Source organism: Chanos chanos, chromosome 5, assembly GCF_902362185.1.
Source record: "Chanos chanos chromosome 5, fChaCha1.1, whole genome shotgun sequence".
NCBI classification, from domain to species: domain Eukaryota; kingdom Metazoa; phylum Chordata; class Actinopteri; order Gonorynchiformes; family Chanidae; genus Chanos; species Chanos chanos.
The window spans coordinates 19,765,160-19,895,311 of record NC_044499.1 but is presented as its reverse complement, the minus strand read 5'-3'; the positions used below and the strand labels follow the sequence as shown (position 1 = coordinate 19,895,311).

The following is a 130,152-nucleotide window of genomic DNA, read 5'->3' as shown; positions in this document are numbered from 1 at the left end:
CCATTTGAGAGAGACATCACACACACACACACACACACACACACACACTCATATCTATATCTGAAGGTATATAAGGAAGAAAAGAACCTTCTCGATCTACAACATGTGAAAGATAGCTGACTATACATATACATTTATGTGCACCAACTCATTTAAATCGGGGTGTGACCTGATATTTAATGGGTCACCTCAGCGTAACTTCAGTGGCAGAGTGGAAAGACACCATGAGGTGAAGACGACAACTGCAACCGATATGACATTTAGACATATACCTTATGATGACTGGAGCAGTCTGATAACTGTCACAGGCAAAATATTTACTCCACCAAGCGACCTACATAACAATAGTTTCACATAGTTTACTTAGAAGACTGTAAATGCCGTTCATCTTATTTGTCATTTCAAATTATATTTCAAAAAATAATTCTGAAAAAGCAAAAAAGCAACATTGGTTTGTCAGATTAGTACATTTCACTTCCATGAAACGGGACAGAAAAACAAAAGCTTTGTCCTGATTTCTCTGCTCCATGTCAGTGCGGAGCAAATGATTTAAAGCCGTAGCGTGGCTGATGCACTGCTCCAAATTCTGTTTCATGCCTGTTATTGTCCACACCGTTTCATGTCTGCTATTATCCACATAGCTCTTAAGATCGTGCTGGTTCGGTGCCCATTATGAATGAGTTTCTAGTGTTTCGTGACTGAAAGCAAGAAACGGCAAAGAGAATTTAGCTTGAATGATGTATGAAGCATTGCTTACAGTCCTTTCACCATTCTGACCTGCTCAGTTTTATAGGCAAGATAGCAAGAGCATAACGGATAGGAGGGATTTTCCCCCGTCTCTTACACTGGCTTTTGAAAGACACAGTGAAAGAGAAAGAATGCATGTCCAAATATAAACATTTGATAAACCCGGTGTGTTAGAACAGTATGTCTTAAGGACATATAATGGTACGCAGTTTGGTCATGTTCTAAAATAACCTAACTGTCTAATTGCCTAGGAGTAATTAAAATGCTTTGATCTATGATATCAAATGCTGTACACAAACAGATTCTGTCACCTTACCACTGAAATTTAAATTGAGATCATTAACTGTGAACTGTTTACAGAAGTGTTGGTTTTTTTTTTAGAATTCAGTTTGGAAAGGGTAGATTTAAATTGTTTTAACATTTCAAGTTATTATGAGCCACGTTGAGTTGAAATGGTTTTGCCACAGTATTACAAATAATTCCTGACTGTATGGAACTGGAAACAAATGTAGCGTATATAAGCGTATATACCAAATTTAAGCGTATATACCACATGAAAAGAAAACATCAAAGACTATTAAAAAATATGAACTTTTTTAAAAAAATAATTCAACCTCTAACAGCTCTTATCACAAGACTCAAGCTCTGCTAATCAATCAATTCATTCTGCTCGCCCTCGTGACAAGTCTCTGATGTTTTGGCTATATGTGAGGTCCCCGTTATAAAGCCACTGATCACAACAGCTTGCTCTCAAATCATCACTAGGAGATTCTAACATCACCTAAAGCCTTGACAAAGACCTTTTGCTACCATGCAAAGGAACACTGTGCTGCTAGTATCAGCTCTGATACTGGGGATGTGTATTGTAGCAACTGCAGACCCGTTCCATGCCCAGTGCAAAGTGATATGGTAAGGAAAACGCTTTATGAAAACACTACATGTCAAATATTCTTGAGGGCTGAGAAGGAGAGAGAAAAAATGTGAAAAATCATATTGTGAGACCATTGCCAGACTGCTGCTTGGTTTTACGGGAAACATTGCTTATCACAGCTTGGTGTTGCAATCTAGGTCTGATGTATTGAATGGAATGATCCTATCATTCTGGAATAACCTCATTCCTTCTAGATTTATCTCTGTGACCGCAAATTCTATAGATGATTTTGATTCTGTATGAATGGTTTACTTTAATAGTGTATTTTCACTTACCCTTTCTGAAATGGAAATAAGAAAAAGGAACTGCTGTGTTATACAGGGAAATAGGAAGCACCTCAAAAATTTGAAATGAGTCATTAAGTATGACTTACACTGATGTATTTCTTGTTTTACAGTTTATTAAGAAAGAAAGTGTTGCATAGAATATGGTTTGAATGGAGACAATGAGTTTACAATGATTTGAGTAATGTATGACTCATTTCTTCTTTTCCAGGTGTGTTTGATATTGTATTTTTATAGTTGATATTACACTTTTTATAGCGTACAGTCTCAGAGAATATGAACATAAGTCATGTGATTCAAATATCAGTACTCCACAACTTCAAGGTCTAGGACCAAAACACTTCTCTTGTCTTTTTCTTCCAACTGGTCATATTTGACGTGTTAATGTGTGACACGCCAACGAACTGCACAAGACATTACTGGAGCACTAGAATAATGGACAGCCTTTTATAAAATATTAACATTCACATGTAACAATTTTTGATTCATAGTGTCTAGATTTAAGCTGTGTGCAAGAACAGAACCTAGAATTTCTGCTGTGAGTTTTTTAAAACCAATAAATCGGTTTTAATCATTTTTTGTTTGTGTTTTTTCCCAAGAACTAGAAGAGTGATTAGGTTAGGTTTAGAAATTTATTAAAGAATGTATTGTGTAAAATGGAGTGGAAACCATTTCACGATCCACACCTCTGTTACGCTTGAGACAAAGAGGAATGCAGACACACCATGTAAAATGGAGCATTAAACTACTCAATGAAAACCTAACAAGCCCCTATAGTCCTTCACTCTGATACTGGAGCTGAACCTCAAAGATATTAGTGGACTGTTCAGCAGGGTTTTTTATGATTTATATTTTTTAATTGTAATTATTTATTTTTGATTATTTACCTCATCTAAAAATACAAAAACAGTGTTTTAGTAGTGGTTTATTGTTTTCCAATAAATTTGTTTATTTCCCCTGTTGCTTGCAGGCTGTTTGGAATCCCGTGCCGTGATGTTTTCATAGCTATAGTGAATCAGATCAAAGCCTGGACAACCTTAACTGGCTGTCTCACAGGTGGTGAAAAATGCTTATATGAGGTAGGTGCTGTTTTCTTCATTTTCCAACTCATCAACAGGATTCACAGAACCAGGTCATATGCATCTCGCACTGATAGAAACGGTCATGTTTATCTGTGGCATCTTTTATAGCTGCAGTCTGTCACCCCGTACCTCATTGTAGCTAAACACACATCACGACGCTGGAGGAGCGTACAGGACCTCAGCTATGAACTGGTGCCCTCTGAGACAGCTGCAGTGTGTCGAGTGATTGTGAGACATCTAAATCTCTTTGCTTTTTTGAAAAACAAACCCTGTTCAAGACGTTATTTATTGAACTCTCAATATTGAGAGTTGTAATTCTCATTCTTTTGTATTAGGGGCAATCCAGTCGCTATTTGCTTCTGGTCTCTGGCATCAAACAGAAAGCATTGTGTCTTTTTTTTTTTTTTTTTTTTGGCTACAGCGTGAACTCAGAGTATTCCAAAACATTTTAAAACAATTATTAAAATCTCCGATTGAAATATACACTGTCCAAGTTATTTATTTCAGTCCAAAATACTGGAATAGTTCATTAATTTTGTGTCTGTACAGGCTCAGGGTATTTTGGGAGCTTTGTAATGTGTTTTATCTTTGTTTACATATTTCTTATCAGAATTATTTTGTTTTTAAAGGGCATGTCTGTTTCAGAGACATGGAACACACTTATTGATAACGGCACAAACTACTGTACTCTCTATAACCTGATAGAAGGTAAGAATTGTGTATTCACTGCTTTATAAAAAAAAACTCATTACTGTAGCTGTATTTACATGACATATGATAACATCTCAAAATCTAATACAGTAGTTTTCTATTCTACCTTTAGCTGATAACTATAAAGATCACACAGTGTAATTTTCTGGAGTGTCATCCCTAAATCCCTTCTCTTGATGCTGTTTTTTTATTTTCTTTGGCAGGAAGTGGACTCGTTAATGCTGAAGGCTACAAGGAGTACACTAATGAGTGGATCTGTCTGGAGCACTCCACTGCCAACTGTACAGAGTATTGAAGGTCCTCAGAGAAATCATTAAGCTTTGATGAACCTGTCAAATTATTCTGGTCTCTCAGCTTCATTAGGAACGCTGCATCAGTCTCTCATTTCAAGAGGAGTAATCACATATTAATGTTAATAAAAGGGATTTGAATTTCAAATATAGGAAAAAGGTCCCACAGAGAAACATGCATTATACCTCCTGCTATGTGTTCCCAAGACTGTTCCCTGAAAGCATTATACACCAACGTTACCTGAAAAGTATTGTCATCCATGTATCTACATCATTTTAATGACAACATTGTAACCACACATGTAAGTTGACAACAATTATGAAATCTAAGGAAATATGAACTCTTTTATTCATAGACATTTAAAATTCACATGTCAAGAAAATATTGATACATATCCACTTTCATTCATTTATTCATTCATTCATTTTGTAAGCTGCTTATCCTAATTGGGGTCATAGGGTACATATCCACTTACTACTGCTAAAATGTACAATGATATAAAATTCATACAGCACAGTGACAAAGCCAAAACGTCTCCATTTCTTATGGCAAGATGGATAAAGCTGACCTCAGGAAATACGTGTTATTGATGAAGATTATGTTTAGGCTGCTAAAATTCCCATGATCACACTCTTAAGGTACTTGTCTGCCCAGACAGTTGTCAATGAAAGTGACACAAGGTCATTGTGGGAATTTTTATCAGTCAGAAATAGCTTTTGTTGAAGGAATAAAAAAAAAAAAACATGAGCAATTTCCTGGGAACCTAATGTAACTGCAAGTCGCCCTTTATGAACATCTGAACGTATATAATAGAACACTTGTTTCAACTGCTGGTGACTAAATGAGGGTGTTTACTATTTTTGTCACAGGAGGAGTCAAGTAGAAGAAAGAGACAAAAGAAAGAAAGAAGTTGCTTCTCCAGGAAGTACTACAATGATATAAACTAAGCCGCCCTAAAAAAGTAAAGGGAAGTAAAGAGTCCATAAATTGTGGGTTGGAAGCTGTATGAAAACAAAAAAATTGTCATGCATAAAATTACAGTGTATGTGTTACATATCTTAGAGACTGCAGATTGCAATAAAAGCTGTCATGGCTGGGTATGTTTGTCATTATTTCTGATCTAGACAGAGTCACGTCATCATGCAGTAATGTAAATATGCGTACATTAGTCCTGCACAGTTAACGGAGGACTGAGTATATGTTCCTATGGTTTAGAAGTTTCATACAGTTGATACAAATATATCATTAAAGATAAGAATTATATGAAGAGTAGTAATGCTGTGTAAATATCATTACTAAATCATAGTGTATCATCTGTAATTGTGACGGATGTTTGATCTTTTACAGTCACACTTTCTGTACGCGTCTCACTGTGATCTGAATTCTGGATCCCAATGGAATGAATGTAAAGGCCTGGAGAAGGGCAGAAAATATCAATGTCAGATTCAATTCATGGTTCAGATATAAGGACTATTGTATTTTTTCAATTTAAAAAGCCTGAACTGTAATGCAAAAGCATCTATGACATTTAACAATTCACATTTACAACATTTAACTCTGCTTTAACAAACAGATCCATAAACAGCCGAATGCCATTACCTTTTCTATGAGTTGCAGAGCATTTGTTTCATTAAGCGCCACCTGAGACTTTACTGCGAACCGCATTGCCGCAACTATCGGGAGTCCTGAAAGAAAAAGCCAAGAGCATCAGTATGTTTAAAGTTTTATCTTGTGTGGTTTTAAAAGCTTAGAGCCATAATATCTGGAGGGCTAGGTACCTAAAAATGGTGTTTTAAAGTAAATGCATGTAAATGTCTACCAGGCTGTGGTGTTGAAGAGGGCATAGTAGAAGTTGAAGTTGTTGTTTGGGGTGTTGTTGTTGTGGTTGGAGTTGGAGGTGTTGTTGTTGTCATTGTTGTTGTTGTAGTCAGGGGTGTTGTAGTTGTTGTTGTTGTCGGACGTGTTGTTGTTGTAGTAAGGGGTGTTGTAGTTGATGTTGTTGTAGTCGGGGGTGTTGTCGTTGTTGCCATTGTAGTCGAGGGTGTTGTTGTTGTTGTAGTCAGGAGTGTCGTTGTTGCTACTGCTGTTGTCGTAGTTGGGGGTGTTGTTGCCATTGTGATCAGGGGTGTTGTTGCTGTTGTTGTAGTCAGGGGTGTTGTTGTAGTCAGGGGTGTTGTAGTTGGTGATGTTGTAGTTGGCATTGTAGTCGGGGGTGGTGTTGTTGTAGATAGGGGGGCTGTTGTTGATGTTGCTGCTGTTGTTGTAGTCAGGGGTATTGTTGTTACTGCTGCTGTTGTTGTAGTCAGGGGTGTTGTTGTTGTTGTTGTAGTCAGGGGTGTCGTAGTTGGTGTTGTCGTAGTTGGCATTGTAGTTGGGGGTGTTGTTGTGGTCAGGAGTGCTGTTGTTGATGTTGTTGTTGTAGTAGTAGTCAGGGGTATTGTTGTTGTTGCTGCTGCTGTTGTCGTTGTTGGGGGTATTGTTGCCATTGTGGTCAGGGGTGCTGCTGTTGTTGTTGTTGTTGTTGTTGTTGTCAGGGTTATTGTTGTTGCTACTGCTGTTGTCGTAGTTGGGGGTGTTGTTGCAGTCAGGGGTGTTGTAGTTGGTGATGTTGTAGTTGGCATTGTAGTCGGGGGTGGTGTTGTTGTAGATAGGGGGGCTGTTGTTGATGTTGCTGCTGTTGTTGTAGTCAGGGGTATTGTTGTTACTGCTGCTGTTGTTGTAGTTGGGGGTGTTGTTGCCATTGCGGTCAGAGGTGTTGTTGCTGTTGTTGTAGTAAGGGGTGTTGTTGTAGTCAGGGGTGTCGTAGTTGGTGTTGTTGTAGTTGGCGGTGGTGTTGTTGTAGTCAGGGGTATTGTTGTTGCTGCTGCTGTTGTCATAGTTGGGGTTATTGTTGTTGCTGCTGCTGTTGTCATAGTTGGGGTTGTTGTTGCCATTGTGGTCAGGGGTGTTGTTGTGGTTGCTGTAGTCAGGGGTGTTGTTGTAGTCAGGGGTGTTGTAGTTGGCATTGTAGTTGGCATTGTAGTCGGGGGTGGTGTGGTTGTAGTCAGGGGTGCTGCTGTTGTTGTTGTTGTTGTTGTAGTAGTAGTCAGAGGTATTGTTGTTGTTGCTGTTGCTGTTGTCGTAGTTGGGGGTGTTGCTGCCATTGTGGGTGGGGGTAGCGTTGTTGTTGTAGTCAGGGGTATTGTTGTTGCTGCTGCTGTTGTCGTAGTCGGGGGTGTTGCTGCCATTGTAGTCAGGGGTGTTGTTGTTGTCGTTGTAGTCAGGGGTGTCGTAGTTGGTGTTGTCGTAGTTGGCATTGTAGTTGGGGGTGTTGTTGTGGTCAGGAGTGCTGTTGTTGATGTTGTTGTTGTAGTAGTAGTCAGGGGTATTGTTGTTGTTGCTGCTGCTGTTGTCGTTGTTGGGGGTATTGTTGCCATTGTGGTAAGGGGTGCTGCTGTTGTTGTTGTTGTTGTTGTTGTTGTCAGGGGTATTGTTGTTGCTGCTGTTGTCGTAGTTGGGGGTATTGTTGCCGTTGTAGTCAGGGATGTAGAAGTTGTTGTTGCTGCTGCTGTTGTAGTCAGGGGTGTTGTTGTTGTAGTAGTTGTAGTCAGGGGTATTGCTGTTGTTGCTGCTGCTGTCGTAGTTGGGGGTGTTGTTGTGAAGTTGTGAAGTTGTGAAGTTGTAGATTCAACTGTAGTAGTTGTGGTTGCTGCCGTTGTAGTTGCTGTTTGCAGTGTTGATAATATTGGAGTTAAAATAGCAGGAAAGATTTCAACATTGTATTTTATTCTTAACTGCAAAAACTGAATACCTCTCTAAGCTCTTTGCTCTTTTTAATTTATAACCTTGATAGCACATATATTTGTGTCAGAATATTACAAACAGTGAGCTATATTCTACTCTCAAAAATCAAAATGGAAACAAAATGGAAAAAAAACATCCAACGAAAACATGGGGTGAACCGCAAAATCAAATCAACCATTCTTCCTTGAGATCCTCAAGCAGAATCACATAGCCCTACTGTTATTCTATCACACGTTTCGAGGTTTTTTCACAGTTGAGTGTCAAATTAGTATCAGGTATTAGTTTTCAGCAGTGTTAAACAAGAATCACTCACCAGAATTGGTCTGCCCATCAACGAAAGACAACAATCCGACAAGTATGATTAAATGGTGCATTTTGTACATTTGACGGTAACGTACTGAAGAGGAAACGACTGTGTGGAGTACACCTTAATCTCTCACATTTCTTCTGAATAGGTGCGAATAGTTACGTGTCCTCAGCAAGACTGCTCCTCCTTTCTAGGACAAGTTTTTCAGGACTCTAGTTTAGATAATAAAGATTTCACAAACAGCGATACTCGCGACCTTTTCGGATCTTCATATTGGCCGGTTTCTAGTGTTTAATCGGTGAACAGATTACCGCAAAAAGACCAGCCGTGAAGAGCCGATAAAAGTTATTTTACCTCATGCACAAACCTAATTTCTTCGGCTAACGTAATGCATTTTTAAAATGTTAAGAAGTCATTGTAAGAGATGCTTTTAAGAAAAGGAAGAGACGCTGACGTTTTCGCTCATGTAGACTGCTATTATATACCCCCCCCCCCCCCCCCCCCAAAAAAGAGCCTGAAGTCAATGAATCCATCGGTTTATTTTATTTTGGCTTTATTTCAATTTACTTTCAAGATTTACTTCTCACTATATTGTAAGGTTCAAATTAATGTTTTGCATTAGGCTGTAATTTCGACATAGTTATTTCTTTCATCAGAGCTATAGGGCCAGCTTTACCCATTTCTAAAAAGTCTAAACAGTCCTGCCAACTATCAGTGCAACTTCATTGAAAGATCAGTGAAGTATGACAAGATAATAAAGAGTGGAACCAGCCAATTCTGTGGTGGCTCTAAGGACTTTTCCACTGGCTGCTCTTTATGCTGCTCCTGCTACTGCTGCTGCTCCTGCTGCTGGGTGGCCCAGAGCCTCTTGGGGAGGTGTCAGAGAGTGGAGGAGATGTTACAGAGAGACCTAAGCCCAACTCAACCATCTTAACCGAGGGAAACCTCACCGACGGGGGTTTGGGCCTGCTGCCGTCTGAGGAACCTGATGACCTACATTGCAAAACGACCATGCAGGAATGTAAGAGGAAATATAAGAGGAGAATGTCAAAGTAAAAAAAAGGACTTTTTTCACAGTGTTTATACCCTCCAAAGCCTCCATTTAAACCCTCTACACAAAATAAGTTCACTGTATGTAAACCCAAAGATGAAGTTTCTGGTTCAGAGGCGAACAGAAGAAAGCATAGGTATACACCTCTGTACGCGCAGGCGTTGGTTTCAACTGTGAACCACTAAGGCCGATGTAGTTGTTGACACTCTGAGCCCAGGAGGGAAACTAAACAGTTCAATTTGTTTGTTAATGTTGCTGGTATTTACTGTGTGAAGAAACATTGGTCTTATACCTGAGGGAGCCAGAACTGCGAGCAGAGCTGATTTTAGAGCTTTGCCTGCTGTCAGGGGTCGATGCAGGAGAAGGCAGTGGCAGATTGGCCTTGGATATAGAAAAACATATATAATAACATATATAATTATAACAATATTTCTCAGAAACAATGTCAAGTTTTTTTTCATACCATTGGTTATTTTGCCTCTAATAAAGAAAAAAAGAACCCTTAGCTGCAGCCTAAATACCATCAAATGTTATTTATACATAAACTCTATTAATGAAGTTGTGTGTACATGTTTATCACACTGTGAAAAGTAACGGGCACATCACAAGGTTTCTGGGATTGTCAGAAATCCCTTGGCATTACCTCTGTAAAGTACATCTCCAGTAAAGACTTCAGGTCAGGATGCTCCTCCATGATCTCCACCAGCATCTTGTTGACAGACTTGCTTAAATCCCTCAGTTCCCGTAACTCAATGTCTCTCTCCTCAAAGGTCTCACTTTTGGTTTTCTTGGCAGAGCGAATTTCCCTGGTGAGTTTGGAGCACTAAACATGAAGCAGCAACATAGTCTGTTCTCAGTACTTTGCTACGGGTAGAAAATGTCTGTTTCAAGTTAGACATTTGTGCTCAAAGTTAAGGGGGGCAGAAAGGCTGCTAAAGGAGTGTCATAACCAACCCGTCATTTTATTAGCACATTTATTAAAGTGAATTTGTTGTGTAAATCTTTATTACACTTCAAATGCAGGTTCACTCCCAAGCTCTGCATTAGCAATGGTAGATGTTTGGTCACTGGATTGAATATATAACAAAACAAAACAAAACAAAACCAAAAAAATCCTTGTTTGCACCTAAACTTGTCATATCTGTTTTTAATATGTTGATATTAGAATAACAGGAAAATACCGAGATCTATGCTTTTGGCAGCAGCTGTATTCATGCTCTACTATGTGCAGATTTGGTTGATCAGAGTCGTGATTAAGTGTCTAATGAAAAGGAGCTGAACGATAGCGTTGTCGGTGACATTGTCAAACCTGCTTGGTGGCCCTTTCAAGTTTTTCCTTCTGGGAAGAGAGTTCTTTGTTCAGAGAGAGAATGTGAGACTGGCTTTCGTCCATTTTATCTCTCTGCATGGCCTCATCCTGCAGTAGGCGGTCCAACATATTTTTCATACCCTGAGTTCAAAAGAGAAAGTGTACATTCAGTTTTATCACATAACTCATTGTCTTGTCAAAAGACTTGTTATGTGGGCTGTCATTGTTTCCCAGTCTCTCAGCTAAAAGGAAATCTAATCTGACATGAAGGTTAACAAATTGAAAGTATATCAGTTTGTAGAAACTACTCTTGCATTGACTGACTCTCATACACTGTAAAGTCAAACAGCCACAGGCAGCGTGTGACACCCTTCAGCATGGAAGTAACACACACTGATGTGTGATGCACGTCAACAAGCATTAGTGAGCACTTTCACTTCACTCATCATATATTTGAACATTTTTAACTATTTCATACAATTTCATAAGGACTGGATTAGCTTTTAATAGCCTTTGTTGCTTCAGAAATATTACTACTAATAAACAGTGTCACTCACCATTACCTTACTGATGAGGTGACATCATGTTACGAAGTGTCCTGTTTTGCTGCCATTATAATGACGTGTTAACAGTGTTGTGTTAATTCAGTCGTTTAATTTTGGGCAACATGCACGAGAGGTTTGAAACACAAGCACAAGGCCACGATTCATTATCTTAAAACTTTCACGGTGGATGAGTCGTGGCTGACCATCCAAGAATGAGTAATACAAAGAAATATATGATCACGAGTCAAAATCTTATATAGAGAACGGGAAGGAAGAGATTGTGTAGCTTGTAAAACTGGTTCCACAAGTGAGGAGGAATGGCACAGGGTTACGCTTCCATTCAGGCTAGTAACACTATTTTGTTGGGTCATGCTGACACTATAAATCTATGGTACTATAGATAAAGTTACAATATCAGGTTAAAAGATATAAGTCAAATGACTTTCAGTGTGTGACGCTCCTCATGGGACTCTCCACTCTCCTTTGCTTTTGTGCCTGTGGGTGTTGGGTTTAAATTGGCCTCAGTGGGACTTGAGCTGTCACAGACTGTACCTGGATGTCCTCCTGCAGCTCTCTGATCTGCTGTCTTCTGCACCTGTACTTCTCATCAGCAGCTCTCTTCTGGGCCTCCAGTTTCATTTTCTCTTGATACTCCTCACCTACAAGACAGAGGTCTCCTTCAGACGAATGACACGTCTCCTCCACGCATACTGATTTAGCTCTACATGTTTCATATAGACTAAAATAGAGATTAGTTTGAAGAAATGTTAGCTACTTAAAATATATGTATGTATTTTTCTGTTGAGATGCATAACACAAGTCTCTCTCTTTTCCACTCTTCATTTGAGGTATCTTTTTTATTGTACACAGTTCAGTTTTTTGAGTGTCAGTTGTGTAAGAGTGGCTATGAAACATACTTTTCATTCACACTTCAAGAACATTTAATTAGCTAGATGAGCCAACATGGTTTTATTTATTTAACTGCATGTGTCAAAAGCTATTTCAAGATCAAGATATGACTGGGTGACAGGTAAAAGGACACTTTTAAGATCCAGTATACTTCCTCATCCCCGACATACTGGATTCTTGGACTTTCTTCAAGGATTTGCGATAGGTCGTATTACAGCTGTTGAGAACGTGCAGAGTGTTCTCTAAGGCCTGTATCTCTTTCTCTGCTTTTTGTATCTTGGCATCCAATTGGTCACCCTTCTGCTTAAGCTCTTCCTTCTCTAGGGCAACCTTTGAACACATGATGGAAGAAAGAGCATAAAATACCAGCTTGTGAGCATGTTTTGTGGAGGCTGTGGGAAAGATTTAAATGCAAGAAAGAGCCAATAAGTGGTGACAATGTGAAGCGTGCTCCATTTTTGGACATTTTTCATGCACAGCCCTGTATCAGCATTTAGTGCCACTAATGAATATTCACTGAATACTGACAGGAGGTTTACATGACCCATCCCTAAAATGGCTTCCAAACGTTTAGTATAATAGTGACCTAAGTGTTTGACTGGTTGTCAGGCAGTTCCTAATGCAGTTTTATACAGAACACCCCACATGTTCCTTCAGCAGTGTTCACTTCTGTACGCTTTAAAGCCCTATGTAAAAATGTCCTATAAGCTTCAAGTGACCTTCTGTTTTATACGTCTACTAGGTTTCTCTGTGTTAACTTCCTCTGTGTTCCTCTTCCCAAAACAGCACATCTAAAGATATAATTTCGCAACATGTTCCCACTCTCAAACAGCGAAGTGTCATTACAGATCTCAGATCAGAAGTAAGATCATGACATGTCTACTACTTAACTTATCAAATGGAGGAGTTTTTTTTTGTTTACCTTTGCAATGTAATAACACTCAGATTTGTCCTCTTCACCCTCTGGTCTTGTCATGGAGGCAGTCAGGATCTCATACCTATTCCTCAGCTTGTCAGTTCTGGACAGTCTCTCATGTAAATCAGCACTGCCAGAAGATTACAACAGACATCAGGTCACTGGTCCCTATATTAGCTGACAGAACTACTTTTAAGTGTATAAAATGTCTAATGCTAAGGAGTTATTGATAAGGACTGTACACAGCAAATTTACCAGTAAACTCTGTTAAGTAAACTCTGAGAGTGTAGACAGGAAAATTCCATGACAGCATTTTAGATCACTGCACTCCAAAAAGGCAAAAAAAGCAGTTTCTAATGATGGTCTGAAATGTCTAAATTCATTGGCAATGCTTTTAAATCACAAAATATTAGTTCTATAAATTTGAAACTGCACATGCAAATTGTTCTCTGTCTTTGGGATCCCATATAACAATCATGCTACGTTTGGCACAGATCTGACACAGTGTCCATTTGCTTTCTGACACCGATGATCTTCAGTGGAACAGATATAGAAAACGCACATGTGTAGGAATACCAAAGGTCTACATCTAGATGTGGGACCTCAGGAGGAATAGAATACTTCATGATCCTAAATCTGTTAATCTTCTTTGCCTATTTTTCCCTTTCTTCACCTGAGTCTTTGGCGCTCCTCTTCAGAGTATCTGATCTGTTTGCAGAGCATGGTTCTGTGCTCCTTGATCTCCTCCTCTCTGTCCTTCATGGCGTTCTGCAGCTGCATGCGTCGCCTCTCCAGAGACAGAACCCCGTCTGTCCTATCATCCAACAGGCCCCTCAGACGCTTCAGCTCCAAATTCAGGATGTTTTTCTTCACCATAGTGTCCTGTAGAAGGACAGAGGCCATGTGGACATAAGGAAAGATGTGTAAATGGAGAGAAACAGTGATACTGCAAATAGAAAAGCTATGTCCATTGGTTCATGCTTTACAGTACATTACAATATATCATTTAGTAGGCAGCGTTATGAGTCTTCTCGTGTGTTTAGTTGGAAGTATTACCATTCAAAGGGCAGAATTTATACTAAGTGAGCTCACGTGAGGGAAACAATTCATGTAGAGTGCCTTCTTACGCCTTATCTAATGTGAAAGCATGCCTTCTTATGCCCCATCTATCATGAATACAAAAAGCGAAGACCTGTTTGATGACTCTGAGCTTCTTTAACTCTTTGTCTGAAAGGTCGTTGAACAACTGTAGCTCCTCAATTTTGGTGGTTAAATCATTCTTGTCTGCTGCTGCTTTCTCAGTCTCCTTTCTTACACAGCGGATGTCATCCTGTATACACAAACACACACACGCAAACACAAACACACAGAAACACACACACACATGCACACGCACACACACACGCACATACACAGTGGCCCATTGCTTTAAATATAGCTGCAGATGGAAAGTATTTTATTTACAAAATACTTTTATTTTATTTATGCTCCAGAACAGGTTATGACATATATAGATATCCAAAGCAGCCTCTCTGATTCATCTTAAAGAACAAACGCAATGCTGTGAGGAGCTGAGTGAAAGAGAAGTAATGGGTGATGTGACAGAAAACCCCTACCTGGAGCTTCTTCAGCTGTGTGTTAAGCATACTGGCATCCCTCTTTTTCTCCTCCAGGGCTTGGCTCAACTCAGACACTCTTTTCTCCAGCGCTTGTTTCTCCTCTGTGTTCTCCTCACCTTGCAGATGTGACATCTTCTTCTCTAGCCGCTGGATCTGAAAGTCCTGCATCACAGCACAAAAGGAAAAGATATGGAATGCACCACAAATAAACTGAGACCACCAGCAATGGCAGGGCATGTGCTAAAAAGCATGGGAGCTTAGCACTGTTTTGTTTTCGCTTTCGTTTTTTTTTTTTTTTTTTTAAGAACGACTTAATATAAAAAACAATCCATCAGAGTCCAGCCACCCCCAGATCGATGAGATGTCAGTGAGTGAAGTGTTTGTTCTCTTGCCTGACTGTAAATGAACTGTTGTTGCTTGAGGACGTTCTTGTTCAGTTTGCTCAGCTGACTGTCCAGGTTCGAGAGCGCGGCCCTGCTGCCCAAAACATCGGCCTCCGCGCCCTTCTCCCTCGCCCTTAGCACCTGCAGCTCCTGGCTTTTCTTAAACAGCGCCTCACGCTGACGAAGGAGCTGAGTTTCAATCTCCTACACGGAAACAGAACACAGAATCCATACTCGTCAGAGAAGAACACAACAACGCCGTTAAGAATGGAACAGCCTATGCGATGATACAAGGTACTTTACGAAGGTCTGAGGAAGTTATTTCAATCAACAGAAGCTTCATCAATAAATATTTCAGCATATGTTCATGTGAGCTTTGCGTACTACATTTCAAAGGAGGCTTTGCGCTTTATTATTCTCAATCTATTGTAATAAGAAAAGACAACCAGCTAGTCTACATACTGCCATATATAAGTTTGTGTTGCCCATGTCTGTTAATATGATCAAAGTCGGAGAACTGTAGTGTAATCTTCTCCTTCAGTGTGTGATGAAAGATGCCAGGTGGAGGCCCAGGAACAGAGAGAGGTGGAGTGGAGGCTTACTTTGATGTTCTGCTCGTACTCTTTCACCACCTGCTCCATCTGCACCGCCCTCTCCTCCCCTCCCAGCGCTGCCTCCGTCACCGTCTCCAGCTTCTCTCGCAGCGCTGCATTGTGATGCCTGGCTTCATCCAATCTACAGAACGGGAACAAACGTAGAACTCATACCTATTTAATATCATGAAGTGATGTTTTATGATTGTAATACGCTCCGTATAATCTCTGTTCAATGAAATGCTGTAGAACTTCATTATAAAGTCTTACTGTGTCACAGAATCGGATGAGGATGTATTGTTGGCCAGTTTTAATACAGCTTGTCCAATGACTAACATACGAGTGTGTTCTGAAAAGTAGGAAGATGTCATTTTACTTTGCAGTTTTATCCTTGGTGTCCTTTTTCATGTTGGTCAGCTGAGATCTCAGGGCTTCTACGTCTGTTGCTGCTCGATCAACAGTGCCCTTCAGGCTCTCCAGCTGCACAGAGTCACATAATAACATGTCAGGAGAAACACCTGCCAGTTTGAACTCAGCAGTGTACAGCAGTGGAAAAACATTGTTCCCAATGTTTTGGTGACAAGCTACTCTCTATTCTGTCTGTAATCAAGGACTCTAGGAATCAAGTTTTTTTAGTAGTTTTAATTGATAATTTCCTAGTTCACTGAAGTGAGGTAGTGCTGAAATTGAAGTATTATGTGGAAATTCTGATGGCTGGTGAGGACAAAGCTAAGGCTGACCAGGCCTTGGTCCCAAAGCTCACCTCGTTCTGCAGTCGAAAACGGTTCCTCTCCTGTTCCTGGGCCTGCTGTCTGAGTTTGGCCGTCTGTCGCTCAGCAACGGCAATCTTCCTCTCATACTCTTTGTTGTTCTCAACCTCGTTCTCCAGGAAGCTCTTCTTCTCTTTTATCAAGCTGTTCCTCTCCCTGATCGACTGTTTGACTTCAGCCAGCCGCTGTATGGGTCCCCAGAAAACAAAGCTCATTACAAGCTGTCTTATCTTTGTAGAAATAGCTGATTTTCTTAGCGCTTAGTCCTCACCTTTTTCCTTCTCAATGTTCTTATTACTAAAGACATGTAAAGGAATAAATGTTATCCTGACATCTGAAACATTTCTTTTAGCTTGCAACAAAGGTTTAATGGGGTGTGATTATTGTAATAGTAGTTGATCATAGGAGTGAGATAAGAGAGACAGTAAAATCATAAAGTCTCTCACAGAAACTACACAGTCTCTTAGGTTTTGATGTCACTGCAGTAAAGTATGTGTGCTATTGAGGCATGAGCACAAACAAATACGATGTTTGATGGGTTTGCACATATTGTATCTCTGACTCAATGAAAGATCGCCATCTGCTGGTTACCAAGGCACATTGCCGCATTTCCTCATCCCTTCTTCTCATCTGTTCAATGGTGCTCTCCCACTGTCGGAGCAACTCTTTTCTCTCCACGTTAGCCTGGTGCAGTCTCTCTGCAGTCTTATCCAGACTGATCTGTTCGCAAATCACAACTCACATATCATAACCAGCAAATATAAGAATGCTAATACTTCTGTTAATTATATAAAAATGTGCTGTTTCCTAATGTTGTCTTGTTGGATTAGATTTATTATTTCACGATGGCCTTGAGCGGTTCTCCTGTCGTCTGAAATGACCATAACAGTAAAATTGCGCATGCAACTACAACTGAGCTGTCATATTTTGATAGTATGGCTATAGATCTGCAGGAAAATTGTTCTTCATTTAAGAACAGATTCAGTCGGTAATAAAAGTGAAACAAACAATTTGAATTTTTCCTATTCATTCAAATGAAAATTTGTACGCAGTGTGCAGGCATGATTTTATTCTGTAACAACACACAGAATAAAACCTGGACTGTTTTGCAATGACCTGTGCAGTAATGGTCTCAGTGAGCTCATCTTCTCTGGCTTTCCTCTTCTGGATGACCTCTAGATTCATCTTCTCTATTCTCTGTGTCAGCTCCTGAAAAGGTACAGAGACACTGTCAACAAAGCACATAACGCACCAGTGTGAGTGCCAACATAACAAAACGGGTGGCACGTTTATGGTACGCTTTCCAAGTATTCAAAGGGTGTTCCCTTGTCCTAATGTCCCAGTGAATTCCTGTTTATGATGGTGTTACAGAGACATAAGGTTGTCTTACTCGAATCCGACCCTCGTCTTGCTGTGTGTATTTTATAATGGCCATGATGTCCTCTTCTTTCTGTGCTGACTCTTCCAGCCAGGCGTCCAAAGCCTGCTGATCCCAGTTCAGCTGATTTTGCAGTTCTGTAAGCTTCTGAGAGGTTTTAAAGATGGTGTTCTGGGAGATTTCAGAGAAACAGAGCCAGATTAACAAGCATTATTGCAATATTTTGCTTGCATTTTATGGTGTTAAACATCAGTGAATGAATACCATAAACTGTAACATATTAGTAATAGGTTATCAAAAGCTAAAACAAAATGTATATACTAAAGAGGAGAGGACTTAAGTCCAAACAGCTTTCTATTCTACTTTTACTGTTGCTGAAGTTCAAGTTAAGGCCATTCAAGTTTGCAAAGTATCAGTCAATAAATTCACAATCACTGAAATCACTGATTATTATTGTCTAAGTGTGTCTCTGCATGGGGTTCACTGAAGACCTGTAAAAAGACGATCTGATTGGCCTCCTCATTCTGACATACTGATTGTTCTGAAAATGCTACTTCCATATATTAATAATATATCAAACTGTAGTCTCTGCTGTATCTGAACTGTGACGATTGCTGCAGATGAAAAACACTAAGTGTGTGTGTGAGCGTGTGTGTGAGTGTGTATGTGTGCATGATCAAGGCTTCAGTCTTTCAGGAGATAGTGCTGCAGTCAGTGCAGGTGTTTGATAAAGCAGGTGTGTGAAGGGGACATAATTTGTGCATAATGCAAATAAAATAATGGAATGTTTTCCTTGAGTTTATGATGAGGGGCAGGTGAATTATGACAGAAAGAGAATAATGATGATGATGACAAAAAGCTTTTACCTCGTGAGAGTTTTTCTTCTCTGACAGTGCTTCCAGCTCACTCTTCAGCTGTCCAATCTCTTGCCGCAGACGGCCCTCCTCTCTGTCTGCAAGAGCTCTGAAATGCAGCTCAGACTCCGTCTCTCTCTCCTTAGCAGCACATAAAGCCTGAAAGCAGTCACGCTTTTATAGACAATTGCACACAGAGCATTTGTAGGCTAAACAGACAGCTGATTTCTGATATACTGACAACTAAGAGGGTATGTCAAGTGCAGATCAGGACTCAGTTGTTCTCTCTGTCTCTCTTTCTGAACAAGACCGTAAAGACGTTACCTGAGTATGACCGAGCTCCTGGCGGACATTCTTCAAATGCTCAGTCATAGCATTTATTCTGTCTTTATGTTCAGCGCTTTTGTTCTCTATACTTGATCTCTCTTTTAGTTTTCTTTGAATCTGTGGAGTAAGAAAGGGATAATAATGTCTTTTCCCTTTTGATTACGCAAAACAACAAGAAAATTGAACATAGTCATGGGTTAAAACCTCAACGGGAACTTACCTCATCTAGCAATGCTTTATTTTCAGCATTGGCAACAGGGATAGCAAAGCGGTCATCCCAGTTCATCTCTGATAAAACTGCATTAAACATTTTTGCTGTATAAGCAAACTAGTTACCCGGTTAACTGGAGGAAAAAATACAGAAAGACCGAAAATAAAGCGCTAGATGTACAACCGAAACACTTTATTCATGACATACGGCCGCTCATCAGTCCAGGTTTGTTGTTTTTTGTTGTACTGTCCCTTAGCAACCGTGACAGCAAGCTTTCCACGCGATGTGTTTCACCACTGGCAGGCGCTACAAAGGCGATGGGTCCAACTTATGAGATTTTTACCTTCTTTGTCTATTTCTAGTCTCTCTTCACTATAGATTTCTATTAACACAATGTAGCGTGGTGACAACAGAAAATCATAACCGTTCTTTTCTCAGACCCCGGACTCAGAATGATATTTATGATGCTTTTTTCCCCTTTTTTAAAAAATCTTTTTACTGGCAAGCGGGAAATTGCTTTTCTACATGCTTTGCGTACAACATATAACAAAGTACCTATTTATCGCATCCAACATACATACTGGATGTGCACTGTTCTTAATTGCAAAGAAATTGTGACTTCTGAGGTCAGGTGATTCTCATTTTAAACCCACCTGACCAGAGTTTAGAATGTTTACTTGCACAGACAAGACTGAAACATCATGGTGCATTTCTATGAGGGAGAACACATCTAGAAAGTTTGATTAAATCAGACAATGGATACAATGCTTTGCATAGTGTCATTTTTCTATGTGTATTTGCATAAAGTGTGAATTAGTGTGAATTCTATTTTTGAAAATAACGGACAGGTGTGGAAAAACTACAAGTAGAAGTACTGTTACAAAAAAATGTACTCTAAGTAGAGCTTAACTGACAACCATTTTTGTAAATTGTAAATAAGTGACTATTTTACTCTTAAGTATTTTTCAGGGGGGATACTTTGACTCTACTTAGAGTGCTTTTTTTTTTTAGTAACAGTACTTCAACAGGCCATTATGAAAAACTAACAAGGTCTATCCAATATGAGAGGGTTACCACTGACCTTAATTACTTAACTGATGGTCTGATCAACTAAGAACTAACTTTAAGAATATAATCTTGATGTGCACACAGTAGTAATGCACAGACATTGTAAATACGCTGAAATTTATCTGATAAAGTTACCATATCATATTTCAGTGACTGTTTCTGGTTACACAATAAAAAAATATTTCTTTACGAATATAACAGGATTTCTGTAATTATAGTATAGACTAGAGAGTATCTGATGATAATTGTTGAGACTAAGATTTAGATGACAAATTACCAATTAATGACCGGTCAACATGAGATTCACAGGGATGTACAGAATATGACCAATCAAGTTTAATCAAAATCAAACAAGCGATGTGAAATCATGGCCATTTTCTAAAGAGCTACAGAATAAGTACAGTAAATCACAATCGATCTAACAAAAAAAAAAAAAAAAAAAAGAATGTGTCTTTACACCTGACGTACTCTGTCCCCCTAAAAATATTACAATCTGTACTGCTTTGTGAGTCAAAATATTTCATAAAAACTGAAGGAAAGAATGAAAAACATTCAAATCAGGAATGCACAGAGTATTAAAATTATATTTAATATTAACAAATTTGACATTCCCCAACTGAAGCCTGGGTCTGGATTAAATTGTAAAATTGTACATATATGTTGGAGTGTCAGCTGCTCCTGGCTCCAACCAGAATGATTCCACTGAGTACTGATGGGAGAGAGAGATGAGGTCCCAGATGGTAAATAAGGTCCGGCTGGCTTAAGTCAACACAGAAGTGACCCATACTGAATTTAGGATAAAAAAAAACAAAACAAAAAACCCAAACCACCGCAAGATGACTGAGGAGTAGACGTGTCTTTAAAATGTCTTTGTTGTGTACAAACGTCTCATTCCTGAGGGTTGGAAAAGGCAATGCAGATCTCAGTTCAGTCTTCTGTGCTCTGTGAGCCATTGTAGATGTGTTTGTGCGACGTGCAGACGCCTGGAGGAAATGACTGCAGATAGCCCTACACTGCTGTGCTTTTGGTTCCAATGTGTGGCCGTGCAAACTCCACAAAGTCATCAATGAGAACTGGCCAGGCTCCTGAGAACACAAACAAACCAAAAAACATCACATGGTCTTGCGCTGTTGAATGGCGCTAAAAATGAAATCATGGATTAAAACATGCCAAGAATGCAACACTTTGGACAATGTTCACAATTAAGCACTTTAAAATATGAAACCTTTTAAAAAAAATATTCAGCACAAAGCTCATGTGAACCCATCAGAATATCATCATAAACCAAGCAAGGAAACACCAGAAGACTCTTTAAAGAACATAAGAGATGGGTGTGAACATGATACAAACCTTCCTCATCATAGTTGGACATGTCATCAGTTATCATTGTGCTGAAGTCTAATAAGAGGTTCCAGGTGTCTTTGGGGATTGATCTTTTATGGTGCTCCTGCAGCAGGGGAGAGTCATATCATTCATGTAAATACTCATATCACACAAACTATTTTGATTTAAACTGCAATTTTTTTCAGTTTAGAAACACTTGAAACTATTACGTTTGGTTACTTAACAGTTACGGAGTGACTTAAAATGACATTCTATAAGTAAGCTTTAGAAAAAGACTACCATTAAATTTTTATTGAAAACTGAACAGAAATTAACTGAAATTATCAGCTAAAAACAGGAACACACTTACCACTAAAAATTTGTTCCACAGATCTAGAAATTTGAATCGTCCAGCCAGCACTAAATTCCAGTATGCAATTGCCATTTCTAAGTCTGAAAAAGACAAATCAACTTACTTACTTTTAATCCAAAAAAATCTGATTTTTGAAAACAGAAATGAAATTCTACATACCCAAGCCCTTCTGTCCAGGATTCTTTGCAAAGTTGAATGTAAACTGGTAGAAGTCTTTAAACTTCCCTTGGTCCTTTAGTTCTTGCTCCATTTTGGGTAGCTGAGCTTTTAATTTCTCTATGCTGTCACACCTACAAAGAAAAAAATAGACAATACAAGCTCAATGCTACTTGTTGAAAAACAGAATACACATGACATAAATTTCATTAACACAAAGAGAGAAAGACTTCATTACAGTCATCAAACAGTAAAAGCTTGTCTCGGAAGAAAGAAAGCTACAGTAGCAACAATGTGACAAGTATGAATCAGACCATTACAACATTGTGAAATTAAATCACATCATTTTGATTCAAAATATGTCATATTACCCTTGTTCTGCCATTCCTTCCATGAATTCTTGTTTCGTAAATTCGCACTGTGTAGCAGCACGGAACTTCCAGGCGATAAGCAGTACACTTATACTGGCAGGATCAAGTGCCAAGTCATCACAGAACTGTTGGATGCCATCAATTCCAATCTTGTTCTCATCTTGAGGGTCTGGGAGGAAATTTTTTGAAGAATCGAAAACATGTACTCTTTTCAGTTGTGTAAACCAACACAGTCACAGTTTAGACAACACATGCATGGTCCCAAAGATAAGCACTTAATTAAATTTTATTTTCAGATCTCACTCTGGCATGAGTAAATCTTTCTTACCTCTGTACCTGTTGTAGAGCTGTTCTAATTTTTTCCTGTCAAATGTCCCCTTAAGATTTTGCACATAAAGTTCAGGATTCTGGAAAAAGTTATCTGTAGCAACATCTAGTTTCCAGTCATTCTGAGACAAACAATTCAGTGCAGTTTTCTCATTGGACTGTGTGAAGATCATGAACTGGCGAACTTTATCCTTCTGTGAGGACTTCAACTTGTTCTGCGAGGAGGAAAATATAAATATGACATAAAACACAGTGGAAATTAAAGATACGCACTAATAAGAGGGGCAGCCAATGGACAGTAAAATGCAACGTTCCGAGTAACTAAAGAGTAAAAGTTAGCAGGTAGCGCGTTCCATGTCAACAGTGTCAGCAACCTCACAGGCGTCACTTGTTTCATGACTCTGACAACCAACCTAAGCCTTAGAAGGCAGGCGTATCTGTTTAAATTCTGCTTTGTTTTCCTAGGTTTATCGACTGGCAAGAGAGACAAAATAACGTTTTCTTCATACGCAAAAGGTACAAATTTGGCTAACACAACACAGCAACAGGCCCCATCAGTTAAACTGCGGTTCCGCACCTTGCCTCACGACCTCTGTGCTAGGGCAGTAGAACCTGTACATGCTAGCTCATTAAACTAATAGTCTTGTATATTCTACAATCGTGCTTTTGTAATTTTGCTTTAAAGTACTTTCTGTGTGGTTGATTCAATTATCTAGATAACTGGCTAATAGGCATAGCAGGTTAGCACTTCAGTATAATGTCTGACAATGAATTACAATCAGTCGCCCTTCTAACACTTGCCAATTTCAAAAATAATTAGTAAAGCGAGACTGCCAATAATAGTGACTGGCGATTATGTAAATGGATTAGTCTGTATGTCGTTACATTGTTACTCAAGTAAAAACAACTATTTTTTTCTCTTTACCATGTTTGTGATTTCCAGACACCCTCTTCCGCTACCCCTCTCTGTCCTATACCCTTTTCCGCTCTTGCGTAGATTGATGTTCTCTTCTTCTTCTTTGGTGAAATGGCAGTGGCGGCCCAACGCTAAAGCGTTGCAATTTTTACCGTGGGTAGGAGGTACAGTAGTACCACTGAAAGTTCCAGAACACACGAAAGTATTGTAGGTTATTTAAAAGTGCCGTTATTGCAGATTCGAGTTCTTGTATTATATGGCTCTTTTATATATTTCGTTTCATCCACCAAATTAAGCATTATATTCCTGTGACAGAGGTGACTCTTGCCTATTACTTTTACATATAAAAATTTCTGCATACTGCTCAGAGAGTTGACGATAAAGTTCTTGATATTTTAAAACAGTCAATAAAATTAATCAATCTGATGTATTCCACCGGAACTCATACTCACATCACCATCATCATGATCATTATTATTATTATTATTATTATTATTATTATTGTAGTTGTTGTTATTGTTGTTTTTATTACAGTAGTAGTAGTAGAGGGGGAGAAGGAGAGAGTAGTGTTTAGACAGGTTAGTCACTCAGTTAGTTAGTTAGTTAGTATTCCCCAATATATGCCAGCAAAAGTTTGACACTGGTACAAGAGACTCAGGATACAAGTCCTGTAGGAATACAATTTTCCTGACACCATCCACACAGACTTTCCCCCCTCTTAAAAAATATATTAAGATTCATCTGTAGGGAAAAACACCCCACAACATACCACTGTAGCTGAATTTTGCTATGGTGTTTTAAATTTCTTCCACACACGTGTTTACATTTTTAAACCAGGACGTCATTACTATGGCACTTCTTTCTCATAATACTCAATGTATGTGGTTTGCACAGTTTATTTCCTTCTTATTAGCCAAGACTGTGTTATTGTACAGATGAACCATAGGCTTAGGTCCTGAGAGCATTTGCTTTTCTATGATAGCGCCAGTGGCTATCTGAAAATACAGTGGGACTACAAGAAACGATTGACCCGCTCTGAAAATTTTGATTTTATGAGAAAATTTACCTTCTGAAAGACGTGTCTTTAATTGTCTAGTATGCTCACTATTAATACTTTGGCCTTACGTTCTGTAAAATGACTGTATAAAGGAAAATGTCCATAACTCATCATAACTCACAATATCATCTGAACTGTCACTAAATTGGTGTCATCGCGACACCAACTTAATAAAGGACACAAGGCTTATTCTCAATACTATTTTTTGTGGAGACCCCGTAGCAACCGCACCACATTCCACTCCTGCTGCAATATGCTTCCGCCACCTCGTGTAGTTTTAGGTATAGTTCTAGTAGTTCTGTTAACTGTCGTTCTAATACGCATTTAAACGCCGCTGATTTCATCATAAATAATATTTATTTACATTTAATTGAGGCAGTGTAATTATATATGGAAAGAGGCAAATTTTGTGGTTAAAACATAATTTCCCTGTATTTCTGAAAATAAGTTCCGGTGAGATAAAACTGCCTGCGTTTCACATGTTCTTCCTTTCCAAGTGAATGCCGAAGTCGTGAACGGATCATGTCTAGCGGTTCTGCTGATTACAACAGGTATATCCCATTCTGTTACCCTGTTCAGGATACGTGTATTTGCAAAATGTTGTGATATTCGTTCCCTCGGATGATAGAACATGTATTTAGTTACGGAATGTCTGTGCTCCTGTTCTTTGCGCCCGGCCGGGGCCTTGCATGGCCTAACTTCAACAGCTGGCTAGCCATCCAGCGAAGGCATTTAGCCGACTTGCAAATTAGATTAGGTTTTACTCATATTTGGACTCGTATCAGTTCAGCATTTTAATCAGGTCACTCGGTGACGTATTAGGCATTGTAGCAGGGTAGTTTCAATAATCATTACTCCGGCATTGGACGTGTTACGTTAGTTAATTTGGGACCATCACACCCACCCCTAGCTTGCCATGAAATTTAACTCGTGGCCTGCAGCTAATGTGTGCAGTAGGTTTGCTTTTCCAAACAGTACATTTTGAATAGGTTTGGTGTTCCGCGGCCTTAAATGGCAGTGGCTATCAGCAGATTTAATCGAGTGTTTTGTCGTTGTGGGGGCATGTCAAGATAGTTATAAGGCAGCGTTTATTAGGAGTGGGTACGGGTGAAAGGCCTCAAGTAGAGAATCTGTCTTTGGCACCAAGTCAAGCCACAGTTAGGGAACCTGCGACCGACCTGTGAAGTTGCCAGATTAATCGTTTGGAGTGGTTAGTCATTTGTTTCAACGAATGGACAGCGTATGAAATGATGGCATACCATCTTTCGGGACTGACTCATCCTGGAGATATTTCAGTACTGTACTGATCATACGATAGTCCAGCTTTCCACGTGGCATTTTATGAACGAATGGTTAGTTAGCCGATAGCGTTGATATATACCCAATGAAATTATTTCGTTTCTATTTAGATGTTTAAACGGTAACTGTAAATTTGGTTCTTATTTGCTTTTAACGAAGTAATGTAATTATTACCCATTCTAGCTCAAGAGATCGAGACCATGGAGGGCCAGAGGGGATGGAGCCTGACGGTGTCATCGAGGTAAGTAGAAAGTTTCTGTGGTTCTAAAAATCTACTAAATTACAAACAATATGATATCTAACGTATTTACTTCTGTCCTGCAGAGCAACTGGAATGAGATTACTGATAACTTTGATGATATGAACCTGAAGGAAACGCTCCTCAGGGGAATATACGCTTATGGCTTTGAGAAACCGTCAGCTATTCAACAAAGAGCAATTATCCCTTGCATTAAAGGTAAAACATCAAATACTCATTGCTATGGCCATACATTTTGCAATGTCTATGGGGAGGGGGGAATAAAAAACAAGTTGCTTGTTTTGACAACCCATTTGATTTTAGGTTAAGCCCAATTACCCTAGTTTGTCATTCCCTTTCCTCAGGAAATATTCTGTCTAATTTCTTTATTGCTGTTTTCTCTCCCCCACAGGATATGATGTCATTGCTCAGGCTCAGTCAGGTACTGGCAAGACAGCCACATTTGCCATTTCTATCCTGCAGCAGTTGGATATTGAGCAGAAAGAGACTCAAGCCCTGGTACTGGCTCCAACCCGAGAGCTTGCTCAGCAGGTATGCTGTACCTGAGGTCATGATGAACTTAAATGTGTTTCAGACCAAGGTGGCATATTTGCACAGTATCTCAAATTAAGGTACCAATTTACACTCCTTCCTGCTGCATCAGCTGTTACATGCAAATTGTTTGCTTAGTGTTAGTCAGCTTCTTTTGATGCAGGAAGCAGTCCTGTAGTGAGTGTCTGTGCTGCCTGCCTAGGCTACATGTTATGTATATTTTGATAAAATGTATTTAGTACCTTTAATCTATGTTTATGTAATGTGTGTCGCAAAATAATGTATCACACAAATTGGGATGATTTTAGTCAGAGTAGTTACTCCCATGTCAAGGGACCAAGCATGACATGATGGCATACCATCTTTCGGGACTGACTCACTTTGGAGACACCCTTTTTTTCTGCTGATCATGCTTGTCCTTTTTTCCCCCTTACACTCTTTCTTTTCCCATAGCATCTTCTCCTTTTATAGCTGGTGTAATATCTGAACTATTGTGGGCTCATCAGATCAGTTGTCCAAAGCTGTACCAAGAATAGTGTATTACAATCAGTATACTTCAGAAAGAACACTCAAATGTAGTGAAGATGCCTGACTTGGCAACATGTGTTATTTCACTATAGTGCATTTGTTTTCCCCAAGCAAAACTCTGAAGCAAATAAAAAAAAAAAATAGGCTTGATGTTTAAAATTTCAAAATATGCTGTTTTCAGGTTAGCGGTTCAGTGCTTTCTAATATTAAACTGTATGTAGTATGAATGATGCAGCTGGTCAATCCACTGCCTCAGCTGAGAGAGAGAAAGAGATGTTAAAGCCTCAGCAGAAGCACATGTGGGGAGCTGACTGATGCTAATGGCATTAAGAGGAGCACAGTCAGTCAGCCAGCCAAGCAGGGATCTGGATTAAAATACTGCCAGCTTTTCTTCAGCATGCTTTTATTGTTTGCTATTTATTTGGACCATTATGGGTAGAGACATGGATCTTTAGCCAACTGCTCTTAGTTTTTAAGTCCCTGTCATAATATTGAGAAGCAGGCAGATAAGTCTCTAACAGTTGTTGAATGTCAGTAACTAAAAGTCTTAATGCTGTATTTGACTTCCTCTTTTTTCCCTGTTCCCTCTGCTCATCAGATTCAGAAGGTGATATTGGCTCTGGGTGACTACATGGGTGCCTCCTGCCATGCCTGCATTGGCGGTACCAATGTTCGCAATGAAATGCAGAAACTCCAAGCTGAGGCTCCGCACATTGTTGTGGGGACACCAGGCCGTGTGTTTGACATGCTGAACAGACGGTACCTTTGTAAGTGTGTGTGTGTGTGTGTGTGTGGTAAAAACGCTACCCTGCGAGGGGCATGTTTCAAGCCACTCATATGGTTAACCTTTGAAGCTTTGTACACATGAATTCTAGTGTCCCCTTTCTGTTGGACAAAGTATGAAATGATGGTATACCATCTTTCGGGACTGACTTGTCATGGAGAGATTTCTTTTACTTTACTGATCATGCTTCTGTCCAACTTCCTGCAGCAATGTAGAAATACTTAGAAATAGCTTCTGTATGGTAACACTGTTATCTTATAAACAACTGGATCGTGCAGTTTAAACACTTTGTCCTTGTTTTTCCACCAGCACCAAAATGGATCAAGATGTTTGTCTTGGATGAAGCTGATGAGATGCTGAGTCGAGGCTTCAAGGATCAAATTTATGAAATTTTCCAGAAATTAAGCACAAACATTCAAGTGAGTTGACCTCAAGTAGTTACACAGGTTACTGATGGTCAAAGGGTAATTTATTTTATTTGATCTTCCACACAAAAGAACTGTGCTAAAATTGCAGAATCCTTTTTGGTTTCCGCAATAGTGCTAGCAGAGTAACATGTGGAAGGAGAGAAAGCACTCGCCCTGTACCGCAAATGAAATTTGGTCGGACCTCTTTCTTAATGTCCCTTGGCTTAAGTTTCAAGGTCCAGCGCAACATTCCCATGACGTTATTCCCACTAATTGAGCAAATCCATAATTGAGTATAAGAGTGAAAAAGGATAAAACACAACTATTCTTTCTTAATTTTTTTTTTTTTAGGTTGTGCTCCTCTCGGCTACCATGCCTGCGGATGTACTAGAGGTAACCACCAAGTTTATGCGGGAGCCTGTTCGGATCCTGGTAAAGAAAGAAGAGCTTACCCTTGAGGGCATAAAGCAGTTCTACATCAACGTGGAGCGTGAGGTGAGGGCCACGGTTTTTCCACACTGAAATGGCTGTTACAGCACGCAAACCCCTTCTTTCCAAAGCATCCTGCTAAAATCACGAATCCTAAGTCTTTCTGGCCTAGGGTTTGTGGTCATGCTAGCAGTGGTTCTACCAAAGAAGGAAGAGCAAAAGCACAACAGTCGGAAATGAGTCCGGGAGGGACCTCTTTCTTAATGTCCAGTGTCCTCGATCTCAAGATTTTGTGTCATATTTCTTCCTGAAACGTTTTCTGACCTCTTGCTAAATCAGTGAAAGGTCTTCCTGTCTGTGATATGTGTATGGATGAGTTGCGCTCTGACACTTGACGGTGAATGGTTTTGCAGGAGTGGAAATTGGACACGCTCTGTGACCTGTATGAGACTCTGACAATCACTCAGGCTGTCATTTTCCTCAACACTAGAAGAAAGGTGGACTGGCTGACTGAGAAAATGCACGCAAGAGACTTCACTGTTTCTGCTCTGGTAAGACCAGCTATCCCTTACTCACCTGATGGCTGAATGAATGAATAAAGTTCAGCCCTTTCTTGCTTCCACAGCTTTCTCCTGCTGTTGTAACAGTGTTAATACTCATTTGTCTTGTTTTTTGTCTGAAGCATGGAGACATGGACCAGAAGGAGAGAGACATAATTATGAGAGAGTTTAGGTCTGGATCAAGTCGTGTACTCATAACTACAGACTTATTGGTGAGTTTTGCACAGAAATCATGCATTTGTGAAGATTGCTCACGCCTCTTGGTGGTGCTTTTGAGAGACCCTTCAGTCGGGCCTGGAATGTATTTGTTTAGTTATTAACTCTTTAGAGGAGACTCCTGTCTCCTGCAATGGCTAGTTTACTGTAGAAATCTGTGTTTTTGTTTGTTTTTTTGACAACGTATTCAAAATCTGCATGGTTGAAATATCGGACTCAAAAGTCAATAATATGAAATTGTGTTTTAACGTCCAGGCCCGTGGAATTGATGTGCAACAAGTCTCCCTTGTGATCAATTATGACCTTCCCACAAATCGAGAGAATTACATCCACAGGTAAGGAAAAATAAAACTGCCGTACAACAGTCTCGGTCTCCATAAAGACCAGGAAAACGCAATAATACAGAGTCTTCGACTTTCCTTCAGGATTGGACGCGGCGGTCGTTTTGGCAGAAAAGGAGTTGCCATCAACTTCGTGACCGAGGAGGACAAAAGGATTCTACGAGACATTGAGACATTTTACAACACCACCGTTGAAGAGATGCCCATGAATGTCGCTGACCTGATTTAGGCGTCGGAGATTTTAATGCAGGAATAGCTGTCGAAATAATCACTTGCATTTGCGCTTATTTTTATTGGAGGAAAAACCTATTCTCTTCTCAATGCTGGCTGTGGATCAGACTTAAGAATTTGATAAGTGACGTGACTTCGTGCGGACAGTTGTACACTCCAACCATAAGTTTAACTTAACTGGTTGGGTATACAAGACATGGGTTCCTTAAGTGTACTCTTTATCAGGTATTTTTTCCCTAGTATGTTCGTGTTAGATGTTCTTCACCGTTTAGTAATTTACTTGTGGACTAAAAGATACAAGTGCTGCATCAAATCTGCCAATTATGTAATGCTAACATATGTGTGCAGTTTAACTTGGATCACTCCTTACCTTTTCAGTACTATAAAGGCACTTTTTGGTTTGTTTTGTGGAATGTATTAATTTAATTGTATATCCGTTTTATCAAGTCCTTTTTTTTTCTGTGAAGTCCTCTTTAAAATTGGGCCTTAACATTTCAAAGCGAAATGTTTTCTGTAGTGTTTGACCCATTTCAAAATAAAGAGGATTATGTTTACCCAGTCTGCATTTCCATCCATGAAACCTTGAAAACCAAAGGGGAAATGGCACTGAAATGGAGAAGAGTAAAACCCATTTACAGAAGAGCAGTAGAGGCTGTGACTAGTCCGTGTATGCATGAAGCTGCTAAAACCATCTGATTGGACTTTGGCTTTTTTGGTACTTAGAATTTTAATCTAAAAACTATGATGACAAAATATACCCAAAATGTACCTTTCAATGAAGAAAAATTGAGAATAGAACTGTTACTATTTGGTTGTTTATAACAACTGAATAGCAACAGACAACCCCCCCTGGGCTTAATTTACACTAATGTAAAGAACCCCTACAAAGTGAATTTACGCTAACAAAAAGAACTACAAAGTGTCAATTCTCCCACGTATAGGCAATTCTGACCACCTAACTCTTATGTTAACGCCTGGATACAAACTACAGGTGAAACAGGCAAAAACGGTCTTCGGGGAAGTCGGAGTATGGCCACAGAGTGCCATCCCCACACTCCAGGACTGTTTTGAAACCACACAGATGGACGTGTTCAAACAGGCTGCCACATACAACAACACTGACTTGAAGAGATACACAGAGTCTGTCACTGGTCATAGTAACAAGTATATTAAGGATGCGAGTACTGTGAAAACCATTAAGACACGCCAACCACAAACCCTGGCTGACTGGGAAAGTCCACTTGCTGTTAAAGACCCGAAATGTTGCTTTCAGATCCGGAGACGCTGCAGCATGCAGGATGGCCAAAAATAATTTGTCCTGGGGTATCACAGAGGGAAAGAGGAAGTATGGGCAGAATCTCAACAGTCACTTTACAGAAAATAAGGACATTTTTCTGCTTGTGGCAAGGTTTCCGGACCATAACAGACCACAAGCCCGCCCCTCAAACATGCCACAATGGCCCCTCCCTTCCAGACAGACTCAATCATTTTTACACGCCTTTTGAGTCCTCTAATAAAACCGCATCACAGAAATTGACACCTGCACCCAGCAAACAAGTATTACAACTGTCTCCAGCCAGAGTGAAGAGAGCCTTCTCTAATGTTAATCTCCGAAAGGTTGATGGGCCAGATAACATACCTGGATGCATTCTCAGGGACTGTGCAGAACAGCTGAAGGATATCTTCACAGACATCTTTAAGATCTCCCTCAGCCAAGCAGCAGTCCCCACCTACCTCGAGTGCAACTGTCATACCTGTGCCCAAGAAACCCAACGCTGTCTGCATGAACGACTCCCGTCCTGTGGCTCTCACTCCGATAGCGATGAAGTGTTTTGAGCGACTGGTCTTGCAACACATTAAGGCCTACCTCCCCACAAATCTGGACCCCTTACAGTTCCCATATAGAACCAACCAGTCAACAGACGACGCGATATCCACCACCCACCACCTCACCCTGTTCCGTCTGGAAAACTGGGATGCCTACGACAGACTCCTCTTCATCGACTTCAGCTCAGCCTTCAACGCCATCATACCACAGCAACTGGTGGAAAAGCTGAGGTCGCTGGATGTGGATACTGGCACCTGTAATTGGATCTTGGTCTGCCTGACACAAAGGCAGCAGACAGTCAGAGTTGGCAGCCACACATCACGCACCATCTCAGTGAGCACAGGCTCACCCCAGGGTTGCGTCCTGAGCCCCCTGCTGACCCATGACTGTGCTGCCAGATTCAGCAACAACCACATCAGCAAGTTCGCTGACGATACTACAGCCGTGGGTGTCATCAGCAAAGGTGATAAGCCAGCATACAGGATGGAGGTGGAGCAGCTGAAAGTGTGGTGCAACAGACACAACCTCTCCCTGAATTCCTGGGTGGAGCATTTACTGAGTGTTTGCCTTCTACCCAGGCGTCCCAGGTTCAAGCCCGCCAGGTCTAGCCTTGATCGTGCTTCACAGTGGCTGGGCTTCACAGTGGCTCAGTGGTTAGCACTGTTGCCTCACAGCAACAAAGTCCTGGGTTCAAACCCTGGCCATCTCAGGTCTGTGTGGAGTTTACATGTTCTCCTTGTGTTAGTGTGGTCTTTGTGGTGGTCCTCCCACCACAAAGACATGCATGCTAGTATTAGTACTCGTAAGACTCTTGTCAGTGGCCTTGACCAAGGCACTAGCAAAAAGATCAGAGGGCTGTACTATGAAGCGAGGTAACTGGATTATCCTATTATTATCTCATAATAGAAGAACCCTATGGCTTCATTCTCCTAGCAAAACAAAGCCAAAGGGCTCTTCTATTAGGAGGTTAACTCAAAGTAGTAAACCTCCTAATAGAAGAGCCCTTTACTACTTACTCTGAGTTAAGTTAACCAGAAGTTACCTGGATAATTTACCTCACTTCATAGTACAGCCCCCAGTTGGTCCCCGGGCGCTGGTGGCTGCCCACTGCTTCTAGTTCATAGTGTGTGTCCTCACTGGTGTTAGAATGGGTTAAATGCAGAGGCTCCATTTCACTGCTCACTGCTCAGTGTGTGTGACAAATAAAGTCAATTTGTTTGTTGACTGTTGAAAAGACCAAGGAAATGGTCATAGACTTCAGGAAGGCCCTCATAGAGCACCACCCCCTGCTGACCAGGCACAGCTGTGGAGAGGGTCCGTAGCATCACGTTCCTGGGAGTGCACCTGGTGGACAATCTGCCCTTGACCACTAACACCATGGCTATTGTCAAGAAGGCTCAACAGCAGCTCCATCCCCTCCAGAGGCTCAAGCAGGCTAGTCTACCCATTCCGCCCCTCACCACCTTCTCCAGGGGCACCACTGAAAGTGTTCTGACCTACCGTATCACTGGGAAAATCACTGGTGCCCCTCTCCCATCCCTGCCGGATAACTTCAACCAGTGCTACGCCCACAGAGCCTCCAGCATCATCATGGACCCTGACCCCCCCTCCCACAGCCTTCTTTCCCTCTTGCAATTGGGAAAGAGATACAGACGTATCTGTACCAGGACCACCAGGCTTCTAAACAGCTCCATGCCCCAGGCTGTGAGGATCATGTACACTCTTGCAACCCCCCCCCCCCCCCCCCCCCCCCCAACCGCTGACCCCTTCATAGGACCAGACAGACACTTCTCCACCAGTGCAATCCTTTTTCACACTGCACCTGGCACCTTTTGTATAGACTAAAGAGACAATTTATTGACAGGACATGCTGCTATTCCCTCCAAATATACTATAAAGACATGCTGCTATACCCCACCAAATATTTATAAAGACAATTTACAGTATATTCCTATATTGTCAGATATACTGCTAATTTTCTGCTCTTCTGGTATACCATGTGTATTGAGTTGCATCGTATATGTGTACTGTATATAGATATATGTTGTTTTAAATTCTCTTTTAATTCTCTTTTTTTTTCAGTTTATTTATTTACACCGTTGGTATAGGAGGAACGCTATTTCATTCTTGATTGTACACAGCTGCATGATAAAATGACAATAAAGGAATCTTGTAAGTAATCTTGTAGGAGAGGGTAGTCTAAGCTCAAGTGTGACCGCTCGCAATCTTGTACTGCTATATCATACCAATAGATCGTCTGATTGTTCCATGGAGACCTATGCTGCACACTGCAAACAAATCTCTTCTGCAGTTACTGGATCTGCTCAGTCTATGCTAAAAACACAATGAAGGTCTCATATTACAACTTTTGTCACTAATCAAAACCATGAGGGACGAAACTATTAACTGATTGTTGACTGTGTGTTAATATTTCAGACAGGCTGGTCATAACTCACTGCTGTGAGAGACACCTTTGCGAGCCAAATCATGCAAGCTGTCTGTGTGTGTGTGGTCGCTGCTTGGGTTTCATTTACAAATATAGACTGCCCTAGATGCAAGTGGACGTACGCTGGAAGTGCTGTCAAGCCAAGAGGGAGCAAACGGATTTTATATTTAGTGTGGCCAGTTTCTCTCCCCTCCCTGGACTCACATTCACAAAGTGTGTGCAAATGTCAGCGTAATTAGTTTGAACAGCCATGATATGGAGCAGAGGCATAGGTAACAAGCCACAAAGAGAAGAGAAATCTATTCTCAGATCTATCACTCACTTGAGTAAAGTCTTGTGGAAAGTACAGTTACGTGTCAAGGGGACTCAAAAGGACGTGGTCATGGGTTTTGATGAAGGACCTGTTTTTTTTTTTTTATATTATTATTATTATTATTATTTGAAAACCAAAATGACCCTGCTGTTAATTCATTGTAGCTCATTGCATATATTAGTTTAGTGTCACAAGTATTTATTGCTCTTATCCATGTGTACATAGGATAATTACATTTTTCAGTTGTAAGGTGATGATAAATGAGGGAGTTAAATGAGAACATACGGTCTGCCTTCCCTGGCAATCTGATCCTGATCTTCTGAGCCCTCTGATAAAAATAGAAACATCAGTTTTTTAAGGGGCGATGGTCTTCAGATGCTATATTGTGAAACTGATTAGTGGAGCACTCCATAGAATAAGAAGTTCTCCTTGGTTTAGGGTAAGGTATCAAATGTTCAAAAGATTCTTGGAGATGATTATGACATCAAACATGGTATCCTACCAGGGAAGACTTGTCAGCTCAGTAACATCAAGCAATAAGTCAAGACTGTCCAATAAGAATATTCTAGCCTTTTCTCTTATTGGACAGTTTAATCTTTTGGTTTAACGCTATCACACCAACTGAAAACAAAAACAAATCCCTGCTTCACAGCTGATCTTGTAGCAGTTGTAGTAGAGGTTACAGTAAGCTGCACTACACCCTTATTAACAATAAAACTTAGCTTAAAAATAGTATGTGTCATTTTATGTTGAGGAATGACTAAAGTTCTAGAGCAACAAAAACTTGATGTGTTACTGTTGACTAGTTTTCTGGTGTGCTGTACATTTTAATAATATGTAAACCATGCTTTATTAAGTAAAAAAAAATCACTTCTGCATTGATTTTTTTATTCACATTTAAAATTAGGAGGTAGACAGTGCCATGCAAAAGTTAATCTAGTGCCTCACTCGCACAGAAAATTCACAACCAAGAAACTGAAGGGATCAATACAATTTGGGGCGGGGTGGGGGGCTGTGAACACACAAACTTTACACAGAGAGAAAGCTGAACTACTTCCAGCAATAAGGGTGTTCAGTAATAAGGTCCCTGAGTCAGATTCAGAGGGTTTGTGTGAAATTGGCAAAGAATAAGCGACACATGGGTGGCAGTCCAGGTTAGAACAGTATTAGTTGGTTGTATTCAAGAGAATCTCAGACCTCAGGCCCGCATTCCTTAACCGTTTGTACGGATGGAATGAGAGACCTTACCTGAAAGGCATAATTGTTTTTCAAACATGAAATATGTTCCCTTATAACACAGACAGTAAAAAAAAAAAGGTGCTCAAACTGTCACCCAGTCACAACACTGATATCTGTGACTCACTGTTTACAGCAGTTTTAAAAACGTACAGTACATCTGAGTAGGCTGACATAAATATTGTGGATGATGGCTTTCAGCCAACACATACAAATGTGAAATCAATGATGTGAAACATTTTTCTCTTGAATAAGTTCTGGCATTACTATTTCAGAGTTGGTGTCAAGGTTGACGTTAACTTGCAGTTCACTTTTCTTAAAAATTTTATCCACAGTGGAGGATTCTATTTTTTGTTTAGGTCTAGTTCCAGTTGTACCTTTAAAGGCAATGGAAAGTCCAAAAAAGGTGAACAAATTCAAATCAGTCATCATATGATCTATGCACTTACACAAGGCACTGTTGTCTCATTATCTACGACTTGGTGTTCAGACCATAAAAACCAGATGCAAATGTTTAAAACAAATTCAGATCATAAAGGTAGCACAAAGAAGGGGGGAAAAACAATAGAAGAAGAAGGAAACCAGGGCAAAACAGAGACTAAAATGATGGAGCACAATATTTAAACTGATTTAATAGAATGTAATAAGAGGAAACTCTGAACCCTTTTATCATTAAAACTGCTAAGTATTTCATTACAAGTACTCCTTTTATCTCTCTCTTTCTCTCTCTCTCTCTGTAAGCATTAAATATAAATTTAAAGACAATTAAGGAGTTGCTGCATGACTTGAACGCTGAACATGAAGAAAAAGCAAACTCCACTAATATCATCTCCACTGGAACTGTCACAGGAGACTATCTACGGGACTGATTCCACCAGTAGGGGAGCTATCCAAGCTGTCAGGTTCTGTTTATTCACATACACTTGTTAACAAAAATATTCTCTATAACACTGTTGTTTCTAACCATGTCCTCTATAGAAGGTGGCTACTTTTAACTCAAATTAATACAACAACAAAAAAGAGCCTTCAAGTGAAATCATCCATGATAGCTTTAACAGATCACATCACCAAAATAAAGAATGATGACGGAAAATAGTGAAGTACAAAAGCAGGTTCTAAATTCAAATATATCAGTATGTGTATCCTCACAGAAAAGCTGCCTTGCATGGGTACGTATTAAAGAAATACGGTTTACAAAGGAGCTTCACTTTAACCAGCGTGCAATACAACATTCCCAGAAATCCAGAGGACACCTTTCTGACCTCAGGGTCCGTGGCATTCCTCCAGAGTTCATAGATGTCCTTTACATGCCCATGTGACGTCATCATCTGATTGTAGATGCAATGGTGATAGGGAGCCTTACCCTCACCTGAGAAGAAAACATGCTCTTTGGGAGAGATACCCATAGCACTGGCACAAATGCCCATAAAGACGTCATCTATGTATAATGAAGCATTCAGAGTGCGAGACGCCTGGTATACCTTTGAGGCAACATCTCTGGAGACCACATATCCAGCTCCAGGGGTATAGTCTGGATACAAGGACCAAGGGTACATCTCTTGGGAAACATAATATTTGCTGTCTTTGCGTCTAATAGGAGGGGCTCCTCGGTGCACTCGGCCAATCCAGAAGTCTTGCACTCCTTTGCGATCTGCTTTCTGCAGGTAGCGGACCAAGTTGGGCATGTGAACGAAGATGTCGTCATCGGCAGACATGAAGAACCGAGCATGGCTGCAGTAAGTGTGCGTCCAGCCAATCTGCAGGAGAAGCTTAATGGTGAGGTTGTGGAAGGTGTCAATGAAATCCTGCTGGATCAGGTCCTGGTGGCTCTGGTTCTCACGAAGCAGGTTCTGCTGAAGCTTCTTCCTTTGTTGAGGCTGAGGGTCAAGACCCAAGGCAAACAAGACTTTCACAGTCACACCCAGTGTCCTCTCAATATATGTCTCATTTCCCCATGTAGAGCGAATGGCCTGTCTCCTTTCAATGTTTTCCGGGGAGCTTTTCACAAACAACAGGAGCAGAACATCTCTGTCAGCACACTTATGCCTGTGGTTTATCAGGTACTGATGATCGCTGAATTTGCGAGCCTCTTCCCGGCTAATAGTGAAACTGTTGTTGAAGTTAACGTTGTTCAGCAGGTAACGGTAGGAGTAGGATTTCATGTGACTCACGACAGTACCATCGAGCCTTTCCCACCACAGCATGACCACTGACAACACAAGGCAAGTCGTTATCAGCTGGACAAGTTGCCATTTTCTGATAAGGCGGAAATTCACAAACATCATGGACGCCTCCCCAGACCTCCTCCTGTAGTCTGTCAGGCCCAGGGCAAGGTGTCCAACGAGCATTGACTGTGTTTATTACCCTGATACAGTGAATTCTGTTTTAGGTCCATCATGAGTTGAGACGCATGGTGGTGCTGTGGATGAGTCACATGGATTCCTGCGAGACGATCTCTGATGAGTGCATAGTCATTCAGAAACAGCTTCCTCAGACAACCAGATCCTTCTCATGCGGTTAACCACAGCTCTGAAAAAAAAAGAGTAAATTTCTTTCATTTTTACAGTTCAATAAGAAGCTTTTTTTTTATGACAAATGTACAACTCGGTGAGCAGTAAAGTGCTCAAACTGCACTCAAGCTGCTACTACACTTTAAAACAAAATAAAGAAAATTGGTAATAATGTCTGTCAAATGACCTAAAAGTAAAAAAACAGCAAAGATTAAAATTTCCTCCATTTATCAATTTCAAAATGTATTTGTAAAAAAAAAAAAAAAAAAAAAAGGACTGCAGGTTTCTAAAATACAGAACTTTGAGAATAAGTTCACTGAAGTCCTAAGACACCAGTGGCAAAATATTGAATCTTTTATAACTACAACAAGGTCCTTGTTGTTCTTTAAGTGGTGGTACGAGCCCAGTGGTGTGCCATTTGAGTAGGTATGCCTCATGCTGTTCAATTCCTCATTGTGTCTGGGTTATACTCCAGCAAGAAAGCAGGCACACCGTCATTTCCTGACAATAGTTTCCTCAGTTTTTCAGACCACGTGGAACAATCTGTGACCTCATCATTTTAGCAATAGGAAACACAGGTTGACAAATTGAATTGATAAGAAACTTGGGTGACATTAAATAGAACAAAGATTCAAATTCAGATCTGTTTCTGGGAGTTATCCTGGATGTACTTATTCAAATATTTTGAGCATCAATGCAAAAGCCAACACAGCAAACTTGCCACACGGTGCCCATAATGGAAGGGTTTAAGGCCCAGACCCAGTGAAATTGCTGAGGGTTGTGGAAAGCATTCAAACACAGTGAGGCATCAGAAGAGTGTTTCAGCACAAAGGAGCCCCCAGAACGGAACGCTTCCGACAGCCATATGCACAAAACCAACAGATCATCATGGAACAACACAAGCCAGGAGGCTCTACCATTTCACCGGCTGCTCTTCCGGATACGGTTTAAGCTTTGGCCAGGAATAATACGGATTTTCCACGCAGAATACCCAGTTACAGTGAATTTAGTCCATGGCTATGATTAATCTGAGTTCAGAAAATTGCCCAATGCTTTCTTTGCCACTGAAGAGTGGTTAAATTAACTACAAAATTTAAGCTAGACCTGTGAACATATTTATTTGGTTTGAATAAATTATAGTTTATGAGCATTTAGCCTACTCTAAACATCCCCAAGCCAAAACTCGAAATGCATTCATGATAAATCTGCCACACAAGTAAGCATAAGGAGATGGGAACAGTGAAGACAATATCTAATCTTCACTTTCATGTTCACTCACTAGCAACATGACATGATGATTGGAACGTTTCTAGTGATTGATTATTTTGCTATTTGGCTAGTACATGTGATTCAACAAATGCTTTTCTCTTCTCAACTCTGCTTACATAGGAATAGGTCACATCTTCTTTAGTATGTCTCTGACTCGCACACCATCATACATACATTCACACAGCCACTAACACACATGCATTGATTATTCTATATACATTACACATCTCACTTTCTCTGCCCCCTTATCGCTTGTCCACCATGCATTATACATCTTTGTCACGATGGGTATATGATAAATATGGGAGTCCCACATCTAAACTCTTGCCTGTGAGCAGTTCCTTTAAGAACCTTTGTTTTACATTCTGCTCTGGAGATTATGATGTGGTACCGTGGGCTTCTAACTTTGCAAACTGTATCGCATCATGTACATCTGAGTCCACTAAGAAGGAAGAAGTTTCAAACTTATGTCGTAAGAAACGCAAAGCGGTGCCTGTGATGTTGGTCACGTCACTGGTAATTTAAACACTTCATGAAAACATACAAGATATCAAACCTGTTAAGATACTGATTATACTTAAGAAAATCAAATCCAACCTGTGGTAGTGTGAAAAAGAAAACCATAAACATAAAAGGTAGAAAACAAAGAAGAATGCAAAACGACAATACTGATGAGTGACAATGTGAGAAGCGAATAAGGTTGACAAGTACATAAACTAAAAGCAAAGAAGAAGATGGAATGTAAAAAAGCAAGAAACAAACAAGATGGACCTATAAACAGGGAGGAAGAAACCCTAACTGGAAGAGATATGTAGATTTCAACTTGCCTAACACATTCCCTAGACATAGATAAAGGAATAACCTTTCAGTGAACTGTAGCTGGGTACAATGTATAAAGTAAACACAGTATAAGCTACAGAGCTATGAATCATTAGTCTTTATGGTTCCAGGTGCCTTTCAGGGGGTTAAAGTTCTCCAGTCTCACATTTTTATGTTAAGCCAAACACCCCAAGTGCTTATCAATGAGATCCCTGTTCAGTGTAAACAGTAACCTGTTACAAAAAGCAGATAATGTACAGTACAATTTTGAATGATAAACCACTGCACTCACTCGAAGAATTATTTTTGACACCTTGAACCAGTTGTACAAGGAGCATCTTTAAATGAAACTAAACTACTTTGCCGCTATGTCTTTTCTGACACGTGCAAAGCCTTTCATTTCCCATTTTAATTCACTTCCCTCAAAATCCAGCAATTGGTTCCCTGTAATTGTTCTCATTCAAATACTTTGTTTCAGAGAAGCTGCTGGCATCAAATTCTTCTGTCTTTTTTTTTGTAGAAACTGCCAGATGTAACATGTCACAGTACAAATGACAACGCCCTACTTCACTGTATTTCCTCCATAATTTGTTGCGGTGGTTATTTACTGGTTTCTAGCTCACATCAATCACAGGAGAGGACACAGGAGCCAAGTAGAGGTTGCATTTTTGGTGAAAGTATGTAGAAAATCTGTGTCACAGACCAAGACTGTGAATTCATGGTGTCTGTGTGGTAAATACTCAATATACTGTATTTTGGACGAAAAGGGGCATAAAATTAAGGTCATATAACTACTAATCTCGCAAGAATGAAATGCAAAAAAAAGGAAGTCCACATCACGGTAAAGCAGTCTTACTGGGCCAAAGGTTGGTCAATGCACTCCAAAAGGCATCTTTATGTACAACTCGTTGCATCTGGAGCATTTTAGAGGACAGTGTACTTCCTCAAAATCTAAACTAGGCTACCTGTTAATCTCACCCACAGTTGTAAAACGGGTTTTCCTCTCGGTTCTCAATCTGATAAAACAGAGGACTACTTTGGCTCGTTCCATTAACATGAAGAATATTTTAAGACTGTGGTGGAATGTTTTTTAAAAATTCATTTTAATTTTGCTGAGCTGTTGTCAAGATGCAGTGAATACTGTTGAAATAAGAAACGTGTTTAATTCTTGCTCGGCGGTGCTGTGCTTTTGCCATGGCTGTTCGCTTCGTACCAAAATAGCAAATGCGCTATTATTTGGGACTGATCGGAATCACATAACCACACTTGGAATTAACGAATTAAAATAGCAATAGATCACCAAGAACCGTTTTAAAGCAAGTGCAGTAATAAACAGCATTTGACTGAATTAATAAGCAAGAGGTTACAGCCCCCTACCTGAAAGTCATTCTACTGTTTGAGTTTTCAAGCAGTTAAGTGAGATTCATGTGACACTATAGCAACCGTCCTCGGTTATGCTTCGGGCGAGGTTCCAGGGGTCAGTTGGACGCTGAAATTTGCAGGTTGCAGATGATGGACAACGTCGAAAATTCTCCGACACTTGTTATAGTGGAAAGCGCGGCGAATACATCAAAAGATTAGGAGGTAAACACGAATTTATGGAACTAAACGTCATGAACACGGACAGCTATTCGGCTAAAACAGAAACAAATATTTGTTCCCTTATCTCGTAGCTCTAATGAAAATGCTTACTGATTGTTTCTTAAATCACACCGTGCCTTATATATTAACGCCACTGTGTACTTTGTATCTTCTAAGACCTGTCAAAAAGAAAAAATGTTTTCCTGAGTTGCTGTTAAAGAAGTTTTACCACGTTATCCTGAAAGCAATCCAGCTACGCGTAAAAGAAAATAAGATAACAAATAAGAACCTGTCAAATCTGATAATGCTGCATATGCTGGATGTAATTTGTTCATTACTACATGGGCAAGGAAGAAATAGTATCTTCTCTTACAAACCGATTGGGGTCTGTTTTTATTTTTACATACCACTGTGCATTTACAACTCACTCGTTTGTCACCCCTCACAAAAGTTGAGTAGTAGTTGAGTAAAAAAAAAATGGAAACGCTACCTCCACGGTTCACTCTATGAACACAAACTAGCGTACCGCAAGGGACAAGAACCCTGCACACCTCTTGAGATCCAATTAAACCCTGTTTACGCGCTGTTCCTTCAGAAGAAATCCTCAGAAAATATGTCAGAGTCGGTCTGCTTCAAAAGAGCAACGCGTATTTTTCAAATATAAAATACAACAACACAAGTTCATAAAACACTTACCGCTGTATGATAATACACCTCACTTTGGCCATGTGTCGGAAATTAATATCTCGGTATACAATGAGGGGAAGTTGGGGTTTTAAACTGATATTCACTTTCCAGAACAGCACACGTTTAGTGTAACCCAACTATTCCGCTCCCTGGGGTGGGGTACCTTGTTCAGAGATGTCCTAGTTCTGAGTAATGGTCGCTGGGTTGCGTATGATACAAAAATAGGGCGGAGAACAGGGGAGTGTCCGATTTATTGACAGTGACCGTTTGTGTTTCCGTAGGCTGGTTCACCTGGTTAACGGCTGGTTAGTGCGGTCGTACGACCTGTAATATTCTATTGCTCTTAATATGGCTAAAATCTGAGATTAGGAAGCGACGAAAGTCGTATTATTGAAGTGATTTGAAATTTGATTTAATCAAGTAAACGTCCCGAGTGGTTTAAAGCATTCATAAAGAAAATGTGTCCTACTGAAGCAAACGAACACCGATATATAACAACAACACTTATGGTATGTTGTGTGTCGAAACACGTGTCGTGGTCAACATGATAAGTAAATCAGACGCTGAGCTACACCTTGAGAGGACCAATTCGGATAATTAGTCAAAAACCAGAAATGGAATGAACTTCCAAAAAGCGTCATTTTGCCTTGTACAAGTTTATTTTACCATTCTTCGTATGGACAGGAGCACAACACTCTCTACTCTCAACTCACTTTTTTTTTTGCTACAGAATAATCCACTGTATCCCATGCAGTTCAGTTTGACGAGCGTCCATTCCACTGAGACCACCCTGCTCACTGTTTTGGATACCTGCAGGCAGCAAGAGCAAACTCCAAGTGGTAAGTCTTCATTTTACTGGACCTGTCTGACACTGTTAATGACCAGATCCTCATATCCACTCTCTCTGACTTTGGCATCATAAGGGTGGGACTCAGATGGTTTTAGTCCTACCTCTCAAGGAGGTCCTAGAGGGTGTTGTTGAGAGCCTTAGTATGTAAAACACATCAGGCAACAACTGGAGTGCCTCAAAGATTGGTGCTCAGTCGTCTCCTCTTCGCACTATACATCAGTCTCATTGGTCTCAGTCATCCAGGAACACAGCTTCTCCTACCACTGCTATGCCTGTGATGCCCAGCTGTACTTGTGCCTCCCTCCAGAAGAGACCTCGGCCACCACACAGATCTTTGCATACCTCACAAACATTGCAGTTTGGATGAAGGAGCACCACCTCTAGCTCAACCTGTCAAAGTCGGAAGTTCTTGTCACCCCAGCCAGTCCTTCAATTCAACATAGCATCACTGTTCAGCTCAAGTTCATCTTGATCACAAAAAAATCAAGATCTGCCAGAAACCTAAAGGTGCTTACATATGCCGGGTCACTGATTAGGACCCATGTTCCATCCTGACATCTATGGTTCATGAGGGAATGGTGTTTGATGATTCCACCATCATGCATCAGAAAGTTGCAAGCTGATCTCTTCTTGTGTGGTTCCTCGATGGTGGAATGAGTCACCCAATTCCATGCGATCCACAGACTCCCTCACAACTTTCAAAAAGTCCCTAAAGACCCCTCTTTTCTAGCAGACATCTTACCACCACAGCTGTGAACAAACCTACCTCTTACTAACTGAGAGCTCAAATGACTCATTTCCTACTGTATTGAATCGCCGTCTCTCCTCGATGTTTATTAAGTGGCACTCCCTTATAAATAATCTCTGCTGATGCTTGTGCTGACGTGTGTCCATTTACTTTAATGATTTACATTTCCGGGAACTCCATGGCAGTTATTACTCAGCACTTTGAGATACTCTATTGTGAACTGTACATTGTAGCTTCACATTATGGTGCAGCAGGCCCACTTTGTTGTTACTGCAATAATAAAGCTGTTTTCCTGATTATTGTGTATAGCATCTCAACTATTGGCTCTGCTTCATTCCCTATGTTGCATGATCTTGGGTGAGCTTCTTCTCTTGCATTTTGTAGCCCCTGTGCATTAGCATAGTTCACTCTTTTACTTCTTTCAACTATCTGGGCACTCGTATCTGGTCAATGAACTTAGCCGCAGCACTTATATCACACCCAGCTCCTTAACATGGCTGCATGTATTTTGCCTAACTTGTACATTGGTTTGAATAAAAGCATCTGCGAACTGAATAAATGCAATGTAAATGTAGTGATGCTATGCAGGGACTCTGGTGTGAGACATAGAGGTAGATGTAAATGACACATTCAGTGTGACTTGTTACTCTGAGTAAGGAGGTGTGTATGGCTGCGCTGAAAGGCATACTGTGTCAGTGAAGTATGTTCTGTGTCCCTTTGCTGTACACGTTGTCCTGTCTTTCCTTACAAGACAATAAACTGTTCTCAACAACAACAACAACAATAATAGTAGTAATAGCTTGAGGTCAAACGGTTCTGTGACCAGCCCTTTGTATGTTTCTTTTCGTCACTAAACAAAAGGTTAAAAAAATAGTATTTGACATTTGGATACGCACATAAATGACTCACCAAATGAATCACCTTTATTCGCCATGGTACAGTACATGTACTAGGAATTTTACTTGGTGTTTTCCATGCAGTTCACAAAATGCACAATAAATACAAAATACACAATAATACAATACAGTGTGCAATACAACAGTGGATACGAGCCGTCCAATATACAATACGATACACAATACAGGACCTGCAATATACAATATACAATACAATACAAAGTATGGTACAATGTACAATCTGCAATATACAATACTATACACAGTGTGACAGATAATACCAGCATACTGCATGGTGTAATTTAATAGATAATTGCTAAATGGTAGATGATTTAGAGAATTCACTGTAGGTAGGTTGTATGTGGTATGAGTGATTGATGCAGAGGCAGAGAAGGTGGTAAAGTGGTATGAGTAGTCAATACTGAAGGCACACTGGTTCCACATAAATACAAATACAACAAACAGTGCAAGAGGTTAGGAGGTGTTGAGAAGGGCTACTGCTCTGGGAGAGAAGCTGTTTTTGGTGTCAAGTAGTTTTAGTCTTGATAGACCTGTCCCACTGTGGAAGGGAGTCTTATGAACAGGCTGTGGGCTGAGTGAGAGGGATCAGCCACAATCTTCCATGCACGTTTCCCAGCTCTGGAGCTATGTAGGTCCTTGATAGAGGGCAGGCGGCAGCCGACGACCCTATGAGCCGTGCATACGACTCTTTGTAGCTTGGCCTTGGAGCGGGCAGACACAGCGTCATACCAGGCCTTGATGGATGAGGTCAGGATGCTCTCTGTTGGGGATCTAGAATCTAATAAATGTTTGGCCTTGAGGTTAAATGAAATAACTTCATTATAGACAGAATACATGACAAAAGCACACACACAGACACGCATACTCGCACACCAAGCACACACTAAGAACTCCTCGCATTTAGGAGTCTACACATAATGGCATTTCAGCATGGCATTTCACATAAGTATGGAATTATGGAGGCTTTAATGATTGAATTGTTTCTGAGAGGTATTTTGCATGGCCTGGATCTGAGTTCCAGTGTTTTTGTTTTCATCATGATGCTTAAAAACTGGTCTGGGTTACGCAGTTTCATCCCACATCTGTCACAGCAACATCAAGCATTTACACACTCTGTGCATCTAACACACTCCGTGCATCTTAATAGTCAATACAGAAGTAACTAAACCCCCGCCTAATAAAAACAGGAATTCAGTCTGAACAACTGCAATCAAAACTGCAATGCAAGAGGATTTCAGCATCTAGCAATTGAACATGGTCAGATTTGTGTCTGAAACCACTGAGTTGAAGGAGGTGTGGGAGGGCATAACCTCACGTCTGTCTCTCATTTTCTCTTTTTTCATGTGCTAAGAGCATTGAGAGGAAATAGTCATTAATGGGGAAATGCAGAGACACAGTGAATCATCTTGTTTCAGCTTACTGGCTGCTTTTCTCTTGCCATCAATGTGAATTAGCCAGAACATTATTCATGAGTCACTGAACACAAAAACAGCCAGCAGTACTGGGAATTTGGTGTGTGCACTTAGAACACAATTCTGTGTTGTACAGATGCTCTCAAAATGATGAATATATGATAGATATATTTATGTCTTGTCTCAAAATATACCTCTTCATTTAAATTAATATGATGAAAGCACTTTCACTGCAACTCACTTTCTTTTTAATTTTTCTTTCCTGTCATTTTGGTAATATTTCATGTCAGTCAGGACAGTGTGTGGTTAGTTTGCTGTCTCAGGTGAGGCAGTCCCTTTGTGGATCTGTGCTGTTTCAGGTGTTTCCTGCCATGACATAATTTGATTTTTTCAATATTGCTGAAGGAAAAAACATGTCACCTCCTTTAAAGGGGATGTCAATTGTAAGGCAGGAGTGTATTAAACACAAATTTCATTTAGTGAACGGATGTCCTCTGCTCGGTCATTTAGTCCTGTCCGGACAGGAAGATGAGACAATGCTTATTAAGGTAGAGAGTGCCCGAGGCTCCTCACAGAGAACAGAATAAAAAAAAAAAAAAAAAAAAAAATTAATAACGATACCAAAAAATAGCTGCCAACATTTTCATACCTCTGTGCATCTGCTTCATATGAGGATGGATCACATTGAAAGACAGTTTAGTGTTATAAACATCAACAGTAACAGTGTCATGGGAGAAAATCTAAGTGTGCATTTGGCTTCTGTCTTACAGTACACCAGCCATCTCATCTCCTCTGTCAAATACTATGTGACGGATATCTTGATGCTCTAGTTACTGTGTGCAGCCAGGACTGAAGCTCAGTTGGAATTATCTCTGGATGACAGTTAACTATTTTATCCAGAGCAATTTAAAACGATTACCTTCTCTCTCTCGGGGATCACGGCAATGTGGACAGTAGCAAATCTCTCTTTTTTTTTTTTCAATTTTTAAGGGGATGATGGAATCACTCACACCACGTCTTGGCAAGAAAAGACAGATTCCAGCACATTGCTATCTAATCAAAGAACAGAAAAACAGACATTCCATAAATTATTTCATGGAGAACTTTTTTTGTGATTGGTGGCACACATTGTCACAGAAAAATAGCACACAAATCGTGTGTTCGGTGTTTGACTTTTTACTGATAGCTGATCCATCACGTTCTAGTTATGGCTTCTTTCATACAGGACAAACATGCCATAACACAGTATGGCATTCTGTGGAAAAAAAAAAAATAACAGTATGGTTTGTATGCTCAGAACTGGTATGTAACTTTAACAAAGAAGAGCATTGTGAAAATATTCCGTTAGACGTGATTCTTCTATACAAGTGACAAAGTATCGCCTGCTCTGGTATGAATAACCTCTGGACAACTCCAGTATTTCAAGTAAGGGTGTGCTACCTGGGCTCAGTGTAGTTAATTTGTTAGTCTCGTCACAGGCCAACTTTTTTGGCCAAGCCTGTGTTCCCTCCTGTTCTTTAGTTGTTATGCAACATTAGACTTCAACACTCTGAATGACGGAAACTTTCTTTAAAAAATGGAACTCTTGCAGAGAAGAGCACGCCTCCTCCCAAGTCATTTTTAACCACTTTCTAATGTCCTCTAGAGGGCAGTGTAATCGTCAGACAGTAACACGCATTTGCGTGGCAATCAGTAGATGAAGTAAATGAAGAATGTCCCTCACATGCAGTAAGCAAAATAAAGAACCAACCAACACTATTATCAAAATATATTTATTTTGGATTTTTCATCTGATCTGACTCAAATGACAATAGTCATATCAACATTGCAGAGTGGACTTCTGCAACAAAATGTGAGCAAGAGAAAAAAAAAAAAAAGAAACTGGGTGGGTTAGAACAAAGATGACACAAAGTGAGACAAATATTAAACAAATATTTACATGGTTCAGGATGTTAAGATACGCCCATGTTCGTATGTTCCTCGCTGCGCGGATAGCTACAAATAAAGCAGAATTATAAAAGATCCCAAAGAGTACAAATCCTTCAGGAGCCAAAGACATAGTTAAAGAGAAAACTAGGCATTTGGGTAGGACCAAACGAAGCCAACATTTGAACGCACTGTAAAAAGCACATCTCATTAAAATCAAAACATTATAAAATACCATTCCACTGTCATAGACAATATAATAAATAGTGTCTTTATGGTACAATCTACTTATTACTGATTATATTAAAGCAAGCTTCAAAATACTCTCATCTCTTTACAAAAATTTGTTAAGTAAATTGTGACATTCTGAACAAAACATTTTTTTTGCAAGATTATGCATTTCTGTGACAAAAGTATGGCATGTGATGCAACATGTTAGATTTTTAAAAAAATGATAATAAAGTTATTGGAATGCCACCGAACAAGCTCCACCTAACCACAGTGCTCTGATCAGCACTGATTATAAGAACAATTAGTTCTTCCATAGTTCAACACGCTTCTGAATCAAGATGTCACGTCTGCCCACATAAGAGAAATCATTTTGTATCTACAAAACAAAGGAAAAAAAATTAAGTGCTAGACAGAACCGTCTGTACTGCGTCCAGGTAAAGTAATCCTCACCTAGTCTGTTCTGTTCAGGATATGAACTTTATGTTTGCTAACTATGACTGTCTAATGGTATTTTATAAAGAACTGTGACAGCTTGCAGTGAAAGCTCGATTCCAAATGAATGTGCTATGCACTTGAGTGATAGACTAAAAAAACAACAACAACCCTTTCATAGCAGTAGCAGGTAAAAGAAGGAAAGAAGAAACCAAGAACTGTGAATAACATTTAGGTTGTCATTCCATGGAAGTAGTTCAAAGTCAATTTCCTTGTCTCTGCACAACACCGACTCAGACATCTTTGTTTTTCTTTCGTTTTTTTAAGCGCCAACATTCTTCACACAGCCTGACTTTGGACTTCTATCTTCCATTCAACTACCCTGGCTGATTGGGGGAGAAAAAAGCTTTGTACAAGGAGAGGATTAGTCCATTTCACCCACCTTAACACTGCATGACAGTGGTAATAATAATAATAATAATTTCAACATTCCTGTCATCACCTCTGATGGAAAACATGTTTTTAGTCTGAAAATAAACGTCTCTGCAGTTGTGAAATGGTTCAACAAGAGCTATAAAGTCCACATGCCAATACACACTTGCACACACATAACGCTCCTCGGGTACAGCCCACCACAGAAAAATGACCACGTTTTCATTGCAGCAGGGACACAGGAGAGAGGAACAGTATCCAGTCAGTTTTTTTTATGGGAACTTCTTAGCACTCACAGAATGTCAAGGAAAAGCTGTTTAAAAGCTGTTTGAGATTGAGCGTTCAGAGAAAAGTGCAGACACACCTGAACTGTACGAGAACTACAATTACCACACTACAGAAACTTGAAGCCAGTCTCCAGTGATGCTGCACCTCAGTGTAAAGTGACCGCGGCAAAGAATGACTTTACACCAACCGCAGGGAGGTCTTTGCAAAGACTCTTGGTCATTTATATTTTGTTTTTGTTTGTTTTTTTATTGTAACAGCTATAGTACTGAGCAACAGTTAAGTGAACAAAAAAGAAAAAACCTTTTAGGCATTGTGTCATGTGTAATCTGTATAAATCCTGTCATTTTCGTGAGGGACTGACAACAGGCCTTACTGAATGGGGTAAGGCAATCTCAAGACCAGTGCAATTGGAATCGAGGAAATAAAGGAGAAAAAGAAAAAATCAAACTGGTCTGTTGGTTGCATAGCTTATATCAATGATTGGTTGGCATGGGCTGTATGCAATCCATTGCATGGTGTTCCAGCAGTAATGTCCAATCAGAAATCATCATGAAATTGGAGGGGGACAAAACAAAGCCAAAAAACCCCCCCAAAACTAAAACTGAATTTTCAAGCAACACTCTTCTTTGCAGGTAACATTTAGAACCCCCTCCCTCAAAAAAAAAAAAAAAAAAAAAAAAACCCAGAAAAGAAAAAATTACCAGAAAGTGTGAAATGAACACAATACTGGCCTAAAAACCCACTGAACTTTTGAAAACATGTTTACTTGAACCCTTCTCCATTCAGAATAATCCAATTCAAATGACCGTTTCTATTCCTCAAGTGAGTGAGTAAACCGAAAGATTCAATCCAACCTTTCTATCAGACAATGTTATCAAAATTTTAATCTGAAACAAATCTAATGTAACTTAGAAAAAGTGGCTGACATATGTTGATATGTACAATATGCACACACCAACTGTGATATTTTCTTCTCTTTGTGGACCAGAAAGGTAAGACCGACAAAATGATGATTTGGTATATGTGTATGGGGCTATGTTTGGTCATGTAATCTCTATTCCCGTGTGGATATAACAGTCCTTGTTGATAATCAGTTTGTGTGTGGGATGGGCGGGGCATGTATGTGGAGGGGAGGGCCCTGATTGGCTGGAGGTGCAGGCCGTGGTCTCAGTAGGACTACAGCAGTGCAGAAGGCCAGGGCCAGTCAGTCATTTTGGCTCTGAACACATTCATAGTCGGTCCATGGCTTCCCACTGGCAGCGTCATCATTTCCTCAGATCTAATACACACACCTGAAACAGCGGAGAGACAGGATCAGGCTCCACTCCCCTCACACACTCACATTCAGTAATGTCACAAGCACAGGTTACAGTCACAGGGCGTGGAGCTTTACAGAAATCTCCAACAATCACAGTACACGCAACCGCCTGGGCCAAGAGAACATTTCACAACCTGTAGGCTCAGTAAAACCTGCTCTTAACCCCGTCATCAGCTTTTTTTGTTTTATCTGTATTGTCATCTAAACGTTTGTTATTTGTTTATACAGAATTTTTTAAAAAGCTCCATCAATATCTCTAAACTATTAACATAACATCGAGGACTATTACATCATTCTGCAAACACTTCTGTGAAAACCAAACACTGGATGAGGAAAATGATCCTCTTAGAGACACAACCCTAAAAAAACCTACATACACTCCCTCAAAATCAAATAAATTAGTCAAAATACACAATTGTGCAATTCCATGAGTAGTTTACACCACACCTGTGTCTCAAATCTCGAAGAAGTGTCAGTATTTCACAATATGGGTCAATGGTCAGTGCAGAACAGACTAACGCAATCAAACATATACGCACACAGTTTTGCATAAATGGTTTATAATACATCTGATGACTCTGTTAAGTTCAGTCACACTAGATGAAGAACTGGGGAGAAAAAGACAGGCTCCTGTTTACTATGGCTTTAGCATGTCTCGGTTAAGTTAACACTGTTTTTAAGCAGTGCAGAGAACTGATTAAACTGTCTAACTGTATGTCATACATTGTCTGTGTCAGGGCTAGGCTGTACACATATTTCTCCCTCTCCTTTTAACCAGCTGAATGAGGGCAGTACTCACCGAGCCATCTGATGCACTTGCTCCCACTTTGTCCCCTGTTGCATTCCAGCATACCTCAAAAATCCCCCCCGTGCCTCTGTAGCTGTTCACTAAAACTCCAGTCTGTGAGGGGCAAAGACAGCATCATTACCAACCAAACGCATCACTACACTAGTCAGTCATCAACAGCAGATGGCGACTATATTCTCAGGACTACTTGAGAAATGAGTGGTAAGCCATCTGTCTGGTAACACTGTGCTACTATTCAAAGCCAACTCTATACATTTGGAAAGCTCACTGTGTCAGAAATGGATGGAACATTCCAGATGTTTTGAGCTTGCCGTACCTGTGTGTTCCAGATGTGGACGCATTTGTCGAAGGAGCCGCTGGCCAGGTGTCGTCCGTCAGGGCTGAAGGCCACGCTGTAGACGGGCTCCTGGTGCCGTGTCAGCGTGTGGATGCAAGCACCGCGTTCAGCGTCCCACAGACGCACCGTGGAGTCAAAGGAGGCACTGTAGGAGGCCAGGGAGATCCACCGTAAGTGCCACAAACACACACAATCGCACGCACATAGGAGGATAATAAACCAAGCCTGGATTTCCCCACAAGAAGAGCTGTCACTACAAAAAGCCATCCATTTCAGTGATTAAGTCATATGGCAATGGGCCACATAGGGCAGACACGGAGAAGATGACAATTATAATCTGGTCTTCAGGTACGTACTGAATCGACAGGGTACCTGAAGTGTTACCGATTTTCTCTGTTTACAGTACCTGGCCAGCATTAGGTTGGCATTGGGGTTGTTGGTGCCTGGTCCAGTGGGGCTCCATTTGATGGTGTAGATCTCTTTGCTGTGGGCTTGCAGGTCATGGACGCACGTGTCCTGCTTCATACTCCAGATCTAACATTGACAAAAGCAGTCACTCTTGTTAACTCTCTCAGCAATACTGACAGCAAACAGATCCAGAACACTGGTCTCCCTCTTCCCCCTACAAAACACCTCTGATGCACCGGTATAGAGTTCTGGCCCAATAATCAATACTTGTGTGTCTACTTCTGGTGATATTCATCATATTGTTTTGACACGAATACTGATCATGGCTAAGCAGAGGATGAATGCACATCAGTAGCACATAAGGGGGAGGGCCTATTCATATGGCAACATTTCAATTCTTGAAGGGGAAAAAAAGGAATAAAAAGAAAGACGTGCTAAAATGTGTTTCTCTCCTATATTGTAAAGCTGTACTACATTGTTTCCCTTAGTAAAGCTGTACTACATTGTTTCCCTTAGTAAAGCTTTACTACATTGTTTCCCGTAGTAAAGCTGTTCTACATTGTTTCCCTTAATAAAGCTGTTTCCCTTAGTAAAGCTGTACTACACTGTTTCCCTTAGTAAAACTGTTTCCCTTGGTAAAGCCGTACTACATTGTTTCCCTTAGTAAAGCCGTACTACACTGTTTCCCTTAGTAAAGCCGTACTACACTGTTTCCCTTAGTAAAGCCGTACTACATTGTTTCCCTTAGTAAAGCTTTACTACATTGTTTCCCGTAGTAAAGCTGTACTACATTGTTTCCCTTAGTAAAGCTGTTCTACATTGTTTCCCTTAATAAAGCTGTTTCCCTTAGTAAAGCTGTACTACACTGTTTCCCTTAGTAAAACTGTTTCCCTTGGTAAAGCCGTACTACATTGTTTCCCTTAGTAAAGCCGTACTACACTGTTTCCCTTAGTAAAGCCGTACTACACTGTTTCCCTTAGTAAAGCCGTACTACACTGTTTCCCTTAGTAAAGCCGTACTACATTGTTTCCCTTAGTAAAGCTGTACTACATTGTTTCCCTTAGTAAAGCTGTACTACATTGTTTCCCTTAGTAAAGCTGTTTCCCTTAGTAAAGCCGTACTACATTGTTTCCCTTAGTAAAGCCGTACTACATTGTTTCCCTTAGTAAAGCTGTACTACATTGTTTCCCTTAGTAAAGCCGTACTACATTGTTTCCCTTAGTAAAGCCGTACTACATTGTTTCCCTTAGTAAAGCTGTACTACATTGTTTCCCTTAGTAAAGCTGTACTACATTGTTTCCCTTAGTAAAGCTGTACTACATTGTTTCCCTTAGTAAAGCTGTACTACATTGTTTCCCTTAGTGAAGCTGTGCTGTTAGAGGCAGTGTTTCCTCACAGGAAGTCTTTCAGGTCTCTACTGGACCAGAGTCTAAATTTACAGTGATAATGTCTCTGAAGACTGCTCATTATATGTGTACTACTTTGCTTTATTTATTTAGCTCACTCTGCACATTAGTAGGTCTGTCATCTCAAAAGCAGCACAAACACCTCATTTTATGAAATTAGGTCTAAGTTAGTGCTGATGTGTCAATGCTTGGACTCAAAATCTCTGAGTAATGTCATCATGTGACACAAAACAAAAACTATTCAAAAAACTTGCTATAGCATAAAAGTATTTTTTAGTTCAACTACATTCATGGGGCACTACACATTTTGCATTACCTTAAAGACACACTCTCAGAGGCGAGTTTCAGCCCCTGTTTAAAGTACCAACAAAATTCTATGAATTCCTCTTATGTGCCACACCGAGGTACAAGTCATTTGACTCCAAAACCTGGGAACCTCCTGTCTGGGATAGGTCAAAAATACCAGCCCCGGTGCAGAGAGCATCAAACCTCAGTTTACTGTGAGTCGTCATGAAAACTTGTACACTGTTAGTGTTCTATCAGCACATGGGCAGCATCACTCAAACATCTTTTTCTGCCATCTAATTAAAAGTGTCATTACTGATATTGAACAGCGGCCTGTAAAGTCAGTCTGATGCCGTTAGCATGACTTTCAGTGCGTGTCTGCTGATAAGAATACAATTGTAATGTCATAGTGCATTACAGGAAAAGCAAAACATTTCAGGCACAGATTTAATCATACCGGAATGATGTTGACTTTTTTATTTCACATCAATAAATATTTTCAGTGCCTGGCATGTCAGAAGTCAGTTATAATTTGAATCTTTAGTACTTGTTTTCCAGACTAACCTTCAAAGTCATGTCGTCAGAGCAGGAAGCCAGAAGGTTCCCTGTTGGATCCCATTTGATTGCATTCACTTCATTCTGAGTGCAAAGGGAGACAAAAATGAATATAACATGTTAATGTTAGAGAACAAGATTAACAGTATTGTGTCCTGAAAATATACAAATAAATAAATAACTAAAAAAAGAGTGAAAAAGAAGGGAATCATACACACAAGCAATTTAATCCGAGACAAAATGTAATCAGAGTCCCTACAGTTGAAGGCATGTTAGATTTAAGACTTTAAGACTTTTTTAATGCCACTTGAAATGAAATTTAAGACCAATTTTACAACAACTAAAATGTAAATAAAGTGTATTCTTCATACTTAAGCTTAAAATTAGTATGTTTTGTGTGGTGTAACTAATTTGCATAGGCTCCTAACAGGTACAACAAAATCTTTTTTTTTCCCCCCTGTGTGGGGACGGATTCTCATTCCCGTCTTAATGGCTTGATACCATCCAGTAAAGATAACCTCCCTCTCATTGATGAGAGCAGCAGAAATGGACCAACTTATGACCGTCCCTCCGAGGAAAAAGGGAAAGTCTTCATCAATTAGTCAATCTTTTATACGACTTTATCAATCTGAGAAACGCAGCGACGTTGTTGAAATGTTATGGTGGCTATTCAAAATATACTACATTCATATTATTCAAGGTCTGGACACATCACTAAGCAGCCAACAGGCATTCTGTGCATTGTTACACCTCTGTGTGTAGATGATAAGCCCGCTAGTTTACAATGGAGCGCATTTGAGATCACGTCAATAATATCAGTTTATACAAGCTGTATAGTTCATCTACGGGAAATACTTGAAACACAAATCATGAGTTTGATTTCTCATGTTATGCGACTAACGATTTGATCATAATGGTAATAACTGAATAATTTAGAACGTGATGTGTATCTTGTCCTCTAATGGAAATGGATATTCATTTCATTTGTATGCAAATGGAAAACATGGATGCACCAATGCGGCCCTTTAACATAAAGTTTGTTAATGGTTGTTGCCTGGTACCAGTCTCAGCCATGCCGTGAAATCTTGGTTGAATAGTCAGTTTTCAATGAATTTGCACGTCCCCACGTCATGTCGTCGCTAGCTATCGCGGACAGTGCATCTGCTCTGAGCATCCAGGTCACAAGCAAAATATGAGTGGTGTTCGTTCCACTATCCTGATCTGCGTGCCGTTAATGTGAGAGGCATTCAGTATATTATTTCAAAAATAGATATTATCAATTATTTTGAGATTTTAAATTGCAATGTGGGGAAAAAAAAAAACTATCCTACTTCCTATGTCTTAGCATTTTTAAGACCTTTGAAAGACTAATTTAAGACATTTTAATACTAATTAAGGCCTTATTTTTAAATGAATGAATTCAATGCCTTTTAAGATTTTTTAAGGATCCGCGGGAACCATGGTAATGACATTTAAAGTATTTGTAAGAGTGGAAAGTGTTTTTGTCATCAGGGCTTTGGATCACTGAATATTTAAGCGGGAAATGAAGGTGCGACGAGAGGCAGGTGTACCGTGTGTCCTTGGAATGTCTTGACGGGTCTGTCCTGTCCCAGCTTACACACATGGATACACATGTCCGTGCTGCAAGAGGCAAACGTGTTGTTGCTCTGCCAGTCCACATCCAGAGCAGGAGCTGCACACACACATCAGAGAACCACATGTCCACTCTCGGTCAGGATTATAGGGGCAAAGCTTAACCCTACGGAACTCCTCTACAATAAATCCTGCACTGTGTTTCTCCCATAACATACTACACTACGCTGAGAAAACTGGCAATAAACAAAAGCTTTAACCCCCTGACCCGTTGATGACCTAGCTGCTCTTCTTAACAATCGATTATCTCGACAGACACTTCTCGGGCCAAGATCACGTCTGATAATTCATAGGTCTCAGAGGACCAGTGAAAAAACATCGCACACTGACCTGAATGGAATGGAAATTGTTGTTTGGCTTCCCCTGTGTGTGCATCCCAAATGATTGTGGTCTGTATAGTACAGCAAGCAGAGGTTAACACACAGTTGTCTCTACTACTGTTATAAAATCCACATCATCTGCTTTTCTTTTCATTACAAAATGTAAAGACAGCAGGTCAAGTACATCTTACCTTATCAACACCAGCGCTAAGGATGAAATTTCCTTTCTTATTCCATTTCAGGGCAAATATAGGACCTTTGTGCTGGCCCAAAGTGCTGGCAAGGTTACCTACAAAACCATGTCAAGTTTAATTTAGAATATGCCCTCATCCACAACCATCAGTGCATACAAGACGACGTCACAAAACCCACATCTTGTATGTATGTGGTAACAAATCAGAGGGAAAGATGCAAACTTGACATTTAGAGGAAAACAGGATTACCGTCTTTAGTCCATATTCTGGCAAAGCCGTCGTAAGAGCCTGTTGCTAGAAGTGTACCCTCACTCTGCCAAAAACACAAATCAGTGACGTATAATTATACCCATATAATCAAACAGCTCACCAAAAAAACACTATTGTTTGTCTACTTTCACAATCTCTTTTACACAAGCTCTCTGCTGCACAACTGACAAAGGGTCTCTCCTGCGTGTCTTTGAAAGCGATGAAAATCACACTAAAGAGGAGAGCTTGTATGTGTGACTCATTGGCAGGACTGAGCGGTTGCCAAGGGAAAGCTCTGGTCACGTCAGCAGAGGAGGCAGCAGGTGGGACTCACATTCCAGTCCAGTGAGGTGACGTCTTTGTTACTGGGCACATCCTGTCCCCCCTCCCGTATGCAGTGTCTCAGGACCAGCTGAGTGGAGCCCCCAGAACTGCTCTCACTCAGGTTCCAGATACGGGCTGTGGAGTCTCCAGAACTGAGGACACACACACACAAAGACATGTTGTCAAACACTGCATGTACAAACCACACCTCACTGCTGTATTTAGAAACAGCAGGTGTAGTTTGCTTTTACGCCTGGTTCACACATCTGATGGCTCCAGACCAATCAGAACTGGCTGCGCTGTACAGGAGGCAGAAGAGGGTTGACACTAACCCAGAAGCCAGCAGGTCACTGACAGGGTTCCACGCACAGATGAAGACCTCGGACTCGTGGCCGCGTAGCACCATGGCTTTGCTGGCAGGGATCTCCACGCCCCTGTCCACCTCCATCATGTCTGCATGGTGGTCTGTCACAGGAGAAACATATGTCTCAAACTTCAACACTACCCCACACTGGCTGCTTTACAGCGATGAGCAAAAGGGTATTGCAGAGTACAAGTAATGAATCTGTCTCTACACCTGTATAAGGCTAAACGCACTGCTCACGACACTGTGGAATCAGTCATTCAGTTTTACACGTCACCCTCACCTTAACCAGAGCACAGGATCAACTGCTATGGTGAACAGCCTGGATACTGGATGTTTTATTAAGGGAATCTAACTGGCCTTAACACGCTCTGTAATTCATGGGTCATTCTATGCGCATATGTAATTTTATTCACAGGGCTCTGAGTGTTGCTCAAGATCTTGTGAGTTTGCTAACACTGAGGCTGCTTTCACACTTGGTCCGTTTTGCTGGTCTGTACCCGAGCGCCCCCATCCCCCCCCCCCCCCCCCCCCCACTGGTCTGCTTTCACATTACAATTTTTTGGTTGCGAACCCTGGTCCGTTTACGTCATCAACACATAAGGAACGACGCAAAAGGGAAGCAACACAATGGAAAGACAAATTATATTTGTTTTCTTATTCAGCTTTTTGTTAATATGGTGTCAGTGCCAAAATAACAGTGTTTGGTATTTTCACTTTGCGGTAAATGCGTCCCGCTGTTTGAGAGTGAGGCGAGCTGTTTTTGGAAATTGCCTGTTAATTAATAAAACGAGTTACACGTCATCAATAGCGTTTACTTCCTGGTTTTGGATCAGACAGCTTTCACACCAGTGTGAACCGCATTCGAATTCAAGTGAACCGTACCCCAGACCCTGTTTTCTGCAGGACACACCAAAAAAACAAACCGTACCAACAGCTCAAGCGGACCCGGGTTTGCACCAAAAGCTCTGGTATGAAAGCGCCCTTAGAAAATGAGTGTAAAAAAAACCAAACAAACAAAAAAATAAACATCGCCACCATGCCATTCCTTAGAGTGACCTGTCGGCTGTCACGCAACGCGTTTTGGGAACATATGCTCACTGGCTAAGGCGTGTGCTCCGTTCTCCTCTCCGTTGGCAGCGTTCTCTCCGTTCTTGGCGTTTCCGGGGGCCGTGGAGCTGGTTGTGGCGGAGGCAGCCGCAGCCTGCTGCTGGGCCAGTTTGTCTCTGTACACCTGCTGCCGCGTCTGAACCACGTCCGGCATCACCGCGTCAATCAGAGACAGGGACTCAATGGGCCGTCCGTCAAATAGCGTGCCGTCCTGACAACACACACACGACAACGGTGACAACCATGACGACAGCTCTGTAGGACTCTGAGCAACTATTCGCTCTCAGCATCGCCATCAATGTAAAACAGACAGATGCCGTTCACAAGAAAACGACACATCAGCAAAATGCTTTTGCTAGTATTGCTTTTACATCTCTTTATGCATTTCTCCAACGTTCAAGAATAGACTGCCATATAAATAAACAAATGTGCACATACATATATACATACTTACATAAACAAATGAGTAAGTCAGCAAGAAATAAACAGTTAAATACACACATCCCAAAACAAGCATAAATAAGCGAGAAAGCAACCCTCTTTCAGCAGACTAGGCTGTTTGGTCAATGGTTCTGTGTACTCAATTTCGAAAACCACAGCGACTAGTTTAATTACAGGAGCAAACACCCCAGCAAACACATAAATATCAGTGAGCACTGCAGTGTGTGAGGGCAGTTAGCTGAGCGTTAATGGGAGAGACTCACCTCGTTGATGCTGACCTCAGCCTCCACATACTGCAGGCCCTTCTGGATGATGGAGATGAGGGCAGCGGGGGGCACCAGAGCTCCGTTAATGTTGGACTGGCTGATGTGGCTTTCTATGCCAAAGGTGAAGGCAGAGTGGGAAAAGCCTGTAGGCAAAGCAAACACATCTTGCAGTGTTTAGTGTAATCAGAGCAGGCACACGTCAAGCTCTTGGGGACGTACTCGTCTATAAAAGCTGCTTTCTCTTGCTGCAAACTAACGCCCCTCTGAAAATACAGGCTCATTTGGTCATAATCTTGGGTACTCTAGTCTTGGTCAGAGATGAATTTGATTTTTTTGTGAAATCCAGGCTAAAATATTTTACCCTCACAATCCTCAATTTGCAATATGTCATACTTAACTAAGAAAATAAATACACCTTCATCGTATAGAACTTTTCTTGAGCAGAACAAGCATGGTTTTTGACTTAGCTGAGAGAGGAAGAGCTACTGTCCATGTCTGACTGTAAATGTGTGTGTGCACTGATACCCACCTGACTCCTGCAGGTATCTGTACACCAGGAAGTTGACCTCATCACTGCTTATGCTCATTTTGGATCCTGGTTAAACCCAGAGGTCAGGGCAGGAGGGGAGCCTGGGAAAACAGATGGGTTTTTTTTTAAACCATTAAACATCCTGTCTGAGTGTTACATTGACGGTACATGGTAGGACACTTGTCCCCAGGCTGACCAGCTGGGAAACATTACTGAGTGAAACTCATCTAAAGCAATCTACTTCATCTGTGCTAATCAAAGGTACTGTTCATCTAAACACCACATCAACCCACTAATTCACATCTTGGCAATAGCTGCAGAAACATGTACTCAATTAAGTCCAACAGAATGCACCGCCAAACTGTGCAAATTACGGTCAACGTGAGGAGATACTATTTTAAGCTGGAAAAAAAAATGAAGCTCCAACCAGATCATAACAAACCCAAATCAAGCTGAACTGGTCAAACAGGACACCAGGGTCACAATGATTATGTGAACAGGAAGAAGTCTTGGTAGGGTGGTATATTTCATTAAGGTCTGCTGATATGTAAAAGTAAGCATCATTGTACAAACAGATTTGAACTGTGTAATCATCAACGTTACTCAGATTTATCATTTTGTAGGGAATGTAGAGAAATATCCATCATAATGTGATGGATACCCAGTGTTGGGTATGGCTGCAACAGATGTCTTTTTTTCACAACTCACATAACATGTAAACTTTAACTTTTTTACTTCCTCCAGACACTGTACGTTTAATCTTATGTCATGGAACAGTGAAAACCAGTGCCAGCTCTATGCTGTAATCCAAGCAGAGTGTCCATATTCATTCATTTACTGGACTTGTTACAGCAAGTCATTTCTCTAACACACTTCATTTTCAGATACTACAATATCCAAATATGCTCTAAAAATGACTTCAAGGATCACTGAAGTAAAGCATATTCATATGCCTTACATACCACACAAACTAATACTTTAATAAAGCCTCTTAATTTTCTGGTCTATAACAAGAGAAAGCAACTTTACTTTTATTTATCACTTTTTCAACTGCTTAAGCCTGTATTATCTATGACGCTGCAATCCTACAATGCATGAACAATTTCATGATAATAATTTGAACATTAATGCACTATCAGACAGAAAACTTAAAATGCTAGTGGATCACTCCCAAATGTTCCAAAAGCAGAAAAGCTACACCATGGGAATCCACCAGACCAGGAAATCAGACACACAATATGCCTACCAAGCAGCACTGAACTGGCTCTTTGATGTTAGCAGAGAAGTCAAGGTTGAGTTCTGCTCTCACGTTTCCAGTAAGCCATGGATGACAATGCACCTGTGTGTTCTCCAGATTTGATGACAGGGAGGAAAACTCTTATGACTCTGCCAACCGGATCAAACTCTCTCTTCTCCCTCTCTCATGGCACCCCTCTGGCCAAAGGCAACTTTCCACTCACTGCATGACCAGCGCAAAAGACGGAGCCTATAGCCCAATTCCCTTTAAGAGATGATACTGACATGCAGACTGACCCTGGTGGGAGAACAAACCAACACTCTGTGTGTAAAAACAGAGGAAGCTGGTTGCGGTGTTGGCATCTATGGGTTGTTTAGTCTTGCTTAGTCCAGACTGGACTAGTCAGTCAGTCCTATCGAGCACAGAATAATCAGTGAAGACGAACCAGGGAAAGGTCTATTTTTTTTCTCCAACAAAGCAGCTTACAGGCATCATCTAGATTAAGTCTGCTTGGAGCTCAAGACAGTGTAATATAATTGAATTACAGTATCAGTCCTACCATTACGGGGTCTAACATTACTGGAGCTGAGGTCTACATCATGGCTATTCAGAGTGATGTGAAAAGCAGAGAAAAACCACTCAGACCACAGACCTGTTCAACATGTGAAGGATGTGTGAGCGCCACAATTTCACATTCATCATAGGACCTATATTTTGGACGTTAAGCCCGTCACTGTCTTGTGATAAAAGCGAAACCAGACTGTGGCAACCAATGGTTTTGCCACATGATCTGTGAGTTGTGAGCAGTGGTACATTTTCTTTTTCACAGCTAAGGCATGTGAGACTTCTTACAATGTCACAGGTAAACAACTCATCGTAAACAACAAAAATCTAAGATTTACAGTAGTAAGTTACAGTAAGAAGTTCTATTTAAACATTTGTCATCCATTTTCTTAACTGTCCTTTAAAAGTGATTTAGTTCAGTGGGTGACAGTAGCTTAGACTAGTGTTTCTCTGTTTACTCCCATCATTTCTGATTCATGACAAAGAACACAGACACTTCAATAAAAACGACCAAAAACGAGGTCACAAACTGAACCAGGGCCTAAGAACTGAACCATGAATCTGCTGATTCCAATCCAATCCGATTGGACATGGTCACACTGTTGTGAGCAGGTTCAAAGTCAAGGAAAAGGCACAACTTAGAAGAAGAAGAGGAAGAAAAATAAATGCTCAAGTATGATGAAAGTAGTCGGTCTGTTTTATTGTTCAGTGTTTGCCATAAAGATTTTGATATCATGTATGACTAGTCCCATTAAATGGTGGAAAGGAAACAATCTGAGATAAGAAATGACACATGCAAACAGAGGTTAAAACGAGGAAACTGCACCAGACAGCATGGCAGACAGCCAAGTAGAACTCTGATAAGGTTTTAGGGTTACGTCTCTCGACTCAAAAAGATATTTTCAAATGTTGTTCATTAACACAACACAAACTGTTATATTAAAATAGTAATTTTCGGTTCATGGAAATGAACTGAACTGACAATAAATTAAGCCCTTTTGAGATGAACCATTGCTGAACAATAAGAATAACATGCAGCTTTGGTCTAAAATAGGTCCCGAAACATACACAATCTTCAAAATATGCTTCTCGGTTTTCCATCATCCAAACCCTCTGCATCTTGCAGAAAGAAAAAGATTTCAGACTGACCCGCTGTTGATGATGTATGCTGATTTTGCCCCCTTTTCCCCTTACAGATATACTACAGCAGAGCTAAACAGAACATCAGATGTAGTCTGGGGCTTACCATGAGATCAAGTGTTGTTTAGATGCTCATCTCCTTTCCATCCGTGGGACCACAAACAAATTCATCGACCTGGGAGTGAAACACATACAAACACAATAACAACACAAAGAAAAACAAATTAGGGTCACGGGAGCCTTACATAATTTTGTCATCATTTCTTTGATCTCACATGCAGCAGATTCTATCCATTTGTCGACTGAGAACAGAAAACAAGCGCATGTCAAAAAAGAACATTTTGTCTTTATCTCTGGTCCTGGTTCTTCACAAAGTCACAGGCTGAGCAGCTGTCCGTTTGGTTAAAACAAATCATCTTCAAATAAAAAAAAAAGACTGCATTACTGTGAAAGAGGGCAAGAGAGGAAACGCCCAGCCATTCCATCCAAAACAAAGAAAGAGGCTGTACAGTTTATTCAGGAATTAACCCAAGATATTGTTTTTCCTTATTTCAATGTGTTCTTAATTAAATGAGTTAAACAAGGCCGATAGAGCTGTCTAGTTATTAGCTTTCACTGAGGAATCTAACTCCTCATACGAGCAACGTGAGAAAGACAGCAGAGTAAGAGAGAGAGAGAGAGAGAGCAAGCGCTAATGTGACGGGGAAAGAGTTAATTCTAAGCTGGCAAAGGGATGGGTCACAACAAACTATCAGAGAGCCGAAAGTGGGTCACTGAAGCTCCAGTCACACAGTCTTTGGCTCTTGTACTGCAAAAAGACTGACAATGTTAATCCACCACTGCTCTCCAGTCAGTCCACAGCCACATATCCTGCTTTATAAAAAAAAAAGACCTGAATATCACCAGTCCACCACCACTTGATCATGTTTCAATTTTTAAATAATTAGTCTACTTAGAATATGCTGTAGCAGCATCAGGACTTGAAAATGATATCTTTTAAAATTGGCAGTTGGACATTTGCAGTCAAATTCTTTTAAATTAGGCAGTTTATACAGGACATTTAGCTTTATATAGTAAAATGCTGATGAAGCAATTCTTTTTGCACTGTTCAGTAAACACAAGGAAGCGCCTTCTCAAAAGCGGAACAATTTAAGATAGCAGAAGGATTTCCCCAAAGTGCACGTTGTGCTGACAGACATGGAATTTCTGTTGTTCTGAGGCTACCACTCTACTTTAGCTTCAAACTGTTGCAGGACTGACTGGCTATTAGAGTCTAGTGGGACCATGCCACTATAATTACCAGTCTCAGTACCAGAGCTGACATGAAATCAGAATCTCATTCCTGCTAGTCTAAGTACCTTGGAATGTCAAATCGTTACATCAGGGTAACGTAATCAACTGTTATACAGGACACTTCCCAATGACTGAAAAAAATATTTTTTACAAGCTAGAAAACAAACGTTTTTCTCGTAAGCACTACTACTCACTCTCTCGCGCACAAACAGAGGAATTACCAAATTGTGCGAGATTTTGAGAGTGAGACTGACAACCAAAGACATTCAGGGACAGTTTACTGTTCTACTTAAACATAAGTAAACAAGAGGTAAATGAGCCATAGGTCATCTTGTAGCTGCTTCGTTCCCACCGTTAGAGTCTCTTCATTGAAATTTATATAATCCAACCACTCCATCACTAATGTGAATCACTGTGTGCAAGAATCAGTGGACTGTGAGTCAAAACGTGTAGAACTTTGAAACCAGACGGTAAGTCTGACCAGAAAACAACTTCAACAAAAATACGAAGCCGTTCTGGGTGAAATAATGTAAAGATGCAAAACAATATCTTCCTGCATAAAACGGACACGTAAAGGCACATTTTACCCGTGCGTGCACCAGATTTCACATACTTTTCACGTTGCATTACACGTAAAAAACTGACAAGCTGTGATTTATGAAAAGATGGCCCGAGACTAACAGTATTGATGACAAAATGTCTAACTTTCAACCACAGAATAATGGATAAAGCATGCTAAGCGATCACTTGGGTGCATCCCAACAGTATTTCATTCGACTGAATAATTACTTAGTGTCTAAAATAAGTAATCATGACAGTCTGGAACAGTTTCGTCTTTCCGAATATGTACAAACGTTCAGTATAGGCAGCTTAAACTGTTTGCCAAGCCATGCTGGTCGCCATAACTCGATTCACTTTGCTAATTTAGCTAATTACGATATCAAGAGACTCCGCTAGCACATGTAGGTTAGCCAACGTTGCCGGGTGCTAGCGCGGTCGAGTGAACACCATTATGCTGCATTCGCTTACATCTCAATTCGTGTATTAAACTAACAACTACAAAATAAACTTCGCATATTTGTTTGCAGTTGCACTAGCGTGCTAAATGTCAACATGGAAACTGTCATCTCGGTCCACAGTAACATAGCTTTAGCTTGTTGGCTAGCAGCAGTTACCGCACTAAAGAAAACACAAAGCCCATCCCCCACTACCACATAGCCTGTGTCAGCCTATATGTCTATCACTAGCTTGCTTGGCTAATGCTAACCTTGGTTAGCTAATGCTATGTAGGTTAAGCTAACTTCAGCCCTTAGCTTAACGCGACACTGTGTTAACCTAGCTCTGGTTTCTAATCTAGTTAGCTTGCCAAATAATAAACTCCGCGAGTTCTGTCGACTACGAACGTCATTAAACATGAGTTAAAGCGATGAAAACACCATAGCGCTACCAACAGTTACGGATAAACAAAAACTGGGTCACAGTTGTAAGTGACCAATTGATTTGTTCGTGTAGGCCTCACACATGCTAAGTCAAGATCACTTCTTACTTTTGAGATCCAGATCACACTAGGGCTGCCCTCTTTGCGGTGCGCTTATGCCGCCGTTGCTGCTCGTGTGGAATTTCCACTTTATATAATTGGTGAATTGCAGTGCCAAAACGTCCGTGTATATCCGATTAAATGGTATTGTTCGATTGTATAATTTCACAACGACCTCCTTATGTGGAAATAAGTAATGTTGGTGCCAGAAATGCTGATATTACAGAGAAAGTAAAGACTATACAGAGAGACTCGTGGAGAGCAAAGCGGTTCAGAGAAAGCCAACGGCCTCAGACACTCAGCAAAGGGCGGAGACTTTCCAAGCAAAAATGAGAGGAAGTTTGGTTTACCTACTGTAGGCCGCCCTCCCTAACGTATGCTGGAGATCCATACATTATTTAAATGCCGACATCCATTTTGCGTTCTGAATTCTTATTTGTATTGAAGTTAGAATCAAAATTTCAATAGACTGATTAAAAAGTATTTAATCAAATTTTAAATACCCTGCTTTCAATTCTCATCATTAGCGTATGTTTCATATCCTTCACATATTTACTGTTTACTAAGCATGTGGATTATGAAATGAAACCTCGTGCCTGAAAGTTTTAAATGAAGGCAATATGATTTATCTCTCGGTGGCAAAGAAAATGTCAAAGTAATAATAATGTACTTTTGCATTATTCTTTCGCTGTCGATAAAGGCCACCACAGTGGTAAAAGGTTAAGGAATACTGAGCGAAATTTTAACAGAAAGGAGTGGGACCCTGAAGTCAAGAAACCATAGGCCATAGACGTTCTTGCGCCCATCCCCCATTCTTACATGTATGCTCATTTTTGCCTGGGTGGGCATTGCCTGCAATAGATTAATTCCACCCCACCCCCTCTCCCTCGCTCAGTCATTCAGACTTGGAAACTCAATAACAAGCTGACATCATCATTGGTTTGTGTATTACACTGCTATTTTGAAGCTACCACAAATACTATAATAGCAGTGCATCCCCGCTCACATCACTAAACTCATAAACTACAATGAATCATGAGTAAGAGAAATGTAACACATTCATTCAAAGATTCATTAAAAGTAAGAAGCACTGTACTGTAATGAACGCATGTGAGGAAATAGTGTTTGAAATGCAACGTGTAAATGAATGTCTACAATTTCAACAATTACACTGAAGGATGCAGAAAGGGAAAGGGATTTTGAAGAGGGATTTGAACAGGGCCCTCCTGCTGCTCCAAGTGTTTGCGGTTAGCTGTTCCGCAGTTGGGAGATGATGACACATTGTGAAATTCAAAGGTTTGTGAGCTTGGGGAATCGCTCAGATGGTAATATTTGGAGCAAAATGTAGAGCAATGAGATTAAGCATGCTAATCTAAAGTAAAGGCATGTCACAAATGAGGCTTCAGTGTAGCCCAAACACACACACACACACGCACAAAGTGACGTGATATATCCAGTTTTCCACCACTGAGATCAGTTAAAGAGTTTCTGAATTGCTAATTGAGCATTACCTAGCCAGAAACCCATATCCCAATGATTCTCTCATCCAAATGACTGATTATCTTCCACCTGGTGATTATTCACTCAGTACACATCTAACTTCATCCTCTGAATCTTAAAACAAATGTCTCTCATGGCATACTGGGTCATTTCCTTATTTAGGTGATTTAGATGCCATAATATTTCAGATCTCAAGTATTCCCCCGCCCCTGGCAGCACCGTATAGGTCATGAATCATAGAAACGAAGGGAACTCTCTGGTGTCGTCAGAAGTGATGCATACATTCAAAGGTCTGTTCATAGGACAGAGAACAGTGCCTCTCTGCACTCTCATCTGTGTGAAATGAAACACATCTGTCACGCTCAAGATTATGCAAACATTCCTCCATGAGAAACCGTCTGCTTTTGTATGCAGGATATTTATTTATTTCTTATTCTGGATTTAATCATGGTTAGGTCATTTATCACAGTTACTCCTACTTATGGCTGCCATATTGCAACCACCTGAAGTAAGATGCCTCACTCAAGGTTACAACACCACCAATCAGAGGAAGGGGAGTCAAATTTTAATCTGCATCCCATGGTCCCTCATACTGGATTTAAATGGGGATCCAATCCATTGGAGCAATGTAATGAGGTCCTACATCTTTATGTATAACACCCCGACAAGCGTAAGCTTTTGCAAGGATTGTGTAGTGCATCAAAAATCTTGTCAAAAAAGCTATCCAAAAACAATAATTATATGAGATACATTGTTTGTGGTGTAATTACAGTGCTCAAACCCAAGTGCGACTACAAGGGATTGAGTGTTAGTAATCTTCAGTACCAAACTCAGCTAGCCTTTCAGTAGCTCTTAGCAATAACAATTGCTACAAAAGGTTACGAGATAATCATCATAGGGAAAATGAAAGATGTCAAGCATCTATCTCTCTTGGTCAGTGGTGCTCAAGAATCTGTGTAATTGCGGCACTGAGGCATACAATACTCTACCTCAAAGCAGGTCTGTTGCTTGTAAATAGTACAGGAAACGTAGTGTGGAATAATGAGCATTTGGCTCTAAATGTGCCTGAGAAATTGTGTGCTAGACTCAGCCACCTTGACTGACATGCAGTGTACTTTGTAAGCTTATGAAAACATGAGTGAGTAAGTATTCAAATGGGAAAGGACTTAAAGATGGGAACAACCCCATACAAGATATTTGCATTAACTCATAACACATTTACACTCTTTAACTGGGGAAAAATGGAGAGGACTTTTGTCACAAGAGAAGTGGAGATTAACAGCCTATGAGTTATGGCTGAGATCTGCCTTTTCTTTTACTTGGCAGTTAATTACACTATGACAATGTAAGTTTATTTAGTACAGTATGCACTCTCTGCCAGTAACCATGTAAGTGGTGCTCTTTCTGTCCTTCTGTGACACAATATAAATTGATTTAATTTGAGTTCCAAACTATGGATTTTCAAATTTTTCTCTTTTGTCCTGTAAGTGAATAACATACACCAAAACATACAGACATATACCACATCACAACAGCATCAGCGTCATATCAAAGACATGAACTCTGTGCACTCTGCCAGGTCATATTGAGGATGGCAGGGTACAAATGGGAGGCCGTTTCTGTGTGTGTGTGTGTGTGTTTTTCTCCCAGACTCTGCGCCCACACAGCAATCCCTTTATGGCTAAGAGGAAATGTAACTCAACAGGGATCCTCATCTGTGTACTCATGTGCGAACACAAAAACAACACACACACACACACACACACACACACACACACACTTTCTCATGTCCTCTCAGTTAGTCATTTGTGCAGAATAATATCCTGGCTCTAAAATAACCTTCCATCAAAAATAGATCTAAAAAGGACAATATTCTTCCATCTATCTAAAAAAAAAAATCCCAAAGCAAGGGGGGGGGGGGGCGCTAAGGGTAAAGCCCACTACAATCATAAGAGAAGCACTTACACCCGTATGCTTATTTGGTACGAAACGTACTAACAGAACATCAATAAAAGGCCTGATATTGACGGAGCAATAGGCAGATGTACAAACCTTTCACCGATTCATTGTTTGCCTTGATTAATCTGAAGCCAATTTCCTGAACTACCTCAATACACAGACACCCTTGTCAACAAAGCTACTGTTTGCTATAAGTGAAATAAGTAATTTAAAACCAGAACACTGAAGGGGTAAGAGAAATGCATTCCCTAAGCCCACATAGACTTATCGTTCAACTAGGCCTCATTATTCTAAATAAGCATAACACCAGACATGAGTGTGTGTGCTAGGTTTTGGACAGAATGCAAAAATGAGGTCATCACATTCATTTGACAGCACTAAGCACTTCCAGCACTAATAAATGTAATTATTGTGAATCAATATGCCATTTTGGTAATGTGGTGTTGCTTTGTCACAACTCAAACAGAAGCCAAATGTGCTGCAGATACATTCAACAGAGCCATCTTGAGCCCTACATATGAAATTACAACTCTGGACTTGGACCTTACCCTGTGTGCAATACTCTGTCAGTCCATGAACATTTCCTCATTCTTAATTTTAAACTATTTGTTTATCATACAGGAATCAGTGAAGACTGTATGTCCTTCATTTGTTATGGTCTCTGTATCATATTTCAGAAGGACTGTCTTATCACTTAAACTCTAGAGTTTGTTTCCAAATCCAGCTAGTGAAGAATTTTGCCTCTGCGTATTTTAGGTCTATGCATGGTCTTTAATACCTGCTCTGTCTAATCAAGGACTAAATAATTAAGTGATGAGTTGAATCAGGTGTGTTAGAGACGTCAGAAACGTTAGCAGTGGGCCCTTAACAGAAGGAGCAGACATGGCAGATGCAGCTCCATAACAGGGATAAACTATATTCCTGTTATTTTAGTCCTTACTTGTAAAAATATGAATGTATCTTGCAGTAATGACACATGGGAATCCACAACATTGTATATAAAATGAAGGCGACGTTGACTTTTTCCTTTTCCACAACCCATCCTTGTCATCAACATCAGTTTCATAAACTACCTGACTGACTTCTGAGATTGGACGAATTTGTTTGGATCATAAATTGTTGACAGCAGTGACACCTGGTGGTGTAACTCAGCACCGACTCAAAGTTTAAAGGCTTTAATGTACGGTAACCCGTTACAGTTTTAATGAAACCAGTCATAGAAGCCTCGTGTGCATACTGACGTGTACGAAAATAGCGCAAGCTACTGGAATTACGTGAGGACCTCTATCTTATCTAAATGTCACTAAAGTCAATGCAACGTTTGTATCACGTGATATGCACATATGAATCTAGACTATCCTCATAAATATTTACAGGAAGTTAAACGTGACACATTGACGCGTACGGAGAATGTCCCTGAAATATAGAAAATATTTGTGAGATGTGTCAGTCCACCTGTACAGAATGCATAACTGCATAAAAAACGAAAATATTTGTTTGTTGGTGTGTGTGTGTGTGTGTGTGTGTGTGTGTGTGTGTGTTAGGTTGGGGGGGTGGGGGGGTATAGTGTGCTTATAGACAGTTGGAATCTATTGTATAGGCTGCTCAAATTACACGCTAAACCATGTCAGACATTTAGGTACTCATCTTAAACCAAGGTGCTGTTGCTGCTTGTTCTGTCCTTTGTCACTCTGAGGTCCTGAATTAGCTCGGAGTGGCACGTTGATCGCTCGCTTTTGATCACACTACTTTGTCGGGCAAGTTTAATTCATTTTTACTGGATGATACGTAAACTGTAGAAAGTACCTACCATTCATTTAGACGCCAGAAGATTCGACCAGTGGTTTGATTTTATGGAAGATGAGACACAGGTCAACTAATCAAGGTGAGCAATGGTGAATGATTATAGCGCCAACGAGTAAAACACTGCACGACAATAGTAATTAGGGTGAGAAAATAAATACATAAATAAATCTGTCCGACAAGTAACGGCAAAATTCAATATGGTATGTTTCCCTTTATCAATATTAATAAAATAGTCCCATCCTAGCCGATGTGATTCTGTATATATATAGGCATACACGCACAAGTTCGCCTCACCATGAGCTGTCTGCCTACTCGACTTCAAAAAGGCCTGGTTGTAATGAGACATGTGCCTTTTTAAATACAGAAACCTTTGAACACCTGGTCGCTGGGAAATAATCACGAAGGAGACAAGGCAGAAAATACCTCGTGGTGCATTCTTGGGAAATGGGCCGGCAGATACCTAAGAGGCTTGAAACGACTCGAGTGCACGAGGCTTTAAAATACGATGTCGCTTACAACAGGTGTAAATATTGGTCATTATTTTCAGGCTCAGCACCTAATAAAACCAAGAATGGAACTGTAGGATCCCCTGTCTGTCAGGCAAGAACTTTCTTTGAAGCAGTCATCAAAGAAATAATCAATTCTTATATTTTTAGGAGGCGAGCTTGGCTCAGATTCTGCTTTATTTTCATTTATTTGGCAGAGCAGAGGTGTAAATTAGCCAGACACTAAGCTTCTGACGCAATTCCAATTAAGTCTGGGGCCAGCTATTTTTTAAACAACCTTGGACAGCTTTATGGGGAAGTGACGTACCCAGTTTGACAAGAAAATGTTAAGACTGCTCATCAACATCAACTCAGACAGCAAAATTTACACAGCGTTTCCTCACCTTATCAATATTTCAAAAGTTACTTCACACCACCAGTATTACAGAGAAGCTGGACAATGAAGAAGAGATACAAGAGGGGAAAAAAGATACAAATAATATAAATACATATACAGATATCTGGATGTATAGATACTGATACAGGTACTGACACAGATACTATAAACACGGCAGAAAAATCATCTTAAATTCCCCTCAGATACCAGCAACCTGCAGACATTTTTGCTCAGAGTATAAAGTCCTTGCATAAGACCAGATGAGATTAACCACTCTGTGGAATCTCTCGGCGTTTGCTCTCTCACATCAGTTTGTGAAGTAACTGAACATTGGTAATGGAAGGTGGTGAATTCTTGCACCGGCTTGCATTTTCAGATTCACTGTGCTGTGAAGCTTCTCTGTGAGCTTCAGAGCCATATATTTGGCAGAGTGCTGTATCACTGCCACCGTTGTGCTATGGAACTGTCCAGTCAGCAAAGATCCAATTTGATTCTACTTGTGATTGTCCTCCCCAATTCATGGTTTTAGAAAGTAATACCCTGCCATAAATATTGATTATCGCTGAAACGCTGTCGTCCAGCTGATGTTACAGCACGAAATACAAATTAGTCACAAACCGCAAAAAGCAAACCAGACAATGTAACATGGCAAACAGCTTAGAGTGCATTATCTCTCTGCTGCCTCTGGACCAGCTGTCAAGTCAAAATCAACCGAAGTGACCAGAATGTTCTGAAAAACCGACTATAGCAAGTTATAACTTTCAGAAACATTTTAAGAGGTATCATGACATGTTCACGACAGGGTACAAACAACTGTTAGGAAGAAATGTAACCCGATTATGTCTGTAGCAGTTCCCTTGACTGGCTGCCAGTCAGTCACCTCAGTAATAGCGGCGGTGCAAGGTCAGGCTTTGGGGAGTGGGGACGAGGCAAGCTAGGCTCATTCTGTACTTCATTAGGTAGGAAATAACTAGCCACTGCAGTTTCTGCTGCAGGCGTGTGTTTAAGAGAAGCTACAAATCTGTCAGGCCTCTAAGCGACCCTTAAAAGCCTTCGGCAGGAGTCCCTTTCCCAGGAGGAGAGGGACGAGGCAGGCAATGTCGACGAAGCGTGTTCCTTAGACCTCCTTCAGGATTGCACTCTGGATTGAACTCCTCGGTAAAGGTATACAGAGGAGCTTAAGCATGCACATTTAAGCTCATTTATGACTTGGTCTTGATTAGAGGTATTAATCTGGAAGGTGGAAGCAATAGGCTGTTTTCAGGAGCATTTATTTGTTTGATTCACTAAGACGTTGGTATTGTAGTGTAAATCGGAAGTAGTTTTGGTGAGAGGGTTTTGAAACAGTGTAATGCTTCTTATAGTTTTATTTGTGTGATATAAATGGTAGTAAAATTCATAATGAGAAAGTGGACTGGGAAGTTTTTTAAGTTGTTCATTTCAAGGGTTCAAGAGACAGTTTTGCTTTCTGTATGACTGTAATGTCAGCAGCACCCACAAGTGGGATAACTTCAGTCTTTCAAATGTCTTTCTTAAGTGTTGCAGTGCAATATTCAGTATTGGTTGGGGCTCAAGCCAATATATTGTGCTACTCATGGAAATTAAGACCATTGTTTGCTTTTGTTTTGTCATTCATCATCATCTGGATCAGACCAATTACTTTACTATCTGTATTAACACTGTACTTTAAACCACCCCTAGCACCCAGACATTTTAAAAAGACCTGATTCCACAAGCTTAATGTTTACTTGTTAGGAGAGTCATTTTCTTGTCTGTCATCCCAGATTCATTTTGAATTCACAGAGTTCCTGAGCCCTGGCAAAGGGCTTTTGTCTTTGGAAACAATATTGACGAATGCACGTAAGCAGCAACTGTAAGCGCAGTAAATCTTTTTCTGTTTCCCAATGCCCCTGGACCCAGCAATCTCTAAAGTGGAGTCTGATCGACCCTCGTCCCCCTGGACTGACCTTCTAATGACCCGCTCCTCATAACTCAGAAAGAGTATTTACATCTCATTTGAATATGCATGAGACCACACTCTCTGAATGAATGGAGACGAAAGGCACACTGCGGAGTGTCAATGTCTTGTTTTGCTTTTTCCCTTCAGGTTGCACTCACTGAGAGAGCACTATGAGTTTGTGTTGACAACGCGCTCCCTTTGTTTTGTCAGGTATGTCTTTCATGATAACTTTATTATGTGCTAACACAAGAGGCATCTGTAGCAATCTATCATGCTGTCTAATTCTTTGTGTTCCTAATGTTTCTGATGAGACTTTTGCTTAGATACTGAGTTACTGAGTTGGCTGAGGTACTTTAGTTAGTGGCGTTTCAGAGTGTAGGTTGAAAGTAAAGGATCTGTTCCAGTTTACTATTTTTGATCAGAAAACAGAAACCAAACTAGAAAGAGGGAATTATTTCTTCTGCTCAGATAAGTGTGCGATGTTAGTAAGAACTGAGAATCTTTGACTGAAACGTGTTAGCTTTCTTCATGCTGAAAAACCATGCATCAAAGGTAGGATTGTTTTTTCAGTTGCTTTAGTGTCTAGTTGTTGTTGTTCCCATCTACCAACCCATTTATATCATCATCATCATCATCATCATCTGCAGTTGGTCACCTGTGCTCTTGCGCTTATGCTCTATGCTGCTGTATGGTATTTATGAATTGTCCATTAGATTGTTATATAATATTATGTAATGTTTTAAATTTAGTCTATAACTAATGAGCGTGATACTATAAAAGAGGAAGGGTCTTATTACTTTTACTCTCAAATTTATTACTGTCAATCCTATGATTAAGTTGTATTAGAAAGTGGGTTAATATTTGTTTGATTATTTCTGTTATTAAATCCCCTGATAATACTAGAACTGAAATACTGCTCTAATTAAATTTCATGAAAGAGAGTGGATGTTCTCAGAAGCAAAGCTTCTGATTTTTTGAGTGGTTTGTTTTATAAATATTAATGAGGCTGGTTTGGAGAGCTTGTGGTTTGTGTGTATTTAGATCATAATTCATCACTCACTGCCTGTGCTGATATTGGGAGATTAGCACTACAAAGGCAAGGAGCTGAAGAATAGACTGTGATAATGGATAGCCCTTTTTTGGCAGTTATCCAAATTATGAATATATCCTTCCTCCCATTAAATCAGTTTAGTGTGAGAATTTTAATGATGGGGGGTGGGTGAGGGGGTTAATGATTAAGCAGCTATGACAAAATTACTCTTCTTGGCTGTCAAGTTCTCTCAGAGGGTCAGACGATGGATGTGTACAAGCACAGAAATAGTGTCAGCGAAGCCTTTCTTGCTTCCATTGATTTTAGTGAATCCTTAATGTTATTTAGAACAGTAACAACACTGTAGATGGGAGATGATCGGTGTGAGAGGACTGAGAAATTAGCGGGCGGCAAAAACCAAAAACTTCTGTATCACCTATGGTTGGTTTTTCTGCAGGTCATTCAAGAACTCTTTTCGGACCCCTCCCTCCAGCACGCGTTACAGTGGGACATCAGGAAAGATGTTCTTTGTGACTGGAACAAAAGCTGGACAAAGGGCAGGACAGGAGAAAAGGTACAAGGAATTTTACATAACATGTCTTCTCTGCTCGTATCTCTCTCTCTCTAAATATATGTATTATATATATATATTATATATATTTATTAGATAGATAGATAGATAGATTTTGATAATATGGTCATATCAGTATACTTTTGGATCTCAGGACAATCTACCAGAAGTTCCGGGGCTATGAGCTAATGGATAAGAAGAGAACAGAGACGGCCCTGAAGGCAGGGGAGGACAGGGCCATTCTGCTGGGCCTCAGTATGATCCTCTGCTCTGTCATGATGTACTTTGTGCTCTGCATCACCATGGTGCGCTCCTATGCTGAAAGGTGGTTCTTTGCTCCTATGCAAACTCGCCATCTTTTCATTTTACTTTTATTTTTCGGGACCCATAGCTATTGTTCCAAAGAAAGACACGGCAAAAAAAACGAACCAAAAAAAAAAAAAAAGACTTGGATTTTGTGATTTTTTTCTTTTACATATCAAAAAGCTGAAGTTTTTCTTTGAATTTAGGAAAGTCATTGAAGTGCCCTCCTCTGAATTCTTCTGGCAGTTGGTGTAATGTGGTTGTTACCCTGACATAGCCCAGTTTTTTTATTAAGGATTTATCTTAAGCCTTAAGCATGTATAAAACATTACAGCTCTGAAAACATCTTGTCTGTGTGATATTTTTATTGTGTTACCCAGTGTATGGACAGAAGAGAGCATATGTATGGTGTTAAACTCCACCATCACCATGGAGATCAACTGTTCATACAGCTGTGGCTCAGACTGCTGGAGGAACTCTAAATACCCCTGCCTGCAGGTCTATGTCAGCCTCAACGCCACAGGCCGGGTCAGCCTCTTGTCCCACAATGAAGAGTCACAGGAGATGACTGCTGAGGTGGGGCTCTCTGGTATTGGCTCTGAACTTCTTGAAAAGAATGATGTTTTTTCATATCTCCTGACAGTAGCTTAGATATTCTGAGGACTGTTTGAAAGAGAGAGATCAATGAATGGTGCTTTCTTAACAATTCTATTTGTTCAGACCATCAAAAATCAGAATATAACAGAACTATATTTCTGTGTCATTTTGAATAAAGGCAATTAAATGTGGCATGATTACCCTGATTCAGAAATCTATGGCATTTTATTAGAATCATCACTAATACATTCTTGTAAAAAAAAAAAAGAACAAACTTGTAACATGTTTTGATAACTAAATTAATTTATTTCCCGCAGTGCTTCTATGTGCCAAAATGCCAGAAGGACCATGCGGCCGTCCACGCCCTGATTCTGAACATCTCCGAGCGTTTGAAGTCCCACCAGCAGGTCACATGTTACTTTGATCCCAGTGAACAGCGGGATAGCGTGATCCTGAGCCGTCTGTATGGGAGCAGTGCCGTTTTCCATTCGCTCTTCTGGCCCTCTTGCATGCTCGCAGGGGGCGCCGTCATCATCGTCCTCGTCAAACTCACGCAGTACCTCTCCATACTCTGTGAGCAGATCGGAAAGATCCAGAAGTGAAACGGACGCTTCGGCATACGCCCGCGTCTAAAATCCCAAAGGGCTTTGTTTCGTCTCGCTGAATGACTCTGACGCCCCTGGCTGCTGAAGATGCGACGTGAATTGCTTTTTAATGCGATCTTCCAACTCGTAACTGTCATGCTGCAGACTCTTTTCTTTCTTTCTTTTCTTTTTTTTTCCCCTTTTTTTTTTCTTTTCTAAAATTTTGAAGAAACTTGTACTCAAAGGAGCAGTTTAATCAGGACAGACAGTTTTAAGGTCCTGAGGAGTTCCCTGACATCTCTAAGCTGTTCTTTGGCTTCTTTTGGCACACATAACAAATGCAGCTCTTTAGAAACAAGAAAACATCCCATTACTGAATCACTCCAGCACTCCACCCCATCCAAAATCTCGATTGCAATAACAAACATATCTTCAGGGACACTTTACATTTGTACCTCTGTCTGTGCAAAACTGAAACTATTTTGTAGGTAATAAAATCACTTGTCCTGACATTCTTTATTTTGTCAGTCCAAAGTCAGTCCAGATGAATATGCCATGTTAACGTGTCATTAATTAGTATAACTGTAGAGGACATCTCAAGCATATGCTTGAACTAACATAAAGGTATCTTTCTTAAAATGTATATGAAGCTAAAGACCATTGATGTTTGACGTATGACTGGAAAATAAGCAACTTTTTTCATAACAAAATTACTCAATTTTGTACTCTCACATTTTTGATAGTCTTTTAATAAAATTATGTTTTGAAATTCCCAAGTGCTCATAAACATATGGTCCTGTCCATAACTTTGTCCTTGTTGAAAATGCTGTACATCTCCTCAGTCTTGTACATGCTTGGTTTTAAAATGGCATAAAATTCTTTCATGTAAAGTCATGTAAAGCTTAGCTATATCACTCTTAAGTGGCAAATGTTACTACAACAGCTCATTCAAATGACACTGTGTCTCCTATGCTGTGTTGAAAGTCGCGTTCTATGATTCTAATGCACTGTTGTGTTTAGTCTCTGTCATACTGACAGAGCACCACCTGTGATGTGTCAGTTGGCAGAGTCGTGCTGTGTGGTTGGACTTCCTGCCCTCCACCTGAGGAGCCGGTAAAGCCTACCGTTCACCATGGCTGTGTGCTTGTTGTCTCTGCCCTCTCTGTCCAGCTCAGAACATAGGTGGGCAAGATGCTGGGTGAACTTCACAAGGCCCACAAGAAGAACCCCTCCAACCAGCATCAGACTGGGCCAAAGCAGGTGGTACACAGCCTGCCACTTCTCGCACTTCTTCAGCAATATGGCATCTTTTGGGTGCCTCTCGGGGCTGATGTAACATTTCAGTGTGTGCCCGAGTAACATCGACAAGTTCTGTTGGACAATCTCCGCCTCTTGCTTCAAAACCTCCTTGTCATGTTGGCATTTGGGAGTGTAGAAACACTACAGGATAGGAAATTGCACTGTAATTCACTCAGAGCTCAAGTTATTATAACACAGAAGGTGTGAAACCAGAATTGGTGCCACTGGTTGTTCAGTGACTTGTACCTGTAACTGCTCAGGCCACTGCCTGTGCATTTTTTTTAACAAATACACCCATGTACTTACTTAATCTGTTACTGAGCCCGACTACAGTGCATTAAGCTTTTATAGGTAATATATATTGGCTCACAGGGGCTGCATGAGCTTTATGTTCTTATGAATGATTCATGCAGCTGTCAGGAGTGGATTATAAATGCCTTATATATTTTTTATGCTCGCTTACACATAAAATGTGACTAAGAAACGATAGCACCGACCTGGGAAGAGAAAGTCGTAGACTGACTGATATTGCTGAGCAAAACGTGGGAAGTTTTACCTCGGGGCTCAGATGAACTGCGTCCTCGTCGTGGCGCAGACGAACGCTCGTCGATAAATTTGTGACGTTGACCCAGGCTTGTAGACAGGGATAGCTGCTTATCCCTCTGCAGTCCTCCCACTTGTTCGTGTTAACCACCTCAATCAGTGAGCAGTTGGACTCGGTTTGCCAGTCACTGATGTAAATATGAATGTCAAGTATTTTAGCAGATATTGAGCTCTTATTTCAGTTGCTTGTATTTCTTGAAACGTAACCTGTGGTTTTCAGTAATGAGTTTCTTGAGTTTTAAAGATCAGATTGCAAACATGGAGTGTTATTGTTTCTTCCATGTGAACAGATGTACAATATGTTCAGTGACTGGGACATTGTAAACATTTTGACCAACTACTGATCACGTTACTGGTTTTGTACAAGCTGAAAATATCTGCAGGCATAGGCATCAGTAAATCGGGACCTGAACTGTTTAGACCCCATTTAAGTTTTTGTAATATCCAAAAACTACTCAACGAGGTGATTTGAGTTATACTTTTAAAGCTACAGATATAGCATGTTAGTCAATGACATTACTCATCAGTTTGATTCCAGCCGTCCATAAAACAACAGCCTTGTAAAAATTGCTGGTGGGTGGTTTGAAAGTCTAACCTGTTTATGCACGGCTTCACCACAGCTATCCCCACCACGAAGTACATGAGAATGGAGAAGGCCATCATGCTGAAACCCAGGAGGATGGCCCGCTCCTCCCCCACACTGGAGACCGGGGCCTGGGCTTTGGCTCTCTCATTGCTCCTTCCATCCTTGTCCTTCCTCCACTGAGGCTTCTGCTCCGAGGGTAGGTGGAACGCCTCCCTGAAGAACACACAGGGCGAATGAAAAAAAAAAGCAGAGAGCGACATGGTATTCTAGTGGTTGGAAGCAGATCGGATTTTTCCCCCACCTTGATAATGTAAAAAAATGACTCTAATATTACTAATATGTCATTTACCTGCTGAGGTGAAGCAAATTTGTGTTAGATAAATAACCGCTAACATTGTTTTTCCAAGTCTCTTGGACTCATTATATTGCCACTGCTACTCTTTAGTGGCAAGATTACTCATTAAGCTTTGCTAAATTCACTCCCTTTGACTGGCTCCACTTCACAATGACCCTGTGGCTAATAACTACCAGCAGATACTGTCTGGGTCACAGCACCAAAGTAACAGAGGTCACAGAGAGCCCAAATTGAACCACCGCTGGCTTGTCACAGTAATCAGCTCATGAACAAGCTGAGTACAAAGTGGCTCATTATTTCTCTGTGGGTGACAAAGCTTTTCAAGTCCACCAAAAAGGTTTACGCCGCAGTAGTTTTTAACAGTGTATTACAACGCTTCTTGAAGGTTTGCAGGTCTTGCATCAGATATGAATCTGTGAAGCTGAGATGCGGGTTATTGAAGCAGGCGTATCAAAGAGATGCTGGTTATTGAAGCAGGAGTATCAAACATACTTCTATACAGGTCATCAAAATCTTACTTTTGCATTCTTTGAACAGTATTAAAGAAAGAGACGTCGATAGCCGGAGAAAAGACCAGATTCTCTTCCACCCTTACCGTGTTTGCCGCCTTCTAGCACCCTGTAAGGTGATGTTAACAGGAACACTAAAAGATCCACGTGGAGATGAAGAGTTCATGAACATCCCAGCCTTACCTAGTGATCTCCAGACTCAAAACACCACCGTGTCCTACCATTTAACAAGGTGGCAATATCCTGTGGTTTTATTGTGATGCTGCAGTACTCAGACACAATGCTGTAGATGCACTATGGGTTGTACTGTTGTTTCTTTACTTAAGTGAGACAGTAAACAGCATTCTTCCTGCTCACCTGAACAGTGTTGCCTTAGTTAGCGTGTTTCTATAGGAACAGCCAGGTAACACAGTAATTATGTCTCAAAGGACCAAATGCACTCTGTGCCCAAGAGTTAATGAAGAGAAGGACTGTAAAAAAAATTCAGTATATTATCAGTAAATAAAAACATGCACAACATGGCCAACGCATTTGATGGTCTTGCTGCAACCACTAGAACAGTTGATTAAATCTGTAACACGTCGCCTGATAATAAGAGCTGAATTCTAGCTAAACAAACTAGAGAAAACAGAATGCAGAAGCATCCTCTTAAGATGGGGCACATATTCTTCTGGTGGGAATGTGATATGCCATAAGTAGATTGGACCTTGAACACATCCAACAACCTCAACAGACAACACTATATCATAATACATGTATTCAAATACTTATCAAATGATGTAAATTGTCCCAGAACTGTAACTGGCACCTCACCCTAAGAGATGAGTTCCTCTGGGTCTTCTTGACATGTTGACGAGCTTCAGAGGTTTTTACAGCAGGCGCACAAAAGTAGACACACAGTGAAACACAGTCAATAAGTGCAAGTGACAAAGGTTCCAAAAACTTTGTGCTTTATTAACACAACAGTGTTTCAATAATTCATGGGCTGTAATTCAAAAAATCATGTATTATTCATGAAAAGGTGATGGTAAAAAGAGACAAGTGTTCAGAAACAATATTATGCTTCCATAGAATTTTTGTTCATTTTGTGTTCTTCAGAGGCAAACCCATTAGGATGCAAATGGTCCAGGCCTTCTGCCTTAGATGGTCTCAATGACAAACAACACTCAACGAGAAAACACATACCAACTTTAAAACCTCTGTATTGGTTTATATTCCAATAATTTTATTCAGAATTAATCCCCAAATTCATTTTGAGTGTAAATTCATGTTAAGGGTTTTTTAATGTACTGTGATATGAGTCTGCCAACCCATTCGGTTTTAATGAAACTGATAAATAGACGGAAATAGGAGTATGGGTGAAAAGCACACAAAAATTGACAGATGCAGCGTGTTTAATATGATTTACATTACTGGAATAGTTGTCCATGCAGGACATATAGTGCGTCATTTTCTCCTACAAGGTCTGTGAAGCTTTTATACAGTATTCTGCATTTCCCTTCACCTTAGAATAGTGTGTTTCTGCTTAGTGTTTTATATAAGCTTCGGCGCACTCAGAAATAATGTGTTATACTGACTCTTATACAAAGAGTGTTTTTGTGTATCTGTAAAGGTGGATGACTTTTAATGAAGACAGTGACTACAGTCCAGAAATCGGCACAGCAGGTACTTGAAAATTATTTCTGACAGAAAAGCAGAAAAATAGGGCGAACTAATTTCAGTCAGGAAATTATAAAATTTTCGTCACCAAAACTCGTCATATTTTTGACTTTGAAATTTTGAATGAATACGTGTTGTGTTACGTTTAGCGCACCTGTACATTATGGCATGTGCTTGAAGGATACCATGGCGAAGGGAACCAGAGCACACTTCACCTGGGTAATGTTAATAATAGATACAATCCGGTGCTCAGCGCCACAAACCAGGTGGTGTATTATTTCAGAGGACTTTCTTTCACGATAATGTTCGCTAAATTTCGCACTAACTTGGGCCTCTTTGTGGCTTAAACGTCTTTGCCGCGGAAAGAGCATCCTGAGCTCTTTAAAGCAATCCGAAGATTCCCAGCAGAAACGGAAACTCCAATCATATTCAGTTTACGTTTAATTTCAGCTTCGTTCTATAAGCAGCTGTTAACCTGTTAGCTGGACCTGAGTGGACTAGGCGACTTCTCTTAGTCAATGGAAAGGCCTGAACATGTCCAGTGGAAAGACATAGGCCCTATTGTTCAAAAAAGCTCACATAAATAGTCTTGAAGAACCGGTAATTGGTAGCATTGCGTCTTTCATCATTCTCAGTTGCGGGAAGCGGAAACTAAAATGACAACGTAAGGCATGCAACAGTGCTTTCGTTCAAGCAAACCAATGGATTACCAACAAAAGAAGAACCTGTCGTTTGCCACCATTGGACTCATATTTTTCTTGAGTGGCATCGAATATGGTAATCTTTTTTCTTTATAAGTTTGTGCTTGAATTTCACGTTACCCAGAAAAGAACATTAATTATACGAATTACACGAATTATACGAATATGTGTCCATCATTCTTAGAGTTTTACTGCAGTAGTAACTTTGAAAAATGTATGAAAAAGTTTCAGATTGAGAATTAATGTTTCTCATAAAAAAATATCTTGTGTTTATGAATGTGTCATGTAGGCCTTGCCTGAAGGAAAGATCCCTACCTCTGAAAAACTAATAGCGCCTCTCTCTCTCTCTCTCTCTCTCTCTCTCTCTCTCTCTCTCTCTCTCTCTCTCTCTCTCTCTCTCTCTCTCCACTTTCCACTGTCTCTGTCAGCTGTCATCCTCCCAACTATATGGCAGTACCTACAGATTCTGGAGGCTCCGCCCTGGTTCCTGGGTTTGGGTCTATCAGCATTCAGTTTAACTGGGTTACTGTCAGGACCTCTTTTTGGACACTGGTCTGACAAAACACGCACTACAAAGTCTATCATTCTCTTCTCCAATGTCTTTGAAATTGTGGGTGAGTATTGCAAAACTTAAATTAAGACACTTTATACAAATTATTTTTGCATTCATGGAAACAATATTTTGGATACACTGTATGTCAATTTGCAGCTGTAGAAAAACAAAACAAAACAAAAAAAACCCTCGTGTCGCTGCTTCAAAGAGGCGTGTGAGTTAATATAGATAAAAGGAATTTTGATTGAGTGCACAAAATATTGCAAAAGACAGTTTAAAGGTATGAGCATCTAGTGCAATTACAAGTTTACCTCATTAAACAGCCTCACAGTGTGTTGATTTGGCATAACAATGTACCACAAATTATATGATTATGCAAAGTTGTAATTGTTTATGTATTTATTTATTTTGTCAATCCTGTCAGGTAACTTTATGTATTTCATGGGATATTCCAAGTGGCTCTTGCTGTGTAGTCGACTCGTTGCAGGTGAGGATTTTTTGGGTGAAATCAGTGCTGTTTGGTTCTGCCGATTTGCAAAAATATTGATAAATACTATATCCTGAGATAACATGTGTACTACATTCCAAATACTGTATTTTGGTTTTAGTTTTCTGAGTGTAGAAAACATTCATAAATGGTACCCCCAGGTATAGGCGCAGGTGCAGGCTCCTCCATTTTCGGATTCCTCACCCGTACCACTGTCTCAGAGGAGAGGGCCAGGGTATTCGCTGCTGTCATGGCGTGTCGTCAAGCTGGCCTTCTGATTGGTCAGTGCCTGTCACCGTCTGTTGAAACATGATGTCTGATGTTAATTGGACATCTAATGGCACATACTGTAAACTCACAGTTGTGTGTTTTTAGCTGTTTGTGATTTGTTTTGTGTGAGCTTGTGGTCACAGGATTATGCTTTGTTCTCTCATAGGACCTGCTTTCAACATCTTCCTTAGGTTGTGTGATTTTAAGCTAGGGCCATTTAGAGTGAACAAGTACACATCTCCTGGGGTAAGTTAATTAAGCATACAGATATTTCAGACGGATTATACTTTGTCTGTCTGACTGAGATACATCTCACAACATGAAGCCTAAGCATTTCATATTATATTAACAATTTATATTAAAAGAAACTCATCTTATGTTTCATATTGAAGTACACAGTAAAATAAATCTTATTGTGCATTTTGTTAAATTGTTTTCAGTGTTTTGAGGTGATACAGGACATTCAATAGCAAAATACATAAATTACAGATTAGATAAAAAGCAGGTCATACTATAGACTTAAATGTTGTTTAGCGAGAGAGTGCAGATCCTTTTAGTCAGGAGGAGAGATTGGCTTTGGTTCTGTTTGTAAAAGCTCAGTGAATTTCTTTTGAAACCCAGCTATTGTACAATGGGTAATTTCACTTGTGAAAAAGAAGGAACGTTAACCAAAGTGGTGTTGAACAAAAAAATCTCCATGTGTTCATCAAGTACAAATGAAAAACCCACTCTTCCTGAGTAGCTATTATGTAATTATTATTCAGCTACAATCATCCTTGCGTGTTTATCATCGTCTTCCTTGGAGTGGAACACCTAGCATAGAAGAATAACTGCGGGTTATCAAATGTAATACTTTTGTATAAATATCACAAAGAAAAACAACTCCTATCTAGACTGCCCTTAAGACGTGCACAGCCTTCCCCAGTCTGAATTCTTTCATGGCCATACACCCCAGGCCTCTCTGGCCATTAAGTCTATGATAGTGAGTCTAGCGACTTTTCATTTGTGCTGTGTGGTTCCTGATAATGAGTGTTGTACCTGTTCCTGCAGCTTTTTATGTGTGCTATGTGGTCGCTGCTCCAGTTTGCTGTGGTACTCTTTTACTGGGACATCCCCCCCGTGGACTGTGCTGAGCTACAGACGGTTTATGCGGAGGTAAAGGAGGAGGAGGAACCGTTGATGGGGACTGAAGATGAAGCTGCTGTGGACACGTACGGTTCTGTTATCTCTGAGTTTCAGTCGGAGGAGACGCAGCTTTCACCTCAGCTCCCCCCGTCTCCTCCGCCCTCTCCTCCACCAAACCACCTCCGCTCCTCAACACCTGACGACCCCTTTGAAAACTTCAGTGCCAGCGAGGGTGACTGACAGCAGAATCTCAGTAGAATTAAAAGGGTTTTTGAGAATAGCGGTTTTGTGTATGTGTGTGTGTGTGTGTGTGTGTGCAGCTGGGTAGGATAGCTCCAAAATCAATTCTCTGTGTGTGTGTGTATGGAAGATGATCTCTTCTCGCTTTTGAGTTTTAAGCTCTCTGTATTGATTTATTTCACTCTCTCATCATAGTTTATGGCATATTTGTCTGTGAGTGTGTGTCTGTCTCTGTGTGTGTTTATGTGTGTATGTGTGTTGTGTGTGTGGGTGTGATAGATATCTAGTTATCTTTAACAACTGCCTCACTGAGGTTTTGGCTGGAGGTAGACGTTGCCTGTATTGATTCTCTGTCTCCTTAGAGTTTCTGCGAGAGGAGGTGGTGGTACTTCTCACTGCCCAGTTCATTACACTCTTTAACCAGACAGCACTGGAGGTGAGAACAAATAGGCACAAAGTGCTTTTAATCTCAGGGTTCACTTTTACTCACACACACTTTGACCCTCCACCTCTTATCTGCACCACTGCCTGTTTATTCATTTTTACATTGATCTCATTTTCACTAATATTTGTGATGTTCATTTGAATTTGTAACTAATTGCTTATTTAGAGGTAATAGTGATTAAACATTTCATCACAAACTCAGTCCCTGAAAGAATCGGTAAAGATAAAAGTATCAGCTGATAGAACATTTTTGTTTATGATCTCTTTGTCTCAGTAATGCTGACTGATATTGACTTTAAAAAAAAAACAACAAAAAAAACCCCTTGTATTTCGCTTTCAAACTTGAAGTGAAATCATTTTCTTCAACAAATATTTGCTTTTGGCATTCATCTGGATAAAGCCACCCCCATAATCACAAAGGATATGTGAAAAAAATGTCCTTTTTCCTCTCAATTGTTTGCTGCAACTCTTTGATGTCAAAAGCAATAATCAACATTCAGAAACTTCTAGCAGCACCAAGCCAAAGAGCCAGCTATAACCAGGAAGCAGAGATATTTCATTTTGCATTGCTTCAGGTATTCCTGAATTTTTTATAACATTATTTTCAGAATAGGGTCTCATATAAGTTCTCGTCATATATAATAAATAACATATCTAGCCAGACCTTGTTTATTTCATAACTTTTACCAACACAGACAGTGTTTTTGAACCCTTTTTTTGAACTGAGCCACTACCTGCTGCAGTGTTTCTTTGGCTTATCTCCTGCAGTGTTGAATGATTTGACAGGTCAATGACAGCTTCTGTCAGTCATAACGTTCCAGGCTGCAATTCATCTTCTTACTCAGAAAAGCTTTGTTTTTAGGGTAGTTCTCTATTTCTCTCTCTCTCCCCCTCCCTTTGTCTCTCCCCCTCCCTTTGTCTCTCTCTCTCTCTCTCTCCCTCTCTCTCTTTCTCTTTGTCTCTCTCTCTCTCCCTAGACCATGGTGACTCCTGTGACGCAGAAGTACTTTGGCTTTGCTGAGCTGGGTAATAGTGTCATGTACAGTCTGTGTGGGGTGGAGGTGATTGCTGGTTTTTTCCTCGTGCGCTGGCTGAGCAGGCTGGTGGCGGACCGGGTGGTGCTGGCGACGGGGGTGAGCATCTGCTGCGTGGCTTGCGTCTGGTGCATCGTCTTCCTCGCCAATCCGCGGGGTGAGCGAATCCGGGCACCCACCACACCGCGCTTCACCCACCCACGCCGACTGGCACGCGCCCAGGCCGGGCTGGCAGACGCACCTGTGTGGCGACAGACACAATATGGCCGCTCGGTCGGAAGCGGCACGCGAAAAGCTTTTGAAGTCTAGAGCCATCTTATTTTCACCTTCATCTCCTTTGGGGATCATTGTTATTTCAGTTTGTTGTCAGTGTGGGTTTCATTATCACATTAGTGTAGATTGCAGTGGACCGAAGAGGAGTCCGAATAATTTGAGATGGGAATAAAACTCCGTAGGTGGCCGTTTTTTTTTTCCCGGCAACTTTCTCTTCTGGTATTACACTGTTACAAAAAAAAAAAACCTCACATTTTTGCTGTGTTGGTGTGTCTATGAGTATTATTATGTTATTACAAAACCACATTATGGGAGTTGAGTGGGGATGGATTATGGAGTCAATGTGTGCTCTTATGCCATATGTCTGAGGTATTTTTTGTAATGTTGGTGGCTCTGTGTGTTCAGGTGGCTACTCTTTAGAGTTGATGGAGTTTGTGGTGGGGGTGTTTCTACAGTTGCTGGGTCTTCCCTTTGTTGCCGTGTCTCAGGTGTCCCTCTTCTCTAAAGTCACATCTGAGAAAACACAAGGTGAGAGAGAGAGTGACAGACGTTACATGGATCCATAAATGTGCCCGCTGATTTATTAATGGATTGGATTTATTAATGGATTCATTAACTCCACTTATTAACCAACATCTGCTTAATGAGGAGTCATTATGATCCTGTTACTGTTTTTGCTACTGCTAAAACTATAGCACAAACTAAAATATTTAGTAAATCATAAATCTTGTGTTTAATGTCATAAGAGTAGAGCATAAAGGTAGACAGTCTCATAGACTTTGACACTGCCTTGGTTTTATGAGGCCCTTTATAACTTTAGTTGTACAGAATCCTGTTCACAACATCAATATTCTGCATTGACTTTTCATTTTCATTGCTTGTTTAATCGTGTGTGTGTGTGTGTGTGTGTCTGGGTGGCTGTGCATGTGCTTGTGTGTCTGTGTGTGTGTGCATATGTGATTGTGTGTGTACTCACACGGCAGGGTTTAGTCAGGGCATTCGGCGCTCCGTCGGCGGTCTTGCCACCATCCTGGGTCCTCTGTGGGCAGGTGGACTGACGAGCAACCTTTACATAATGCTGGGCATGATGATGTTTCTACTCATACTCATTACGGTGAGTGAGGGACAGTCAGTGACACACTCATTCACCTCACAGCAAAACAAACCACTCCATGCCACACCTCTTCTCTCTCTCTCTCTCTATGTATTTAGTCAAGTAATTAAGTAAGAAATGAAATGAGTGTCTATTTATATGAGCATAATCATGCAAATCAGACATACATTGTGATGATAACCGTGTTACCATGGTAATGTGATTTCCTCGTTATCAGATTATGATGGTGTTGTCCTATGATCGCCTCGTGGAGCCTCCGGTAGTCCAACATGCACAAAGCTCTGAGAGCATTGGCTGAACCCCCGCACACCAAACCCACATAGGTCACAGCTCAGAGTTCTTCCAAATTAGATTACAGATGAAAACCGCATAGCCGCCCTGTATCACAATGGGAACATTTGTTCGCTCCGACGGTGGGTTGTATCTTGAAAGCCACCGTGATTGTATCTTTGTATTTTACTTTTGTCTTATCAGACAGGAGAGGAAGGGTTAATATAAAAATGTGTGAATTGTTCAGTATGATGTACAGATGCTTAATTCAATGAAGATACGGAGGCTTTGTTGTAAAATCTTCAGGGTGGCTGGATTTTGTGTGCTATAAATTTTAGGTTTTTGTGAACAGCTGCTTGTGTGAAATTCTGTTATTTCATTCCTGAGAAAATAAAAATGTTATTAACCTATGGACTGTACTTTTATTTCCCCCAAAACAAAAGACACTTTTTTTTTTACTGTCTTATGTAAACATTGTTTTTCTCATAAAATGATGTGATGACATTTTGCCCAGCTTTACACTTTTATCTCACTTCTTATCATGTGTATTTAAGTGTAATGCTGACCTGGTCAAATGGCACAGAATGTCAACGTTTGCCTTTTTTAATGTAGTGATAGAGTACTGGATTGAACACAGTTATAGGCTCTTTAACTGAAAGAACAGACCTACAGGACACAAAAAAGATCAAGTTTTGCAAATGGAAATATACATATATATGTGTGTGTAGAAAAGGCAGTGGCTGGTATTCAGTATCAGTACTTCATCATTATTGTCTCTGTGTAATATCACAGAGCTTTGTGATGTCATGTTTTGAAATGGATAAACTAAGTAAACAGAAGAAAAACAGCTAGAGAATGATCATAAATTAGAGGAGAGGCATTCTCTTAGTGCAGTGCTCTGAGTGCTTGGTCTGTCTCTGTGTGTGTGTGTGTGTGTGTGTGTGCGTGTGTGTGTGTTTTGGGGGCTGTTAGGAGCAGATGCTGGAGCAGTGTGAGTTGAGCTCTCATGCCAGCCATAACAGGACTGCCTCAGTTAGGGCCACACAAGAGCCCTACACAATCTCCCTCAGCACCCCCCTCCCTCTCTCTCTCTCTCTCTCTCTCTCTCTCTCTCGCCCCCCCCCCCCCCCCCCCCGTCTCTCCCTCCACCCCTTCTCCTCCCCCTCTCTCCCTCTCCCTCTCTCTCTCTCTCTCTCTCCCCCTCTCTCTCTCTCTCTCTCTCTCTCACTCGCTCTTTGCACTGCTCACATTCATCCAGCACTGCTGTTTGAGCCAATGAGATCATAATTCAATTGCACAATTCAAATTGAATAAGTTCATGTTTGTGTTTGTTTTATTAACAGATTATTTGTTTCTCAAGTGCTGAATTGCCTTTTTTGGGATAGTAGTTGTGATCTAGTGTAGCCTATAGTGATATTACTGTCATAATTATTAGATGATAAAATAATTATGTTGGTAGGGTTTGTGAAAAAAAAAAACAACAACCAAAAAACCTGATGCAGCTTAGATAATATTTGGATGTGCTGATTTGTGTTGCTTGCAATGATTGTCCACATGAGGGCGCCATTGCTCTGGATAGAGGGTCTCTGCTCAAGAACTTTGTTCCTCATGACTGCCTCTGAATATGTGTGTGTGTGTGTGTGTGTGTGTGTGTGTACGCGTGTGTACGCGTGTGTGCGTGCGTGCATGCATGTGTGTGTGTGTGAAAGTGGGTGAAATTTTGCTCACTAAGGAAATGTAGACAAATGCCTAGCACATACAAATCAGCTTACGTTTTCATATAGCAATGTCCCTTTTAACGAATAGTACAGACTATGCCTTCTTTTGGATATGCACAAATCAGTTTTGTGATTACATAAACCTGGCTACAATTCACTACATCCAGAGGAAGTATGACAAGAGTGGAATTAATCCAAACCACATTAGCCACACATGGGCTTACTTTTGGACGTCTGAATGTTGTTAGTTAAGTGGATTAAACAGTGTGCTCTTGAGCTTTAACCTGTGCATAATGTAGCTAACCACTGTTTTTTTTGTTTGTTTGTTTTTTTACTTCTCAGTTGTAATACTGTAGCTACGTTACTGTTGTATTTCTCTGTGTTTATGGCAAATTGTCATGATGTCTTTAATAGTAAGATGGTAACTGATTGCTGCAGTTGTAGGGCAGAGAACCAAAGAATTAGCAGTTAACCTCTAACCCTACAATCCAGATTATCCTCCAATCCCATGCTATCTTTCTGTTGGAAATGCAGATTATCAGTCCCACATGTTTTAAATCTGCCCTAAACGCCCATGTGCGCGGCGCGAGACTCAAAGTCAAATGTATATCACCATTATTCAAGATCTGTGGAAAGTGTTTAATGTAAATCTTCGCCCTTTCATCACAGACTTTATTTTGCTTGAATTTGAAGGACGACTCTGTTGTGATCCTCATTGTTTAATAGAAGACAAATGTATTGTTATGAATCCCTAGTCTTCCATAAACGGTTTATGGAAGACTCCATTCTTTGCAGAGTGCCATATACGAAAAGGGAGTCTTTTTGTATCCGCAACGTCTTCAATAGGAAACAGTCTTAGCTTTCAGGATATCAGAGAAAAAATAATAATAAAACGCCACATCCCCCTTTTCATAAATTAATGCCAGATGTCATACTGTGGGGTGATTCAAACCTCAACATAATGAAGTGGGAGAGCTTGTGGATGTGCGTTTAGGTTTTAATTTGAGATAAATATGCGTGCCATTTCTGTGCACTTTTATATCCAGTTCTCTTTGAAAATGTCATTTGGAAATGAGCAGGTCTTGGCTTCCCTGGTATCAGAGAGTAACACAACTCAAATCCTATTTGATAAATATGTGTCAGACGTCATAAGCGGTTTGGGATTATGTGTCGGCCAAGTACATTTAACATCAAACACACGGGCAGCCAGAGGGCAAAAGACTTGATTTGAGGTCAGTGACACAGACGAAGATGAAGGCATATAAGCAGCAAGTATCTTGCTGGCTCCCTGCATATACCAACAGTCAAGCCTAGTAGCATATGACTCAAGAGAGAGAGTAGGAGGTTGTAGCTGAAAGTGGTCCATAAACATAATACTGGTCTCTACCACTAGGGGCACTGGAGAGCCCTGCCCCAAACCAGTTTGCTAGGACCACAGACCCCTCGCTCTGTCTGATTCAAACCAACACATATTTTACAATGTCAAAAATCAATTAATAAAAAGTGAGAAGCAATCCCGAAAGCTGTGGTCATTGCACACATTGTGCTGTTTGCCTCTCTTGCTCATGCATTGAAGTGGGAATTGCTCCACAGATAATCTATCTCTATGTACCACCTTTTAGCACGTGGGGTCTTCAAACTGATAGGATACATTTTACAAACATTCCCAATTTTCTTTCGGTCCTTTTTTTTCTCACAGTCTATGAGCTTAGTCCGAAAAGATGTATAGAGAAGAGAGAAAATATTTGTATTTTGCACCTAACGCATTGTGTAATATATGTGGAGAGCAAGTCTCTAGAGTGTACATGATTTCTTTCCCCTTTGGAACTCAGACTATTGCCTGCTTGTTCTACCAGTTTCAACAGGACTGACATTTTGAAACAGAGATAGAGACCTCATGTTTTTCCCCCCTTCACACTAACGCTAACTTCTCCATGCACATCAACATTCTTATCTTAACATAATGCCCAAGTGAAACACTCTGTGACATGTAAACATCTTATCTTGAAAGACATGACCTCTTCTGTTTATACCCTCATTGTAGTTATGCGAAGCTGAATTGACTAGATTGTCCACATAATGTGCCTTTTTTCAGTGTTTTTCAAGTCTGTAGTGTTAACTTTGCTTTGAATAAGGCATTGTGCTTTACTGTTGTTGTTTTTTTTAACTGATCCATTATACAGCACCAATCTTGTGCGCTTTCCATAATTACTGGAGCCAAAACGTGTCAGAGCCAGAAAAAAGAAGACTCGCTGCTTGTTGCTGTTCTGTGAGTGGCAAAATGGACTGGTTGCCAAATAATGATTGATGTAGCCACCAGTCACTGTTTAACAGCCACTTCCTCTGTCGAGTCCTCAGGTCAAGATCCAGTAAAAAATAACTATAGGTTATGTGTACTGATGTGAGGGCCAATCTTCCAAATAGAAGTTAGGCTACAGTAACAGTAACACCAGTTATCCAGAGCGTTTTTAAGATGATTCTTAGTTCCCTGTTCCAACAAATCAAAGAGAAATCTGCATAATTATCTCTTATGTAGCAAAGGCTGTATTTTCATCAGCCTACTTTGCTTAAATTTTTTTTAACAGCTTTTGAGTTTAACAGCAACAAAATCATTTAAAATGTAAGTTATTGTATGGAAAAGCTCACTTTATAAATAATTCTTAGTTCATTTTCCTTTTTTGTAGAATGATATTAAAGGTAACATAAGAGAAACGAGCTTGTTGTTTCATTATTGATTTAGTAACTCAATTTCTTTTGTACTATTTTTAGCAACTGCATGTTTTAGTAACTTCGAAATCAAACCAAATTTCCTGACCAACAACCCACTGAGAAAAGCAGTAATAGAAAGCAATAATAGAAAAAGCAATAATAGAGTTGACCCCAAATAGCTGTCAATCCACTCTCTTTGCTCTGCACAACCACAGGCTATTGAAGAAGGAGCAATAAAACTACCTACTTTAAGCAGTAAAGTACCGGTCAAGCAAAAACGTCCAGATCAACCTCGTCATATTCACTTTAACGGGATAATAGTGACTTATTTCAGTGGGAGCTCAAAATGGACGCTTCTTCTATGTGTTTTCCATACAGACGCCGTGATTTCATTTGAAGGTGCACATGGAAGTTATTACAAATTGATAAGTGCTTCGTAGGAGGCCAACTAAAAATCGATCGCTAATTTAATTATAGCGTCGCTCTGACAGACCGGGCTCGGCGTTGACTTGCAAAAGGAGACGGTGTCTCGCAAGAAAAACATTAACCAAACTTAGACAGGAGAGAAATGCCTTGTGTGGGTTGACAAACAGCAGTAGCCAAGGGTATTCTACAGGCACTTTAAACAGCAAAAATCAACCTTGAAGTGATCCAGCCAGCTCCATTTGTCTTCATTCTGTTTGACAGGTAATCTATTAGTCTAAATAATGTGCGTTGCTAGTAACGTCGTTTTAGACGTCTGTTTGTTGAGGCTCGAGCCCAGAACTTTAGCCGCTCCAAATAGGTCATTATCACAATACCATAAAGTCAGCCGATAGAACCAGTGCTCGAAACTGAATGAACTAAGCTGGAAAACCTTCAGGGCTAAGGGTCTATTTTTTTTCCAGTTGTGCACTGAGACCCCCACAGGCTTCATGTGGTTCCAGTTCACCAAATATGTCTATTTGTGTGTGTATGGGAGAGAGAGGACAGCAGAATGTTCAGCGAAGTAAATGCTTCCCTCTGCCCTCAGTTTTATATAATTCGATTCAAAATAATTGACACATGCAAAGCACGACACATGAGAAAGATGTGATCAAAAGGACCATAATTTGCTCTGCAGTCATAATGTATCATTTAATTGCCGGGTTGATAATTTAAAAGAATTGTCAGAGATATTTTTAGCATATGGCGGAACTGACATAACTGCTGATCGCATTGGTCTAATGCAGACACAGTCTCAGCGTGAGATATTTCTCAACTGTGAATTAATGTATTATTAAAACAACATGCATTTTTAATGCTTCGGGTCTTTGTGTCATACCATGGCATACTGGTTTTACCTGCCAATCTGGCAGGCTCACCAAATCTTTTAAGCTATTCTCAAGGAGATGAGTAGAGGTGCCGAACAGATACTATATAATCCCACTTTCCTGTGAAGTTGACCGTGAACACAAATGCCTCAGCTCCGTAGACATAATAGACCGTCATGGATTACTGATTTGGCCCATGAATATAGGCACCACTGTTTCTTATGGAGAGTAGACCATTCTGTGCATCATGTGCTGCTGGATTAAAATGGAGCTAGTGGTATCACTTTGGGGGATTAGAATCAAGACAAAGAAGACCCCCATACACCCTCCCCATAACCTTCTGTCGATACAGCTCTGTGATTGGCTGTAGGACACTGAAGGGTAGGGGATCATGACAAGTTACTGGCCAACAAAACCAAAGCTAGTTCATGGATTTTTTTTTTTTAAACATTAAAAGACACAAAGAAAAGTTAAATGCTTTGGAAAAACCATATGTGTAGCAATCTACAAACGGTTCAGTAGCCTCTGGCACGAGGAGCGTTCAATGAAAGACGCAAACTACTCCGAATCTCTGACAGAGTGCTGAGGTTCAGATTCCCAGAGCCTAGGCTGCCGTGCGTAATCATGTCTAACATGCATGCAAATCCCATCTCTACCCTCACACAATGGACGGTCTGTGCTCTCACCATCCACGACAGAGACAGTAGCAAGCTAGCTTATGTGGGTTTTTTTTTTTTTTTTTGCTTGAAAAAGAAGAGTGGGTGGGAAAGAGCTGAAAGTTGTGTGGGGAACATGAGATCTGTTTATCGTTCTTATGAGTGTCTTTTTTTTTTACTTGGCAATCAACAAGATCTCAGACTCTAGTTAAGATTTCATCTGTCTTGTTCTAAACTACACCGGCCCCATTTGGTTATGACAACTTAAGCTTCGAGGCGACTGAAGCAGTTATAGCATTAGTTCCTGTGTGAAGGTCCAAGCTCTGTGCCACTCGGCAGGTTTGGTGTTGCGACTGCACTGTCACATGTGCCGACATATATTCCCTCCAGATCTCCCCCTGTGTTCAAAAGTGTGTTAGTCTTTGTGTTTGTGTGTGTGTGTTTCAGGGGGTTTTTTTTGTGTGTGTGTGTGTGTGTGTGTGTGTGTGTCTGTGTTTCAGGGTTTTTGTATGTGTGTGTGTGTGTGTGTGTGTGTCTGTGTTTCAGGGTTTTTGTATGTGTGTGTGTGTGTGTGTGTGTGTGTCTGTGTTTCAGGGTTTTTGTATGTGTGTGTGTGTGTGTGTGTGTCTGTGTTTCAGGGTTTTTGTATGTGTGTGTGCGTGTGTGTGTGCATGCGCTGTTGCGTGTGTGTTGCCATTTTTCTCAGGCACCTCTTTCATTCGGGTCTCAGCAGGGGACACAAAAACTCAGCTGGGGCCCTTCAGTCCAATTTGCCATTGTGTGTCACCCTCTCTCGCCTCCACAGACATGGCGTCCGTCCAGCCGTAGCCCCGGCTAAACGGCCAGACCTGTGTGTGATCTTCGCCGCATTGTGAGAACCAGCCGTGCAGACGTTCTTTTGTAGATGCAAGTTCTCTGCGTAGACTTAAATGCCGTCTCTCATCTCTGTTGAATGTCTGCTTTTCTATTTATCAATGTATTGCTTCTGAATCTGTCTGTGTGAAACCTGAATTAATTTGCAACATGTAGGAAGAATGAAGGAAGCTATTTTTCCAGATTACTTAAGACCACCAGGGTCACCAAGGTGTTTTTTTTTTTTTAATTTGATGGCTGTATGTTGGTCATGGAAAATGATTTGTCTCATCTTTGCTTATTGGCAGGGTTGAGTTATTTTTCATGAGTGCTTTGACATTAAATAATTGATTTATTCCTCTGGTAAATTGTTTGATTTGGTGTAAATATCTTTTTTTTTGCTTTGTTGGCATATATAGGGAAAGGTGGTAACAAAGAAGAGAACAGACAGATTTAAAATGTCTTAAATACATCTTAAAATGTCACTCAGCTTTTCTTTGTTATGTGGCTGTAACCTAGTGTATGGATAATTTACTGTAAGGATATTTCCCCTGAAATTAGCCAAATACTAATATGCTGAGTGAAACAGGCCAAGACCAGGTCAATGCTGTCCAGATCCTTGTGCGTAATTTAATCTGCTGTCCCCTCAATTTTAACCTTGTTTTCAGTCTCCCTCGTGCAACAGGCCCATGAATTGGTTGCCTGTATACATTCCACTACTCAAACCAGTACCACAGCGGGCCCGCATTTGAAAAATAAGCGGCGAATTGAAACATGAGAAATTGGATTATGTTCCATCCTTACTGTATTTCTCAGCTGATCAGGAAATCTAATGTGAAACACACCATTCTTATTTGGGAAACCGGTAAACTGGTAGATTTCTGACCAATAGTTAGTGGACACACACAGAACATTTAGAGTTCACGAACTTATTAAATAAACTCTCAAATTCAATTCAAATATGCAAATTAACCTTGTTTCTGGTTTCAGAATGTAAAAAGGCAAATTTTTACGTATAGTTTATTTATGGTCCGTCTAATTTGTTAGCAATCATTTCTAATCGCAAATCTGTTGAGCCAGAAACAGAAAATATGTGGATCCACTGGATGACATGTGCTCCCATACTTTGACAGGATTATGGGCTGGACACACTGATCGTGTCAGTAGAATGCTGGACTAGTGTCTCTGAGGAGATATCTTGATGGTATTACATCAGCTTTTTTTGTCTGACAGGACCTCCAACAGTCTTCTCTTAGTTCTACATATCTTAACTTCACTCCACTTCTTTCTCCTCACCACCATTGACCCCTTCTTTTTAATACCCTCCCCCTGAAGTCGAGGCTCCTTCCCTTTGTCGACAGCAATGGCATATCAATGGCCCCTTTGTGCGTTGGAGAGTTTTAGCTTTACAAAATCTGATTAAGAGAGAGAGACCTAAGTTCTGTCTGGGTTCCAAGGCTTTGATGACAGCGTTAGCCGGGGACCAGAGAGAAATCTGGCCATCGGCCGTCTGTTTCCTTTTGCGTGTCATAGTGTTGTGGTTTCAGCTACAGTTTCAAACAAAGCTTCCAAATCTGCTCTCTGTTGAAAACAAACTGTAGAAGAATCCCATGATAATGCGTGTAACTATCCCATGATAATGCTGAGTTACACCACTTGTGCTGAGGAGGATTGTGGTCAAGGGGGAGTTATTCGGTGGCTGGCGTATTTGTTACAAACACAGACGTACACTCGCACTCGCACATGCACATGCACTCGCGCTCGCACTCGCACACACACACACACACACACACACATACGCACACACACACACAGACACACACACACTCACACACACACACAGACACACACACACACACACATGCATCACAGGTGGCTGATTAGGAAAAGTTCAGTCTGTGAATAAGTGTGGTGAGGCTTGTGTAACTTAGCCCAAACAAACGTCAGCTTTGCTTGCCAATAGTGTATCTCATGCCACATCTGTCCGGCCACTTTGATGCAGTGTTGAAATTCGGCGGGGATCAAGGAGACGCAGCTGCTGTTCGGGCGTGCTTACAGCATAACCCAGTGCACACGTAACAGAAAAAAAAAACAAAAAACAAAACAGCAAACAAATGTTTGATCACTGCAATCGCTCTGTAGTTATTTGTCTAATTAAACAAATTTTTTTTTTGTCTTCATAATCAATTTTTTCCCCTGCTCTTGTAAACATCTTAGTATGACTGTGAGTGTGCCCTTTTTGTTTGTAAATATGTGTCCAAAGGTTAAACTGCGAGCTGCAACTTGCTCATGGACAGCATGCAGATTTGACGTGACCTGACATGAAGCGTCTGAAGTGATTGTGACAGCTGTCATGTTATGTTTACAATAAAAGTCTGTGATAATCTAAAAAGACACTCCTGATAAGAGGTGCTGACCTCTGCAGTCATTGACAACATTATAGAAAGGGTTACATATCTATATATATATACATATCGTGGATGCGTGTGTATCAGTCAGCTGAGAAAGAGTGAAGAATGTAACCAACACTGACTAAACAATATACTTTGCCTAGAGATAAATGGAGGTTGTTTTCCTTGAGCTCTTTTTTTCCCGTCACAATAAAAGTCTAATACAAACACCAGGTCAAGGTCCTGTTTTACACACCCCTTAAAGTGATTAGATCAGGGAAACAGGAATTCTCTAATGGTTCAGTTACAGCCATGCTAATTCATTATGAATGGAACGCAAAAGAGCTGTCATTGTGACTTCAAGAAAGAGAGAGAATGCATGAATGAAATGTTACTTTAGCCTATGCTCACAAGATAAAGTGTGCTGAAAAGATACTGACTCATCAAAAAAAAAAGTAGAGAAAACCTGATTAAAATCTGTATGCTGTGTGCCAATGCAGATTTTTTTTTTTTTTTTTTTTTTAAATTGCTCACTCAGCCCTACCTGACATGCCATGTTTAATACGAGAAGCGTGTATGCTGGTCGAGCTGGAAGCTAGCAGAGGGTCAGTTCTCTCCGAAACTGATCTGTCATCCTCGCATTCCGAGGAAAGTCCACCTCCTTCTCCTGTTGCTATAGCAACTGCTCAGGAAGGACAGGGGTAGGGGTAGGGGTTGGGGTGGGGGTGGGAGGAGGGCATTGTTAAGCGCAGCCCTTAGTGAACGATCAATCATCACATTTTTCTCTCTTTATGCTTCTTAATTGCTTTTTGGAGCATCTTCAAAAACATTAAATCTGGACCGCAGTTGGCTTGGCTAATTTGTCCCATTGATTTAGTTAAATGCCATCTCTCCCGTCCTTGCACCGATTCTTTAAAAAAAAAAAATTCTGCCCTTGATTAGGTTTTAGTGGAATTTTTGCCCAATGTCATATTGACCCTTTATGCATTTGCTCTGTGATTTAAGTGAGTTTGAGTGCATCATATGATCATTATAAGTGGCTGGACCTTGGTGTTCAGTTAAGAGGGGAAAGATACTGGTCGATGTAATTTCCCGCTAAGCATGTGCCGCGCGCCAGTATTCCATACAGTACAAAGTAGCACAAAAGAAATACAAACAGTCGAACAGAAAACTGCTATTTTAAGCCTCGCTTAAAGGAGGAAAGAAAGCGCAAGTACAGGAGATCATATGCGTGACTTCACCGTAAGGTAATTTAAGGTTGATCTTGGCTGAATGATTACGCTGCCAGTGCGTGGCAGATGTCAGTTGGGGAGGTTGGGCCGCACGCAGCCAGGAAGTTAGGTGCGTGGAGAGGGGGAAAAGAAAAAAAAAATGAAGAAGGTTGGTTGAGAGGATGGGAGGAGAGAGAGAGAGAGAGAGAGAGGAGAATTAAAGATGCAGTGCAGATTTTCTCCAGATTTTGATTTTGTGAGGATCATGTAGAACCGTTAACTGCAAATGGATTTCATTTAGCATGGTGGTCCCATCTCAGTGATGTGACCTTTCTTTAGCCTATTTAGGGGATAGAATTGAACCCTCAGTGATTCCTACCAACCAGCTCCACTGTGACATGTTGATGGGGTGGATAATGTATGAAGGTCCTGCTGGTTCTTTATTTCCACTCCCTTCTGGCCCCTTTCTCTGTTTCAGTGACTGTGTTTGCAAGCAGGAAGACTGGCAGGGGGTCCAGGCCCTCCCAATCCTATCAGCAAACAGAACCACTACAGAAAGGATCCTAATCTGTCTTTTGTGCCCAAAACCATTCACTTTGTGACTGGGAGGTTCCATACAGTATGGAGGTCTTAATCTGGTCTCTTGAAGAACCTTAGCTCCACACACTTTCGGTGATAAATTCTGCAGATGTCACTTTTCAAGCGTTTAAGTCTCTGATTCTTTCATTCAGCCAGTGAAAGCACACCGTAAATACGAAAGCCAAGGCCTATAAATCCAATCCACAGGTCAGCTTATTTGTCCATGCCCCCTCCTCCTCCTCTTCCTCTTAGGAATCAACACTTTTTTAGATGCCAGAGCCTACTGCTGATGTTTAATCAGACAAGAGACTGAAGAAGATTTCTAAAATGCTGATTCAGATTTGAAGTGTCAAGTTGCTGATACTGTATACAAACACAGTGAAAATCTGGACTTGAAAATGCAGCTGTATCAGCTTATCTTGATTAAGAGGTTATCTCAGTTTTTTTCCCTCACTTCTACGGACACTTGTATAACAGCTCATTCTTTTGAAGTCAGCACAAAACCTCCGTCCATCCATTTAGCATCAACACACCGCCCTTTTTCTCCTTTCTTCAAAGTTCTTTTTTCGCTGCTTTACACCTCTTCCCGTATCTCCACAGGGCTTCCTCAATGCTGAAGCGATTTATTGACAGTCTTGCAAAGCTGAGGCACAAACGTCTGCAGACATATCATGATGATGGCGCTTCTTTGCGTGGGTAGATGGAAATCAAAGGAGTGGACCTGGCTTTCAGATAGCTAGCATTTTCCACACACACACACACAGTGTGAGCAGGTCACAGTTACATCACACAAATGATGTTGTCATGGGAATGGTAAGCTTCTCGAAAGATATTGGGTCATAATTCTAAATTAAGGTTTGACTACAGTAGATAAGAGAGAAAGAGAGAGAGAGAGAGAGAGAGAGAGAGAGAGAGAAATACTCCTTCACATTCACGTCTGGAGTGCCAATGAAGCGGACTGTTAGAAGAGCAAAGAAACGCCCTTCACCAACTGTACGTGGCTTTCTGCCAACATCCAAGTCCAAATCTCTGTGTACACCTTCGCTTAGCACAAGATGAAGTCTTTCAGATGTTATAAAGTCTAAGCCAGAAACTCTTTTTTTTTTTTTTTTTTTTTGTGATTAGTGCAGCACATTCGGGTGGGCTCTTTTCTACCGACGAGGCAGCAGTAGCAGGAGAAGAAGAAAAAGGAGAAGAAGCAGCGGCAGCAACCTCTGGGCAAATTACTGCGCTTGTGAACGACCCTGATGTGCAGCCCTTTGGACTGCCAAGCTGTTCCCCAGATCTGTCGGCTCGAGCAGGGCCCGCGTAATTGGAGAGATCAAACAGGCTTTTGTACGGCATCAGAAATGAGGGCTTTGCGCTTAGGGAGATCCGACTTGGGAAATCAGGCAGATACACAGGAGATATACCGGCTCTGATCACGGCGAAATAACTGCCAATTCCATGCACGAAAAATGAATCGCCGTGGCGATTTTAGGAGATTGGGTCCTATAGCGTGGAATCCAATCGGGCGGATTAAATGAGTAATATTGGTTATATGAGTGGGGGTACATGGGTATGTGTTATCAAAATGTTGTGCACATGTGTAGATGTGTAGGTTCAATGCATCAGTCCTCCAGGTTATTTTAATGACTCTCTTGAGCCCGTTTTATTTACAGAATTATGCATATTTTTACAGATAAAGATAAAAGAACTGGGATTCTCATTGAACAACGGCTATCAACGCGGTATCGCTCCTCACAGATACGTTCATTCACAGAGCTTTGAATATAGCATGCATATAAAGCTGTACTGCTCAGTCATTTGAGCAAAATACACACAGTAAACGCATACATACATACATACCTACACTCATGCACACACACACCCACCCACATCCACGCTCACACACACACACACACACACACACACACACACATATATACAAACACAGTAGGTCTCTCTCAATCATACCCATTGTCTTCGGGGGAACATTTAATCCTAGATCATAATCAAATACCCTCCATGAGGGAAAACAAAAATCTCTGAAATACTGTAAATAGAAGGCAAAATACAACAGAGGTAAACAAAACTAATTTTCCATAATTACAATAGCCACTTTAAAACCAGCCTCCTCCAGCATAGGGGAGTCTCTTTGAAAATTCTCCAGCTCTGAAAATAATTATTCACCTCCCTCTGGAAATCATCTCCTAGTTTCACGTGAGGTCTGGCTCCCTCGAAACTTTACATTACTGGCCTCTCCTCTTTTTTTTTTCCTTTCTTCCCCTCTTCCTTCTTCAATATGAAGATCAGAAGAAACGTGTCTTAAAGGACAAACCCGAGAGGCAATGCCTGTACTGTCCTAAAGCCAACATCAAACAGCTTCATTTTACAGTTTGTAGCTTCATAGCGTCTTTCATACGACTATCAGTTCGTAATTCTTCTCTGTGTTCTTTCATCCGTATCCTTAAGTAATAGAACAATGGTACACACGGGTGGAAAAAAGAGGGAGAGACAGAGAGAGAGAAGGGAAGAATTTCTCTCAAAGGAAGAGGGACAATTCTTTTGCTTTAGAGTGCACATGCAGGCATGCAAACAGAACCTGAGAGAGAGAGAGAGAGAAACTTGTTCATGGATTTTTTTTTCCATGTAATGAACATTCAGTGTAAACATGAAAGCTGTGAGATGGAGGGAAGAAAAAAAAACAACAACAACAACAACAAAAAAAAACGAATGCCTGAGGCACCATCACACAGAATTCCAAAGAACGTCTGTTGCTCACCCCCTCCCTCCTCACATTCCCCCGTTTTTCCATTTAGTGGTCCATAGATACTGTCTTCTGGAAGAAGTTTTCCGTAGGCTTTCCAAATACTGTAGTGTTTTTTTCCTATTGGCTTTCCAAATAGTGTGCAGTTTTTCCATTGGTTGCCCAAGATAGGATCTGTTCCAGTAGTTTTCTGACTTCATGGACTTCCAACTGGGATCTTTTCTTCAGAGAGGAATTTTTTGTCTCTGGGCCCCAGCAGATGTTCTCTCTGTCCCTCACACCCGGATGGGAAGAGTCTGGCTCATTTGTTGTCTCATATCCTGCATACCGTCTAAACTCTTCCTCTGGTGGCCAGGTAGAGTCCCACCCATGCCGTAAAGATCCCTAGAGAGAGAGGGAGAGAGAGAGAGAGAGAGAGTGAGTGAGCGAGGGAGAGAAAGAGAGAGAGCGTGAGTGAGTGAGAGAGAGAGAGAGGGAGAGAAAGAGAGAGAGCAGAGATAGATTTAGCATGAGGAGAGAAGGATGACTTTGCCATTTAAAAGGAGTAAGAAAGCAAGTTCGGAGAGGAAGCTATGAGAGCCATGAAAAGGTTTTTCCATCAATTTGTACAAGAAAGAAAACGTACACACACACACACACACAGACTTGTCTTATGTAGGGAGGTACACGCACACATGCGTATACAGTAGTAGTGTAACACACACACACACACACACATGCACATATGCATATGCAGCTGCGGGCTCTGGAGATCTTATCATGGCCTGTCGACACGAGTACACGCCTGCTCTTGCATACAGATGCAAACATAAATGAATCATATGCATATGCCATCAGCATGCAGCTCCACGCAGAACATGACACACACACACACACACACACACACACACACATGCATACTGTGCCGAACACTGTAGCGGCAGGCTGCCCGGTTTTCCGCTGGCACATTAAAAAGCTCATTAGCCAACTAATTAAAGCCATTCCTCTCTTTTTGCTTCTCCTCCGTCTCCCTTATTACGCTGTCTCCATCACCTCAGCCAGTGCACCCACAGCCCAAATCCATCCCACTATCACCTACGTACAGGTGCCATCCGTGAGAAAAGGACGATATGTAAGTCATTTGCCGTATGTAAGACAGCCATTAGGCATCCACATGATTCAAAGAGCCTTAAGCTATCACAGCGCGTTTTAACACAGCTTGCTATGAGGATGACATGTTCTTTTATGCTCTTTTGGTGAAAAAGTGAATAATGACACTAATGCCCCCCTCCCCTCCCAAACTATTTTAAAAAGTTAATGTTCAAACCCCTTACTCTGAGAGGTTGCGATGTAAGTAAAAAGCTCTAAACTGTAAACAGCAGTTCATTGGCTGTGGCACAGTCCTCATCAGACCATCTAAGTCACTGGATAAATTCAACTAAAAGGATTCAGGAGATCTTGCGCTTGCTGTTTAGTCCTTGAGAGTCAGCTTTAAAGAGCTTGTCAGCAAGATGACATCATCATTCTCAGTTCTTTCTGAGCAAACAGCGACATCAGAATTCTGATTTGTAATAGTTCACATTACCAGATGCCTTTGGGAACGATCCAGTCACAGCAATCGTTATAAATATGAAATCTCTTGTTTGTTTGTTTTTTTTTAAAGGTTTAAGCAGGAAAGTGATGCTTTTTTTGGTGAATGTCATTTTACTAAACATACCTCTGTGGCTGCTAAAAGCACTACTGCCTTTTTGTTTTGCTGTTTGAAATGCAATTTAGATGATGTGTTGAGAACCTGTGGAAAGCAGTGCTAGGCCAATTTTTTTTTTTTTTTTTCCAGTGAATCAGCTACTGGTCCTGAGAGTTACTACAAGCAAAATCAACAGCTCTAATGCAATCAGCAGAACTAGCCTCTTCCCTCTGACCATTAAACAGATCAAAATGTTCCTGAGGAGCCATATAGCAATAGCATCTGTAGAAATAGCCATTAATCTGCATTGCCTCTTTCGGCTCAGGGTATAGTCTGCCATTTTGCTTCAGACCCTCCAAGTCCTACTCAATTTCCAAGGATGACCCAAGGGGAACAGAGCAAAGGGGCCATTTTGGATTTAAACAGTCTCTCTCTCTCTCTCTCTCTCTCTCTCTCTCTCTCTGTGTATTATCACTCACCCTGAATGAGAGTCATTCACCACTTTCAGGCTGGCAGCATTGCGGAGAAGCTTGTCTAGAGTGGACACTATTTGGGAAAACCTGGGTCGCATGTTCCTCTCTTTGAACCAGCACTCCAGCATTAGCTGGTGCAGCACAGCAGGGCAGTCCATGGGTGGGGGCAGCCGATAGTCTTGCTCCACTGCATTCATCACCTACCGTAACAACAACAAAAAAGAGTGAAGGAAAAATGTTTTTTTTTGGTTTTTTTTTGCAGAGCGAGGTCGAGAGAGATTGAGGATATAATGAGTGTATGATGGTTTGAAGGATTCTTACTGAATGGTGAACAGTGCGTGTTGTTTTATTCTATTGTGGTAGGCTAAAAAAGACTCAATGGATATGTGCTAATTGAGATCCACCGCAATACTAAATGAAGCAACAAAAGATCATATTCTTCAGAGGCCTAAGATTTGGTCTAAAAACAGATGCAAGACAGGCTAATTGGAAAATAACCATTATACAAAAGATATCATGCAATCAGACTTCACTGTGGCAGGCTAATATTTTTTTTAAACATGTGTAGGCTCATAAGCTAGGAGGAACTTACATCTTGATTGCTCATGTCCCAGTATGGACGTTCTCCAAATGACATAACCTCCCACATGACGATGCCAAAGCTCCACACGTCACTGGCAGAGGTGAACTTACGGAAGGCAATGGCCTCTGGGGCGGTCCAGCGAATAGGGATCTTTCCTCCCTGCGGAACACACACACACACACACACACACACACACACACACACACACACACACACACACACACACACAGATGTTCTATTAAGGACACACAATGCTATCTATATCAGCCGTAATCTAAACTCACAGCTGTCGCGTCAGTACCAGCCATGCTCTTTGACCACAGGCTCTTCTCACACATTTAAAATAAGTAGCTGCAGGTTACACTGAACAACTATTCAGTCAGATCTGTGATAAGGAACCTGTGCATGGGACTAGGGTCCCATCTGTTTTGGGTCATATTCTCTCTTTTGTGTGCTAAAATTTAGCTTACAGCTAAATGACATTTTCAGACAGCTGGCTAATCAGTTAGTTACACTCTAGTGTCCGCCCTCCCAGTGTTTTTCTGAGTGTCTTGTCATTAGCACAGAGTGACACTGGCCACTGTTAACATCTCTACCAGGAGACTCACAGATCATACTGACAAAAATAAAATAACAAAAACGCTTGCTTTTCAAATCAATGCTCTCAGAAAAAAAGAGGTATGGAGCAAACTGGGCTGCATCAGTGCAAAGGATGACCACAAGAGAGCTTCTCCCTATTAAAAATTAAAAACGCATACAGAAATGTCAGCATAGTTAGTCAAGCTCTCTTCATCCTGGCTTGTTGGATATCTTTTTGGTTTTGTTAGATGTTCAACCATAAGTTCACCTGACAGTCTAGTTTTCGGCCTTCTAACAGTTTAGCAAAGCCGGACAGCTAGTTTTGTTAAGTGAACTAACAAGCTGTTTAGCGTATCACCTATACATTTTTCTTTTTAGAATAACATTTGGTAATATTTGGTCCTAATTTAAAAAGGCTCCCCACAATCAGCTTGGTCAATACACTCTTGTCAATAAGGAAATCAAGCCAAGTTCATATTTGATAAAAAACTCAAATTACATCTCTGTAATAATTTTGAGACTTTCAGCATTACTCATACTTGTCCTAACAGAACTGAGACTTGACTGAAAGTCTTGCTATATCAACAAGCAAGTTAAAAGAAGCACTGCCTCTTATTCCATATATTCCAGCTGGTGTAGAAGTAGTTGAAGTCAAAATCCATTCTTATGTTCAATGAATGGACTTATGTTCAATAAATGAAATGGCAGAATACTTTGAATGGGCCAGCACTGACACACAGCCTTAACCGCGCGGTGCTGTTGACCATGTGCTAACACCGCAGGATACAGGCAGATTCTTCTCTGAACTCACCAAGGAGCTGGTGTAAGTGGGGTCGGAAGAGTTCTCATCCAGAAAGCGCGACAGGCCAAAGTCAGACACCTTGCACACGAGGTTGCAGTTCACCAACACGTTCCGGGCAGCTAGGTCGCGGTGGACGTAGTTCATGTCCGAAAGGTACTTCATTCCTGCAGCGATGCCCCTCAGCATTCCGACAAGCTGAGTCACTGTGAACCTTCCATCATTCAGCTGTGAAAAGACAGGAGATAGGATAATATTAACAGTTACAAACATGACACGACACTGATTATAACCTTTCGGATATGTTTATGCAAGACCATGATGATAGCTTCAACATAGCACAGTGAGCAGTCTGCTCAGAGATAATGGGTTAGCAGTGAAATTTGCATAATAGCTCAGTTTTCAGCCTCCCTCGTAGTGTGTCTCTGCCTGCCGACAGTAAATCCCTGCATGCATAATATAATGACATTACTTTTTATAGTTTGTCATGGCCAAACAAAGGCTACAATTCAGGGGTCTTTCATTTCTAACAGAGGAACAATAGTGCAACAGTGCGCATGTTAGCGTTGGCAGTCTGCAGCTCACTGCTTTGCGCTAATCTACAAAATGGAGAATAAACGTCAAAACTGGTGACGGTTGTGCTTCTGGCACATTACTGGGCATCTCAGAAGACCATGGTGTAGGAACAGAGAATTACCCATGTCCTGAGAATGATGTGCAAGCCACCAAACCCCTACATCTGTAAAGATTCCATGTATTTTCAAAGACCAGCAGACATAGCTTCTATCAGGCAGGGTTTCTCTGAGGTAAGAGATTCTCAAGCCTGACCCTAGTGTTCTTTTTAAATGCCATATGATTCACACTAAGCCTCTGAGTACTGGGACATCATTAGATCACTAGCCTGTTTCACGTGGTCTAACTCTGGTCACGATGAACATTCGGGTACAAGATTTTTGCTAGGGTTTTTTTTTTTTCCTTCTGTCTCTTGTACCGCGTGATTCATGCCAAGATCATCTTAGTGGGTAAATTTAGAGCATCCTTAGCCCAGTGGATTCCTGCTTCGTATGGTGGTCTATGTCTGTACTATGACTTCCTGGGTTGAGAGAGAGAGATACAGAGAACAGGCTGTCCTGGAGGGCGGCTGTCTGAAGGAGTGTGTGGCAGAGGTTGATTCATCTCCCTGATGGTGCCGGCAAGTCTCACGAGATCTTTATGGTCGACAGTCCATAAAGTCCAACAATACAGTCAGTCGCCCCACTTGACTTGACAGCTTATATGAGGTGCTGCAGTGTTTTCACAACGTATTGAAAGTCACACTTTTCGACTGACAGTGTTTCTCCTTTGGAGGGATATTTGTGACACCTGCCAAGCCGTTCACAGTCTGTTTGGACACTCTTGCTCTAGGTTCACCTGTGTAAGCTTCCTATGTTTATTTTTTGACTTTCAGGAGGATTGATACTTTTTCAGCAGTATCAGCAGACAAATCTGAGATTAAGTCCATTTCAGTTGCTCTAGTCAGACTAAAATGATAGTGACCTTTTAAAATGAACTCCAGAATCGAATTAGTACACGCTAGCAATATTCTGGTAATAATCACTCTGCACAAAAAATACTGTGAGGGCAAATGCTGTCCAACCTTATTAAAGTGAAAATATTTCAGGTCAAACAACCCTCATGGTCTCCTGTGGTCTTCAAGATAAAGTCTTTTTTTTTTTTTTTTTTTGCTCATTCTTCTTTGCAAAATTAATCAAGACGCTTCAGTTCAGCTGATAACTTAGTGAACAGCTCTTTCCTACTTCTGCCTCATTCTTGATTACAGTGAGCTCCCAGCTTTGACTGGACCACCCTTGAACACTGATTTTTTGTTTTTGTTTGCAGGACTCTCTAGTGTGGCTATGGGGGTTATTATTCTGCTTTTTGTTTTTTTGTTTTTTTTTTAAATCCGTATTCCTGGTCTCTTTCTCACTTTGACAGGTTTTCCTGCAGGAATGTCTGCGCATCCATTTGGCCTTCTATACTTGTAAGGCTCTGACTCCTCAAACTGTCCCCATACCATGACAACACTGCCACTATGACTCACTGTAGGGAACTGCTCTCAAGATGACGTGCAGTTTTTCAGTTGTGAAAAAACCCCCCCACCATTTAGCATTGAATCAAAGAAGGATTATTTTTGTCTCATTAAACCAAAGAATCTTTTTTCACTTGGCTTCAGAGTCTGCCACTTGCCCTCAGGAAAATATCTGTTGTGTGTGTGTGTGTGTGTGTGTGTTTATCAGCAGTGGCTTTTGTTTGTCACTCTCCATGAAGCTCAGATTTGTGAAGCACAGTTGTCTTATCCACAATTTGTCCCATCTAAGCTGTGGAAGACAACAATTCCTTCGAAGCTGTCATAGACCTCCTGGTGGTCTCCCTGACTAGTCCTCTTTTCACACAGATACAAAGACACCTGTTCCTGCACAGATATACAGTCATGCCAAATTTTCTTTTTTCTGGACTAAGGTGTGTTTTGTTAGACATTCACTGTCTTGGAAAATCCTCTTATGTGCTCAAAGGCAAAAAAGTAAATGCTTATTATTTTCTATTTACTTGTACTTTCCAGAGCTCAAAAGGACTTTTTTTCACATAGTTATAACTTTGGGAAAAGAGCACTGCAGAACTGTGCGTATATCCTACTTTTAACAAGGACTTTGAAATGTAAAATGTGCTAAACTGCTTTTGGTACTTACTGTGATGTAAAGCATTGTTAGAAGCTGGTTATGATGTCTCAGTATGAATACTTGCTTACCCTGAGGAAGGAATCCAGTGCTCCATTTTCCATGAACTCAGTAATGATGAGGACCGGACAGCTCCTGGTCAGCACGCCTTCCAGGTGAATGACGTTTGGGTGGTCGAATTGGCCCATGATGCTGGCCTCGGCGAGGAAGTCCCGCCTCTGTCTCTCTGTATAGCCTGCCTTCAGTGTCTTAATCGCCACCGTCACTTCCCTCCTGCCTGGCTGCTTCAGTCTACCGCGACACACCTCCCCAAATTCTCCTAGAGGGACAGGGTGGGAGGAACATGGAGAGAGGGAGTGGGAGGGGGGAGTGAGGGAGGGAAGGCAGGAATATTGGCTTGAGCTGAGGGTAAAAAAATTGTTGATTCAGGGACTCGGGGTGGGGGTTGGGGGTGGAAGATTATGAAGGAAAATAGAGGAAAGAAGTGACAGGAGAAGGAAGAGCTTCCGTGTTTAGGGTTTGAACAGGCAGGGGACTGAAGGAGAGAGAGGATGAGAGAGCAGTTTGGGACCAGGTGAGGGAGGAGAGAGGAGTTTGAGGGTGGTGGGGGTCTTGCATTGAGTCCCTGAGGAAGGAGAAGGAGAGTTTGCGTCGAGAGGAAACGGAGCGAGGAAGGGAGGAGTGAATGAGTGAAAGAATGGAGTCAAGAGTTGATAGTGAAGATGGCAAGCAGCATGCAGATGGTTAATTGCAGTATGAGGTCATTGCCATAGCACCATCACAAATAACTAATGGCTGAGTAGCTTCACTGTTCAGGGAAAGGTCAATAGCCTCAAAGTGTTGACAAGTAAAGTACAGATTTACCTCCCATTGCTTGAAGGAACTACACGTACTTCATATTGTGTGAGAACAACTAATGAAAAATATAACCCTGTTGTTTTTTATTAGGGCTTGACTGATACCAGATTTCTGGGTCCAATATGGTACTGATTTGAGGTCTCTGGGTTTATAGACTACCGGTACAGAAATTGATTTTTTGTTGGAGAGAAACAAAAAACACTACTACAGATTTCAGTTTTATTTTTTCAGTTTTAAGTACATTTCAATTATTTTGAAAAGGTTTAAAAGAACAAAACGTTTAAAACTTTAAGAAAAAAATAACCATAAAAGAGGTACTCTTGTTTTCACTTTGTCAACTCTGTATCAGTAAGGTTAACTAAAGACCAATTAATTAATCAACACATCATTAATCTGCTAGCATAATCTCTTGAGTGTGCAATTGTGTTATCGTTTTTTTCCACTAAAAAAAATGACAAACACAAAGGATATAGGTCCAGTAATACCATATACATTCATTAGTTACTGGAGCATATTGGTCCCACTCATTCCAATGCTGAAAGATGACTCCAAACCAAGTATCCACTGATATATCAGTGAAAACCATATATAGGTACATTTACTGTTGGGTTTTCATGTATCTGGGGAAATCTGTTTGGATGTAACCGAAAACAATGTCAAATTCCTAACATCAGGTGGACACTAAATGTTTATTTCCAGATACCAACTGTTTTCAGGCACCATCTGTTGACAACGCCTTTCTCATTTGAACTGAGTGATGGTTATTGCTGCAGACACAGATGAACGTGGAAAGAGCATTGCTTTAGAGAAACAGATCCTACTTTGGTAGCTGTTTAGAAAAACTGACACTTCTACATAGCAAATTCTAGAAGCTTTGACATTTTCTAACTTTGTGATATTGACCACAGGGCTTGATTATACAAACACAGTGTGTTTGATGTTAGATTGATAAAAATAGACAAGGAGTTGTAGCAGAGCACAATGATGCTTGACTGCTCTCCTTTCCAAATGTGTTGTTTACCTGCTCCAATGACTTCCTCTATCTTCACGCATGAAATGTCAATCTCTCGGGCAAATTCATGGACAGCTTCGTTGGGGTCCTCATAGGTAAAAGGGTCAATGTAAACCTTAGCACCTGGGGACACTGTAAATAAAGTAGAAATAATTAAAGAATCCTACTAGGGTGACCTGACATCCTTAGTTGAACCTGTCTCTGATAATGTTCCCACATTGCCTCCGGGGCACATGAAGGACACATTATTTACTCTTGCAACAACTTGTTTATGTGCTTTCCACTTGTTTGGTTTCAAATGGAATGCGTGGATACTTGGAACTGCTAAATCAGATCAAGCGATACATGACATGGTGGTTACAAGACTCAACAGTAAATTTTTCACAAGCCCAATTCACTGCTAGATTGAGAAGAAGGGTTGTCCTGATAATACCATCCTACTTATGGAAACAATACATAGGATAACAAAACAAAAAACAAACAAGTAAAACAAATAAGCAAACAAATAAACAAATGATATCATAATGAACAAATAATGAACAAATTATTGCATTTACATCAAACTAAGCAGCTCCTTTAGTGCAGAAATTGCAGTGCATTCTTTTTTGCTGTGAGAGATTGTGTGTTGAGAGAGTGACTGTACAGGAGCCTGTGCCTGTCTTACATTTCAACTTAATCAATGTCTTATGCCTCTGAATTACACCACCACCTTAATGAGGAAACAACGGTAAGCTGCATTGAAATTTCCTGTGAATTGCACTTTTTTAAATTTTTTTTTTTTTTTTCAGGCTGAATTTGTTCAAGGCTGATTCTCCCAACTCCACTCACGCTGAGCCCTTTGTAATGTTTAATATTTATATCCTTATGCAAAATAAAATGTGTGTTAATGGTTTTCAAAATATGTGCATGAATTTCTGTCAAGCAGCAAGTCTGGCAGTGTTCAGTTGACATCGACAACTGTGTGTGTGTGTGAAACCGTGTGCTTTGTATACACTCAGCGTCAGTTGAATTTGCTCCACAGTTTTGGATGTTTCTGTCAGTTTCACCGATCAGCCTTTTATGGCGAACCCCAGTGTCCCCGTTTTTTTTTTTTTTTTCATGACAAAATTCTGCTCACTTAAATATAACATTGGTAATTACTGCTTAAGTAGTTCTCTGTTGAACCAGCTCTTGCTGATGTACTTCTCTTACATTTCTTAAAGCCATAATCTCTTTCCTGCTGCGAGAGACCACTTAAACCAGGGCTGCCCAGATCCAGCCATGGGAGGGGGGCCAAGGTCCCGCTGATTTTCATATCTAACTTTGACGAAGGAGTGCACACACCTATTCCCCAGGCAAAACTCTGATATTTCTACAATTTCTAATTAAGAAGTAACAGAATTGAAAGAAAAGAATAAAAACCCCAACAAAACAGCATGACTTTGGTCTTCTAATACAGAATTTGGGCACCCATCATTTAATCAGTTATGGGTATTGTTCATAGCATCTAAATGCCATCTGATTATATAACCAAAAAAAACAAAAAAAAAAAAACAAAGTCCATGTTTGTTAACAGCTCAGTTCATGTCATCCATCTGAAAATACCATCATAATTCTCATACAGATTCAGTCATGGAGGGACGGTCATTCGAGAAGTGCCTTTACAAAGACTACTCACCATATTGCTGCAACTTCTCTGAGTATTCTAGCTCTGAGCCGGTGCGTTGCCTCCTAAGACCAAACAAAAGCCATTCTCATGTTAAACACATCCATAGCCTAAATGCTTCATAAACATATTCAGTTGTGGACTGTTCTGAGTTGGCTGCACAGAGACGGGCAGCTTACGAGCATACGCGCAGTTATGCTGAATCTGTATCTGGAAGTAAAAAATGCTTAATTACATGGTTCAGATGACAGCAAAACGATAGGTTAGATACTGCCAGAATGTGTGTCAAATTCCCCAGAGTATAGGTCAAACACCCCAGGAACACAGGGGGCAAATACCAGGGAATGAAATACACTTGTTGCGTTTGGTCTCCGTGTCTTGATGTTCACATCATTTAGTCGGCGAGGTTGAGTGAATTCAATAAAGCTCGCTCTCTCCCCTTTTGTTTTCCAAACTCTGCATAAACAGCCAAGCATAAAAAGACAGCCAGCAGAGGGGGTCTATTGGAATTCAATGTCCGTAAGATCTCTTTTGTTTCCTGACCTGCCCTGACAATAACGCCTGCGGCTAATTAGCATCTCATCTCCAATTGAAATGGGGCAACTAGGAAGAGTGACGCCTTACACACACACATACACACACACACACACACACACACACACACACACAGAGACATATGCACTTAGGCTGGTCAGACTGAGGCCAAGTGTGGGGTGAAAGAGATGGATAATGGTGAGGGGCTTAGACTCAGTCCGTTTCACTGCATACAAACTCAGCGTGCGTTTCTGGCACGGCCTGACTCCTCTTTCACGAAGGAGAGCCAATACAGAACTAAAGGTCTGACAGAGATACTTCTAAATGTTGACTAAAAAGAAAGAAAAAAAACAACTTTGAAGACCTAGTTCAAGACCTAAGCAAAGAGGTGGTTAATTGTGCCTTTTCATTTCACTTGAATGAAAAGTTTTAATAAACACTTGAGATGTTGAAGCACACTCAAGATTGAAATATCCTGCTCCATTTAAACACTTTACCTGTCAGCATTTTGATGTATTGCTTTGTAAAATCATCAGCCGTAACAACCTCAAGAAATGAAAGGAAATAAATAATGACCACGCAAATTTATTGGAGTGAATTCATGTGGTACTAACCTTCAAATAGCCTAACTATTCAGGAGACCGGGAGAGTAGAGACTTTGATTGACAGTTCTTACCTGAGGCAGATGACAGCGATGACAATGAGAGCAAGGATAACCACAAATCCAGCCGAGCCTGAGCCGATGATAAGAGGCAGCTGGTCCTGTACTGATCGCTCAGGGTCATCTACGAGATCACAGAGCCAATTAAAAACCTCCTTAGTACATATTACAGCCAATAGAAACGCTATAGAATAATCATAAGGCTACACTCACACTAACAACCAATCAATTCACATTGTAAACATCCCCAAGCCAATAAAATGTGTTTGTGAATCTGACTTGCCGCTGGAAACTCAATAAAGTCACTGAGCTGCACGAACACATACATCACAATGACAACCAATGGAAACCAATGAAATCTCTATGTGATCATAATGAAGGTAACAACATTTTAGTGCCTTATCAAGACCGGTTTAGAAATGATGAAACGTTAGCTATCACCCTACGGACCAAGGCGACTCGTGAAATAAAAAGGAAGTATATGAACAAAATTTGAAACACTTGAAGGTCTAAGTAAGAGAGAGGCAGAGGAACATACCGTGCAGGTTTGTGCTGAACTCCAGTGGGCTGCTGTAACGACCGTAACCGGCCACCGTGCGGGCACGGACCTGCACCACATAGACTGTGCCCTTCTTTAGCCCTTCCACTCTGGCTGAGCTGTGTTGGGCAGTGACAGTGTGGGAGAAGGCGATGCCCTGAAATAAACACACACACACACACACACATACACACACACACACACACACACACACACACAGAGAATCACAAATGTGAACATAAGCAACTACACATATGCCACAAATAAAGCAAGTGAATAGTTAATTTTCTGTTATACAGTATGAAATAGTATAAAGACAGCCACAAGGCATGGCAGTACCTTGAAAACAGTTTCGAAATTGATCCCTTAAAATCTGCTTCCAAAATCTGAATTTGTTATGCAGTCTAATATGCTTTTTGTTAGCGCACAGTGAATTCAGCTGTGTTAAATTAACTCTGGGAGTGTTTGTATTGTTTAAATGTCCAAGTTCATTCAACACTGGCAAATTTGCTGTGCATAAATGACTAAATTGTTATGACTGGTCATCTGTTTGTTTATTGCACTATTACTTTTGAAGTGTGTCCAGGCAGCTGAGCTATCCATGTTGGCTGGTACAATGTCATTTGGGCGTTTTTTCCAAATGTTACTCAGTGAAATTGTTTCACAAAAACACATCACCCCTCACCCTCTCGTTGTACTTGATCTCATAATCCAGAATAACTCCATTGGGTTTGGACGGAGGTAGCCAGGAGAGGGTTAGCGTTCCCGCGGTAGCCTTCAGCAAATGCACAGTGGGCACAGCAGAGGGGACTGGTTTCGTTCAGAGAGAGAGCAATGTAAATAAAGTCATCGAAAATAGCAAACAAATGAAAAGTAGCTGAAAACAGTCTGTATACTCATAACATTCGCAGTAAGAATGAGGGAAGGGGATGTGGATCCACTAGGCACAGTTTGCATTGTGTTTCAGTTCGCTCAAAAACATGCCCTCACACACTTCACATCCTCACCCACTTCCCCTTGGGAAAATCTGTCTATGATCCACATGTTTTGCTTTCCCCAACTTAAGTGCTGTTCCATCCCAGTGGTGCCTCAGCTGAAGAGTGTGAGACCAGTGCTTTGAGGGCTAAGAGGGTGGGTCAATACAAAACTGTGGACTTTGGGTGTTGAAATTGCCCACAATGCACTGTAAGCATCACGGTGGCAGGAAAGGCTATTTATAAACGTAAAGGAGGCAGACGGCTTTTTGCTGAAGTGCCTCGTGCAAAGTTTTGCATCTGGTGACGCTGCTTAATATAACTGCATCAAAGAACAGCCAGTCCCATCTCCGCTGTGCTGTTGACAAAGTTCTGAATGCGAGAAGCATTGTGTTTCAGAAGCTGCTCACCTCGACCTCTCTCCTCTTCGGTCAGCAGGTGGCTGCTCATGTGACTCAGCAGCTATGCATGCACTAAGAGTAGAGGGCTAAAGCTGGAGGGCATGTTTTTCAGCAAATTGAATGGAAGCCTCAGTTTGTGGAGTGGTGTGGTTTGTCTGTGCAATGTACAGATCTCCCTTTTCTCAGGCATCACACGTTCACAAACACACACGCACGCACGCACGCACGCACGCACACACACACACACACACACACACACACACACACACACAAGCATAAAACTCGTGGTTCTCAAGCCCTTTATAACAGAAATGTTCTTCTTGCTTTAGTTATCACAAACAAACACAAAAGCCTGCAGGTTCGATCCTCTATGTCGACTCTGAAAACCAAAACTGACCATTACAGCCTGTGAACAGAGCAGAACACACACTGTGTCCAGCGTGGGATGGTGACATTGCTTACCGGCCTGGTTGGTGGTGATATTGACGGTGGCGTAGCGGGGTGCTGTGAGGCTTTTGGCCGAAACGCCGTTGACGGCTTGGATCTCGAAACTGTAGCGTGTGTGAGCCTGCAGGTTTCTCGCTGCCGCTCGTCTTTCTGGTAAGCCTAAACGCCGAGGCGACACCTCCACATTGTCATCGCAGCGGGCGCAGGCCCCGCCCCCGTGCGGACACTTCTTGCACACCACGTTGTAGACCACGTCCTGCCGGCCACCCGAATCTCGCGGCTCCGTCCACTCCAAGACCACGGAGGTCTCGTTCACGCTCGAGATGACATTCAGGGGAGCGGACGGCGTAGCTGTCGGGGACAACAATGGCAGGGGGTCAAAATCCAACTGTAAGTAAACCACGTGTCAGACCTACTGTTCTGAGATCTGCATCAATGTTCTGTTCACAAAATGAGAACGGGAAAAAATGAGATGGAAATTATGATCGTACGTCAGCTCGCAGGCAGATAATGATTTGTGATAAGATCTCAAGATAAGATACGACAATTATCTCCTTCTTTAAAAACAGCCATTCTGTATCTGATGTTATAGTCAGACAGCAGTTTGACCTCAGACAGACACGCTGCTGAAGCATGTATATATATATATATAAAAGCCCCTGACCTCTCTGAGCTCATCAACACTAATCCTCTGTAGCATTACAAATGAAGACGCCACATGTCCACACAAAGCCATCTGTCTCAGAGCAAACACAATTCTTTGCATTTGGATACTACAATATATTTATGGGAAAATGTATGTAAGACTAACTCTGGGAGGCTATAGAGAGAATGATTCCCCAACCTTTTTTGATTGATTAAAGTGCAGAAAAAAAAAACAAGCAAACAAACAAAACTAAACAAAACAAAACAAAAAAAAGCATCGGGCTCCATGTAGAAGATAACGATTATTTTGTTTTTTGTTTGCTCATGCTGCCAACTGTTAAACTGTTCTGGATCAAATGTAATCCCCCCCGAAGGCCTAATGAAAGGGAGTGTTTATTTCAGTCCATTTCCGCAGCCTTCATCGGTTCAATTAGTTAATTACCCGCATGTATTTGTTCTGAACTTCTTATTGAGCATTTGCAGAACAGTGTGGGAGGCAGTTCTCATTTGTCAGTCTCAATTTCTTACCCATGAATCTTGCTCAGCAAATCATAATGCAAACTAATTAAAAGCAGAGACCAGAACAAACCAGAACCCTATAGGAACTCCAGACCTACAGTCTCATTATGACAAAGAAAATAAATCTGTTTTTCGTGAAATTCATGTGTTCCTACGATTTGAGAAATGAGATTAAACTTAAAAGCCCATACTGGAATTTGCCCCGCAAACATAACCATTACCAAAAGAATTACTAAAATGCCCCCCCCCCCATTGTCTTGGGTATCTGTCATGAAAGCCATGTGTGACTACATACCATTTGATGAGGCCCATGGCAAAACGATTGTTTTGTGTGTGAGAGTCTGCACTTTGTCTTGTCATTATTGCTGTCTGTCACTTACTGGTGCAAGGAGAGTCGGGCAAGTCGGTGTCCGCACGGTAGAAGCCGCTTTGACAAGGGCACACGCCTGATGCCGGTGAGCTGGCTCGACTGTTGGGAGGGCAAGGAGAGCAGGACCCCTGGCCCTGATTTGATTTAAAGGATCCAGGACTGCATGCTGTAAGGGGATGACAGGGAGACAAGTTAGTGAGTGCTGCGATTACTACACCTTCCCCTGTTAAATAGGTCCCACTAAACACAACTCAGCTACGGCTAATATATGGGCGCTGGTTGGGCAACTGCCACGAGAGCAAGAAGCTTAGAAATACCACCCACGGCACTGAAAAATGGGGAGCATGAGCTGAAATAGAAGCTGGAAAATTCAAACGAGTGGTCCCAGCTCTTTCGCTTAACATGCATGACGTTCCGCATTCAGGACGAGAAAAAAAGAGTGCGACAGAAGGAGCTCTGAGGAGAGAGAGACCTAGAGAGAGCATTCCACGCCTGACAGATAAATGCTAACTCGGCTCACTGCGTTCCCGGTGTGTGTCAGCGGGTCCGGTGGCAGCCGCTAGATTACAGGCAGGGAGGTGATAAAGGAAATTATGCTTTCTCTCCTCGACCGAGCAGCTCTCTGGCTAGCCGCGGCCCTGGAGAGTCGTTTATCAGTCCTTTAAGGCAGGCTCTTAACCTTGAACAGCCTGATGGAAACAAATGAGGTCCTCATACTGTACTCTGAGGAACTTATTCCATACAACTCTGTGTCTACACACACCCACACACATACACACACATACACACACCCTCTAGGAAGGCCTCTCCAATACCACTGTTATTGTAACCACTCAGTCTCGTCTCTCCTTAACCATCTTGGCCACCCTCCGTCATCCCTTATTCGGTCTACCTTTCCTTTCCTTCCCTTTGTCTTCCCTGCTTTATTGGTCCCTCTGTACGCCCCCTTTATCTTGCTCTCACTATCTCTCTCACGCCCATGTATTCCTCTCCTCCCTCCCTTCTCTTTCTCTTTCTCTCTGCAGCAGCACCATCCATCTCCTGCATATTGCTCTGTTAGGGCCATATCTGATCTGTCAGGAGTAACTCCAGCTGCTGTCGGCTGCCAGCTTTGTTCTTTGACATCACCACAGTCCTCTGCCTGCTGCTGCGCCCCTCTATACTCCATGCAAAAGCCAAGAAGCAGCTCAGACTGGATGTGAAAGTGAACTGTAGATCAGCATTGCTGAATCTCTCAGATCCTTCCCGCCTCCAAACACCTCCACAGGCTCCTGATTCATCCTGACCCTTTAGACTCCTCATACTGTGGCTTCCACATCCTACTCAGTCTCCATGACTCTTGCATCAGCTTAGGAACGTATGTTTTTTCTTTAATATACTGAGCTTCTCCGTAACTCGCATTTAAAACCTTTCACGGACTCTACAACCTACATAAATAACACATCTGTGCTAACAAAAATGATAGAGTCCACACTTTAAACCTCAGTAGGCTTATAATGTTGTTGGCCTTATGACCTACGTATGACCCTTAACATCTCTTTTGGAAAAGCCTCTTTAATTGAGACCGTGGCATCAGTCCAAACCCACTTTAGAAGCTTAAAATTAAGAGGCTTTCAGTCCATTCCCAACACCATAAACACTTACGCTGGCACTGGGTGTCTCTCTTAGCTGGTTCAAATCCTGCCATGCAGGTGCACGAGCCCACAGGAACCATCCACTCCCCGTCCCCGTTGCAGTACAGTTTCAGAGGGACGGACACCTCCACGGCGTTAGACACACAAGTTCCCGTAGCTATAACGAGCGAGGTGGCCTCGGCTCCAGTGGCTGTTTCGGGGAAGACGGCAAAGCTGGCAATGGTGGTTGGGCATTTCTTGAAGAAGACCCTGGCTGATATGAGAGACATGCAGGCCCCCAGGTCCTGAAAAGCCAGGTAGAAGCCAGCTTTGGAAAGTGGTCCAAAGCTGCGCACTTTGGTGTTGACCAACCCAGTCTCCAGCAAGGAAAAGCTCTCGTCAGGGGCGATGGTGTCCACCTTCAACAGACAAAGCACAACTCAGTACTTGTTTCAGACAGTAGTTTTATGTACTTTACTGAACTGACCGTTAGACTCAATTTCTCCGGGCATTTTACTGTTTACATTTTCAAACTTTTCAGCATGAATTAACTGTAACACAGCATTAATGGTATAAAACACAAATACCATTTTAAGTGACACCTAAAAAAGTAAGTATAAAGTAGACACTGTCAGTCCAAGAAACAACCCTTGATCTTTGTTCTTGAACTTTGTACACTGCTGAGGATTTGTGGTAACCTTAAGGTCAAACTAACCTTCACATACGGGTTTTCCCTCCAGGCTGGGCTGGTCGCTGTAGCAGCGTCGCTGTCGGACTCATAGTAGAAGAGATTGAAGGTCTCTTTACAGGAACCGGGGATGTTGGGTATACTGGCGCAGTCACGGACCGAGAACTTAAGCTCAACATAGACACGCAGGACGCCCTGGCGTGGAATAAAGTCTGTGCGGAGCCAGTTGTTCTGGTTGGGCTCCAGAACGTTACACACTTGATAAGTGCGGATAGGGTTCATTGAGTCGTCATATCCACTGACTTCTTCCCACTGAGAGAGGAGAGAAGCATGACAGAAGATCTGGTTAAGCTCTTTTCTAAAAACTTGAGCAACCATAAAGGTAAGTTCTTACCATATCCTACTCAGTGAACAAACACAGATACAACACAACAGTCTAAGGCTGGCACTTGACCTGAGTCAGTTCAGAAATGTGAAAACTCCAAGGAATGACAGCTGAGCATGTTCACCCCAGGAAAACATTCTAAACGAAGGTGAACCATCACAGATTACTGAGCCTAATTGCTGAAAGAAATCAATGGTGGCAATTTTAGGCTTTTTGAAATTTTCTTTCCCTAGACAGGCTTGTGCTGTTTGGGACAGACCTAATTCTGGAAATTTAAAGCATTGGTGCAAGTGACCTTTTAAAAATTGAATAACAAAAAGCAAACAAACAAAAAAAAAAGGTTTGACCCGTTAGTATTAACATAAGAGAGTAAATTCACTTTTTCTACCCACAGAAGATTAAACAACTCAGCATGAAATAAAAAGGGCCATGATTTTACACCAAGTTATAGGTGTTTGTGTGCTTAGATGTGTCTTATATTTATCTATAAAAAAAAAAGAAAAGGAAAGAAAAGGGTCCAAGTCGATGTTGACTACCCACAACTTCACACAACACAATTAAGAGCCATCCCGGAGAGGGGGAGCATGTGTTTATCTCTCGGTGTGAGAGAACGCATTACTTATGATGATGCATGGCTTTTGAGATGCCAGACATTGAACGCAAGCCCGGAGAAAGCCCAACTGCTTAAGATTGTTGCCATAGCAACCCGTCGTTTTCCATTGACTGACTTCGCATGCACATTCCAAAGACAAATTGTGCGACGGGAGCAGGAGGAGGTCTGTCAAGCTTAAGGTCAAAATCGCGGTGGTTAATTTTTTACTATTCATGTGGGCAAAATCATCTGCCACCGTGACTCCTGTTAAAAACCACTTTGCAAATGAAACTGCTTCGGGGTGAATTCCATTTGTCATGGAGTGTGCTATTTTATTTGTCTCTCTGACTGGAAAGGATAGAAATTGGCAGACGCACAGACGTGCACACACAGGCACACACACAAACACACACGCACACACACACACACACACACATGGACACGCACACACACACACACACACACTCACCCCACTCTCTGGATAGGTGGTCCATGCCAGCTCTGTTGTTGCCAACCTGCTATCCATAAGAGTCTCTGCAAGAGCAAAAGTCACTTTAAAAACAAAAAGACAAAAAGTGCTCTGAAAACCAGTGACAATAATGATGACAACGGTGCTTCACAACACAAACATGTTTTCATCAGATTTTTTGTTTCTTGAAGTGCCTCTATACTTGCAGTTATCTCCATTGCTTCTCCAATATGTTCTAATAACCACTTTCATATTCATTCTTAGTTAATGCAACCCCCATTTATCTGACCGCCAAACTGGTGGCAGCTCATGAATAGGAAAACAGTCGCTAACTGGGGATCCTGTTGCTTTCCTCTGGGATTCCTGTCCATGCTGTAACAGTTAGTACTCCAGGCGTTCCCTGAATGCAGTACGATTACTGTGAGCCGGTTGCATGAACTCTATGGCAGTTGCAAATGGAGCACACACATGCTTATGTTTTATTCACTTTGTAAGTTGGTATTATATGAGGGGAAGTTCTCTCTTTGAATTAAAGTGACACTCTCATCTGCAGGCAAACACATGAAATATTTAGAGCATAACATCAACTTAGCTGATTAACGCACAAGCAAATATGCATGCACAGTCACATGCACGCACACACACACACACACAGACACACACACACTGTTTAAGTCCATCCATTTCATCGGGAAGTAAAAGAAAGAGAGAAATAAGAAGGACTGGACATAAAAACCCCTAGTTATGTGAACTATTCATTCAATTAAAGAAGAATGTGACAAGTTCTTTGAGGCTTTGATCAGTTACTTGTGACCGCATCTGCACTCTGCTGGAGGCATGCTGCATCTGTGTATCTGATGAGTCCTGAAGACACATTGCCAAAATCTAGTTTTCTATGATCACAAACGGACAGAGAGACTTACCCTTTCTCTCTTCTATGGACGTGAACGTGTTAAAGCAAGTGAATGTGAAATTACATAAAGCCTTTTATATATGCAAAGTTACAGAAAAAACAATCTAGCGAGATTCGGGAAAAAAAAATACAGTAAAAAAAACACTAGATGACCTTTTCCACTACTCTGTTATAATGCCAACAATTTGTCTGTGAAGTTTCTCTGGAAACAGTGAAGCTGAACGTGGAAGTCACCCTTGCATAGACTATTGTATACCAAATAATGCACTAAGCCACCGCCAACAATAGTCAAATACAAACTATCCTTTCAAAGAAAATGTGGTTCATACACTCCTTTGCATATTCAGACACTTTACATTTACATGGATGTTTCTGACTGAATGAAACAGGTTCACTCCACAGACAGACCTGAGATTGAACCCTATCTTATCTGTGTCACCTAGTGGCTGTGCATTTTTAGTATGGACCTGATGTGTAACTAATGTGATTGGTCAGGATGCCTTCGTGCAAGCCTGGCCTGTGTGACTCACTGGTAGCATTGATTGACTTGCCACCACTGAAACTGATGAGGAATTGAGCTGACTATGGCCAAGGTGAAGAGGAATGTGTCTATCGCTGTAGCAGGGGATTTTTGTGGACTGTATTAATGCTGGCTAGGCATGTGCTCACACTATACAAACCACTCTGGGTTTCAACAAAATCATTACTGAAACCAAAGGTAGTCTGTATCTTCCTACTCAAAAACATTAGCTCCAGGTTTGCTCTAAATCAGCACAACGTTAGCATATGAGCGCCTCGAGAATGAAATGAATAAACAAAGTACAAAGGATTGCCTTTGGAAAAGATACGTGTGTAGGGGGGAGGGGGTCCAGTTATGTTTCGGTTCTCAGTTGAATGAAAATTGGCTGTATTTTATGGCAGTTCAGATGAATTGAAGTGAAGCTGTGTATCTGAGTCTGTTATCTATCTACTCATTCAAACCACACTGCACACCAGCTCCAGCATATTCTTTCACTGGTTCATAAAACTCACATTTGAATATGTTTGTACTGTGCTGTAGTGTGTATGATTTCTGCAGGTGTGTATTTTATTGGTGGAAATCCTGTATATTTGCAAACAGCATCATAAAACATTGGGAAATATGAATGATCATCAGTCATGTGTGAGGGGCTTATTGCTACTGTATACCTCACAACACACCCATATACACTTGAAAATTTCCACTACAACTCATGTCTCAGAGTTTTGTCAGAGAATTCTTGGTGCTTCTTTGTTACGTTCTTATCTGTGGCTTGGTCACGGCCACTTGTTTTTTAAGCACTTTTCTTAAACACTCTGGTGCAATTTCTTTACCTGTCCCAGATCGATTGTTTCCAAAGCAGCTGGGTTCAGTGCTTCTGTGGTGCAAGTGTGACAATAGCCACAACATGATGGTGTTAAAACTATGCCAGGCTGACTTAAAAGGCTTAAAACGCTTACACCTAAGCAACAGGGGGTAATCAAAAAATGTTGCGATCATGTGACGCAGCCGAGCCACACTTAAATATCAGACCGAAAGGGGCAATTTTTTTTGGCAAAGGGTCACATTCGCCACCTCAACCTAATGAAGATGTGTGACATTTAGCCCAAAGGGTTTCTTTGACACCTAGTCATGACACATTAATGCAATTCCACATTGAGTAGCTCTGAAGTCAAGGAAGCACAAAAACACTATCATTCCCTTCAAAAAGCAGATGTAAGACTGATGAATCACTGTACAGCAATTGTTTCAAGCGCAGACTGAAATAGAGGAAGGGCCATGCAGAGGAGCTGGACATGCATATGTATGCCACTTAAAGTGTGAACATGCCATAACACAAATATGCTGCCACTGCATGAATAAGGGCGGGTTTGTGAGGGCTACTGCACTGCAATGTTGTAAAACAAAGCAAATGTCATTGTGATGCCTTGCTGTACCATTGTAAGACCGAACGTAAGTGTTGAAACAACCACATCTGGGATTCCAAAGCATTATAAATCAGTGAAAAAAAACCCATAAACATTTGGAGATATAGTTGTACATATGTAATGAGCTACGGTAGAACGGCAAATAAAACAAATCAAAACATGTATTTATACCACGCAGTGAAAAACCGCAACAAAGTAATCGCGCTACTTCCGTTGTAAGTACATTGTTTTAGCACCCTGGGGCATTGTACCTACAACAGTCTAACGTATGGATGTAGCCGACTAAAACGGCTCCAATACAAAAAGGATTTTCTTATTGCCTTTAACTAATCACGCTTTGTCGAAACAGCAAGTTTCTGACCACTTATTTTAGAAAAACAGGGATATATAGTACACACAGGCACAACTGAAAATGTGATGATTAGTGAATTGCTCGTGACAATTTGTTGAAAAGACGAAAACTAGAAGAGCTACAAATGCACTTCAGGCATAGCCTTTATTCCAGCTTGCAATCTGGGTGGAAAAAATGACAATAGAAACGCTTTTGACTTACCTTCAACTGCTAAAACCACAGGGAGCAGAAAGCTGTATAAAAACAGCAAGTGATCCATTGTCATACACCTTGGTTTTGGAACATGAAGAGCTGTTTTGACTGGACCGTCGGGACGAAAATCTCGACACTCTTTGAAGTCTCCGCAAACCACAATACCGGGACCGAACTTAAAGATTCAGCTATCGTCCGCTTCGTTTATCCCGACCCACAAATACCACCGAAAAGACGATTCTCTTTATGGATTTCATTCAAATCAAAGCGTACCGATAGAGACAACTCCATGTCGCATCGTCTCTCTTGCCAGAATTCCGTTTCATGTTTGTAACAGTCCGTTTTTGCATGAACGTTCACGTAGCCGGTCTGTTAATACCTCATGCAAAATACTAAGTAGCTGTTGCTTCTCGGTGACTTCACGTAGGAGTGACATATATGAAAGCGACCGAGAAAAGCACAGGGTTTGAGAAGGAGGGCTCAGTGGACAGAAACCCCCCACAACCACTCGCCCACCCTCACCCGGTGTAAGCAGGCACACCCCTGCGGGAAAAAGATTAGGGGCTTTTTCACACGTCTTGTCCGCAGTGAACAGTTTTTGATCATCTGTAAAGGTTTCAGGGAGATGATCACAGAGAAAAAGCTCAGTTACACAATTGCTCCAACCCACAAATATGCAGAACGATGCAAATCGAACCCGTGCTTGTTGATTTTGAAGACGTGTTTTTACACTGGTATTTTGTCAGTTCCTCGCTTTTTTCTTTCTGCTAACGGGGTTACGATGCTTACTTCATAGCGGTAGAGAAACACAATGTTCAAGAATCGAACCCAGAGCCTAGTTTACTACTACTACTACACCCACATCGCTCCTGACAGGCACCTTACAGTTTTACTCAGCGGTGACACAGCGCCCCTCGCAGTTTACTTACTACTTACTGTATAAATAGTCTATGCGACTTGCACTGTTAAAAAGGCATGCAGACTGTTATAGGACAGTTACTCACAACACCCACATCTACAGTCATACTACATCTTTAAGCCGGACCGCTGCCTGATGGGTAAAAAACAATAATCTTCGTCATTATTTTCATCCATAACTACCTATATAATCTCAGTTTCCCAGACACACACACACACACTCTCTCTCTCTCTCTCTCTCTCTCTCTCTCACACACACACATAGGCACGCACACACGCACGCACGCACGCACACACACATTAATTCATGCCGATCTGTGCATATATTTGCTATGAGGTCTCACAAATGTTGCTTGGTTGACACAATTATCAGATTTTTCGATGTGGCCCCATATTGTGTAGAGTGGTCAATAGGTAAGCAGTATGGATTGCTCAGGGAACAGAGAGCAGTGAGAGAAGAACATGGGAAAACAGAGGATAGGTGCCTATGGGAATGGCTCTGTGTTGAAAGGCTGACCACACTGGATAAAACTGGCCTCCCACCATAGCACGTATTCAAGACACCTCTAAATTATGGAGCTGCCTGGTCTATATGTGTTTAACACAGGAGCAAAGGCAATGAAAGCACTTCTTGTATTTTATCAAAACCTGCACATGTGTAGTATCTTATGCCTTGGATGACATGCTGAAACTGGAAAGCAAGGTGGTACTCTGCCATATCTACGATTTTTCACCAGTTGTGGGAAAACAGGAACAGTGCCTAGACTTATTATCCAGTATTGGATATGAAATCTGCTACAATTGATTGCTTGATCAGAAAATCATTATAAACCCCAGCAGACCACAGTATCATGACCTAGTTCACACTTCCATTAAAAATACAGATTTCTTCTCTTATTCAACAAGAAAGAATCCGTTTCAGAAGTGAAAGTGACCATAAACATGCTGATCATTACAGCTGGTGCTATCCAGATTTCCAATGTCCAGTTAAAGGTTCCTCTAACTGTAACCAGAGCTCAGTCCACACATCTATTTACACAACATTGACAGTGATTGTGAAATGATGTCAATCCTTGGAGACCCAATTATGCCCCCAAAAAGACTGGATTGCTTTCTGTTTTAAAATTTTGTACACGACATTCTGGTAGCTTTCGTTATACTCAGTAAATGTCAAAAATGTAGAATCATGGTTTGTCCGGAGAGAGAGAGAGAGAGAGAGAGAGGAGAGAGGGAGAGAGAGAATTGTGTTTTTCATTATATTAGGAGCAGCTGCAAAAAAAGAAAATGGCAGTTGCAGTTTTGTCTGAAATTAAGCATGAAATAGCCTATTTGATGAAGGTTAGACACTTTATATTTTCTCTGATATTTATTATTCATAGCAGACAAAAGAAGCTTTGTGGGAAATAACTGGAAATAAATCAATAATGTGTTTAATGAAAGACATATCTGAAACATTCATCAAAGCATTTTTTTGTATATCCAGAGTGGAACAGGTGTATCAGATGAAGTTGGCACCTCTCTTCTGGTTTCAGAAATCTTATAACATTAATATTCAAGCTGCCTGAATGAAACACAATTAGACTGAATTGGGAGATGGCTGTTTCTAGGTTTCCATTCATTGCCTCAAGAAACATCACTCCCTAAACGAAGAGACAAAAATTAATTAAAAAAACATTCCCGCTAACAGTTGTTGCGGCTGTTGTATTTCATCTGCGAGGTTCTCAATGGGGAATATTGATGATTTGCCTCATATTTTACTGTTTTTACTCCTTTGTCTCCCTCCATTATTCATCTACTCCCTTTTTTAATCTTCAGTGGGCTGACTCAGAACTCATTTTCCATTTGAAGAGCATTCCCCTTTCTCGACGCGTGTCCGTAGCATTGATTAAGTGGACCCTGCTGGGGCGGAAATTATCTTTGGATTGTATTTTAACCCTATCTTAGAAGATTTTTCCATTAAACCATCTATCTCTTGTGTTCCCACGAAACTTCTGCTTGCTTACTGCTGATCGTAGATTTTCTTGCATTTATTCAATAGCTGTGTGTTGTATCCCACATCTGTATACAACTCTCCTCTTTCACCTCCAAATTCCTGCCACTCCATGAGTTGGCAAGTTCCCATCTAGTTCTGTCACACGGTGCCTTGTCTTGATAATGTTATTATGTTTGAGAATGCTCTGTGATGTGATGGCTGTTACTGAACTGCACAGCACTGCAGCCTCAAAGTCTAATTCTTATGAGGATTGAAGAAAAAAAAGGCTACTCTGCCGTGGCTTAAGTGTACCACAGATTTCATGTTACATTTGGGAGGATGGAGCTCTACTTCACTGATGTTTGAACACGATCATTTCTTGTTTATTGCCAATCAAGAATATTTCCTCCCCTGGAAGAATAGTAGGCTCTCTTTTACCTACTGTTAAATGGGTTAAATAGTAGCAGCAGTAGCATATGAGTAACAGTGATTTTAGACTTCATCCTAGTTCTTATGACATAAGAAATAAAAGTGAAACACTTTTCTTGCTTTATTTACTCACTTAAAATGCAAAAAAAGGGGTTTGACGGAGCGCTGAAAGAGTAAACGAGTGCACACGTACATTCTTAGCTACATCCTCTTCACCACATCATTGGTTAGCATATGTGCTAGTTTAGCATCAAATTAAAAACATATCTCTTAACAACCTTGGAATGTATTCTTTTTTTGATATTTTATAATCTCTGCTTTGAGGTCCTATTGTACATGTTAGTTTTAATGACAAAGAATTTCCTAGTCGATCGAAAGTGTGATATTTAGATGAGCCTTGCTTCATTTAGTCTTCTCACATAGCCAGATATTTAAATAGAATGTGGTAGCAGGGAGCCTGAGTAGGCTATTTAATACCTGACTGACAACGGTCAAATTGAATCACTGAATGTGATAGAGGAACTCAAGAACTCAAATAAAGCAGAATGGTCTCCTGATTTTGCAGGAACACGTGAAAAACGCTTTTATTCCCTTCAGACCTTAAAAGCGTACCAGATGCTGAAAAGGAAAGTGATGTGACAGTATGGCATCTGGTTACAAGATACGAAGTATTATTTGTGTGTGAGTCTTCATGGCGAGCTAGTAAAGAGTTCTCAGATGATCTACCGGGAGGGAAAAATACAACTTGCATGGGTGGATTTTTTTAGGGGGACTGGGTTGGACATACTGTCTCATGTCAGTGAGATGTGGAATGGTTCTCATAAAATGCCATAGGAGATAAAATGGGTTAAAACATAACAGTTCCAAACAGAGACGTGTCTTGACATGATATATTTGAAACATTCTCACACAAAAAAACAAACCGTATAATTGCCTTCATGGCTTCCATGTGGA

At 40.9% G+C, this 130,152-nt stretch overlaps 9 protein-coding genes and 5 non-coding genes across 15 annotated transcripts; 8 read left to right on the top strand and 6 right to left on the bottom strand.

The window, feature by feature from the left end:
- Nucleotides 1–8,924: 8,924 nt before the first annotated feature.
- ccdc39 (coiled-coil domain 39 molecular ruler complex subunit) lies at nt 8,925–19,100 on the bottom strand. Its single transcript, XM_030775902.1, has 20 exons — nt 19,011–19,100; nt 18,788–18,907; nt 18,476–18,622; nt 17,622–17,780; nt 17,348–17,440; nt 16,823–16,951; nt 16,225–16,416; nt 15,838–15,941; nt 15,471–15,603; nt 14,878–15,072; nt 14,483–14,647; nt 14,059–14,196; nt 13,540–13,748; nt 12,873–12,996; nt 12,121–12,280; nt 11,594–11,700; nt 10,497–10,637; nt 9,831–10,010; nt 9,480–9,568; nt 8,925–9,129 (listed from the first exon to the last, which is right to left on the bottom strand). Exons 1-20 carry the CDS (start codon nt 19,098–19,100, stop codon nt 8,925–8,927), a joined length of 2,880 nt encoding a protein of 959 aa, XP_030631762.1.
- Nucleotides 19,101–20,541: 1,441 nt separating this feature from the next.
- Nucleotides 20,542–23,581, bottom strand: dcun1d1 (DCN1, defective in cullin neddylation 1, domain containing 1 (S. cerevisiae)). The gene is made up of 7 exons (XM_030774125.1): nt 23,545–23,581; nt 22,621–22,834; nt 22,293–22,461; nt 21,925–22,055; nt 21,763–21,845; nt 21,420–21,516; nt 20,542–21,154 (listed from the first exon to the last, which is right to left on the bottom strand). The coding sequence occupies exons 1-7, from the start codon at nt 23,545–23,547 to the stop codon at nt 21,078–21,080; spliced, it is 774 nt and encodes a 257-aa protein (XP_030629985.1). The 5' UTR covers nt 23,548–23,581; the 3' UTR covers nt 20,542–21,077.
- A 1,510-nt stretch (nt 23,582–25,091) lies between these two features.
- Nucleotides 25,092–30,731, top strand: eif4a2 (eukaryotic translation initiation factor 4A2). Of its 2 annotated transcripts, none has more exons than XM_030773869.1 (11): nt 25,092–25,143; nt 26,081–26,132; nt 26,216–26,348; nt 26,542–26,681; nt 27,808–27,976; nt 28,303–28,412; nt 28,752–28,895; nt 29,243–29,380; nt 29,512–29,601; nt 29,861–29,940; nt 30,031–30,731. In XM_030773869.1, exons 1-11 carry the CDS (start codon nt 25,115–25,117, stop codon nt 30,173–30,175), a joined length of 1,230 nt encoding a protein of 409 aa, XP_030629729.1. In that variant the 5' UTR covers nt 25,092–25,114; the 3' UTR covers nt 30,176–30,731. The 2 variants fall into 2 exon arrangements, with proteins under 2 accessions (XP_030629729.1, XP_030629726.1); XM_030773866.1 differs by having other exon boundaries at nt 26,075–26,132.
- On the top strand, nt 25,833–25,905 carry LOC115813468 (small nucleolar RNA SNORD2). Its single transcript, XR_004025333.1, has one exon. It is a non-coding gene; the product is annotated as a small nucleolar RNA SNORD2 (small nucleolar RNA).
- On the top strand, nt 27,022–27,094 carry LOC115813469 (small nucleolar RNA SNORD2). Its single transcript, XR_004025334.1, has one exon. It is a non-coding gene; the product is annotated as a small nucleolar RNA SNORD2 (small nucleolar RNA).
- On the top strand, nt 28,107–28,180 carry LOC115813467 (small nucleolar RNA SNORD2). Its single transcript, XR_004025332.1, has one exon. It is a non-coding gene; the product is annotated as a small nucleolar RNA SNORD2 (small nucleolar RNA).
- LOC115813465 (small nucleolar RNA SNORA81) lies at nt 28,476–28,652 on the top strand. Its single transcript, XR_004025330.1, has one exon. It is a non-coding gene; the product is annotated as a small nucleolar RNA SNORA81 (small nucleolar RNA).
- On the top strand, nt 28,946–29,132 carry LOC115813464 (small nucleolar RNA SNORA81). Its single transcript, XR_004025329.1, has one exon. It is a non-coding gene; the product is annotated as a small nucleolar RNA SNORA81 (small nucleolar RNA).
- Nucleotides 30,732–37,145: 6,414 nt separating the features above from the next.
- b3gnt5b (UDP-GlcNAc:betaGal beta-1,3-N-acetylglucosaminyltransferase 5b) lies at nt 37,146–44,899 on the bottom strand. The gene is made up of 2 exons (XM_030775813.1): nt 44,873–44,899; nt 37,146–38,291 (listed from the first exon to the last, which is right to left on the bottom strand). Exon 2 carries the CDS (start codon nt 38,283–38,285, stop codon nt 37,146–37,148), a length of 1,140 nt encoding a protein of 379 aa, XP_030631673.1. The 5' UTR covers nt 38,286–38,291; nt 44,873–44,899.
- Nucleotides 44,900–50,800: 5,901 nt separating this feature from the next.
- tbl1xr1b (TBL1X/Y related 1b) lies at nt 50,801–66,619 on the bottom strand. Its single transcript, XM_030773819.1, has 16 exons — nt 66,450–66,619; nt 63,717–63,785; nt 60,670–60,770; nt 60,138–60,283; nt 59,425–59,644; nt 58,292–58,424; nt 57,970–58,111; nt 57,636–57,699; nt 57,384–57,481; nt 57,203–57,263; nt 56,791–56,912; nt 55,229–55,303; nt 52,972–53,099; nt 52,545–52,710; nt 52,220–52,321; nt 50,801–51,394 (listed from the first exon to the last, which is right to left on the bottom strand). The coding sequence occupies exons 3-16, from the start codon at nt 60,725–60,727 to the stop codon at nt 51,368–51,370; spliced, it is 1,542 nt and encodes a 513-aa protein (XP_030629679.1). The 5' UTR covers nt 60,728–60,770; nt 63,717–63,785; nt 66,450–66,619; the 3' UTR covers nt 50,801–51,367.
- A 9,479-nt stretch (nt 66,620–76,098) lies between these two features.
- On the top strand, nt 76,099–77,650 carry kcnmb2a (potassium large conductance calcium-activated channel, subfamily M, beta member 2a). The gene is made up of 4 exons (XM_030775973.1): nt 76,099–76,151; nt 76,285–76,473; nt 76,832–77,027; nt 77,366–77,650. The coding sequence occupies exons 1-4, from the start codon at nt 76,099–76,101 to the stop codon at nt 77,648–77,650; spliced, it is 723 nt and encodes a 240-aa protein (XP_030631833.1).
- Nucleotides 77,651–78,688: 1,038 nt separating this feature from the next.
- kcnmb3 (potassium calcium-activated channel subfamily M regulatory beta subunit 3) lies at nt 78,689–81,156 on the bottom strand. The gene is made up of 4 exons (XM_030774746.1): nt 81,071–81,156; nt 80,130–80,333; nt 79,488–79,662; nt 78,689–79,072 (listed from the first exon to the last, which is right to left on the bottom strand). Exons 1-4 carry the CDS (start codon nt 81,154–81,156, stop codon nt 78,689–78,691), a joined length of 849 nt encoding a protein of 282 aa, XP_030630606.1.
- Nucleotides 81,157–83,344: 2,188 nt separating this feature from the next.
- Nucleotides 83,345–89,182, top strand: mfsd8l2 (major facilitator superfamily domain containing 8-like 2). Its single transcript, XM_030775920.1, has 11 exons — nt 83,345–83,420; nt 83,773–83,958; nt 84,322–84,384; nt 84,546–84,665; nt 84,821–84,900; nt 85,705–86,011; nt 86,382–86,455; nt 87,441–87,654; nt 88,176–88,298; nt 88,754–88,884; nt 89,102–89,182. The coding sequence occupies exons 1-11, from the start codon at nt 83,345–83,347 to the stop codon at nt 89,180–89,182; spliced, it is 1,455 nt and encodes a 484-aa protein (XP_030631780.1).
- Nucleotides 89,183–103,585: 14,403 nt separating this feature from the next.
- On the bottom strand, nt 103,586–125,952 carry ephb3a (eph receptor B3a). Its single transcript, XM_030776050.1, has 16 exons — nt 125,889–125,952; nt 122,476–122,540; nt 121,057–121,341; nt 120,373–120,760; nt 118,739–118,894; nt 117,210–117,545; nt 116,058–116,182; nt 115,373–115,529; nt 114,850–114,958; nt 113,652–113,704; nt 112,004–112,126; nt 110,196–110,443; nt 107,423–107,638; nt 106,042–106,191; nt 105,456–105,649; nt 103,586–103,694 (listed from the first exon to the last, which is right to left on the bottom strand). The coding sequence occupies exons 1-16, from the start codon at nt 125,950–125,952 to the stop codon at nt 103,586–103,588; spliced, it is 2,778 nt and encodes a 925-aa protein (XP_030631910.1).
- Nucleotides 125,953–130,152: the final 4,200 nt, after the last annotated feature.

Bases quoted from the DNA above. Each gene is read 5' to 3' on its own strand.
- ccdc39 (XM_030775902.1), bottom strand. From the start codon at position 19,100: ATGTTTAATGCAGTTTTATCAGAGATGAACTGGGATGACCGCTTTGCT. The intron at 13,749-14,058 runs GTCTTCGCTTTT...GTCCTTCTACAG, and splicing joins AGCTCAGAGTCATCAAACAG to GACACTATGGTGAAGAAAAA. The intron at 9,569-9,830 runs GTAATGCCAAGG...TCTATATCCAAG, and splicing joins TGGAGATGTACTTTACAGAG to GCCAATCTGCCACTGCCTTC.
- dcun1d1 (XM_030774125.1), bottom strand. The intron at 22,056-22,292 runs GTAATATGACAT...TTTTCTTTGTAG, and splicing joins GAAGGAATGGCAGAACAAGG to GTGTGACAGCATAGAGAAAT. The intron at 21,846-21,924 runs GTATGTAGAATT...TGTCTTTTTCAG, and splicing joins TCCTGGACAGAAGGGCTTGG to ACTTAGAAATGGCAATTGCA.
- eif4a2 (XM_030773866.1), top strand. From the start codon at position 25,115: ATGTCTAGCGGTTCTGCTGATTACAACAG. The intron at 26,682-27,807 runs GTATGCTGTACC...TCTGCTCATCAG, and splicing joins CCCGAGAGCTTGCTCAGCAG to ATTCAGAAGGTGATATTGGC. The intron at 29,602-29,860 runs GTGAGTTTTGCA...TTTAACGTCCAG, and splicing joins TCATAACTACAGACTTATTG to GCCCGTGGAATTGATGTGCA.
- b3gnt5b (XM_030775813.1), bottom strand. From the start codon at position 38,285: ATGATGTTTGTGAATTTCCGCCTTATCAGAAAATGGCAACTTGTCCAG.
- tbl1xr1b (XM_030773819.1), bottom strand. From the start codon at position 60,727: ATGAGCATAAGCAGTGATGAGGTCAACTTCCTGGTGTACAGATACCTG. The intron at 60,284-60,669 runs GTGGGTATCAGT...CTTTGCCTACAG, and splicing joins CAGATACCTGCAGGAGTCAG to GCTTTTCCCACTCTGCCTTC. The intron at 52,322-52,544 runs GTACGGCAAGCT...TGCCCCTCACAG, and splicing joins TCCACATCTGGAACACACAG to ACTGGAGTTTTAGTGAACAG.
- kcnmb2a (XM_030775973.1), top strand. From the start codon at position 76,099: ATGTTCTTTGTGACTGGAACAAAAGCTGGACAAAGGGCAGGACAGGAG. The intron at 76,152-76,284 runs GTACAAGGAATT...TGGTCATATCAG, and splicing joins AGGGCAGGACAGGAGAAAAG to TATACTTTTGGATCTCAGGA. The intron at 77,028-77,365 runs GTGGGGCTCTCT...TATTTCCCGCAG, and splicing joins CACAGGAGATGACTGCTGAG to TGCTTCTATGTGCCAAAATG.
- kcnmb3 (XM_030774746.1), bottom strand. From the start codon at position 81,156: ATGTTCATGAACTCTTCATCTCCACGTGGATCTTTTAGTGTTCCTGTT. The intron at 80,334-81,070 runs GTAAGGGTGGAA...TGTGTTCTTCAG, and splicing joins GCTAGAAGGCGGCAAACACG to GGAGGCGTTCCACCTACCCT. The intron at 79,073-79,487 runs GTAAAACTTCCC...CCTATCCTGTAG, and splicing joins CAGTTCATCTGAGCCCCGAG to TGTTTCTACACTCCCAAATG.
- mfsd8l2 (XM_030775920.1), top strand. From the start codon at position 83,345: ATGGATTACCAACAAAAGAAGAACCTGTCGTTTGCCACCATTGGACTC. The intron at 84,385-84,545 runs GTGAGGATTTTT...TGGTACCCCCAG, and splicing joins GTGTAGTCGACTCGTTGCAG to GTATAGGCGCAGGTGCAGGC. The intron at 88,299-88,753 runs GTGAGAGAGAGA...CTCACACGGCAG, and splicing joins CACATCTGAGAAAACACAAG to GGTTTAGTCAGGGCATTCGG.
- ephb3a (XM_030776050.1), bottom strand. From the start codon at position 125,952: ATGACAATGGATCACTTGCTGTTTTTATACAGCTTTCTGCTCCCTGTG. The intron at 115,530-116,057 runs GTGAGGGGTGAT...TGTTTATTTCAG, and splicing joins AGATCAAGTACAACGAGAGG to GGCATCGCCTTCTCCCACAC. The intron at 110,444-112,003 runs GTAAACAACACA...CTGTCCCTCTAG, and splicing joins AGAGGAAGTCATTGGAGCAG to GAGAATTTGGGGAGGTGTGT.